The sequence below is a fragment of the Canis lupus genome, chromosome 34 (assembly GCF_003254725.2).
Source record: "Canis lupus dingo isolate Sandy chromosome 34, ASM325472v2, whole genome shotgun sequence".
In the NCBI taxonomy this organism is placed as follows: domain Eukaryota; kingdom Metazoa; phylum Chordata; class Mammalia; order Carnivora; family Canidae; genus Canis; species Canis lupus.
The window spans coordinates 7,072,712-7,215,312 of record NC_064276.1 but is presented as its reverse complement, the minus strand read 5'-3'; the positions used below and the strand labels follow the sequence as shown (position 1 = coordinate 7,215,312).

Sequence of the window (142,601 nt, the reverse complement as noted above, 5' to 3'; positions counted from 1 at the left end):
AGGGAAATCTAAAGCCTCGTGACAGAGACTCGGATAGAAGGGCAGGTGGCCCTATGTCTGTGTGTCTATGTGACTCTGGCAGGTAACTCCACCTGTTTAAGCCTCAGTTTCTTGGGCTGTAGCCTCCTATGGGATTACTGTGAGACCTGACCTAAGCCATGTGGGAAAATGCTTGGGAAAACCAGAAATTGTCACTTGAACTTTGTGCGTTGCTTTTCTAGTATGAGGAGCTTCATGTTAAACAACAGATTTTAATTAGAACACCTTTAAATAGTGGCTCTGATTGAGTAATTGCAATGATTCAAATAGAACTGACTTGTGATCACATACTGGTGTCCTGTCCCCAGTCCCCTACCAGACTTATTGGCCATGTCTCCACGTGCCCAGACATAGGGAAGGGACAAGTTTTAGACATGCTCCTTCCCTAGAGATCTTAGGAGACAAGAATAACGTGCAGGAGCCACCAACAATGAGTTGAGACCAGAGACCGCTAAATGCTTCACTGCACTGTGGAAATTGTAGACCTTGTACGAGCCCAGAGGTTCACAGATTGACAGCCAGGGTGGACTCCACAGAGAAGTCAGGGGTGAGCGATGGCTGAGCAAAAGGAAAGAGGGGCAGGTATAGAAGTGGGGGAGGGCCAGGGATGCCCTTGTAAAGGACATGATGTTCCCCTAGAGAGGACGTCCAAGCAGTTCCTTGCCTCTCTCACCTGCAGGAGCCCTCTCTATAGATCTTTCAGTAGGCAAGACACGGGCTAAACTTAGAGCCTAACAGGGCGTGTGGGGCTGGCCCCTTCTCTAAATTAGATGTCCGTGTTATATCTGAACCCTTCTAACAGCATGCAAAATTTCAATAGACTATGCTTTCTAAAGGGGCAAAATACTTCCTTCCCAACTGCATTGAGGGTTGACCACTGAATCTTGGAGGTCAACTTAGTCTACCTTCAGACACTCTGCAGGGGAGGAAACAAACCCAGATGGATTGAGTGGCTTTTCCAAAGTCAACCGGAGGGATGAGGCCAAGGCCACACCATCTGGCTGGTGCTTTCCAATTCTCCATGATGCTTCCCATGGACCTTGAGGCAGTTCACTTAGCCCACATTCAAGCACTCACTTTTGAGCTCACCATTGGGTTGCCTGTGAGCCACTGGCCTTCACAGCTGGTTGAGAAACACCCAGAGTGATCCATTACACAAGAGAAGCAAGTTGGTGAGAAGGCAGTTTGCTCTCCCAAGTTCTCTGGGGAGCTATGGCTTGGAGCTCAGCCCATGCGACCATAGTCTTTCCCTCCAAAGACATTAATGTAACATACAGCTCCATTCCTTAGCTTTATGTTATGTTCTATCCTCTCTTTCTGATTTTTGCCACCTCCAGTTTACATAGTACAGAGTCTCACTCTGATCCATCTGACCCACAGGATGTGGCCAATGACCTGGAAAGGCTAGACAAACACTGTTGACATCCAGGAAGGCTATAAGCAATGTTCCTTTGGTTCCAGAAAAAAAAAAAAAAAAAAAGTATGCTGGGCAAAGAGACATAATCAAGGCAGAGCACTTGAATAGAGTGTAGGTACAAAGGGAGGCACGGTTTAATTTCAAGGTCATAGCAGGGCTGGACAAATGGCAGAGTGCACTGGGGGGAGTCAGGTTCCAAGGTCATCCTCTTGGGTCAGTAAGGCAGTATGTGTTGAGGGGATAAATACCTGCACAGCTTCCCCCTGCAGACTGACCTTGTTTCTCCTACAGAATTAAAAAGAAAGGAAAAAAAAAGAGGATGCTTCCTCATTTCTTCTACTGAAGGAAATTAAGTGGCTGTCTGTTTTGTAGACATGCAATCACTTTGTATCACTAGATCTGGTGATGTCAATAACTGAGCAACAATAGAGCCATTGCAGCTGAGTGTGCTTGGTTTTATTTCTGCTCACCTGCTCCACCAACATGACTTCATTCATGTACATTGTCCCCATTATGACCATAGTAGGATGCTGATCTACACATCTTGTGCTGCCTCAGACTTCCAGACGGAGCCTTTGGAGTATACTTTTTCTTTCTTAGATTTACTTATTTATTTATTCATGATAGACCTAGAGAGAGAGAGAGAGGCAGACACAGGAGGAGGGAGAAGCAGGCTCCATGCCGGGAATGCCGGGAGCCCGACGCAGGACTCGATCCCGGGACTCTAGGATCGCACCCTGGGCCAAAGGCAGGCGCTAAACCGCTGAGCCACCCAGGGATCCCCTGGAGTATACTTTTTCTAAAGTCGCCCAATTCTGTTGTCCTCAAAAGAAGCGGGAGGAAGTAGGAAAGAAATGTTGACTTTCAGAAGAGGGTGAATGCATGAGTCAAATAATCAGAGGCACTGTCCTCATGGGAAAAACAACGATTCAGAAAAGCAAGACTTTAAAAGTAAAATGTCTTTCCATAGGATGTTTGTTGAGTCCTTCCATGGTCTATGTTCAGTATTTGTTGGAATTTCTCTGGGTCTCCATATGCATTATCCAGTGTCGTCCACTGCGGTGGGTGGGTGGGGGGGTGCTTCACGTATGTGCTGCCCTCTGATCTTTTGTGCTTTGATTTGTTTGTGGTTTGCTAAGTCAGAACTTTGAAGTGTGTCACTAGTGTTCTCTATAAAAATCAATGAAATGTAACTGAACCACATCTCGTTGGGCATCACTGTGATTTAGATTTCTCCTTCAGCTGCCATTTGCATTATAAAGATTGTCGAACATGTTTGCCAAAGAGTCCCATTAAGGTTGAAATTGTGTGCTTAGCTCACTACTCTAGCCTAAACTAATACTGAATTACAGAGAGACTTCTCTGAAAAACTGTTATAGAGTAGTAATTCTAGAACATGACAGTTTTCACACACCCTAAATTCAATCTATTTAAATGGTACTACAGCTAATTTTTCACACTAGAAGTTAGTTTCTAGTTTTTATTTTAAACTGTTTATCAGAGGAATTGCCCAGTCTTTGTGTGAATATTTTAAATCATTTTCCAATCAAGAGTACGTTTTTCTCTTAAAATCTGAAACTGTTTTAGTATTGAGTAGGTGAGGGCTCTGGGATCACAGCCTTGAACCCACCCTCTGCCTCTTGTCGCACTCGGATAAGGAAGTTAGCCTCCCAGACACTCACTTAATCTTTCTTACTTGCCACTTTCTTACCCAAACTTGGAAGTGGATATCTGCTCTTGAGGGTGGCTGTGGCAAGGCAGGCAATATATGGGAAGCATGAAGCCCATGCCTGGCCTGAAACAGATACTCAATACATCACTTTAGAAATAACAGTGAGATTGATCTGGAATGATCCAGTCGACAGCTTGAGTTGCACATTGGAATCCACTTGAGGTTGTTGGTTTCATCTCTTTGGAGCGAAGGCATGTTACATCCACCCTCAGGAAGGCATTGGCTCTGAATTTCTCTTGGGCAATGGAAATGAGTATGGGACCCATCACATACTCTCCCCAGAGCAGACTCAGCTCCGCTGGGTCCCGGAGTTGATGGCAGTGGCTTGGGTAGTCTCTGTCCAGGGACATAGTTTTCTTAAGGCAGAAGTTAGAGACCCAACAGGATTGCACTCAGACCTTGACACTAAGAATTTAAGGTGTGGTTTCTGAGTCAGTAGGTAGGGCCTGATCTAAAAGGACAAAATGGGGGCACCTGAGTGGCTCAGTTGGTTAAGAATCCAACTCTTGATTTCAGCTCAGGTCATGACCTCAGAGTCCTGGGATCGAGCCCCACATTGGGCTCCTTGCTCCATGCTCAGTGGGGAGTCTCCTCCCCCTCTCCCGCCCCCACTCTTACTTGCCACACCCTCTCTCTCTCTTAAAGAATTCTATTCCTGCCAGAATTAAGTCAACATGCTAATGAGGACAAGTTATTTTTCCTTAGACACGAGGAAATGGTGAGATACTGAGGTGGACATACACACAATCTATTTACCAAAATGGAGTGTTTTATTTATCAAACAGATGGTGCTTAGTCTGCTCAGCCTACAAGTGTAGGGTCCTGGACAACCATGCAGGATTGGCCAGCACAGAGGCAACAGGGTCAGGATACAGTGTGTTTCGGAAATACAACTTTTTGTTGTTGTTGTTGTTTAAATTTATCCCAGAGCATTTTTTAAAAAGATTTTTGGGAGGGTCATGAAAGATTTTCTAATAAATCATTTTGAAGGTTAAATCCAATCAAATAATTCTAAACAATATGAATAAACTTTCCCGTAGGAAACATTCCTTTTTTTTTTTTTTCTGTTTCTACATTTGCAAAGCTTATAATTTCTCAAAGACCTTTTAGAACTCTCTCTTCATATCCTCTCCGTAGGCAAGGCTGTGAGGTAGATTGCGCAGGCAGTGCTGGCCAAGCTTCGAGACAGGAAACAGGCGTGAAAAGTGTGAATTGATTTTTCTAATCTGATTTTACTTAAACATGGTCAATTGATTTCCTGTGTCACTAAAATATTACTTTAAGTCAATCCTAAAACAATTGTTAAGTCTCTACCCTCAGGGAATATTTCTAGCTACAACATTCCAGAGTTTATTCCTCGTAAGTGATACGGATCACTCTTCACGTGACAGTACTTCTTACCTCTACCAAATCCACACGCGCGTGTGCCCACCTGATTTATGAAATCTCATTCTCATTGTTTCCAGGTTTCTCTTTTCACTTGACTCTGGTTTCAACATTTCTCGATGTTGTTTTTCCACAAAACGCATTACCTTCCCAAACAAGATACAATCCCATGCAGGCTGTCTCCTTCATATTCCTGCCATTAGAGCCTCCCTGGGGGTCCCTGTGTCACCTGCTAGGAAGCTCGTGTCCTCTGTCTGTGGTCCCCAGAGCTCTGGACTCCATGGCATTCCATGGCATCCAGTGTCAGATCTTTCTACCACATTCAAATGGGGGGGGGGGGATAAAAGCTGTTTTTAGTAAATGATGGCTTGGAGCTTGCTAAATTTACTCTAGAAAGTGTTGGAAATAAAAGCAAAGGCTCCCACGCCTGATCTTCATGCCAATGATTTATTTAACAAATGAACTGGAAAGGGCCTCAGAGAGCACTGGAAATAACTCTGTCATTTACTTTGGTTCCGTCTGCCCTCGGCTGAGCCCTCAGCTCAGAGCTGTTCAAACATTTCCTTCCTAGCACACAGAGGGTTTAAAATGAGGCTATGCCAGTAACTTCTAATAGTGAACAGATTCTTTATAACCCAGAGATCTCTTTTTTCCAAAGGTGTTTTAAGGTGCAGAGTCCAGGGTCTTCATCTAATGCATTATACGTCAGAGTATAATGCATTACGTCAGAGTCCAGGGTCTTCATCTAACGCATTATAAAGATAGGATCAGATATGGGGGCCTTCTAGTTGTGTTGCCTTACAAATGTAAAATATGTCTAAACGCACACACACGTGGTGCATCCAAGAACTAGGTACTATCTTAGAGCATGAAGGAAAAGATACATACACATACAGGAGTGGGTTGAATAGTGGTCCCCAAAACAATATGGCCAAGTCCTAAGCCCCGGAGCCTGTGGACTCAACTGTATTTGGGTAAAAAAAAAAGTCTTTGCAGATGCACTGAAGGTAAGGATCCCAAGATGAGACCCCTCTGGATTCAGGCTGGGCCCCAAATCCAATGACAGGTATCCTTATGGGAGAAAGGCACGGGGAAGCTTGAGACAGAGACACAGGGAAGGTGGTATGAATAGGGAAGCAGAGATGGGAGGGATGAGTCAACGCCAAGGAACACCAAGGGTGGACAGAAACGCCAGAGAAGAGGGAGACATCTAGGAGCGAGACATTGGATGGATTTGCCCTCTGAACCTCCAAAAGGAACTGTGCCTGATTTGAGACCTGTGGCCTCCTTCATGGATTGGCAGATGATTCGGTGCTCTCTCACCAAAAGCTATCCCTCTTGAGCTTCTCTCTTTAAATCTCCAAAAACGTTTAAGTACCAAGATCTTTTTTTTAAAAATTTTTTAAATTTAAATTCCATTAGCCAACATATAGTGTATCATTAGTTTTAGAGGTAGAAGTCAGTGATTTATCAGTTGCATGTAACACCCAGTGCTCTTCCCACCACATGCCCTCCTTCAAGCCCGTCACCTAGCGACCCCGTGCCCCACCCACCACCCCTCCAGCGACCCTCAGTGTGTTTCCCAGAGTTGAGAGTTTCTCGTGGTTTGTCTCCCTCTCTGATTTCTTCCTGTTCAGTTTTCCCTCCCTTCCCCTACGATCCTCTGCGCTGTTCCTTATATTCCTAATATGAGTGAAACCATATGATAATTGTCTTTCTCCAGTTGACTTATTTCACTCAGCACAATACCCTCTAGTTAAATACCGAGATTTTAGGAGCATTGGTATTTTCTTAAGGAAGGAGAAAGGGTCACGATGGTGTGATAGTGGGCTCCAGGTGTGGGAAGAATAAAGCTGGAAGAAATTGAAGGCTGCTGGACTGCAGAGCCAGGAACAAAGATGCCCCAGCTGCATCAGCCACCCCTGGAGGCCACCCCTGGATGAGTCACACTGTTGTACAGTCCCCTTTCCACAGTGGGGGCAAGCCAGTAGAACATGTAATGCTAATGGGATAGCGCCTATGATTACGTTATGCTATATGGCAAGAAGGAAGAAGGACGGGAGGAGTCTAGACCTTCCCTGAAACAAGATATTCTCCTGTCAGCCTTGAAGAAGTTAGCTGCCACGTCACGAGGGGCCACGTGGGGTTGACGCCAGGGTCTCTGGGAGTTGAGGGAGGCTCCAGCTGACACCAACAAGAACCAGGGGTCCCAGTCCAATGGTGGAAGGGACTACACTCTGCCAAGAACTGAGCTTGGGGAAGAGCCCAGGCTCCAGAAAGGAATGGAGCTCAGCTGACACCTGGATTGCAAACTGGTGTGACCCTGAGCCAGGGACCTGCAGAGCCAGACCTGGGCTCCGGGCCCAAGGGAATTGTGAGACAGCACATGTGTGTTACTTTAACTGCTGAAACTTACACAGCAATAAAAAAGAATATACCAGTCAAACCTCACATTTTTGCCCTGCTCTGCCCCTACCCGGAGACGTGGAACTCCATGGGGAAGAGAAGGTTCTGGTAGAGGAGGGTGGACCTTGCCCAGAAGTTTAGTTGTGGTTTGTTTCTTTGGGATCCTTGGCCATTGTATTTATTTCCTGGGACCGCCACAACAGATCACCATGAACTAGGTGGATTAAAACCACAGATTCTTGGGGATCCCGGGGTGGCTCAGCGGTTTAGCGCCTGCCTTTGACCCAAGGCGTGATCCCAGAGTCCTAGGATCGAGTCCCACATCAGGTTCCTGGCATGGAGCCTGCTTCTCCCTCTGCCTGTGTCTCTGACCCTCTCTCTCTATCTATGTCTATCATGAATAAATAAATAAATAAAATCTTTAAAAAAAAAAACAAAAACAAAAAACCACAGATTCTAGAGGCCTGAAGTCCAAGATCATGGTGCAGGCAGGGCCATGCTCACTCTGAGGGCTTTGGGGGCAGATTTCTCTTGCCTCGTCCAGCTTCTGGTGGCTCCTGGCATTCCTTGGCTCATAGATTTGTCCCTCCCATCCCTGCCTCGTCTGTGTTGAGGTTTCCCCTGGCTTTTCTTAGAAGAACACTTGTTGTTGGATATAGGGCCCACCTTGATAATCCAAGATGATCTCCTCATCTCAGGACCCTTCATATAACAACAACTGCAAAGACTCTTTTTCCAAATAAGGTCACATTCCCAGGTATGGGGAGGTTAGGCCTTAGACCTTTCTTTTTTGAGGGGGCACCGTTCAACCCACTCCAGATGTCTTTGTCAGCGTGGAAATTTGCACTCACGTGCATATCCCAGCTTGGCAGGCCTTTGGCTCTGGGGCAAAGCCCTCCCTCCTCCATGATCTACAGATCACACTCTCTAGGTACCGCTGACCGTACCTCCTCCATGATCTACAGATCACACTCTCTAGGTACCGCTGACAGATCACACTCTCTAGGTACCGCATGACCCCCATAGGCATCATGCCTTCACAGTGGAAGCCCAAGCTCAAGTCATCTTCATGGCATCTGGGTGCTGGTGGGAGCTGGGGTGCAGGCTGGGCCATGTCTTGCCGCATTCAGCACATCAGGTCACCCAAGTCCCTGCCACAGGAGGGACTCATGAGCCATAGCTTCTATAGTGGACACTTTGGGGAGGAAGCAGGAGGAGAGGCCTACCCGGGTCAGCTCGATCTGAATAAACATCCACCGAAGCAACTCCAGGTGAGCTTATTTCACTAGGAAACCCCACGGTGACTCCTTTGGGGGAGTGGATCACCAAATGCCCAAGTGCACCTTTCTTGTGCTGGATTTGATTTTACCAAATCAAATGGCTCCGAGTGATGCCATTGATCTGCCACGTGTCCACAGGGAGGTGTTCACTGGGTCACCAGCTGAGAGCAATCGTCCCGCCCTGTGGCCCTGCAGACGCCTTCCCACAGTCCTGGCTCGACACCTCCACTGCCTGCCACCCACCTGGCTGTCAACTGATGACATCTCAGTTACAACATCAGAAGAAAGAGAAAAGGAGATTAATTTTGCTATAAAAAGGTCAATCTCCTCCAGGAAGAAAAACCCCCAGCCCTACAAATTCATCACCAACAACTGCTAGGAGACACGGCTGCCCTCGGAGAAGTACACCTGCCTGGGTGCCCCTGGAGCGCACGGCAGGCCCCCCCACCGCCCGGGACCCCCAAGGGAGAAAGCCCACTCCCCACCCCCATTCCCCTCTTGCCCTCCTGGTCACCTTCACTACCTGCTCCTCTCTCTCCACCCCAGGAAGTCCCAACTCCTCCCAGGATGAATCCACAGGGCCAGTGCCCCCCCATACCGGTGGCCCTCGTAGCCGTCGTCCTTGTCACCTGTGGCCAGAATTCAGCCCCGCGCACTGTCAGCTGGGCCCCAGTGTGCACAGTCCAGGCTGGGAGGCCTGGGGAGGAGTTCAGTAGGAAGAGAGAAGGTTCTAATCAGCCGGAGGTCAGGAATAGGGACGAGGGAGAGAGAGAGGCTGGGCATCCCCCTTCCTCTGTGGCTGGCAGCTCCTCAACGCCATGTGGGGACTGTGGGTGGTTCTAGGCGATGCTAATTACTCGTCCCCCCCAAAGCTGATCCTCATCTGGGCTAAATGAAGCACCGAGTCTATGTGGAGTAATCACACTGCGGTCGGATCAGATCCTCTCACCGAGATAAGGAGGGAGCTTGGAGCTGGTTCTGACGGTTCCACCGGAGCCAGGGTCCCAGCGACCATGCCCGCCGGGGACCCCGGGGTGAGGGTGTGCTTGGCGCCAGGACCACATGGCCCCGCGGGGTCTGCTGGTGAGACGGGCGTGGGAGGGCACCTGCCTTTCCATTCCAAGCCTGAGCAGAAGACTGGCATTTCCCAACCACGAACACGACAGCAAGCAGGCACAGAAACGGGAGCGATGCGGAAATACCCGTCTAGAGTTCGCCCTGTAATTCCTTCCTCTCTTGTACAGAGAACTGTATTTTCTTTCTTTCAAAAGCTTCCTCTCCTTCCCCATGATGCTAAACATCAGACAGAAGTAGGAGATGCCCCACCAAAGGCTTCCTGTCCCGCAGGGGGTGCCTGGACCCAGAGGGACCGTCAGAATGAGCCGTGGCAGGGAGCGAGGCCGCGTGGTCCTGCAAGCCATAGAATTCGCACAGAGCGGGTCCACACTGCCCAAGGGAGCTTCCCAAGGTGCTATTCGTGTGGGCCCTTTTTTCTTTTTCATTTGTTCCATTTCATTGGGGGAGAAAGCCGTATATTTCCTCTAATTTTTTACTAAAAGCAAAAAAAAAAAAAAAAAAAAAAAGGAAAAGAAAAAAGAAAGGTGCCAGAGCAATGAGAGAAGAGACAGGGACAAGAAACAACATGTCAGGACACCCAGAGGGCGTCTGTTCGAGCCAGATGGGTAGGGAAGAAAGCCGGTATAGTTCGGGTGCTGTCCCCAAACCAGACAAATAAAGGGGAGCAAGGATGGGAGGCTCCTGATTTATCCGGGGGGCTGGTAAGGGGTAAATAAAGGAATAAAGCAAGGCTGTGGCAGGACAGTGGTTCCTCCTTGCTCCCCAGCGGCCTCTGCAGGAACACAGCAGCTCTGCACGCCTCGAGGGGGTATGGGGTGAAGGGGGGGAGGATGCCCAGACCAGCCTGGGGTCAGTGGCCACAAGGCCCTTTTACCCCCCGGCAGACATACGTCAGCTGCCCCACAAGTGGAAGTCTAAGCGTGTGAGAAGACGGCTTGCAGACTGGTCGGTGCCAGGGCAGCGGACACCCATACTACGGGCCGGCACCCCTGCCCACGGCGGGAGCCCCAGCGAATGTGACTGCAGGCATGCTAGAGGGATCCTAACCTCAGGACCTGTTCCATTGTGACCTTCCATGGCAAAAGCAACTTTTCAGGTGTGATCAAGTTGAGGACCCTCAGATGGAGAGATTGTCCTGGATTATCTGGGTGGGTCCAGGGTGACCAAAGTGTGATTTTATAAGAGGGGGTAGTAGCATCACAGTCAGACATGTGATGACTGAAGCAGAAGTGACGCTGGCCAAAGGCGGCAGGCGACCCCTAGAACTCAGAAAAAGCAAGACAGGCATTCTCCCTTAGCCTCTAGAAGTCATGGTCCTGCCAACGTCTTGACTTGGGGATTTCTGATTCTCAGAGCTGTGAGGTAACAGATGTGTGTTGTTTGAAGCCACTGGCCATGGCACTGCGACAGCAGCCTCAGGAAGCCCACACCCCGGGGTATGCCAGAGCCAGCTGGCTCGGCTGCAGGTCCCCACAGGCGTCCCGGGGTGGCGTGGCGGCGGGAGGAGAGGCCCAGACGGTTGGTCGCAAGCCCGGCCCAGGTGAGGAGCGTCCCCCAGGGCCGGGTGTGTCAGTGATCCTTTCCATCATCCAGCCGGGCTCCCAGGAAACAGGATGTGCAGGGGGACTGATCCCAGGAAAAGGTGGATGAAAGTGGGGAGCAGGGGGGCCCAAGGACAGTTCTGGGACCTGGGTCAAGGAACACCTGAGCCATTAGCCCTCAGATCCAAACCTGGGGGAGCAGGGCAGACAGAGGCCACAGTGGGGGCTGCACCTGTGTATGGGTCGCCCCAGCCCCGAGGACCCTCCCTACAGGCCTTGGATCAGCAAGGGCCTCCCAGACCTGTAACCACAACCTCCCTCCGTCCCAGCCCCACTCCTCATAGCACTCACTGGGGTTCTAGAATGGGGCTGTGTCCGCAGGCATCGGGCTGGTCCTGCCCTTTTACCCCTCGTCGTCCTCCCCACGCCCGGGGCCCTGCAGCCCCCTCGCCCTGGCACCCAGCCCACTATCGCACCTGACCTGGAGGCCATAGCATCCACCCCGGCAGGGGCCCTGGGGGTCCCTCTGCTGACACAGCAGGTGCCTGATACGGGTCTGTTAGCAGAGTGAAGTTCCCAGGGGTTCTGGTGGGGCTGCCCGGGGCCCGGCCCTATGCGAGTGAGGAAGAAGAAAGGGCTCCTGGATTGTTGAGCCATGGCCCTTCCCGCAGGGACGGACTTGCCACTCCAGGAGAGTGACCAGATCCAGCAAAAAAGAGCCCCACAGGAAACCAGTTAAAGTTCAACTTCAGGTGACAACGGATAAATCAAGTATGCACCACATATTGTATGGGGAATAGTGAGCCCGAAAACTTTTTTTAATCTGAAATCTAAATTCGATTGGGCGTCCCCTACGTTATCTGGCAATTTATTTCACCTGTTGCCCCTGGACATCCCACATGATGCGCAGAAGCGAGACTCTGGGGAGGCTTGGAGGCAGCATGGGTCTAACAGCAGTGGAGCTCGGGCCCCGCTGGGACAGTCCCCCCGCCCCCCCATTCTGCTCCACCTCACTGCCCGCCCCAGCCCAGAGCCCTGGCTCCTAGCACAGCAGGGAGGGGGTGGCCCCCCGGGAGAGGTCCCAGTGCTGGCTTTGAGGGCACCCATCGGCTGGCGGCCCCTTCTGCCCACCTCAGCCCCCTGGCTGCCCTCTCCAGTCCTGCTCCCTGGTGGGGACAGGGCACCAGGGGCAAACCCCTAACTGCCTTTAAAAACCACGCAGCCAAACAATAAATAAATAAAAATAAAAAATAAAAACCACTCAGCCCACAGAAGTGCCTCCAGCAGGCGGTGGGATGACCTGGGAGCAGGTGAGAGTGAAGCTGGGAGCCCAGTGTCCGGCAGAGCAAGGAAAGTGAGCACGAGCCTTGATTCCTGGTCACTCCGTGCTCCTCAAGCAGGGGACCCTGAGACCCGGCCCTGGAAGCTGCCAGAAGGCGGACCCCAAATCCTCAGCCATGTGATGAGTTAGAAGCTTGAGCCTCTTTCTTCTCGCTCAGGAACAACATGCTGGCCCCACAGTCCCTGAGCTCAGGCAGCCTGACCCCGGGCCTCTACACCCCATGCCCAGTGGGCCCCCTCCCCAGGGATCCACACCCCATGCCCAGCGAGCCCCCTTCCCCGGGGTCTCCACACCCCATGCCCAGCAGGTCCCCTTCCCTGGGTCTCCACACTCCATGCCCAGCGTGTCCCCCTCCCCAGGGATCCACACCCCATGCCCAGCGGGTCCCCCTCCCTGGGTCTCCACACCCCATGCCCAGCGGGTCCCCCTCCCTGGGTCTCCACACCCCATGCCCAGCGGGTCCCCCTCCCTGGGCCTCCACACCCCATGCCCAGGGTGTCCCCCTCCCCTGGGCCTCCACACCCCATAGTCAGCAGAGTGAGTCACAGCGTCATCAGTGGCGTCTGAGCAGGAGACCCCCCGGGAGTGCCCCCTGTTTGATGTCATGCCAGAGTGTCCCCCATGCTCCCTGGCTCTTCACGGGGATTCTCCCCAAGGATGCCTGCCCAGCGGTGGGGACATGGCTGGGGATGCGGGAGGTCCAGCGCCAGGGGTGCGGTGTCGGGAGGGAGATCCAGATCCACGCGGGGCAGAGGGAAGGCCTGGAGCCTGGGGGCCGGGGCCGCAGAGCGGGCTGGGGGGAGCTGGGCTGGCACTGGCGGGAACTCCTGGGGGCGGCCACACGGGTCGAGGCGCCGCCTGTAACTCAGCAAGTTAGGACCTGGCATCCAACAGGGCGACAGGCTCTCTGGGCTGCGAGGCCGATGCCAGCCGCCGTGGTGTAGACGGGTCCTCGTGGATCCAGGAGGAGCAGCCACCGGGTCTGCCTCGCTGGAGCTGCACGAAGTGAATTGTTTTAAGTCTAGACTCCATGCCTCCCTGCTCGCCCTGTCCAGGCGGGGAAAGATTCCAGACCCTCTCCCGCCCCAGCACACCTGAGGAGCCTGGGTGGCGCCTGGTTTTCCGACACATGGTGGAGCTTACAGGACAATAAGGCAAATCTCAGATCCAGAGATCTGAAGGCTCGACCCCAGATCCAGAGAAGTTAGGAGGCCCTGAGCCAGAAGCCCTGGTGATTCCTGTCCCCGGGGGTGTCCGTTTGTCTGGATACATGAGGACAGGATGCAAGCCCTTGAGGAGACACATCCCACAGAGCTGGGACTCCTGGAGGCCTCCCCTCACTAAAGGTGATGCAAGGAAGGGAGTGGGCACAGAGCCACCAGGGGACACCTGGGCACGGCAGCCGTCGGCAGCAGCGCGGAGCCCGGGACCCCTGGTGCCGGTCACCCAGCGAGGAATCCCAGCACCTGCTGGCCTGGGGTCATGGCCCGAGGGCTCCATCACCAACAGGCAGGACACAGGCTGTGGCGGGGGTGGGGGCCACAAGCTCGGCCGCAAGGGGGCATGGAGGAGGACAGGGGTGCTGTCCAAGCTAGGAGAGCTCGCAGCTTTGCATCCAGTCTCAGGAGAACGTGAGGCTCAGCCCCGGGGCGGGGCTCAGGCAGGAGGCCCAGCTTCTAACTCAGGTGCTGCAGACCTGGGGGCGGGGAGGGGATGGTGGTGACAGGAGCCAGTCCCTGGGCAAGGCTGACGGAGGACACGGGGAGAGGGCCCGGGGGGCACACAGTGGGGGCCCAGGCAGCAGCGACACCGGCCTGGTCCCAGTGGGGCCCTGAGCGGGACACAGAGCTGAGAACCTGATGTGCCTGAATGGAACCAAGCAGGTGTCTGAGGCTCTAGGGGCCGCGCATGCTTGGCTCCAGGCCAGCGCAGGACAGGGCTAGTCCCAGCAGGAAGACGACAGGGGTGGCTGTCACAGGAAGGCTTCTCGGGCCCCCACAACAATCACCATGGACCAGGAGGCGTAAGCTGCAGACAACTTTAATTTTCTCATCGCCTGGAGACTGGACGTCTGGGACCCAGGTCCAGCTTGGTTCCTGGGCCCCAGGTGACAGTCTTCTCGTGTCTTCACATGGCCTGTCCCCTTCACAGAATGGGGCCTGTCTTCACATGGCTGTCGCTTCCTCTTCCTAGGAGGACTTCCTCTTCCTAGGTGCCCCCTAGCCTCAGGGTCACTGTAGCCCTAACTGCGTCCCAGCAGGACCCATCTCCAGCGACAGTCGCCCTGGGAGCCAGTGAGCCCAGGGTCCTGTCTGCACACAGAGGCTGCGAGGTCAGGGTGGGCCCTGGGAGTGTCTGGCGCCAAGGGGGTTGATGGGGCCCAGCAGAGCGCGGCCCTCCAGGACCCCAGAAGCTCATAGCCCCCTGACGAAGCCCTGAGTGGAACTGACCAGCCCGTCCCAGGATGGCGCCCCCCCCCCAGGCTGTCCTGGGCCGGACACTCTGCCCCCTCACCATCCACTGAGCCTTGGCCCCTTCACTGCGCTGCTGCCCCCTGTTGCTCGTGGCCTGGCTCCATGAGCCCCAGGGACGTGTGCCTTCATCCGCCTCTCGCGGGGGGGGGGGGGGGGGGGGCCATCCCCTCTCTCCCCTCCATCCCCTCATCCCCTCATCCCGTCCATCCCCACCATCCCCTCCATCCCCTCCATCCGTCCATCCCCACCATCCCCACCATCCTCTCCATCCTCACCATCCCCTCCATCCGTCCATCCCTTCCATCCCCATAATCCCCTCCATCCCCACCATCCCCTCTATCCCTCCATCCCCCCATCCCCACCATCCCCACCATCCCACCATCACCACCACCCCCGAGCTGCTCCCTCTTCTTGCACCCCATGAACACCAGCCCCACATTCCCATTCCCCGGGCCCAGGCAGCCACCATCTACTTTCTGCGTCTGATTCTGTGCACTCTGGGGACTTCATGTGAGCTGAAGCACTGAGATCCGTCCCTTCGTGACTGGCCTACTTCACTCGGCGGGATGCCCTCGAGCTTCATCCATGTTGCAGCAGAAGTCCAGATTTCTCCTTTTTAAGGCTGAATAAAATCCCCTGTATGGATGAGCACTGTTGATCCGTGCATCCATCCGTGGACACTTGGGTTGCTTTCTCCGCTCAGAGCACGTGAAGACGCCTTACCCAGGGCTGCACGCCCTTGTCACGGGGACAGCCATGTGTGTCCCAGCTCTGCTCCCTGCTACGCTGTGTGCTCAGGCAGAGACAAAAATCACAAGGTGTCTGTCTAGACGGTGAAATAACAGCGCGTCCCCAGCTCGCTGGCGTCGGCACTGTGGCCTCCGGCTCCTCGCTCCACAGCTGGTCTTGTCCCCAGGGAGCGCTGGGCCATAGGCCTCCTCCCTGCAGACCCTCAACATCTCAACACCGGAGGAGTGGCCCCTGAAAGACGGGTTGACCTTTCGTGTGTCTGAACTGAGCCATGTTACAGCCCCGGGCCGACGTGACGCAGAACTTTCTGAGGCAGGGAGCGGTTACACAGGGAGAAATCACCCTCAGGGAGTAGTAAGCTCCCCATCTTGGGGAGCATTCAATGGTTAGCAGACCAGGAGGGAGGGAGGAGGTGGTAAAGAGGTCTGTGAGTGAGGAGGCTGGGGAATGAAGGTCCTTTCCCACCTCCAGGACCAGCGACAAGACAGGCCGCGGCCTCCACGCCGCAGCAGGGTGAAAACAGCTTCATGGTCGGGGGAAGAAGCAGGAGCTGCTGCGGCGCAGGGGAAGGTGGAGCTCGTGCAAGGGAGCCTGGCCCTCGGGGGAGACAGGAGCCGGGGGCCAGGGCCCAGCGTTGCCTGCTCCCCACCGAGCGCAGGCAGGCGTGCAGCCCAGGGCACATGCCCTCTCAGGGCTCGCCACCTCGCCTCCCAGGCTGGCACCCCCATCCCCGTCGGCCTTGTCCGCGGCACCAAGCAGGTGCAGGCCCTCACGTGGGAGCCCGAGGCAGGGGTGGGGGGAGCAGGGTCGCCTCCCGTCGGGGTTTGGCCGAGGCCCGTCTCCAGGACGCAGGCTATCCCAGGAAGCCACCCCAGGGAGACGGGGCCATGCAGTCTTGCCAAGGGCAGAGGCCCCACTCGGCCCCCACGGGACCGCAGGGTCAGGCAGGAGGACCGTCTGCAGGATTCTGCAAACCACTGTGACGGTGACATTTGAGTGAAGGCAGGCAGACTGTAGGCCGTGAACCCGGGCGCAGAAGACCGAGCCCTTCCTTTCCAGAAACTTCTTTAACACCATTTCATTCTGACTTGGGTCTCCAGTCTGCGGTGAGGGTGGGACCTGGAGTCTCAGCCAAGGGTGTGAGAATCTGGGGCTCCTCACAGAGCCAAGGCCCTGGAGGCCTTGTTCAGCATCCCCCCAAACTGGTCCCTGTGGGCCTTGGACTGTGCTGCCCCCGGACAGGGACCCCAGCAGCCCTAGTTGGGGCCGGTCCCCCTGAGGGTCTGCAGCTCTTCCCTCTGCCATCCAGCCCTCTCCCCAGGGACCCCAAGTCCCTGTGCCTGGGCCCTCTGTCTTCAAGACTCACTCCTCTGAGCACCCTTGGCCTCAGCTTGCTCCAAATTCAGGGAGGCAAGATCCTTGCAGACAGCCTCTGCTGTTGACCGCGTGAGGTTATGCACCCCTCCCTGCCTGAGGCCACAGACACGTACTGTTCATCCTCACCTCACCAGCCCTTACATGTCCCCCCGAGAAGGGTCTGATTATTAATCCATTTGGGGACGGGAAAGTGACGTGTGGCTGTGCTAAGAGACTTGCCCAAGGCTTCCCAGCAGAGAACATGGAATCAGAAGCCTCACCTACCAGGCGTGGTCCACAGAGGCAGGCCCTCCAGTGTGACGTCTGTCTTTATGTGTCAGCTGGCCCGGGACATGGTGCTCACCTGTGCAGCCCAACACCAAGCTAGATGTTGCTCTGAAGGTGCTTTTTCAGATGCGATAACCGTTTACGTCGGTTGATTTTGAGTAAAGCAGATGACCCTCCACAGCATGGGTGGGCCTCATCCAACCGGTTAAGGCCTCAAGAGCAAACACTGAGGTTTTCCAAAGGAGAAGCAATTTGGCCTCAAGACTGACTAGAGAAAACCCGCCTGACTTTCCCGCTAGCTGCCCTGCGGGATTCACACTCAAGACCCCAACATTGACTCCTCCGTGTCTGTATCCTGCTGGTTCTGTTTCTCTGCAACACGCTGACCAGACACCCACCTATATGTGGGTGGCATGGGAGGCTTTCCCAAGCACCCCACAACCTTGGCCTGAGACTTCAAGGACCAAGATGGTAACGAGCCTCGGGACCCTGTCAGGCTGCTGGCATGAGGTCACCAAGCAGGGCCTCACCCCGCCCGTAGTGTCCCTGCTTTCACTGGGATCATCCCGGCTTGGGACTCGACCATAAGCTCTCCCTCACCCCAGCGTTAGTGCAGGGGTGCGGGCGGCGCTCTGTGTGGGCGCATGTTGGTTCCAGTCTTGTTTATCATTATTTCGAAATACTGAATGGGATTCTTTTCCCACTAAAATGTACATCTACTGACAGGTTTTGATCTGTCTTCATTGTTCTGTAATTGCCACTCAGACGTGGTTTTAAGTGGTGAATGAAAATCCCCACATTGCGTCACCGCAATGGAAGGTTTTAGGAAGAGAACGTGCTGGAGCAATCCTGCCATGTTCTGTCGCCAGCCTGGCATCTCTGCTCAGGGAGGGAGCAAGCACCAGGCTGGGGGACAGCCAGGGGAGGACGCAGGAGAGGCAGCGCTGTCAGCTGGCCACTCCTGTAGCTGGCGGGGCGTGCGTTTGGGGGCGGGGGTCCACTGAACCATTTTCTTGGACTCCAGTAGTTAAAGAGAAAACTGGGTGTTTACTTTTTAAACATATGCAGCCTGCATCATATTTCTGTTGAATGGCGTTGCTCCAGGCCTGGGGCTGCAGCCTCGAGGATGCCTCGAGGATACTCGCCTCCTGGCAGCCACGGCCACCTGTCGTCCCTGCCCCTGGAGGGACGCTGCCCCTGGAGGGACGGCCTCAAGCCACAAGAACACGGCAACGTTGAGGGCAGCAAGCTTCTGTGATTCGATTACAAAAGCGCGTGACTTCGTGTTGCTGGCAACCTCTCTCTGATGCAGCAAACTGTCATGTTGGAGGGACTCACAGGGCAGGACCCTGAGGCCACCCCCTGCCAGTAGCCCACAGAGAGCGGGGTCCTGCCAACAACCACCGAGACGGTTGGGGCCAATCCTTCTGGGAAGCCCAACATGATTGGGGCCTTGTCAACACCTTGATGGCAGCAGAGGACCCAGCAAGGCAGGGCCCTGATTCCCGGCCCCCGGAGACTGGCATGGAGCTAGCAGGTGTTGCTTGAAGCCACCAGGTTTGAAGGTAATTTGTTTTGCAGCCACGGACGATGAATAACAGCCCTCCACCCCCACCCCACAGGGGTTCACAAGACCCTCTGGTCTCTGGTCTTTGGATTAGCCAGGCTGGGTTTCAGTTCTCCGGGCAAGTAGTGTAGACACCGTGCTGAGTGGGTCCTGCTACCATCTGAAGAAGACATCCCCAGAGCCCAGGTTCCCGAGCGCGTGTATCCGCACCCCTGTCCCCTTCTGAGCTCCAGAGCTCTGACCCCACCCCCACCCGGAACCCCTCCACCCACCTTCCCTCCCTCTTTCCTTCCCAGATCTGCTGGGCATCCCCACAGCATCCTCTGCCCCACCTTTGCCCCTTCCAGGCACCCTCTCTGTGGGCCCCTTTGGGCTACACCCCTGTCCCCAGCCACCTGCACCCAGGACCTCTCCACTCCACTCCTGATGGAGTCTTTGTGGCTCTTCCTGCTTTGCGGTACCCATCTCCTCTCTCTACAGCTCCTTTGGCCTCTGGGGTTTTACCAGAAAAAATGAATAAATAACCACAGGCTGCAGGACAACCAGCTCGCGCCAGGTGGCTGGCTAGCCCCGGTCCCTCCACCCGGCATCCCAGCTCCCCATCCCAGCTCCCCATCCTGCTGCCCCTGCCTGCCTCTCTGCCCCCCTCCCCTTGCCCTTCCTGCCTGCTGGCTGCAGTGCCTACCCTTCGACGTCTGTTCCCTCTGGGGCACCGCACACTCAGGGCTCCCCTCCCTGTGGCCGTGATCTCTACCCAGGCCTGCCCCTCAGTGTCTAAGCCCCACTTCCAACAGCCTGAGGGATCTCTGCCCCAAATCGACCAAACATCCCTAACATGCTCCTCCTGCCACCTTCCCGGTTATCAAGCACAAAACTTGGGCACCTCACCTAAACCTCTCTTTTCCCCACACCTTCCATAGCAGTTAGACATCAAGATGCGTCATGTGCTACCAGGATGTATCACCATTAGCCCTAACCTCCCCTCCCCAAGAGTGCTAGGATTTGGTTCAGCTGCTCCTAACAGAAAACCTCCAAACAGCAGACACTAAACATGAGGGTTCCTTCTCTCACAGAAAACCAACTTAGAGATTTCATTTCCAGCATAAGTTCTGACTTAGTCTCTGGCATTTAAAGCCTGGAGTTCCCACCAGGGGTTTATTTGTGTTTAAGCACCTGCCTTCAGCTCATCCATCGTGACCCCATGGATGTCCAGGATCAGGCTCCTTCTGTCCATGTCTTCCACCATCCTCAGTGTGTTGCCTTATGGTCCAAAAGAGCTGCTAGAGCTCCAGGCATCGCATTCACATTCCAGACAACAGGAAAGAAGATGGAAGGAAAGAAGGGTAGGCTCTCTATCTTTTAAAAATAGTTCCCAGACACCTTGCACAGCTCCTCGATTTATATCTTATCGTCCAGAACCTGATGGCATCAGAATTTAAAAATGTGTGTCTTTCATTGATCCCCAATTAAACTAGGATTTGTTACTGTGGGAGATGGGGGGGGAGGGATAGAGATAAAGGGAAACAACCAGGCATCGTGACCACACCCACACCAAAGCGCTTTTCTCCAACTGAGCCCAAATGAAGTAGTGTGCTCACACTTGAGGGTCTTATTGTGTTTTAGAGAGAGACAGAGACAGAGACAGAGGGAGACAGAGAGAGGAAGGAAGGAAGGAAGAAAGGAAGGAAGGAAGGAAGGAAGGAAGGAGGGAGGGAGGGAGGGAGGGAGGGAGGGAGGGAGGGAGGGAGGAAGGGAGGAAGAGGGGGCACCCGGGTGGCTCAGTTGGTTAAGCACCTGCCTTCAGCTCAGGTCATGATGTCAGGGTCCTGGGATCGAGTTCCGCGTCAGGCTCCCTCCTCAGCCTGGAATCTGCTTCTCCTTCACCTTCTGTCTGCCGCTCCCCTTGCCAATCCTCAGTCTCTCTCTCTCTCAATCTCTCTCTCTATGTGTCAAATAAATAAATTAAATCTTTAGGAGAAAAAAAGAGAGAGAGAAAGAAGACAAAGGGGGATGAGCGTGCAGGTACCAGGTAGATGCCTCCATGGAGCAGCGGGCACAAAGCTACACGGGGCAGCGCACAGGAAATGCAGGTTCCCTCCCGCCCCCCCCCCCCCCGGGACAGAGCGGGCACAATGGTGTCTGTCCCCCACCTCTCGCTCCGGCTGGACATGCACGTAGGCCGTGCCTCCCCAGTGCCTCCGCTGTGACTGCGTTGCCTCCCCCCATCCTCACTCCCCATAGCCCCATCCCCACCCCGAGCCCCCTTCATGGATCCCCACTCTCTCCCTCCACCCCAGGTCCATGGAAGCACCTGTCCTGCTTTATCCCTGAGGGTCCTCCTCCCAGATCCTAATACACACACACACACACACACGCTGACAAGGGTGAGTGATGCCCGGCCTTTGGTTTGCAGCCACCGGTGACACATGGTGGTGTTTGGGGTGCGTGCGTGGTGCTCCTGCGATTTATGTGGGTTCGGCTGTGGGTCTCGGGCTGTTCCTTGCTTCTGCCATCCAGCCCGAGGTTGCTAAGCCTGTTGCCGGATATACAACCCTGTGGCCTCTGGCTGTCTTTGGGGCTTGCAGGTGTGTGCACCCCGGGGCTGCACGACAGCAGGGGGCGCACATACACCAAGGGGGCTGCTGCAGGGGGGAGGAGGGGCAGGTGTGAATTTCTTCAGGGAACCCCGGCTCTGCTTTTAAGGTCTTTCATCTGATGGGCTGAGGGCCAGGCAGATTACCCCCAACAATCGTCCTCCCTCCAATTGATGAGAGATCTTAATCACGGCTCTGAGATTCCTTCATGGTGACAATGAAACAGCGTCCGAATAACTGAGGTCCACAGCTGACTCCCCCTTCCAGGTGCTGGCGCCCCACCCTGCCACCCTCCCCCCTGCAGAGGATTCCCCCCTCCCGAGCCCGCCCCCTCCCCACCACGTGGAGAACGCGGTGATGAACATCTTCCCACAAGTAGCCCCAAGAACCCTAATGGGACTTCCTCTTGGATCCACGCCCGGGAGCGGACCTGCTGGGCCATGGGGACTCGTACACTGAGTTTTCCCGATTCCTGATGGGTTGTACCAAAGAGTAACCACCCCAGTCCGTGCTCCCCCCAATAGGAAGCAGGGCTCTAGGGACGCCGGGGTAGCTCAGCGGTTGAGCGGCTGCCTCTGACTCAGGGCGTGATCCCTGGATCCCGGGATCGAGTCCTGCATCGGGCTCCCTGCATGGAGCCTGCTTCTCCCTCTGCCTGTGTCTCTGCCTCTCTCTCTCTCTCTCTTTCTCTCATGAATAAATAAATTAAAAAAAAAAAAAAAGGAAGCAGGGCTCTTTCCACAGGCGCCAACAGCATCACCCAGCTTTCAAATGTTTGCAAGTTTCATGGGTGTAAAGTGATCATGTTAATGGGTGCAAAGTGAGAGTGTTTTTTCAATTTGCAATTCTTTAATTACAAGTGAGTTTAAACAATTCTATTTCTGTAAGTCTTTGAAGTTTCCTCTCTGTACGTTACCTCTTTGTAACCTTAGCTCATTTTTCTACTGGGATTCTTGACTGTTTCTTGTTAACTTCAATGTCCCTCTCTATAACTTATTTCAGGTGTTAGAAAGATTTTCCCCCAGTAAACACTGAATAGAACATCTCTCGTGGTTCATCAACAGTTTCTTGTTGTATTGTGTTTGGAGATTTTAACCAACGAGCCCTCTCCACCTCTGTGTTACAAAGATGACCGTTCACATTCTTTTCTATCATTTCTAGGAGGTGATACTTTTGCTTTATGTTATATCTCTATGTAGATGGGGGTCCCTTTCCGGGTTCTTTTGATTCATTGGTTCTTTATGCCTTCAAACATACCATATTTTTTTTCATTATTTCATGTTTCCAGAAGGTCCTGGTACTTCAAAGTCCCCAGAGCTCACAAACAAATTGTATGGTAAGTTTATCAAGCCCCTGAAAATATTCAACCAGAACTGTGATTGGGTTTGCTCTGGATTTATGGCTTCCTTTGGGGAGACGCGTCTTCCTGACGCCCTGGCATGCTGTCCCCAGTACGGTTTGTTTGCTGTTTATTCACGCCAGCTTCTAGATCCCTCCCTGGAGTTTTAAGTGATTATCATTGAAATTTCATATAGTCTTAGATGATTCCTACACATTTTCTAGTCTTCATTATTATGGCAGGTAATATCTTTATCTCTCCTAGTTGATTATTTCTGGAGAGAAGGAACACTGTTCATCATTTAACTTAATCAGGTAGTCATCAACATTGCTAAGCCGTCTTATCATTGTAATCTTTGCTGATTCTACTGGTTGGGTTTTTGTTTTGCTTTATTTGTTTTTTTTTTTTTTTTTTTTAATTTTTTTTAATTTTATTTATTTATGATAGTCACATAGAGAGAGAGAGAGAGGCAGAGACATAGGCAGAGGGAGAAGCAGGCTCCATGCACCGGGAGCCTGACGTGGGATTCGATCCGGGGTCTCCAGGATCGCGCCCTGGGCCAAAGGCAGGCGCCAAACCGCTGCGCCACCCAGGGATCCCTGTTTTGCTTTATTTGTTTTGCAAAGTCGTCCTTGGACTTTGGCAGAGTCATCCATGACCCATGCTTTATCACCATGGCACCAAAGCAAAGTGCCAAGATATTCGACTAATAGTTACCAGATGTATAAATGAATGATGAGTCATCAAAAGAATATGCTGAACATTGAGGCCTTTCAGAAGTGAAAAATTCTGTCAAATTGGGTTTTGAAATTGGGTGGAGCCAAAAACACACATGTCTGATTGTCACGGGTGTCTGATTGAATCTAATTCAGGGCATGCATCTTTGGGGACTTATTATCAAAGAGAAACCATAGTCGAATCAACAGGCATAAAGACAGTAGGGACAAATGACTAAGACAAACGACAAGTAAATAAGTAGCTATAATACAACTTTTGCAACAGTTGCAATAAGTGGTGCAAGTCAGTGGCCACAGCTCTGAGCAGGCACTTCCTATCCGCATGCTTCTACTCAACCATCTACTTGGGTTTCTCATTCATCTCTCCTCCCCCAAAACACTTACCTGTTCACCATCCTTAGCTCTCACCAGGTCTAGCTCACCTCTGGTAGTGGGCGACCTGGGGACACTTGGTCCCCATGAGGCACTGTCGAAGGGTCTTGGAGGGCCAAGGAAGGGACCCAGATGGATGCTGGAAGGGGCAGCATTGTGCCCTGCTTGTCTTCTAGGTCCCCAAGCCAAGAAGAGCCAAATGTCCTATTCCTCCCTGGCCTGCTTTTTGTTCTGATGATGAAAAGAAAACCATTCCTCCCCTGAGAATCCAGTGAGGACCAGCCTGGCAAGGCCCCTCAGCAAGCACACATTTCTCACACACTGAGGAGCCAGAAACTGGGGTACTATTGTGTCTTCCCCCCCATGGGGTCTTCTAACCCTGCCTGGCACGTCAGCAAGAACTCTTCTGTGCCCATGAACAGCTCAGGTTTCAAACTGCTGCCCAGAGCTGCTCGTGGAGTCTCCTGTGGGGATAGAGAGCTGAAGTCAGCTGCAGCAAGACCCACTGCCTTTGCCCTGCCTCCAGCCATCCAGGCACCCTGTTTCTCCACTATTCACATTGTAGGGACCACTCCCCTCCCCCGCAAGTGAAGGATTCTTCTCTCCCTGGCCATTCTGAACTTGAAGTTGCTGTCATCACCTGTGGGTATCTGGAGAATATCAAGGGACGAGGACCAGCCCAATGGTCTTCCTTGTCCGGGACAGAATACCGTGTCCAGCAACACCTCGTTATGGCCTGCTCTGCTCGCCTGACCAGGAGTGCAGATCTGCAGGCCTCAAGCTGTCCAGGACTTCTGAACAAGCTCAGTCTCTCAGTCTGTGGGGGCAAATGAGATGTGGCAGAGTCTCTGCTGGCTTCACCAGGTGACAATCCTACAGCATGGACCTTCTCATCTCTTTCGCTGCTCTTCGACCTTCCAATTTAGGGCTGGTTTCATGATGATGTACCAATGCTAGCAGGTCAAATCTGCAGGCAGAGAAGATTCTTGCTAGAAGTTTGTAGATGTGAGCTGTTCTCTCCCCTACATATCATTTTTCTTCTTCTGGAGAGAAATACCCAGGTCCTCACAGAACAATGCTTATGAACAGTAGAATATAGCCCATGGGTACTTGGGAGATCTGAAACTTTTCTCCCATACATACATAAAAGAAAACCAAGTTCCTCCTCACCCCAGATTCTCACAACATCATCTACCAGAAAGGTGGATGTATGTATGTATGTATGTATGGATGGATGGATGGATGCATGGATGGATAATTTGATGGTTGGTGTGATCGTTAATGTTTGGCAGCATTATGAGATGCTCAGTATTATTTCTAGATGTGCTTATTAGAGTATTTCCAGAAGAGATTGGCATTTGAATCTATAGAATTTGTATTAAAGTAGATGGCCCTTCCCAATGTGGATGGGCATCATCCAATTCTTTGGGGGCCTGAATAAAACAAAAAAGTGGAAGGAGGGAAGGTCTACTGGCTCTCTGCCCGACTGCTTGAGCTCCATCCCACCAGGAGAATAGACTCCCTCAGTCCAGAGGAACTGAAAGGTTCAGGGCTCAGGAAGATGAAAGCCCCACTCTCTGCAGATTTTTGGTAACTTCTGGGATGATATGTCCAGAGCTGTAAATGTTTGGTGGGAGAGGAGCAGATGTCTGCTCAGGTAACCCAAGGCTCCTGCCACAGTGGGTACACCCATGTGCCCACTTAGAACTGGCCTTGTAACTCTGTGTGATTTCCTACTTTCTGGCAGAGACATGTTTCCTTGGGGAGGTGATGATGGGGACCAGTGCTCCCCTGCCAGGGCTGTGGAGGCGAGATAAACTGACAGCCTGGTGTGCTTAACAGAACACTCGGCGCCCAGAAAGCCCTGGATAAACATGAGCTGTCACCTCTACCTTCCCACCACCAGCACCCAGCCCAGGGCTCTGCACACAGGAGACAGCTGACAAATGTTTGTTGAATAAATAAGTTTATTGATGTTTCTCCCTTGCCAGACAAGATCTGCTATTTGGGGAACCTGGTTATTTTTCCCCGATGAAACAGTGTCTAGTTGTGGAGTTGGAGAAGCCCTAGGGCTCATCTGGCCTGTGGTTCTCCAACCTAGCTACCCAGGGGAGCCTTTGAAATGCTGATGCCCAGACATTGTCCAAGGTGTGAAGTAAGATTCTCTGGGTTCTAGCAATCTTGGGGTGGAGACTTTTGGGTTTTCTATGTAGAGTATCATGTCATCGGCGAAGAGGGAGAGTTTGACTTCTTCTTTGCCAATTTGAATGCCTTTAATGTCTTTTTGTTGTCTGATTGCTGAGGCTAGGACTTCCAGTACTATGTTGAACAGCAGTGGTGAGAGTGGACATCCCTGCAATTCGGTAGCGTGGCAGGATACAAAATCAATGCCCAGAAGTCAGTGGCATTTCTATACACTAACAATGAGACTGAAGAAAGAGAAATTAAGGAGTCAATCCCATTTACAATTGCACCCAAAAGCATAAGATACCTAGGAATAAACCTCACCAAAGATGTAAAGGATCTATACCCTCAAAACTATAGAACACTTCTGAAAGAAATTGAGGAAGACACAAAGAGATGGAAAAATATTCCATGCTCATGGATTGGCAGAATTAATATTGTGAAAATGTCAATGTTACCCAGGGCAATTTACACGTTTAATGCAATCCCTATCAAAATACCATGGACTTTCTTCAGAGAGTTAGAACAAATTATTTTAAGATTTGTGTGGAATCAGAAAAGACCCCGAATAGCCAGGGGAATTTTAAAAAAGAAAACCATATCTGGAGGCATCACAATGCCAGATTTCAGGTTGTACTACAAAGCTGTGGTCATCAAGACAGTGTGGTACTGGCACAAAAACAGACACATAGATCAGTGGAACAGAATAGAGAATCCAGAAGTGGACCCTGAACTTTATGGGCAACTAATATTCGATAAAGGAGGAAAGACTATCCATTGGAAGAAAGACAGTCTCTTCAATAAATGGTGCTGGGAAAATTGGACATCCACATGCAGAAGAATGAAACTAGACCACTCTCTTTCACCATACACAAAGATAAACTCAAAATGGATGAAAGATCTAAATGTGAGACAAGATTCCATCAAAATCCTAGAGAAGAACACAGGCAACACCCTTTTTGAACTCGGCCACAGTAACTTCTTGCAAGATACATCCACGAAGACAAAAGAAACAAAAGCAAAAATGAACTATTGGGACTTCATCAAGATAAGAAGCTTTTGCACAGCAAAGGATACAGTCAACAAAACTCAAAGACAACCTACAGAATGGGAGAAGATATTTGCAAATGACATATCAGATAAAGGGCTAGTTTCCAAGATCTATAAAGAACTTATTAAACTCAACACCAAAGAAACAAACAATCCAATCATGAAATGGGCAAAAGACATGAAGAGAAATCTCACAGAGGAAGACATAGACATGGCCAACACGCACATGAGAAAATGTTCTGCATCACTTGCCATCAGGGAAATACAAATCAAAACTACAATGAGATACCACCTCACACCAGTGAGAATGGGGAAAATTAACAAGGCAGGAAACAACAAATGTTGGAGAGGATGCGGAGAAAAGGGAACCCTCTTACACTGTTGGTGGGAATGTGAACTGGTGCAGCCACTCTGGAAAACTGTGTGGAGGTTCCTCAAACAGTTAAAAATATACCTGCCCTACGACCCAGCAATTGCACTGTTGGGGATTTACCCCAAAGATACAAATGCAATGAAACGCCGGGACACCTGCACCCCGATGTTTCTAGCAGCAATGGCCACGATAGCCAAACTGTGGAAGGAGCCTCGGTGTCCAACGAAAGATGAATGGATAAAGAAGATGTGGTTTATGTATACAATGGAATATTACTCAGCTATTAGAAATGACAAATACCCACCATTTGCTTCAACGTGGATGGAACTGGAGGGTATTATGCTGAGTGAAGTAAGTCAGTCGGAGAAGGACAAACATTATATGTTCTCATTCATTTGGGGAATATAAATAATAGTGAAAGGGAATATAAGGGAAGGGAGAAGAAATGTGTGGGAAATATCAGAAAGGGAGACAGAACGTAAAGACTGCTAACTCTGGGAAACGAACTAGGGGTGGTAGAAGGGGAGGAGGGCGGGGGGTGGGAGTGAATGGGTGACGGGCACTGGGTGTTATTCTGTATGTTAGTAAATTGAACACCAATAAAAAATAAATTAAAAAAAAAAAAAAAGAAAAAAAAAAAGATTCTCTGGGGGGAGGTATGTTTTAAAGGCTCCCAAGTGGCTCTAAGGTGCGGTGTGGACACTGGCACTGAGCAGAAGGAGAAAGCAGGCCTTGGGCAGGGCAAGGACTTGCTAGGGGGTGGCTGGAGCAGCGTCTCGTGTCCCAACTCCTGGTCTAGTGCTCTTCCACACAGTTTGTACACCCTGCCCTTGCAGAGACGAGGGGAGGTTATAGAAGTCACCCCATTGGGCAGTGGCCCACTATCTTCCTTCCTAGTCAACGTCCACAGCCTCTGCTCCCAGGATGTGACTATGCCCTAGGAGTCAGGCACCAAGGCACCTGAAACCTGGTCCCCACGGCCCATGGGGCCTCTGTAAAAACCCCCATGCACAATGGGGAATGAATGATCCAAAACCTGGTGAGTGTTCTAACCAAGGATTAAATGAAAATATCTTGTGGACGCAGAGCCACAAACTGACCCTTAATGTGCGACTGCATCATGTCAACCAGGACCAAAATGAAGGCTCCGGGTGTTTCTCGTGAGTCCTTTCTGTTTTCTGGGCTTTGGGGGAGTTTGCAAACAAGAAAGCAGACGGCAGAGGTGAACCCAAGGCCCTGCCTGTCTGCTGTGTGACCTGCTCTAGTGTCTACGCTTCTCTGCGCCCCAGTGTCCTTAGGGTCCGTACTGCCTGGGGCTGCTGAGCCTGTGAAATAGGTTCACCCACGTAAAGTGCTAAAGGGCCCCAGGCACATGGTATGTCCATGTTGAATGTGAGCTGTGACCCTGAGGTGCCCCCAGTCCCTTCTCTGCCCTTCCTGCTTCACTTCCTCTTCCCACTAAGAAGTCAAGTCAATGCAATAGTTGGAAGAGCATGTGGTTGGCTTTATTTGTCCCACAAATGTGTATCGGACCCTGCTTTGTGCTGCATGCGTTGGGGTGCTGCGGGTATAGAGGTGAACAGGGTGCCTGGAGGGAGAGGGGAGCCGGTTAGCACAGTGTCCTGAGTTCCTGCAGGGGAGAGGGCAGCGAGCTGTGATTCCTCGCTGTGTGACCTGGGTCCCAGCTGGGGCTCAGCCCACCCGATACACAGATCTGAGCCCCTTCCCACGCCAGTATGCAGCAGTTCCTACTAGAGGTTCTCCCAAACCAGGTACCGTCCGTTCAGTTAGCTTCCGACGTGCTGTCTGGAGCTCTTACACAGGACCTTTAGTTCATTTCAGGGTGATTTGGTAAAATTCAACTCACTAAATATTCATTGCAGACTTATCATCTTCACTTTCTGCAACCTTGACAGGAGAAAAGTTTCCATAAGACGCAGTCTTTACCTGCAAGGGGGCTCCTGAGGTATACAGGTGACCAAAAAGTATTTTGAGCACCATAACATTTTGTGCAATATTGAAGCACACGTCCGTAAGAGCGCAAGGTGGGGTAAACATAAAGCAGTAGAAACTGAGAGTAGGATCATTGGTGGGGTCATTTTGAGAACCCGGACGGGGGATGTGTTGGCATATACATCTCTCAGCTCATGTTGGAGGCCAGAGACAGGGCAGCAGAAGAAATAATGTAAAGACCGATACTTCATGTAGTCAAACAGAGCTACAGTGTTGCAGGTCAGGACAGAGATTCCTTTCCGCCAGCGTAGGCATTGAGACAGGAAGAACAGAGATACTTCCCGGATGCCAGGAATTTCTTGTCCTGGGGTGGGGTCCCCTGACAGGCATGGCATGGTGAGTGCGAGCGTGGGCTGGAAGTAGAGGTTCACACTGGGGAAAAGGCAGCTTGGGAAGCGAAGATTTGGAGTGACCTCGGCCTAGGTGGTACAGATTATAGAGGCTCGTGATTGGTGGGGTCACCATGCTACCCAGTGGGGTCAAATGTTGGGACGTGGGGTGGCAGGATGGCAGCCCTGTGGTGGGATGGCCACTGTGGAGCAGCAGGTGTCATGGATTGCAGGGAACGATGCTGAGTCCAGGATGGCAAAGTCGCCCTAGCAGTCATCTGGATCTGAGGGTGGAGGGCCTCGGCTCAGGATGCTGCACTAGGAACAAATGGGGCCTGCGTGCGGTGAGGAGACACTTCACGGAGAATCAGAACCCCACACACTCTTGGTGGGAATGGAAAAGGCGGCAGCCACTCTGGAAAAGCCTCTGGGGGTTCTTTTTTTTTTTTTTTTTTTTTAATTTATTATGAGAGATACAGAGAGAGAGGCAGAGACACAGGCAGAGGGAGAAGCAGGCTCCCGGCAGGGAGACCAGGATCATGCCCTGGGCTGAAGGTGGCACTAAACCACTGAGCCACCTGGGCTGCCCCCATCTGGGGGTTCTTAAAACAGTTCAACGTGGCATTGCCTTGTGGCCCAGCAGCTCCACTCCTAGGTAGATGCCAAGAGAAGTGAAAGTACACGTCCACGCAACAACCTGTCCAAACCGAATGTGGTCTATCCCAACGGGGACAGAGTATGTGGAGTATCTGTCCATAAGAAGGAATGAAGCACGAGGAGAACTGAAAACATTCTGCTCAGTGCAATAAGCAGTTGCAAAAGGACACATGTTGTGTGATTCCATGTATAGGAAATGTCCAGAATAGGGGAATCCAGGGAGACAAGAGGGATCAGTGGGTGCTCAGGGCAGAGGACTGTGGGGGCAGGAGGGTGACAGCAAAGGCTATGGGGTTTCTCTTGCAGGTGATGAAATAATCTAGAATTGATTACCTGAATACCCTGAAACTACCGAATTTTACACTCTACATGGTGAAATGCATGGTATGTGAATTCTAGCTCAATAAGGCTGTTGTGAAACTGTCAATTGCATGGAAGCATTGGCAGACTCATGAAATACTGCCCATGGGAGCAGGAAAGAGCAGAAGAAGGCAAATCCCAGCAGGTGTAGGCGTAGCATCTGGGTCATAGGAGTCAGCTCGGTCCTCTCCGGTCCCCTCCGGGCCTGCAGCCAGCTGGGCTCCAAATACACAGGTGTAGGGACTGACTGGGATGCATCAGGGAGCTGCTTGCACGGGAGGCTGAAAGCTACCCGCAAGGGGTAGGAGGGGAGAGAGGGTGACAGCACGGAAGGAGGCCGTCTATTTTGCACAATCAGAAGTTCCGAGGCACCTGGGGGCGGGGGGACTCAGTCAGTTAAGCATCTGCCTTTGGTTGGGGTCATGATCTTGGGGTCCTGGGATCGAGCCCCAGGTCGGGCTCCCTGCTCGAGGCGGAGGGTGGGGGGCGGGGAGTCTGCTTCTCCCTCTCCCTCTGCCTCTCCCCGCTGCTTGTGCTCTCTCTCTCTCTCTCACTCTCTCTCAAATAAATAAATAAAATCATGAAGAAAAAAAGAAATAGAACCAGCAGCACCTGCCCAGGATGCCCCCACGAGGTGTTTTATCTGGTGGCCCCTGATGGGAGCCAGTCTAAGCAGGGTTGGAGCTGGGGACACACAGAGAAGACCCCCCCCCCAAGGTGTCCTGAGGTTACCTTTAAGTCCTGACAATGCAAAGATCCCCTCCTCTGGGCAGAGTTTGCTGCCAGGTTTGAATACAGGGTGCACGCCCTAGCATGTAAATATTTAACCTGGATGTTTAATAGGGTATGACTAGAAGATGCGTAAATCCCCTTGGCCCTGCCCACCTGGGTACTGAACCAGGCTCCCTGCACTAACCCCCAGGGGAGGCAGGGCTTGGGAGTCTCCCTGGCTCCTTGGTTGTTGCACAAAATAACAACTCTTTGCTTAAGCCCAGAAGATAAGGACGTGGGCTGATCTTTTGGCAGATACCCTACAAGATGCCAGCCCTCTGCGTTCAGTGCCAGTAAGAGGACAAAGAGCGAGGGAACAGGCGGAGCAGGAAATGTTGAGGTCACCGGCCCAGAGCTGGAATCTCAGCATTTTGGGAGCTGGGTGGGAGAAGAAATTCATCCTCACCTAATGCACCATCTCAGGGATCCCCCATTAGTTGGAGATGGTTTCGAGGCTTGGGCAGGAAAGCACTCTGAAAGCAGCAGATCGATTTAGGGAGTCCCAGAGCCCTCGGGCGGCTGACCCGGAGGGAGCAAGCCGTTCCGCCGCCTAGCCACCCTGTCCTTGCCCTTGTCGCTCGGCATCAGAGGTCACAGGCACAGATCTTTCAGGAATCTGTTTGTGCTAAGAACGCAATAAACAAAAGTTACCCCAGAGCATTTATATCAGCCAAGTCTTTGAAAATTGCTGAGTGCTAATAAAAAGCCCCCGTCAAGGTCATGGCGGGCCCTCTCTCACCAGGCATTTGCGGAACTGCAGCAGAGCCAAGCAGAGAAAACTCATATTAAAAACTGGACACTTAGAGCAGGCAGGGAATTTTTTTCCCCCAACATTTCCCAAATTGCACTTTTTCCTTTTATTGTCGCCATAAGTCAAGTGAAGAAGTGGCTTTCTCTAGATGTTACCTTATTATTCCTGTTCCCTGCTTTGACGTTGGTGGAGAGGAAGGACCAGGCAGTAAGCACCCCACCCCCTCATTGATACCCGCGATGGACAGCCCTGCAGGAAACAGAAGCAGACACCCTCCCTCACCCTCATCTTGTTTCTGCTCACAGATCTAGAATGAGGGACCCGCTAGCGCGGGGCATGCAGATGGCATCTACTCGAGGCCCTCCCTGCTCGCCAGCTCCCAGTCTATTCCCAATGTGACAGAGGAAACAAAGGAAGAAGCAAGACAAGAAACGATGTAAGCAAGGACGCAGGGGAAAGGACCCATCAAGAACGCGGAGGAAAGGACCCATCTGTGGGCAGGCAGCCGGCTGCGGCCACGCCACCCGGAACATGACAGAGAGGAATGTGCCTGACCCAGCAGCCCCACTCCCGGGCACTCACCCATGGGAAACGCTAATCTGAAAAGCTGTCTGGGACCCCATTGTCATAGCAGCATGATTCACAGAAGCCAAGACATAAGACAGCCTAAGTCCATGGATGGACGGATGGATGGACAGATGGATGGATGGATAGATGGGGGAGGTCATGTGCTGGATACACTTGTGGGAACTTGGTTGGACCTTGGAGGTGTGACGCTGGGTAAGATAGGCAGGCAGGAGTCTGATCCCACTTATGTGTGGAATCTGAAACAATTGAGCTCATGGATACAGAGAACAGATTGGTGGTTGCCAGGGGCAGAGTGGGGTGGGGGGGTGAGAATGAAGGGGGCCAAAGACCCAAAACTTCCAGTTATAAGACCAGTCAGTCCTAGGGGTGTGATGAACAGAGTGGTGACTAGTTCACGGTTTGTAAATCAGTGAAAAAAATTTGCGTGGAGGATAACATGTCCCATGTGGCCTGGAATGGGAGGACAGGTGGCTGTCCCAAGCAGCAAAGCCCTGCAGGCTGGGGAGCAGGAGTGGAAAGGGAAGGGAGGGAGCAAGTCTGAGGCTCCACCATGCCGCTCATGCAAACCGGATCACCTCCCAAAGGCTCCTCCAAACACTGTCACCTCAGGGGTTAGGGCTTCAACATGGGAATCTGGGATCCACAGTCTTTGGGTCCATAGCCCCAGGCCCTGCGTGAGGGGAACCCTCCCTGGAGAGAGGCCGTGTGGAGGGTGAGACCCTGTGGGTGGGCCAGGGGTGCTAGGGAGGGGTCTGCATGGACGCGGGGTGGAGCACCATGGGTTCTGACAGGGATGGGCGGGTCACCAGGCAGTAGGGGGAGGAAGGAGATGATTTCACCCACCTGGATTTCCATCAGGAGAGGCAGATGGGAGGGAACAGAGGTGGGGAAGATACAGCTGCTGGTGAAGTGGGACCGGGAGGACAGGCTCAAGGACGAGCAGGGTCTCCAGGGCCCTCCTCCATGCCATGCAGACATGGCACCTGTTGGGGGACCTTCCTCTCCTGTGGGACCCCTGCCCTCCCCAGGCCACCTGGGCCTCTCCTCGGCCATGTGCCACCTTCAGTGACATCAGGAGGTCCTTGCTGCTCTGCATGGCCTCTTAGCCGCTCATTCCCATCTTGCTCACCCTGCTGTCACCAAGATGGCCCCAGTGCTGCCCGCACCCACATGTCTCCCACCACAGGTGACCCCCGCCCCACCATCACCTGCCTTGCCTCCTGTCCTTATCCTCGCATCTCACTGTCCCCACCCTGACACTCAGACCCCTATGCAGGCTGTGTCTGCATCAGGACATGATTGAACCCAGGCTCTCCTCAGTCCCTCCCTCGCTGTCCCCACCAGACAGGCAAGTGTAAACGCCTCACGGCTGTGCCTTAAAAACTTGTTCAGAGCCGTGGCTCATTGTTCCTTCCCCTCTTGTCCTCAGATGAGTCCAGACCCCCAGGGACAGTGATCCGCCTTCTCATTTCACATGGCAGCAAAGGGGCATCTAGGAAGCCCTGGTACTGAAGAGAGGCGCAAAGTTATTTCTTAGGGAAAAAAAATGAATAAATGTCCAAGAAAAGCTATAGACCATTTCTTTTAGGTGATCCTAAAACCTGTAGGGCAGCTCTACATGTTTAATATTAACATTTTAGTGTTTACTTGAATAAAATGCTCAGTGCTTTGCGTCTGGGGCACTTCCAAATTGTCCAAGAAAACTAATTGCCCGGTGGCCCCTACCCGATTCTCTGTTCTGTGCTGGGAGAGAAATGACGATCAAGATGGACTCTGCTGGCTGTTCCAGAGCATTCCAGGCCGACGACCAGAGGCCATGGGGGTGGCTTGTCCTGGGTGGGAGCAGGAGTGAGGGTGGGATGCAGAGAGGATGCTGCCTGGGCCTGTGGGACCGCACGGGCCTCCCTGGGTTGCTACAGGCCACCACTAGGACAAGGACAAGCCTGTGTGGCCTGGCTGGCCTGGCCCAGCTGTGACTCGGCTGTCCCCCAACTCACCGATCGCCCGCCCAGGGTAATGGTAGCCCTGACCCAGCTGAAGAGGCTGAAACACCAGCCTGCAAACAGCCTCACAGGTATCTCCGTGTCTTGCCTTCATGAGACACTATGGGTCAGCTCCAGAGAGGGGATGGGGTCTGCTGGGCAAAGCCCCCTCCCCCGTTCTGGGCAAAGCTGCCCACAGCTCGGCACAGAGGCCTTCTGAGAAGAAGAGACCTGTCCCCACCGAGGCCACAGTGCCAGTGTCACTGAATGCAGCCTGGGGTGGCCAGGGCCACCGGGGAGGTGACAAGGCCCACCCTTGCCTCCCAGGCCGTGCTCCGCGGAGTCTGTGCTCTCCAGTCTGAGCTCAAGTGGATGGAGGGGGCCGTTGCCTGGGAGACGGGGCAGCCCACCAGGGCACCTTTCCTGGCCTAGAGCGTTTGTTTGCGTGAGTTGCTCCGCGCTCTGCGCCGCCTGCCACTTCCTTCGTTTCATGTGGTGCAGGCTCTGGGCCCCAGCGAGCTGGCTGTCTAGCCGCCAATGGCTCTGGCCAAGACGAGCTGCTTTTCTAAAAGAGCTCGTGGCATTCTTGGCAGAGATGAAAGAGAATGGCCTTCCCCCCGTGGCACAGCCCGTGACACTCTGCAGAGCAACTGATGCTCCAACTCACTCACAAGAGTTTCCCACCAGCAAAGCCTCCGGAAGCCCAGTTTCCCAGGGAATCGTGCCTTGGCTCAGACAGTCCACCACGGTGACAAATTGAAGACGTGAAACCTGACCTGGCACCAAATAGCCCTGGGGACCCCTCCGCCAATGCCACCTCCGAGATAGGTGCCATGCTTGATGGACAGGGCCGTCTGCAGGGACGGACCCAGCCAGCGGAGCGCCCAGCCCCGACAGCACGTGGTGGAGGCTCCCGGCAGGCCTCGCTGCATCTCCACCGGGCTGTGCCAGGCGTGGTCAGCATCCCTCCCAAATTAGCTGCAAGGGGCTCTGGAATCATCCTTTTTTTTTCAAGAGACAATGTTGCTTCACATGAAATTGGGTTTCCATTGGTAAGGAAGCTGGGAATGAGCATGCCCCAAATGGGAGAAGGCCTTCAGGAGGATGGGGGGGACCCAGTGACCCTGTAGCAGTGGACAGGCAGAGGTGCCAGGTCGGAAGGGCAGGCAGCAGGTGCAGCCGATGCTCTCAGGTTGCAAAGCAGGGAGAGAAAGAAGGCTGTGTGCCTACTTAGGACAGGAAAGCAAGGCGGCGTACTATGGTGGTGGGAGGGAGCTGGGGGAGACTGTCTGGGGGACGGGGGTGATAAGTTGATGAATAACATCCCAAGGATAGAGGGGTTGTGGAACCCACCCCCAGGGGTCTTGCCCACTCTCTCTGACGTCCTTCTAGCCACCAGCCCTGGAGCTGGGGTCCCTCCCATCCCACCCTCTCCAGCCTCACCTGTGGAGCTAGCTTGAGTCTCTAAGGATCCAGCCCCAGGCTGAAATCCTACCTGTGAGCTCTCAGGCCAGGCCATGGAGGTGGAAAGGCTTTGCCCGTGAGCACCTGCGGGGAGCTGCTCATCCCCCTACCTGACCAGGTGGGCAGCAGGTGCATTGGTTTCCCGGAGGGACTTCAAGCCTGGGACTGAAGCCCCCAAGCAGACGTGCTGACACCTGAGGCTGAATTCCCAGGCTAGGTGCCTTCACCTGCCTCCTCGCTGGGGCTCTGATCTCCACTCCCACTCAACACCTCCCCTTCCCTTCCCCTCTCCCCCAGGCTCCTGAGTCTGAGTCTGCAAAGAGGCAAGAGCCAGTGGCCTGGGGCTCCTTGGCAGCAGGTGGTCACCTGAGCCCCACCCAATGCCATCTAGAGAGAAAGGGAACCCAGGGAGCCTCACGCTATGACAGGGAAGGAAGCAGGGCTTGACTGTTACCTCCCGTTTGGCTCCTGGATCTCATTGACCATCTTGCCGCACGATTCATTTTTGATGTTAATTTGGGGGCCTCCAAGCTCTCCTGTGGGGTGAAGATGCTGGGAAGAGGCTGAGTGGGAGCCAGCCTCAGAAGGGAGCGTCGGGGCTGCAGCTGACTGCCCCCCAGGCTGAGCCATGGCACAGGCGCCAGGACGGGGTCTCCCTGGGAAGGTCAGCCCCTGCTGCCAGCTGTAGGCCCCCATGCTGGCCCCGCACGTACAACTTAACTCACCTGCTAGGCACAAGGATGATGGCTCTTCTCTCACGCCTGGACTTGGAGCAGCCGTGGGCCACCTGGTCCAGCTCCCTTCCACCACTGCTGTGCTTCTAACACCCGGCCTGGCCGGTAGGCACAGTCTCCAAATGCTCACGGAGGGAGGGAGGGAGAGAATGAATGAATGACGCTCTAAAGCCCCTGAAGAGATGAAGCTGGAACCATTTCCTGTGCTGCTCATGCTCCCCAACCCCATGCCCAGCCTTCAGGGTACTGAGCTGATGGAAGTGCATCCATCCTTTCTGTCAACTCCCAAGGCCCCGTGGAAATGCCTCCTCTGCTGTGTGCTCACGTCCTGTCAGTGGAGCTACAGCATGAACCCAAGCACCAGTTTTGTCAAGCCCAGGCCCCAAGGAAGAGAAGCTTCTACACTCTGTATCCTGCAACGTAGTCATAAGCAGCTTCCATGCAGATTGCGTGGAGGGGCCACACAACAGCCCCTCCCGAGGTCCCACCACCACCGGCCATGTAACTGAGGACACTTGCCCCAGCCACTGCCCGGCATGCAAGAGGTCCCAGGCACCAGCCAGCTGAGCCCGGTCACCCCCTTCAACGGAGAGGAAGAGGGGCAATAATACAAAGGGATAAAATCACTGTTTCACTTTAATTCACAGAGTTTCAGGATGATTAGCTATTTCAGCAATAAAACTGAAATGGTCAGCTGGGAAGGGTTTCGAGACCTGTGGCAGTCGCTCATCAGCTGGCCATCCTCGACCAAGCCCACACAGCGGCTCTACGTAGGACGAGTAAGCTGTACCTCTTAGCAAATCACAGTACTCTTTTTCAGCCCTTTGAATCTCTTTTGAGATATACCACTAGGCCTCCCCAACACTCTGTGCCAGAGCAGACAGCAGTTAGATCACTTGAGGGGTCTTTAAATTTTGAAGAGTCCATTTGCAATGCATGCCCTAAAGGCTACACGTACCCAATACCTCCACGAGTCTATTCAGTTTATTCATTAATACGGTATTTTCCACCAGGCTCTCTCTTTGAGCAACATAAAACTGTTTGCTCAAGGACCCACTGTTTGAGCATGAACAGGTTGCTTTAATAATTGATAATTGAATAACTTCAATAGAGAATGTAAGTTAGAGCAAAGCACAAGTGAAACGCCTGATTGCAAATGGGGGAGGTTAGAAACATCGCTATGGAGAAGACCCCCGTCATGTCAGGCAGGCCAGTGCTTCTCCACCAAAGGTCAGTCACCTCCCACTCCTTCAGGAGGGTCAGAGGTGTCAGCCAGGAGCAGGGAACAGGCAAGGGGCAGTTTAACATCTGAGAAGGAAGGTCTCTGCAGGAACTTCTCCCAAGACTGAGTCTTTCCAGGGCACAACCTGTGGACTTCGTGCACAGACGAGCTCTGGAACACGATGCCACTCCGTGTTGCCAGAGGAGGTTGCTGACAGCCCCCTGACGGCTCCACGTAGACTCTCTCCCTAGGCCCCAGAGCGGCACAGAGCGGCACAGACACAACGTGCATCCACTTGGGTGGGAATGATCACCAAGATCATCTGAAAGATGTTTGTGTGCTGTCTCAAGACCTTTCCATCTTGCCCAACACAGCCTTTGACAGCGTCTGCCCAACCTGGGAGGTAGATTTAAGATAGATTTGGAAACTGAGACCAACCCACTAGATTTATAAACAGTGCATTTGTTCCTGGGCTTCTTGGCATGTGCAGGAGCTCAATTCAAGTAAGCTTTCTTTTTTTCTTTTTTCTTTCTTTCTTTTTTTTTTTTTTTTTTTTTTTTTTTGGCAGAATTGAGATCTGTGCACAATCCTAGGTTCAGGTTACAATATCGGCACTGGTCCACACAGGGCCCACTTTGCTATGTCCATCTGTCCATCCGTCTGTATTATGTATGAGCACCCTGAACTCAGCAGCCAACCCAAGGCTGAGAACACCACAGATACCTAAGACCTTCACGTGCACACTTTTCATTATCACTCCACCTCTTCCCCAGAGGCAGCTGCTGCCTTGCATTTGGGGTCCATCATTTCTTTGCTCTAAGAAAAAACTATTATGACATATATATGGAGGCCTAAACATTTTTGTTCAGCTGTACATTTTTAAAACTATGTAAAAAGGATCTCAAAAAAATACTATATGAAAAGGATCCCATACCATATGAAGCCTTTCAGAACTTGCTTTCTCATCCATGTTCCCAATGAGGCAACCATGTTTTTAAAGTGGCTCTAGTTCATTCCTTTTCACCACTATAGATCTAGTACTGTATTGTGTAAATGGACTCCAATTTTCATAGGCATTGGGATGTTTCCAGGTTGGTATTAGGAACAGGTGCTGCACTCTACGTTCTCGTTCATAATTTTGTATATGCATCTGTGTTTGTCTCAGCTCTATACCTAGAAATGGAATTGCCAGATTGTAAGGTATGCTAATGTTCAAATTTACAAGATTTTTTTTTAAAGATTTTATTTATTTATTCATGAGAGAGAGCGATAGAGGCAGAGACACAGGCAGAGAAGGAAGCAGGCTCCATGCAGAGAACCTGATGTGGGACTTGATCCCAGGACTCCAGGATCATGTGCTGGGCTGAAGGCAGAAGCTCAACCGCTTAGCTACCCAGGCATCCCAAATTTACAAGATTGATTTCCAAAGTTGTCATAATGATCTCCAATCTCATCAGCAACACATAAAATACAATCTTTTCAAAAAACTTTCTAAGTATAGTTGACACACAGTGTGTACAGCAGAATTGCCATGGAGACAAACTACACATTATATCCACTTTCTCTCCAAGACTTGCCACCATCAGACTTCCTAGTTTTGCCAGTCAAATATGGTGTGTAATGGTGATCACCGTGGGACTGGCATGTCTCTGCTTTCTAATGGGGCTTATCATCTCCTCTTAGCCTGCTGGCTCCATGTATTTCCTCTTCTTTGACATGCTTATTGATATCTTTTACTCATTTTTTTAAAGTCAGTTGTCTTATTAATTTGTGGAAGCTCAAAGTATAGTTAACTTTTTGGTATGGTGTGAGGTAGGGAATCCCATTCTCCTGTATTCTATATGGGCAAAGGAAAACCAACTTTTCTAGCTCCATTTACTGAACAGTCTCCCCTTCAAACCGTGATGTTCCGTCTCATTTCTGTCATGTACCAACTGGTCGTGTGTTTGTGGTTCTGTATTATGTCCCATTGGATGACTTATTTTGCTTAGCCCAGCAGCATACCATTTTATTACTACTAATTGTGATGCATGAGAAGCCCTGACATCTGCTAGACACATCCTCTTCCCCTTCTTCTTCTTTAGAATATTCATGGCTGTTCTCAGTTCCTTGATCTTCACTATCCATGTTAGAATTCAAGTGTCAAGCTTATGAAACCCTGCTGCAATTCTAAACAGAGTGGCACTGAACCTAGAGATCTCTGTGGAGAGAGTTTATATCTTTATGCTATTAAGTTTCCCTCCTCATAAACACAGATATGCATCCATGAATTTGGTCCCCTTTACTGTTTTTTTTTGGGGGGGGGCATGGGCTTTCTGTGTAGGAGTTTTACAAATGACTTCTTGAATTTGTTACAAAGTTACCTATGATTTTTTCTTTTCTTTTTTTACAGATTTTTTTCTATTATATTTTTTGTTATTATTATATATCAATTTTATATCCAGCCATCTTGATAAGCACATATTTTTCTTAACTGACTGAGCCACCCAGGCGCCTCTATAAACACATATTTTTCTAATAATTTATAGACCTGTGTCATTCCTGCAAATACTGACAAATTTCCCTGTTTTTCTATCCTATGCTATTAATTCCTTTTTCCATATAATGTGAAAAAGGAGCATAGAAATATAGGACATCCTTGTCTCTTTGCTGACTTTAAAGTGGATGCCTTCAATATTTCACCAGCAGAATGATTCAATTTGTGTATTTTTAGATATCTTTTGTCAGGTGAAGAGCATTTACTATCACTCCTAGTTTAATAAGAAAGTTTTCGATTTTTTGTCATGAATGCTTAACTTCGTCAAATGCTTTTTCTACATCCACTGAGATTATTTCTTTCAGAACAATAACATTTTAAGATTTTCTAATATTAAATCTTCCTTACATTGCTGGGCAAGTCTTAGGTATTGGTTATTTTGATTTTCATATACTCTGGGGTTCAGTCTGCTATTTTGCTAGGGGTCCATCTTTATGAGGGAGGTGAGCATGCCCTTTGGTTGTCTTGCTCTATCATTAATTAGTTTGGTTTCAAGGTCATACCTGTCTCCTCAAATGAGCAAAGGATAGTTGTCTCAAATAAATTATCTCCATTGGTTGACCTCCTCAAGTTAACCTGGCCACCCCGGTAAGTAAGATGGGAAGGAGTTCAAGAAGAAGCAAAAGGGGCATTTTACAAGTTATTAAGACATAAAGAAGACCTGCTTTATAAAAACTGCCTATGTCATCTGGCAGTGGTCATGGAGTTGCCTGACCATAAAAATAATTCTAATGATGTTTTAATTAAGTCAAAGCTACCACAAAAAAAAAAAAAGAAAAGAAAAAAAAAAACCCTGCCTATTTCAGTTTCTCAACCTTGCAGATTAAAATGAGCTTTAATAAAAACAAAAAAAAACCCCACAAAACTATGATGTACACACAGGCCAATGAAGTTTGAATCTCCTGGATTGGGACCAGTATTTATTAAAAGCCCCCAAATATGTCTAATCTGCAGCCAGAGTTTGAAATAGTGGCACATAAGAATTTGAGGTTTTCTCTCCATGAAGTGGTCTCACAGATTTCCATCTTGTTAATGAATCAGTCCGTCAATCTATCAACCAGTATCTGCTGACTGCTGACATATTTTGCATGTTAATGAGGGTGCTGATGACAACAGACACTCAACGGTATGCAGTCAAATAAACCGTGCCTCATTTATTCAACGGAATCTATGCAGCCACCAAAAGAAAGTTTTACAAAGATGTTAGTGATCTCCAGTTCATGCAGATGACAAAACAGTAGTGCTATCATAACATTTCATAAAATATTTAGGTACAGAAAAAAGTTGCATAGATAAGCAACAAATAAACACATTAACTGATTTATTTTAAAAGTAGGAATTGTTTTAGTTTGCTTTTTTTTGTTTTCTTTCCCCTTGCCCATATGAAATGCATAAAAATTTCTTATGTGAAAAGAAAAGAAATAAATGCAAAATGTACTAAGAGACAACAGTTACATAAACCTAATTTTACTGAAGACACTTGTGTTCCAAGGAAACATTTGCTCATGTTAACTCTAGTGTTTGGAGAGCCTGGGATTTTGTGTGGGACTCTCACAGACATCAAGAACTGAACCAAGTCAAGCTGACATGGATGTAAGACCTAGAAATTCAGGTGCAGCCCCTTGTCTGGGTTCCTGTCTCACTGTCTCCAAAAACCCACTACTGCCCCAGTCTCCCTGGAAATCCAGTTTCCCTGGGTGCATAGTCCACTGTGCAGGGCCTTGGACACTAGTTAGGGCCACATGATCTTTTGACTTCAGTGCCATCCCTTTAGGCAAGTCGCTAACCTCGCAACACCTCAGTTTGTCATTTATAAACAGGGACATAATAAAACCACCTCAGATAGTTGAGAATGAAACTTCTAATAAATGTTCACTATACACCAGGAAGTGGGGGCACCTGGGTGGGTCAGTGGCTGAGCATCTGCCTTCAGCTCAGGGCGTGACCCTGGTGTCCCGGGATCGAGTCCCGCATCGGGCTCCCCACAGGGAGCCTGCTTCTCCCTCTGCCTGTGTCTCTGTCTCTGTGTCTCTGATAAATAAGTAAATAAAATCTTAAAATAAAATAAACCAGAAAGTGTTATGACCTGCTGGAGATGTGCAATTAGACCTCAGCATCACCCCGGGGGCAGAGGAGAACAGGGACATTCTGGGTGAGCAGAACAGCGTGGGCCGAGCCTGGCTGTCCAGGGGCCAGCAGGGAGGCAGGCTGACTGCAGTGAAGATGATGGACTCCTCGGAAGAGAGACGGAGGCGGTGGACGTCAGGGGAGTGGGGCGGGCAAGGCCCAGGGCCCTTCTGAACATGAGGCTGGGACAGGCAGAGGCTGGGACAGGCAGTGGCTGGCCCTCCACCGTTGCCATCACCGAGCTTGGATTTGACTGTCCTGGCCAGCCCGGCCTGAGGAGACAGAGGCTGGACACACTGATGCACTGGAGTGGGGGCCACTGCAGAGAGAGAACTGAACCCCGCCTCCAGCTCCCTGCAGGATGTACCTCCACGGTCGGCAGGTTCATCAAGCGCTCACTCTGAGCCGGTCCACAATGGGTGGGGTCTTGGCACTTGCCGACCCACTGAGGCCACCCTTGTTCCCACTTATAGATGAGGGGCATGAGGCACAGAGGTCAGGGGCACGTATCAACCTCCACATTCAAATTCAGGGTACCCCAGCTGCATTGTTGTGCCTCTGCCCTCGAGCCTGCGCTCCTCTGGGGTTCCACGTGGGGCATCAGGGCATCAGCATCCCCAGCTCAGCTCCCTCCTTCTTCCTACGTCCTATGCACCCTTGAGTGGATGTCTCTCCCCTCCCACAGCCACCTCCTGGGCAGGACCTCCCCAGCTTTCTGCGTGACCACACTGCCTTCTGCGACGCCAGGCCTGCCCAGGTCAGCAAACAGCCACCCTTTAAACTGCCCGCTGGCCAGGCCTGCTCCCCGCTCAAAGCCCCTCAAAGCCCCTCCCCAGTTCCCCATTACCTGCAGCCACACGCCCCAAGGCCGGACCTTAGAACGTTACCGCGGGAGACGCTGTCTGCAAACGTCCTCTGGAGCACAAGCGCTGTGGGTCGAAACATCTGGCCGAGGCAGCACCCTGTGTGGCCTTCCTGGGACCCAGGGAGTGTGTGAGCACCTTCCCACTTTATCCACTTCCAGGTTCACAGACCCGCGGAGCAGCCCCTGACAGCCCCCTAGGTCCACACAGCTTTCTCCAGCCAAGCAGATCGACCCCCGCACTGGCCAGGGTGGGCACCCGAAGCTTATCACGTACTCGGTTCCACAGAACTAGCGAGAGACCGCCTGAGGCAAAACTGACCTTGGTGGCCGTCTGTCCTCTTTCTCCTCCTGAGCTGGGCAGCAGTTCCACACATAAATCCGTCATGCTAAAAATGTCTCCATTCTCACGGGTGTGAACTCTGCAGAATGACCTTTACATAAAGTTAAAATGCATGGACACCCTCAAAATTCATTCTAGAAGCATCACCAGCTGTTATGGCCATCATCCTGCCAGCATGGTTGCATGTCCCGTAGAAATATTTCCTAGGAACAGGCCCTCCATTTGATTGATTTTTTAAAAGATTTTATATATTTATTTGACAGAGAGGGAGAGGGAGAAGCAGGCTCCCCTCGGAGCAGGGAGCCTGACGTGGGGCTCGATCCCAGGACCCTGGAGTCATGACTTGAACCAAGGCAGATGCTCAACCACTCAGGCCCCAGATACCCCTCTCCATTTGACTTAGAAATATGTGTTATTTATTCCTTGGCTGTTTCCTGGGCGGGGGGGGGGGGGGATCAAAAGAACTGTTTTCAAAAATGTGTCATCGTAATCACCCTGTGAAGAGCCGGGATTTTACGCCCACCCAGGAGATGGAGCTGCCAGCCGGTCCCCTTGCAGCCTTCCTGTGCTCCAGCCTGGGGAACGCAGGTGTGGCCCCCTCTGTTCCTGCAGGTAGTAGCCCAAGCAGGAGCCCACTCGGCCATGAGCCCTGACAGACCAGGGATGGAAGGAAGACACTGTGTCACGCCTCCCTGGCACAGGGCATGGAGTCACAGGGACCCACCAGTCTGGAAGAGGCTGGGGGAGGCTGGCGGAAGGGGGGCTAGGTGCAGAGGGACTATTGCACGAGATCTTGCAATCCAAGTGCCAGAGCCGCCACAGGCCACTTCAGCTCAGGCTCTTCACCCCCAGCCACTGGCAAAGCAAAGCAGGGCAAATATACACAAGCCTCGAAACACTTCCAAAGCATACGTGCCACAAACACCACATGCCGCACGAAGGCTGCCCTTTTAGAATCCAGTTTCCCTTCTGGATTAGTTTTTTAGGGCTGTGTAACAACCTATAAAGCATCAGGCAACCTGGGAACTCAGCAGATTCTTGTCACCCATGTTTGCAGAGGCGACATTGGCGACGGCCTGAAGGTGGAAACAATCAGGAGATGAATGGATGGGTAGACACAACGTGGTCCATCCACAGGATGGAGTATCATTCAACCATAAAAAGGAAGACAATTCCGACACCTGCTACAACATGGATGAAGCCTGAAGACGTTCTGCTGGTGAGCGAAGCCAGTCACTAGAAAGGCAAAGACTGTGGTTCCAGGTGTATGAGATCCCTACAGTAGTCAAACTCCTGGAGTCAGAAAGTAGAACAAAGTTTGCCGGAGCTGCGGGATGGGGAACAGGGTTTGAGTAAGGAAGATGAGAATTTTTCTGGAAATCGTGCTGATAGTCGCTTGGTACTCTGTATTCAATGCCACGGAGTTCTGTGCCTGCAGATGATTTAAATGATAGATGTTATATATAGTTTACAATAGATAAACAGACAAACAAAAACCCCACGGATGTATTATCTCGTGGTAGCTGAATCCTCTGCTACGGTGGCAGCCAACAGTGTCCCTGTCTGGAAGCTCACCTGGGGAAAGATCCACTTCAGTGTCGCTCAGGTTGTTGACAGAATGTACTTCCTTATGGTCAGAGTACTGAGGTCCCCGTCGCCTTGCAAGCTGTCAACCAGAGACCACTCTCAGTGTCTCAAAGTCACCCTCAGGTCCTTGCCACGTGGTCCCCTCCATAAGCCTCTCACACATCTAAACACTCACTCCAGGAAGGGCCCAGTCCCTTGTGAGGGCTCACCTGATTAGGCCAGGCCCACCAGGATCGGCTCCCTTGAGATTAAGTCAAAGTCAGCTGATTACACCTGCTACTTACAGGCACGATATCTCATCATAGTCACTGGTTCTGCCCGCAATCCAGGGATGAGACTGTAAAGGGCATCCCCAGCAGGGGACCGGACTCATGGGGGTCCCCCTAGAATTGTGCATACCCCACCTTCTTATGTATATTGAACGTCCCACTAAATCAGGTTTAGCCAGGCAGTGATGGGTGCCCACTGAGGTTCTCTGCTGGGCTTGTGGCGCCTTCACTGAGGGAGGCAGAAGGAATAAAGACGAGTCCTTGCCCCTCTGAAGGGCTCAGCCTGCATCAAATGCGAGACCTAAACAGCTGGGCGGGCCAGTGAGAGCTGCTCCATCTCTCTGGGAAAGGGAGCCCTTGTGGTTTTCAATTAGCCGCGCTGGCTGGCTTAATAGGCTGGCCCCAGCTGTTGCCTGGGCTCTGATGTAAAAAATGGGGCCAAACAAATGATCTTAGGCAACCCGAGCAGTATTTCTGTTGATCATCGGCTCTGTGGTCTGGACACTGTCAGTGGGCGGAGGATGCGGGGCCCGTGGTCTCTGCCCAGGCCGCCCAGGAGAGCACTGAGGATCCTGGACACCCCGGAGCCTGTGTTCTACGCCCCCAGCCCGGCGAGCTCAGGGTCTCCAGGGTGTTCTCCGCACTGCTCAGGTGATTCTAATGGGCGGCCAGGGTGGGGAACCAGTAGGTTGGATAATTATTTGGGGAACACATCCTAATAAGATAAAAAAAGCTGGTTTCATCGAAGGGTATTCAGCTTATCAGAGCACGAAGCGAAGCCCTGCAGGGAGCAGTAATGCAGTGTGGGAGGAAATCGGTTCGGTGCACACTGGGGAGGAAATGGCTTTTTTCAGGACATCCACAGTCCCTGGATGAGGACTTCCAGAGCGCTCCCCAGTGCAGGGGCTCGGGATACAGCCAGTTGTGCACGAGATCGAGCCGGCCCCGCGCGGAGCTGACGGCCTCCCAGAACGTGCGGCAGCAACACAACCTGCCTGCTGCGGCTGCCACAATCCGGCTGGGCTCCTCTTACCTGGAGCAGGGTAGGTTCAGCTCTCCCATCTCGCACTTTTTAGGTGAGAAAACCGTATCACGGGGTAGTAAGAACGATGGCATCTGTTTCTCCAGAAATGTATGAATAAAACGACAGGCGGTCTTGGGTTTGTTTTGCAATCGTCTGGGGCAGGTGTGTGTGTATGTGTGTCTGTCTGTGTCCAGAAGAAGAGTCTGCGAACAGATGTAACAAGATGGGCCCAAAAGTCACTTGTTGGAGCTGGATGACGCTCCCTGAGGAGGTTCACTGTACCATCCTCCCCACGTACGGGCGTGTGAACTTTTCCATGACAAAAAGTCAACACAATTCAGTTGGTGAATCGACAGGCAAAAGAATAACAGAGCAATTAAAACTTTAAAGGCAAATGGAAAAGAAAAAGCAGAGGTCAAAGTGGGGCCAAGGACCGCGTGGACCACAAGACCCTCCACAACACTGAACTTTCAAATCGTGTGCGTCATCAGCGGACACGGACGTGATGTCCCCGTGCGGGGCTGGGAGCGCCGTCGCCACCCGGCTCTCCGGTCAGCCTACGGCCACTAGTGACAGCCCAGGAGGCTCGTGGACAGGACTTGATTAACAGCCGACAGCTTTCATCAGTTCCTGTTTCATAGTTTTTCATTTTGTTTTTGCCATTTCCTACTCAGGACCAGCTGGAGAAAGGCAAACATGCTCCCCTCAGCCATCACCTGGGGCACCCCGCTTCCAGTCATCTGTGTCCAGCCTCCCCACGCTGACAGCCCCTAAACACACCCTCCAAGCCGCCCCTTTGGCCACCATGGGCCCCCTCCCTGTTCAGCCTGCCTGAGTCGCTCCAAACACCAGTGACAGTGGCCGACTCCTGGTCACAGCACATTGGGAATAAACAGCCTGTGCTTTTCTCATTCGGCAATCCTCATTCATGTCCACAGCCCTCCCCCAGGTCATTTCCTCCTCCCTCTGCACACCATGCGGGGTGGGCACGGTCTTCTTCTGCTCCTCCTCTGTTGCAGCTCCACAGGTCACCTGTCCTCTGACATCTGCCCCACACTCCCAGTCCCCCTGGGGACATCCTCTCAAAGCACCTACCCCCTCACTCCCTGGTCCTGTTCCTCTTTCTGCCCTTGCTGGCCTCAGGACTAAAGTTACCAGATAAAATACAGGATGGGAGTTAAATGTGAATTTCAGAGAAACAACAAATTATTTATTGGCATAAGTATATCCCAAATATTGCGTGGGATATACTCACACTTACAAAATCGGTACATGGTGTTTATCTGGTGCTCAGATTTATCTGGGTGTCCTGTGTTTTTATTTGCTCAATCCAGTGACCTTACCCAAGGCTGCCCCAGCTGGCCTGTGGGCTGGTGCCACATGTGGACACTTTGGATGTCCAGACGGCCCTGGCCTCTCTGCTCCCTCTGCTGCTCTCTCTTAGCACTTCCCCCTGCACTTCTCCAAGTCCTTCTCCAGCTGCCAAGAGGAAATATGTACGCCCCAGGCCCGTGAGGACCCAGGACAAGAAAAGATAGCCTCTGGCAACAGAGCCACCCCCACCCCAAGACTTCCAAGGAGGGAGGAAGGTCAGGGTGCTGAAGTGCCCCCCGGAGCACACACCACGTGCACCAGAGCTGCTGGAGGTGACCCCACACTGAGGAGCTGAGGAGATCCCCCCATCTGCACTTCCCCAAAGCAGGGAAGGGGGCCCTGCCTACTGCCTCAGCATCATACGGTTAGAGATGTGTCATGAATCTCATCCTCAAAACAATATGGTCAGGTTTCCCTGTGGTTCAGATGGGGAAACTGAGCTCACAGCAGGGCTCAATTCGCTCAACCACTCAGCGTCATCAGACTGGGTGCCCACCTTGCCCAACAGACCAAGTGGCAACAGACAGTGAGCGGAGAAGACGGAGGCAGGAAGACCCGGCTGAGGGCGGGAGCGCTGAACTCACCTGCCAACAGCTACCTGCTGCGCTCGGGACACACGTGCCTGTGCCCTGATCCGAGCCGCACTCCCAGATGCTGGCTGGTAGCTTAATAAGCTGCAGTGACATTCGTCTGGTAGAAAAGATGACCTCAAAGGCCCTACCTTGACCACCCTGTGGCCTGTTACCCAGTTTGGAATATCTGGATCCAGCTTTTTCAAGCATCTCCAGGCCCATTGACTCTATCACCTCCGCTCCTCAAATGCCCAGGAACCCGCTTGGCCACCTGCTGCTCCTGCATCCCATCGCTGAGCTGAGTGAGTCGTCCATGGGTCCTGGGATCCATGCTCACCGTATCCTTGTCTCTGAGTCATGTTTTGCAATTTTTGAAATTATACTTGAACCTCATGATGACACACTTGTGTTTACCAGGCATCAGAGATGCTGCAAATCAAGCTGCGTTCGAGAGAAAACCCACTCAGTAAAGTACCAACATTACGATGGGTCTACAGGCTGATGTTCGTGTTGTCCTCAAATACCAGCATGATTTTTTTTTTAAGAACAGAAAAGGCGTGCTGGGACACAGACTACGATGCTGTGTCGGGGTCTGGAGAGCACAGAGGAGCCAGGCTATTCTGAGGAGCAGTGACTATGGTGATCCTCCTGCGTAACCTAATTTGTAGGGGACAACAGCCCACAGGGGTTGCATCCAGCGAGACCCCACTGCGAGGCAGAGCGAGCCAATTGTCTGAAATGACCTGGATCGCAGAAGGGGCTGTGGGCTGGGACTCAGAGACCTGGGCTCAGGGCCCGGGGACCCCACGTGCCCGCACAGCGAAGCAGGTGGACGGGCCCCACCCCGGCTGTGGGCAGAGGCGGTCTCAGAGCTCCTGGAAGCAAAGCTGTGCTGTCCCTCAAACGCGCTGGTCAAGGTGAAGAGCCCGACGGTGTTCCCAGACAGCGCTGGGTTTTAACAGATCTCAGGCATCCGACGTTAGGAAACAGCGTCTTCTCAAGCCAATCTCTTTCGCCCTGTTGGCCTTTCTCGAGGCTCCTGTGCCACCTTTCTCTCCAGTCTCTGTCCTCGGTGGGCTTCGGATTCACAGAACCATGAGGAGGAGCACAGTCCCCTCCCCGGGCGTCTCACCTCCTAAGTGATTCCAAAAAGCATCCGGAGGGGAAACACACAGCAGAAATACACACGCTGACCGCGGGTTGCTAACGCGGTCTGCAGGCTCGTGGTCTGGGAGGGCTCTACAACCCGGTTCCGGCAGAGAAGCCGGGGAAGAAAACCAGCGGGAGACCCACAGAGGCGCAGAGGGAGGGGAGGCGGGCAGGAGAGAGACTTAAGCGACAGCTTCTGCGGTCGTGGGGCTGACACGCGTAGAACCCATAGGGCAGGCCAGCAGGGAGGGCAGGCCAGAGGGGCAGGGGCTGAGGTCGCCGTCTTGAGGCAGAAGCTCTTCTTTCTCAGGGAATCCTCAGTTTGGCTCCTAAGGCCTTCAACTGATTGGACGAGGCCCACCCACACCATGCCGGGTAACCCCCTTGACTACAAACAGCTGCACAGAATACTAGATGTTGGGGGGACAGCTCAAGCCAGGGCATCGCATGGGACTGACCGTTGCGAACACAATAGCGTTAACCTTCCCAGCAGAGCAGGCATTGTTCCCGCCTTCGTGAGCTGCCCGTCATCAGGAGCGCTGGTGTGCGAGCTGCCCCCAGGCCACAGGATACTCACAACGGCCCCTCAGCCATCCTTTGAATTGTGGGGACAAGAGCCCTGTCCTCCAGCCTCCCACCCATAGTGAGGGAGCACCAGGTAAGAACGCACGAGAAGCTTCCAGGTCTCAGCCCCTCTAGCCTCTTGCCAGCCCTGCTGTTACAGAGGAGAAACTGAGGCTGGGAGCAGCCCCTACGACTGCCCGAGGAATGCGGATGCAGGACTGGACAGCAGCCTACAGAATGAATAATGGGTATGGGACCTCACGTGCGACACGTTGTCACTTCCCCTTTACTCTGGATGATGTCCAAGAGACAGGGGCGCCCAGGTCACTCCCCGCCTCCCCCACACAGATCCCTCCTACACCGAGGGTAAGAAAGGACAGCCCCAAATAAAAACAAACACATGCCTGCATCGGGAATACAGGCCCGTCTTACTGTCAGCAACTGGGACCTCTCACTCTACGGTGGACACACGATGGGCTTCCCAACCAATGCCCGACTGGCTGCCGGTTTGCGATCCTTGCCTCCTCCTTCGCCAGGGGGTGAAACCCTACATAGACACCCTTGCACTCACCGACACAGCTGCTGGATGAGTTCCCAGAAGCAGAATTCCCAAGGCGAAGGGCACGGGGCATTTTAAATTCAGCAGCGACTGTCCAGCTGCCATGCAGAGCTCCAGTCGGCAGCGGGAGCCATGTGTGAGGGCGCCTGGCCAATACCGCGTTGCAGACAAAAAGGCAAAAACACACCCCATCGCCTCAGTTTGCAGTCCCCCACGAGACTGAGCCTACTCCACGTGCTTATTGGCCATGACTATGTATATTTTTTGCCTATTTCTTTTTCTTTTTGACTTGAGGCCCTCTATTTATTAAAGAAATGGGTCCTCTGATTTGGAACACGCCTTTCTTTCCATTTGTCTTCCTGACTATCTTACACAGGGTTGTGTGCTTTTTGTTTTTGTTTTTTCCATAGAGGAGTTGGTTTTTTTTTAAGATTTTGTTTATTCATGAAAGACAGAGATGCAGAGGCACAGGCAGAGGGAGAAGCAGGCTCCCTCCGGGGAGCCTGAGGAAGGACTCGATCCCAGGACCCTGGGGTCACACCCTGAGCCAAAGGCAGATGCTCGACCACTGAGCCCATAGAGGAGTGTCCCATAAAGGAGTTTTTTTTTTTTTCATAGAGGAGATTTTTATGTGGTTGAATTCATGAAGTTTTTTTCACGTTTCTAGGTTCAGAGTAATATTTTGAAAAGCCTCCCCCAGTCCAATGTTGCAAAACACAGCTGACCTGAAATTCCCATCTGCACATACACAAACTGCACTCGATGTAGTGTCTAGTGCACTTGCACTGCTCACCATCTATCCGTGGACTACCCATCTTCCAAGCCGGGACGGAGGTCAGAGATCAGTGTGTCCGGGCCCCTGTGTTCACAGCAACAGAACCGAGGGGACACTACTGTCACCTGCAGCCACACAGCCAGCTGGCCACATGGCCCAGTGAGCACAGCAAACCCATCTCAGGGCCCCCAATTCCACCCACGCCCAGCCTCACTGAGGAACCCAGCGGAAGTGCAGCAGAGTGGCTCCCACAGTCAGTTTCTGGGCAAAATTCGATGGAATGGACAATACTGCAAGGCCTTGGATTGTGGGCTTTGGCCGGAGTTCGGAGGCACAAATACAACAGCAGGGAGGAAAGAGGCGAAACGCTTTTCCCGCTGATCCTTTCAGGGGAATAGGAAGAGGCTCGTCCTGGCTGTGGCTCTGCCTAGAAGAACGACACTCGTGACAACACGGGATTGAGAGCTCGGGAAGGTGGGGGGCACTGTGCCCACCCGGTGACGCCCTTGGGGAAAACACAGAGGGGGACACCTGCGGGCCTGACAGCCGCAGCGGGCGGTGCAAAGGGACAGTGGCTGCGCAGAATGGCGACACTGCAGCTTTTTTTTGATCCTGAGGATAAATGATTGCTTGCTTGCAGCTCCGTGGAATCTGGCCACCCACCACCTACTTTACTTTGGTCTAAGAGAGGCTCCGGGACCAGGGGGTGGTTGTGGCTGATTTTCTGGCATGTTTCTCTTTCCTTGTCTATAAAATAGTCTTTTGTTATCCACCCCAAGAGACGATTCACTTCCCAGTGTCTCTAGGTCAGAGTACTGCTGTCTAACCACCTGGTACATGATCTCAAATAGATCCATGTGACCTTCGGCTCCCCCGTGACTCACGGGGGCCCAGGACTCCAACGGTGGGGCCCGGGCCCTGCTGTGGTTAGGCAGGGCAAAACCACCCCCACATGCAGAGCTGGGTGCTATGAGCCAGGTCAGGGGACTTCAGGCCTCGGAGGGAAGCCTGTTCAGTGCTGGTCAGAGCTGAAACCGGGTTGGGAGGCTGGAGGTGAGCGAGTGGGGGTCCGTGGGGAAGGGAGATTGTCCAGAGGGCATCATAACCTCCTGTTGGTCTGACCTTTGCATTCATGTACATCAGGGGCCCCGTGGCCTGAAGCTTGTCCCCACCCGGCAGGCCTGAGCCCCACATGAAAACATTGGAAAGGCCCTTACCTGCGTGACCTCCTACCACCCCACCCATGCCCCGTGCCCAGGCCTTCCCCAGGGCGCCCCCACGAGCAGAAAGAGCTCACCTCCCCGGGCTCCAGAGGCTCACCCTCCCTGGTCATGGGGAAGAAGCCACAGCATACACCATACCCACCTTCCCAGCACGGACCCAGCTGGCTCCTGCCACCCCCTCTCCTGGGCCAGCTGGAGGCTGCTGGGCACACGGGGCCCTCCTCCAGAGCAGCCCACCTGGACTGAAGATCCGAGCTGCCCCATCGTCCTCTCACTGACCCTCTGGGGACGGCCGAGGCCGCCTTAACCAGCAGGGCCTCAGCACAGGTCTCAGCACAGGGTTGGGGAGCACAGGGGCCACTGGCAGGCAGGTCTCCATGGTCTGAGGTCTGCAATTCCTCCTGCAGCTGTTGGTAGTCGTGGGTTTGTTCTGGAGACTGGGGACCCTGGTCCCTCTGCACCTGTGCCCTTACCCAAGGCAGCTCAGTTAGGGTGGCAGCTCCCGCAGCGGGCCAGACAGCTCCACTCCAGAGCCCCTCCATACCCCTCCAGAGCCCGAAGTGTGTGATGGGTGTGGGCATGGGGCACCCAAGCCCACCCGAGCCCACCAGGCCTGCATGCTCACCAGCCCTGCTCCCCTTCTTGTTCCACAGCTCCGGGTGGCTCTGGACCCTCAGCATCCCTTTCGGATGAAGCCCTAGCCTGTGTCCCCTACCCCGGGCCCCAGGCTTTAGTCCCACTCCGTGCACAGGTGGGCTGCGGCCTGGGGAGGGGAGTCTTCTAACACAGCTCCATGGGCCAAGATGATTCTAATGAGCTTCACTTCCTGCAATTGTTTCTTTTAAATGTTTTTAGTGTCCTCTTCCACGTTCATAAGCTGAATGTGTTTTAAACCACATCCCCGCAAGGCTCCAAAAGGAGTGTCTGCTCCTAGTGCAGGGGACAACCCCCCCTCCACCCCCTGAGCATCCTCCTGCTTCCTTAGCCTAAACGGGCCAGGTGGTGAGCCCCACCTCGGAGCAGGTTTCTCTGCTGAAAAGAGGCGATGGGCGCTCAGCACTTGCTGGCCCAGGAGACAAGTGGGGGATGCAGGTGACCACCCACCAGGTAGGCGCTTCTCCAGCCCTGCTCAGGCAGGGCCAGCTCCTCCCAGTGAGCAGGGGCTGGTGGCCCTGGGGGGGCTTGTCTGAGGCCCCTCCCTGCATCCTGTGACCAGCTGCAGGCAAAGCAGTGACTCCTCCACTTGCTTCCTTCCCAACTGTAGCCCTGAGGCTGAGACACCTCACAAGGCCAGGACGGAAAATCCAGGGGCCCCCTCGAGAGGCTGCCATCACACAGGACACCTGCTGCTGGGGATATGCTCAGCAGCACCCACTCAACAGATGCTGGCAGGTGCCCACGGGGCACCGGGCATGGGTCACTTGCCAGGCCTCATGGAACTTGCCGTCCAGAGGGCGGGAGGCTGACAGGAAGCGAATGAAGCCAGCCGATGCAGAGCGTGCCAGAGGACAGGTCCCCACGCCGCTTCACGGGTTTATGGTGAGCTGACGTGAGCACGGGAGCCCTACCCAGAACTGGAGCCGGGGGAAGAGCCGGGGAACCCCTCAGCTCTCAGACTTTTGGGTGACACCTGAGAACATCGTGACGGCCTCTGTGTGGATTCTCTGTGGATCTCACGCTAGTGAAGAGCTCCACGGCGATTGTCACCTCTAGAGGTGTCACAGCCAGCAGGACAGAAACTAGAGCCTCCCTACAGTCGGCTGCTGTTCAGCACCCCAAGAGGATGAGGCTGCTCAGAGGAAAGTCCTCATCCATCTAACCCCCGGCTATTTGCAGCTCCTGGGACCCAAGTCCCAGCGCAACCGTGACCCACGCGCTGACATTCACTTGACCCGAGGGCGCGACTGGTGGTGTCAGTGACACGGTCTCCCCTGAAATCAAACCAGAAGCACAGGGACGGCCCACCTTCCAAAGAGATAGCACTAAACAGAAAGTGCCCATTTCCCCACCATCATCATCACTGGATGTTATTACACCTCAAACTTTTGTCACTTGGATGAGTGAAAAATGGAATTTTTTGATACCATTATTCATTTTTTAGTAGGAGTGGGGCTATCTACTCTATGTCTTCTTCTGCAAATTATCTGTTTATATCCTTTGGCTACTTGTAAACTGCTCATCTGTTTTCTTATTGATTTGTGGGAGCTATTTACATATGGTATGGACACGATGTGGTACCTACTATATAGATATAAATATATGGTGAATATTCTCTCCCAATGTGCTGCTCTGTCAAAATCTTTATATCTTTCATCTTTATCAAATTACTGAACTATTATGAGTTTTTATATGTTCCCTATTTAGTCTTTTGGATTTTCATGCATGGATAGTTGTCCGACCTGCAAGTAATGGCCGGATTAGTCTCAACCTTCTTCCTATTAAACCTGATTTCTTCTCTTGGTCTCCTCACACTGAGGAGGATTTTCAGTGTGGACGAGCTGGTTCCTGTTTCTAGTATTTTACTGTCCAGTATAGGTTGTTTGACATAGGATTTCTGATAAATATCCTTTGTCAAGTTAAATATGTTCCCATCCATTCTTAGCTTGTTGCTATTTTTTAAAATAAGGAATGAGTCACGAATTTTAGTAAATCGAGATTTCAGTTCTTCTCCTTGACCTCTTACTACTCTTTATGATTCCTACGTAATTATATACAATATAGAAATTCATAGATCATGTATTTTGTAACGCAGGTATGTAATGAGTACTATCTACAACACATGGAATAGACTGTGCAGTTCTATAAAGTGTTTAATTCCTCTTACTCTATGAAAACATCACGCTGAACCTGTTCTGCCCATCTGTTCTGTTTCACGAATGCTCAGGTATTCTCACCTGAGCGGTGGTGACTGTTGGCAGACGGCCTTCCCTGCGTGGCATCCGTGTCCGTGCAGGGCCCTGGGTGTGCCCACCTGGAATAACGGGAGAAACGTTCTGTTTCTATCAAATGAATTTAACCCATGAAGACACCCATGTGCAGCAAAGCTGGCCTGAAGACTTCCTGGGCCCTGGGCCTGCTTTGGGGGGACAGGGGGCTGGAGGTGGGGACACCTCCAATGGACTGTGTCTCCCTCCCACCCAGGTTTTTCTCCTGCCCTTAAAAGAAGGCTGATAATGTATGCTCTCCCGGGGAATTTTCATTTCAGCTAGGTTTTCAAGTCGCTGGCATGAACGGCAATGCGGCATTCTCACAAGCATGGGTCCTTCGGTAGTTGGAGTGGCCTTCTCCCTCCCTGTCTTTGTCTTCCCTGATTGGTACCAAAGATCTATTTCATTGGTTTTTCCAGAAGCTTTTGTTTTTGTTTTTTTTAATTTATGATAGTCACACACACAGAGAGAGAGAGAGGCAGAGACACAGGCAGAGGGAGAAGCAGGCTCCATGCACCGGGAGCCTGACGCGGAACTCAATCCCGGGACTCCAGGATCGCGCCCTGGGCCAAAGGCAGGCGCTAAACCGCTGAGCCACCCAGGGATCCCGGTTTTTCCAGAAGCTTTTGAATTATTGATCACCCTGAAGATGTGTTGTTCTCTGACTCTGTGCTTACACGCACTTGCTCATTGACAACTTAGACCCTTTTATCCTATTTTGTCAATTTCTGATGGAAGCTGTTATTAAAATTTCTTGATATAATTGTAGGTCTTTTCATTTCTTCTACTGATAATATTTTCTCCTTTTTCGATATTTTGTTGTAAAATGCTTTAAGGTTAAAAGTTGCATATTCTTTTTTTTTTTTTTTAAATTTTTTTTTAATTTTTATTTATTTATGATAGTCACACAGAGAGAGAGAGAGAGAGAGAGAGAGAGAGAGGCAGAGGGAGAAGCAGGTTCCATGCACCGGGAGCCTGATGTGGGATTCGATCCCGGGTCTCCAGGATCACGCCCTGGGCCAAAGGCAGGCGCCAAACCACTGCGCCACCCAGGGATCCCAAAAGTTGCATATTCTTACAAAACATGTTCTACATGTTAGAACTATAAAATCTATAAAGTATATTTTTCCCACTTAATGTGTCTTATCATGAATTTCATTTTATTTGCTGTTAATACGGACACACCTAATACCATAATTTAAGATGCACATATTCCTTGACCAGAAAGTAGTACTTCTAGGAATTCATTAATTTTTTTTATTTAAATTCAATTTGCCAACATATAGTATAACACCCAGTGCTCATCCCATCAAGTGCTCCCCTCAGTGCCCGTCATCCAGTCACCCCATCCCCCCGCCCACCTCCCCTTCCACAGCCCTTTGTTCGTTTCCGAGTTAGGAGTCTCTCATGGTTTGTCTCCCTCTCTAATTTATTCTCATCCACGTGCCTGGGCAATACTTGAAATGAAAGGCACAGTTTATTCACTACAGGCTTTGGGTAGCAGGAAAAGCCTGGAATCGAGCCCAGCACCCATTCCCGGGGTCTGGCTTAAGGGCTCCTCTGCATCTCATGGAAGAAGGCAGCTCTGGATGTAGTGATGGGAAGTGGTCTCTAAGCTGTCGTATCACATGAAAACAACCGCTGGAAGCTGAACGTTCAGCATACACGTCAGCATTTGTGTGATAGGGGAGCTAACAGTTCCTGTACCTGCGTGGGATACCTGGAAGGACAGACAAACTGCTCGCTGGCGGCCTGGTGGAGGAGGAGGAGGCCTGGAGGCAGCTCGCCGACTGGAACCTCAAATACTGAACTCTCTGCATATTGAACTCTTCAAAACACAATTAAAATTTAAAACAACAACAAAAAGCAAAAACCCCACCTGCATCTCCCATGAGCATCATCAGTCCCGTTTCCATGTTTTTGAGCTATTTGTGTTTATTATGTTTCCTCATTTCTGTCTTTTCCCTTTCCTCCCTTTTCCTTAGTTGGACAGATATAATTTTGGGGATGCTTCCCCTGTAGCGGTTAGGAAGGCGTGGGGCCTCTGCCTTCCTGCCGTGCTGATAAGCATCTCACTGGCAGGCAGATGCCAGCGCTTGCCTCCGTGTGTGGACCCAACCCCAAAGGACTGAGCCAAATTTCCCACGTGCAAATCTCCAGCCTAGAGTCTGTCTCCAGGGGAACCTACAAAAAGAAACATTGCTTCACGGGCATCAGGAAAACTGTGGCCTCCCTCCCACACAGGCCAGTCCCTCACCCACCCGGACCTGATTCCTGCACTCCCCATGGGACAAGACCCTGCACTATTATGATTTACACTTTAGGTCTCTGCTTCTACAAAGATTGGTTTGTTTAATAAGTTCAAAGAGCCCCACAAAAATGTTAAATGGGTCCAGTGCGATCAGTGAGAGATGATGGGTTATTAAGTGTATCCGGGGGCACCTGGGTGGCTCAGGGGTTGAGCGTCTCCCTTCGGTTCAGGTCGTGATCCTGGGGTCCTGGGATCGAGTCCCACATCGGCCTGCTTCTCCCTCTGCCTGTGTCTCTGCCTTTCTCTCTGTGTCTATAATGATAAATAAATAAAATCTTTAGGAAAAAAAAGATAAAGCGTATCCGCACGCCGGTACTGGACAGGTCCCTTTAGTATGGGCTCCCTTTAGTACTGCCTTGGTTGTCACTGTTTAAAACTGGTTGAGCTACTTAGAAATTCCGTTATTGGGAAATGCTATTTTTCGCAACTGAAGTCCACCTGGAAAATCAAACCATGGGTATTTATTTTTATTTTTAAGAAGTACAGTCCTCCTCCAGACACCGACAATGAATCTTATAAAAAAAAAAAATCACATCAGAACACAAATTTGCACTACTTCCCAGGTGCTTGGATACTTTGAATGCTGGGCCAATGTGTTGCAGTTTTTATTAGGTTTTCATCCACTCATTGAAAATAATTGTTGATGCTAACATTTGGCGTTGAGGATGGGAGGCATGGTTGAAAGCCAGGAGTTGGGTGGGGTGCGTGATGCCCTATTTGCTGCTGCGGCCAGCGGCTGGGCTGTGTGCCCCTGACAGCTTAGGGAAAGCGTCCCGAATACCCTGCACCGATGCTTGGTTGTAAGGGCCTCACTTCGGCGACTGGCTGCACTGCCACGGTGAGGACCTCAGCAGCAGACATGCGAGCAAAACCCACAGCTTAAGCCAATACACACTTCACCCACATGATCTGTCTCCCCTCATCAAAAGGTTTTATCCAATTCCAGAAAGAACCGAGTGCCTTCTCTCCGCCTGAGCCTGAAAACCCCGCCTCTGCTTTGAAACCCGGGCTGCTAGGTGCTGTTCTGGGTGCCCCACACAGCCCCGGATTCAGTTCCTGGCAGCCCCCATTGTTGTGCCCATTTCACAGATGAGGAAATGGAGGCCCCAGTGATGTTAAAAACGTGCCCCGGGTCACACAGTCAGTATGACCATAAGCCTGTCCTCTATGGCCGCACCACAAATCACTGGAGAATTTAGCAGCTGACACATCTCTTGTCTCAGCTTCTGTGGGGACAGGAATCTAGGTGTGACTTAGGTGGGTCTTTGGCTGGCGTCTTGTTAAGACTCAACTACGGGCACAGATGGTGGCTACACGTGTGGTGAACACAGCACAACCTTTAACCTCATCCAGTCACACTGTTGCACACCTGATACTAGTGTAAAATTGTGTCAGCTCTTCTACAAAAACAATAACTAAAAAACCCCAACCTTACAAAAAACAAAGACTCCATTAGGGAAGGACCCACTTCTGAGCTCATGTACGCAGCTGCTGGTGGGGTTCTGAGGCACAGTAGTTGTGGGACCCAGGGGCCCCGCTAGCACAGCGCTCGCTTCACCAGTGCCTGGGCCAGGGTGACAGATACACCGGGAAAGGTTACTGCAGCCGAGCTGAGACCACCATCCGCGGGGAGGCACCCGAATGAGGCTGGTTGTCGGCTGGCATCTAGGAATTTGGATTTGGGGAGTGTCCCCCCCAGCTGATAAGGAGGGTTCACTGTGCCCTAACCGAACACCGGCTTCCCCTGTGGTCTAGACCTTTGGATGAACCTGTGTGGCCTGGGCGCAGAGTCTCCTGGGAGCCTCCCTGGCAGACGACGTGTCACTCATGCTGTCCCATCCTGCTGATGAAGCAGGTGCATGCTACACCACACCCCCCAGGAGAGGGCTCTTGTATCTTCGAGCCTGGTTCCCTCTGGACGTCACCCTGTGCACCCTTCCCTCTGTGAGTATGAGCTCCCTCCCTGTAATAATCAGGGCTGTGAGTCCAACTACAATCTCAATCCTCACAGGAACCATCGACTTAGGGATGGTCCTGGGACTCCCGACTCAGCGAGAGAAAGTTCTAGAGAGACAGAAGTCGCCATCTCTAGAAACATATCTTCAACTCTCTGCCTTGGGAGCCACCCCGTAGGTCCAGCCGCAGCCACAGAGAGACACCAGGGGAGGGATCAGTGGGGGGCAGTTCTGGAAGCTGCTACCATAGGGGGTGGGCAGCCGAGCCAGGATTCGATGTGATCGTTGCCTCCAGGGGCCAGGAGCCAGGAGCCTACCCTCCATGCCCAGCTGCTCACCATGTGCCAAGATGCCCTGAGCAGGAGGGCAGCTGGAGCTCTGTCTCCTGAGAAGACAGAGGATGGACTTGCATTTACTAACGTGAAGCATGAGCCGTGGGTCATGGACGCCTATCAAGGGATGGACGCCCATCAAGAATCCTGCCCTCTGGCCTCAGGTGTGCACACACACTTCCGGTATCACTTGCATTCATTTTTTGAATGGGTCCAACGTTCAGAAGCTCCATGTTAACCTTGGCCTTGGCCACCTAGATCCTGTCACCCTCTTCTGTGCCCTTCCCCGGTTAGTCTACACGCTTTCCAAAGTACAGGTGGACATACGTGTTTCTCTGTTTACACAAATGGCAGCGGGATAAACACGCTTCTCTGCACCCTGCCTCTGTCGCTGTTCTCAGTGGTCCCTAGACCCCGGGACACGGGAGGCTCCACCGGGGGGCTACGGCTCACTCGGCTCACCGCAGCTCCTCCAGGCGTGGACCAGGACCCTTCTGGTTTTCTGCCGTTGTACTGGGCCAAGGTGACACACATTTGCTATTCTTTTCAGGAAATTTATTTTATTCGTCTCAATAGGCGTTTCAAAGTTCAAAGGGCACAGAGGGTCTCAAGTGGGTCCACTCCAGAGGTGGCCCAGGCACATACGGGCTTGTGGCTCTATGGACGAGAACCTTCAGCAGCCAGATCTGCCATCGGCAGTGCCTGCTTTCTGGGGGAGCCCCTTCCCAAAATGTCAATTAAAATTGGAGGGAAAAAAAATTGGTTCATGTTAGCAGCACTCTTTTTTTGTTTTTAAACAGTCCCATCAGGCTTTGCCTAGCTCATTTTTCAGTAACGGGGACTTTTTAAAAACTTTGCGGCTCCCTTTGTAGTCTCTGCAGCTTCCTAGCTGCCTTTCCCTGTTTGCTTTGCTCTGTCCTCGAGGCCAGCAACCGTTGTCAGATGTCGCGGATCCTGGTGGTGGTCTGCTTCTGGTCAGGTGCTGGGCTGCGCGGCATGCGGGATGGGAAGCAGCGTGCTGAACGTCTTGTTCTCTTGGAGAAGGATGCAACAGGCCCTACCTTGAGAGCTGCAAGAGGGAGGCCACGGTTTTGAAGTCTCTTCTCTAGAGCTGGGCAGGTTCCAGAAGAGCGTCTTCTAATGATCCCCGGCTGGGACACCGCGGTCTGGCTGCCCTGAGGATTCTGGGAGCAGAGGGAAGGGGGTGGGGGTGTGCAGATAGCCATGCAGATGAGGGACACCTGGAGCACTGCTTCGCGAGCCCCGCCAGTGAGAATTCTGTGGGGCACAGGACAGCGTCTCAGCTATTCTCATGGCAGATGGGGTTTTGCTCTCTTCCTTCTCCGTGATCCCCTTTCCTCCTGCTTGCCTGCTGTCTGCACTCCCCTTCTGTTGGTGTTAAAATCTCTTTACTGTAGTTTTATTCAAGTTTGGGAGGCAGTGAAATTATATGTGTGGATTCAATTCATACCTCAACTCAGACCCTAATTATTCCCTGCTTTGATAAAAGTTCAAGTTCACATTTGACAAAGAAGCTTAAGAGACTTTAAACAGCCTTAATAATAACTTAAAAAGACATATACTCAAATACAACCTCTGTTCCTCTGTAGCCATTGTGAGAAGCTGCTAAAATCTCGACTAGAGGATGAGGAAGTGGCTGCTGTCATGTACCCGCCCATTAAAGGGGGCGCATCCCGGGGCAGGGACCCCACATCCAACTGAACTGGCTCTGCTCCTGTTAGCCAAGACTTTTTTCAGAACTGGGACTCCTGGCTTTATCACCCTCTGTGACCATCATTGCTTTAATTTTCTTATCTGTAAGCAGGGTGAGGAATAGCAACCCCCTCCGCGGGTCAGGTTGCTGGAGCGAGTCACAGGTGAGTCTAAGCCTGACCACTAGAGGGTCTCAGGCCTCCACATGCACCACCAGTCATTACCCTCCATCTGCAGGGCTCTGTGCCCCTAAGCACTCCTGCCAGCTGGCGCTGTGTGGCCCTGTCTGTAGGGGCACCAGATACTCTGTAGGAAGCAGGCCTTTGTTGCTTGGCTGTGGTGCCCAGGGCCCCAGGCTACTCCACAGCACAGTGGCCAGCGGCACACCCCAGCCAGCACCCTTCCCCAGCACCCCTGTCTTTGTAGCACAGCGCCGCTGTGTGAAGGGATTCCCCCTGGCAGCCTTGAAGGGCACATTTCTAGCAAGGTCAGCTAATACAAATGGCAGCAACTGGTGTGCTATCCTGTGAGTGGCAGTCACAGCCCTCTCGACAGAGCCGGGGGGGGGGGGGGGGGCCGGCGCCTCTGGACGTGCTGTCTCCCTGGGGCTGTTCCGGTCACTCCTATATTCCTTAGCAGCTCTTCTTACTGGCCAGCCCCTCATCGCTCCAACCCCATTCAAGAACAATGCTATTAAACTTTCCCTGTGAAGTTACTGCGTGGCTTCTCTTGAAAACTAAATCACTTATGTTGCACCTGCGATGGCCAGGCACCATCCTGTCGGACGTCTGCTACTATTTAGGCCTCGGTTTTCTTACATGTCGAAATGGGAAGAGATCTGCCCAAATACACAGGGTGTTTATTGTCCCAATGAGGCCAAAGTAATTAGGATGCAGTGTGGACGGCCCTGGGGCATCTGGTCCCAGCCACCTAACCACGCCCGCGGATTACAATGGCACTAAATGTTTGTATAGCACCTGGACTACACAAACGTTGGCCATGTTCACTGCAGAGAAAACACCAATGGTGGTCACTTGCCGTAGGGCATCACACTGTTTTCTGGGCTAGTTATTTAAACCAGGTCCCTCGACCTGGCCGCACATTAGAACGGTGTGGGGCTGAGAGTCCACACCAACCGTACGCAGTCGAATCTCTGCAACGTAGGGCCAGAGATCCCTATTCTGAGGAGGCTCTGGAGGAGATCCTCCAGGAGAACTAAGGGTTTCCCTTCCCCTTTAGCCGGTGTGAAGGTCATACTGGCCTTGATCAGTGACGGTCCTCAGGAAGTGGGTAGAAGGAGGGTGATACAGACGGACAGGTGACAGAGGAACCCAGGGCGGTGCTGGAATCAGATGTATTGGTGGGACAGGTTTAAACCATTCACAGGTAACACGCACGTGTTTGCATGCACAATGTGTGTGTCCAGAGACACATTTGATTCCTAGTTCTGTCTGGTGAGACATGACTCCTCCACAGCAATGCACACCCCTAATTCCAGATCCTACTTTCTAACCCTCCGTGCTCCGTTCAAGGGAGCTGGGGCTCCAGGAGTGACTCTAGGACTGGCATGTCTCACTGCACCAGAATGTCGGCGATGGGTGCACATGGAAGGACACGAGGTCTGAGCAGAAGCAGCTGCCATCAGCTGTGTCTGGACAATGTGGGCAAGAGCATGGATAACAGACTGAAATGGGAGTCCTGGAGTCCACAGGACATGAACGAGCATGCAGAAAACAGAAGAGGGAGGAGCAGTAACATGGGGTACCATTTACTAAGGCGGCGGCGGCAGCGAGACATGAGTGCGGCTACCGTGGTGGAAACCAGTTCAGGGAAGAACCGCCAAGAGATGCTCACGCTGGTCAAGTGTGATAAGAACAGGTGTAGTGGAGTCCTGAAGAAACACTGACCTTTTCAGCAGAGAAACAAGGCAGGCAGACCCCGTGCTGATGACATGAAACTCACGCCGAGGAGGCAGAACACATGCACGGGGCCGTGGCCTACGTTCTAGCGACAGCAACGGAGTAGCACCTCTCACGTATTCTCATCACACCCGTGTCGATCACGAGGACACAAAGCAGTCCACAAAGTCACCAACCTGCACCCCCCAGAAGCGACATGATCTCAGAAGCCTGACTAAGGACCGTTCGTCACCCATCCGAGCAGACACAGAGGGCCTGGCTGCTGACCACACGCGCCGCTGCTTCAGGTCCTGTGGCCCCCAAACCACTACTTGACCACCCTCCGCGTCAAAGATTCTTTTTGCTAGCTGAGAATGCTGGAACTCCAACATGTCCCTTTACCCAAAACTAAGTTTGTTCCTTCCGCCTCACAAAGAGTAAAACAAGTCCTACACATTGTCATTAATAATTTATTTATCCGTTCCAGGGACCCCAACCTCATTTAAAAACCAGAATTGCAAAGCACTCCATCAGCAAAAGCACATAAAACCCCAATTAGTATCATAAGACAGCTCTTACTCTGAGAAAAAGTTTATTTCACCTTTTGTTACAAAGGCACAGAAGTCATCTGAGACCACAGTACCGTGCACTGTGAATGTGCAACTCCATAGTCCTCGCAGTCTACGAGACCCATGAGTTATAGATTCTTTCTATAAATAATAATTAAAAGAAACACGGGACCATAAAACCAACATAGCCATAATAAAAGGGACCTGAAACTTCCCGCCAGGGCAGCTGTGTGTCTTGACAGGAATAAGACTGTAACAGTGACGGTCTATCACCAGCCACAGGCACAAGGGACCCAGCTTTGCCAAAGAAACAGGAAAATGAGCAACTTCTAACAAGCTAAAAAATATATATAAAAGCAGTACTGATATCATTCTATCCTCTCCAGTCTTCAAAAATCTGTACTTCACACAGATGAGAAGTTCTGGGTCTGGCTTTGGACACTGAGGTGGAGGCCCCTGCAGCCTGTGTGCATAGGTGCTGCCGGGGCATCCTTGTCGGCGCAGGATGGCCTCACCGGGGCAGGGAGGTCTCCGTCGGGGCAGGGCCTGAGGAACCCGTGCTGGCGTCCAAAGGGGCGTCCGAGGGGGTGTCCACGGTGGCATCTGCGCTGGCGTCCACACTGGCTGCTGGGTCTGCTCCGGGTTCAGCACTCACCTCGTCCTCTGGCGGCCCAGAGCTGCCCGTACTCTCCTGTGCCAGAGAAGTCCCCTCCTTCTTCTTTTCTGCCAACACCTCCAGCCCCATCATCCTGAGATAATGAAGCCGTTCGTTCTTGGGCACAAAAGTCCGAATGGAGGCCTTTCCCCGCCATCCACATAGCACAATGGGGCACTGGAGGGTGTCTGGTTTCCTACAAATGAAGTGGCCGAGCGTGAGTATCAAGCATCCTCTTGACACACCAAAGCAGGTATTAACAGGCAACCTTTCCAAAAACAATATGCCCCGAGCCCTTGGAGCCATTCTAGCCTGCGATCCTGCGGAGGGTTTTCTCAAAGGAAGATCAGCCCCTGTTTCACATCCTAAACACTCTCAACATGTTCATGTTGGCCAGTTTTTCCTTCTCAAAGCTCTAAAGGAATAACCCCCAAATCCAGAATTCACACACACTTTCAACATCAGAATTTCCAAATACTTCCATCTCCACAGGAGACCAACCTGTGAGGCCTCATGTCTGCAGAGCCAGACGGGGAGCCAGACCGCCCCTGCTGTCGCCACTCAGTGCTTTCCCTCCTGCCAGCTGGGTGACCCCAACTCTTCTCAGTTAACCCCCCACCACATCACACATCACAGGACAGGCCCCAGGACCCCATGCCTCCCGTTTCCAGCGTGCAGTGTTCTCAGGGCCCAAAGCACCCCCGCCTCCATGAGCCTGCTCCATCCTGCCACAGATGTGCCCACCTGCTTGCCAGGCGGCAGCAAGCCCCCTTTCTTGGCTGAGATGGCCGGCAGTTACCATGTGACTCATGTGCCCCTTACCAAGGGCCTTGCAAATCATTGTTTCCTTCCAGGTCTGCCACTGGTCTATCATTTTGGCTCCGAGAGCCCTGTTCAATGAACCCTACATCCCACACTCCATGATGTGTAGGAGCGTTCCAATTATACTTAAAAATGCACACACCAGGAAAGAGAAGGGGCTGAACCAGGGAGAGAAATAAGCCATGACAAGGAGAGGGAAAGTCCTCAGCACCCTTCCACTTTCCCTGCGGAAAGCCTGGACAGCACGCGGAGAAAACACGTTAAGGGGAAAAGATAAGAGTCCCGACTCCCACCTTCAGTCTCTACCTAAGGGCTCCGCAGCCACCTCTGCACCAAGTGCCGGCGTCAGTTTGTTCGTCAGTTTGTGGAAGAGCACGTGGTTCCATACCTCTCAAACCCGTTTCTGGGTCCTGGTCTTAACGGTTCTGACACTGCCCCTTGTTCCCGGCACACCCAGAGCCCGTTTTCCTTTTCTTGGGTTTTCCTCCACGAGTAGAGAAGTGGGCTGAAGCCTCCTTGACTTACACCTTCTCCAACCCAGCCACTTGCACTCGATGCCCCGTTCACTGTTGCGTGCCGCAGACACCTGGCAAGCACGGTCTACACCTTTACAGCGCGGCTCGCACGCAGGACACCTGTCTCTCCTACTCCTGCCCCCTCCCCTTGCTGCTCCCATCTCATGGACCTGGACCCCCCAATACTGCCAGGAGAGCCTGCAAGTCCTGGTTCCCTTCTACACTGCCCTTCGGAGCTCCAAGCATTAAGCCCGTGGTGACGCACCAACGTCAGCCCAAAGAACCACACCTGGAACTGCCTTTCAACTCCTGAAACTTCTGCACGGCAGCCTGCCCAGGTCTCCTGCGGCCTATCCCAGCATTTCCAAATTCAGCATGTCTGTTCTCCCGTCCTTCCCCTTGACTGGATGACACCTACACAGCTCAAGCCCAGAAGCCATCCCCGAGCACTCCTGCGCCTTTGCCACCCACAGCTCACCCCATCTGCCCTACCTCCAGACGCAGCCCTGTGGGAGCCCACGCCACCTGAGCTTTTCACCCTGCTTCTGGGCAGCGCGGACCATCGGGGCTAACTCTCAACAGACTCCCAAGGGCTGCGTGATCCTTGTGAACACCACGGGACAGTGGTCAGGCAGTGGCGCACCCCCACACCTGCCCTAGATTATACTGCCCGGTGCCTAACAGGGAACCCACAGATCCGGGCTGAACCCTCGGCAGAGACGGAAAGACCCCACCTGTCTTGACTATTTCCCCTTTATATTCCTTCTGTTCAGGATGGAAATCAGAACCAGATTTCTCAAGCACAGAAAGGTAGTACTAGACATTTTATTCTCTAAATGAAAATTTGTTTGGTCTGAGCTGAATGCTCCTGTAATAAAGTACTTTCACGGTGATACACAGTAACATTTGTCCTAGCACTTCTCCGTTGCCTTTAGGAGAAGGCTCCCACATAGAAGCATAGAAGGCTCCCACGACCACCCACAGCGCCCCCACCAGCAGGAACGCCCACACTTACGTAGGGTCCGGCTCGTACTTCAGGACGATGCTCCCCTTAGCTGGAAGAGAAACAGACATGTGTTGGCGAAGTCTGCCAGTTGTCCACACCGTTTATGTGTCCAGGTTGCAGAGAGAGCAGCAAATAATCTGCACTCTCAATCTCAAGGATCCCAGTGGAGAAAAAAGGACTTTCTAGAAACACAGAACCACCAGCAAGCCGAGCACCAAGTGGGACCATCCAGACAATCTGGCAGACGACGGAGTCAGACCACTCAGGGATTTAGGTAAAACTACTCATACAGTCTCTCTCAGCAGCAGGGAGATAGGGATTAACTACTGGTTAATGCTCACATTCAAGATTAGGCAAATAATTGCTCCAAACTTCCAGAAACAGCACAGCACACACATAAAAATTATCAAAAAGTACACCATGATCATCTAAATGTGGGATTAAGGAGAAGAAGAAAACAAGTACAAACAGTCCCTTTATCCTTTAAAATAATCTCCACTTTAAATGCAGTTCCTGCTCGGGACACCAGGAGACAGATTCCACCCAGCAAATGATTTATATCCTTCAGTTGCAAACATAGAATACATAACCGCAGTAACTTGATTTGCTCAATTTCTGTGCAAACTGAGCCAGAAGCTGTGGGCAAAGTTATAATAAATAACCAAGAAGACGGGTGTCTGGGGGGCCCATCAGTTAAGCGTCTGCCTTCAATTCGGGTCATGACCCCGGGGTCCTGAGGGATCGAGCCCCACATCAGGCTGGCTCCCTGCTTAGTGGGGAGCCTACATCTCCCTCTCTCTGTGTCAAATAACTGAATATAATCTCATTAAAGAAATAACAAAGAACAAAAAAATCAAAATTAGAATACTTGGTGAATTTTTTTTTTTTTTTAGGTGAAAATACCACCAGAACACCCTGAAGTGGAAGTTCATAAAATACCAAAACAATGATGTGACCAAGGATCTATTTTAGTGGACTGGTCAAGCCACGGGAGAAGCTGGCAATGCCTGCATCCTGCTGCAACCCACCTGCTGAAATGCCAAACAGCCCATGCTGGTTAGCATCCTGCCCTCGTGATGGATGAGGACAAGCCGGAGCACCAGGATATGCCCTCCTTCCCTGGTGGCAGGTGCTCGGGGCTCAGGCTCAAGGGACAGCCAGGGCCCCACACCTGTCGGCTGGTGCAACAAGGGCCCTCACCATGGCCTGCGGGAGCAGGACAACCTGAGGGGGGCCTCAAGCCCCAGGTATGCTGAGATTGGACGCTGTCTCCACAAAGCCCTCTGGAAGCTGACAGTAGTAGAAAAAAAGCTCTAACGAGCTTGAACAGCTCCGTCTTGTCTTTATGAGGACAAGCCAGGCCTCTATGCGAGTCCAACTGCTTACCCAAGTCCTTGGCTTGGCTGTATGTCTCACTGCTAAGTTTTCTAAAAAACGGATTTTCCTGGGTTAACAGAATTTTAACATCTTCCATCGACACAGTGATAATTCTTGAATTGATAAATGGATACAACGTGTATATTCCCTGAGGGAAGAGAGGCCACCATGATGAGTGTGAACAAGGCCCGCTGCCCCTGGGGCCCTTCCAACCCTCCCCTCCCGGCAGGCCCGCGAAGGGGGGCACCCCTGCAGGGGTGTGAAAGCAGACACACTCCTGCTCAGAGTCCGGAGGCTGGTAGGCACCAGCCCAGTCTCGCAGCAACTGCACCTGTGGGGTTACCACCACTGGCTGCTTCACGTAAACTCGAGGCTGGTGCTACCAACTCCATGTTCCCAATTACCTCCTGTGCCAGACGAAAAGCACAATCGAACTCTTCACCGCTGTTATTCCGACACCACACTTTTATCCCAGTGTTTATAACCTACAGGTGGAACACATAAACGAAGGCCAAAAAACTAAAATAATCCCCTTCTACCACAGGAGGCAGAGCTGTAAGCAGGTGCTGAAGGGAAGAACTGGAGACACTTTAGAAGTTGTCTGACTTAAAGTAGGGGTGCTGGCGGCCTCACTGATGCTCTGATGGCACTGGTTTCATGTGGCTGATGTCCACCAATCATCACCACAACATAAACCAAGAGAATCTGGGCCCCGCCACCACAACCGCCTGCTGTGTGCATGCAGAGCCAACACCAGAGCCAGCCCATGCACGAGCTAGGCCAGACCCCCACCCCAGCAGCCTGGGCTGCACTGTGCGCACCTTCATCCGCTCGCTGTTGTTTACCAGCACGTTCCTCAGCTCCTTAGACACCATGTACAGCTGCCTTTTCTTCCCTTCTGTAGTTCTAGTTAACAAATTCATCTTTGGGAATGAAGGATCCAACGCATAAAACTTCCTACAGATAAGACCAAGCTGCTTACAAGTCTGGTTCAAGCGTGACAAGGTGGCCTCAGGCATGGGCCCCGCCCCCAACAGAGTATGGTGTCTCATCTGTGGCTCAGGGGGCCCTGCTCACCCACCACCCACACTCAACAGAGTTTGCCCAAAACCCTGGGCCAGTTTTTCTTGCAGTACAACTAGATCTGGGACCTTCACTTTTAAGTACAACTTCTTGCTCTCACCTGCAACTCCAATGACCTGAGGACACCTAAGCCAAGTGACAAAGGTTCTAACGGAATCTTACAAACCTCTGTGGGGGACTCATCATCCACAAGGCAGCCAGGTGCCCATTGTGGTCAACGTGAACTGAGATTAACTAAGCAGGAAGAGCTGCATTGGAGCCCATAATCCTAAGCACCTCTCCTCTGTTTCACGGAGTTCTAGTTAGGGTACCTCCCACCCAGACCAGGTCTCCACTTCCCACAGGATCTGGGCAGGGCGGCTCCAGCCACTGATTTGGAAGCTCCGCTGGGTACCTGACATTCAGGGCCACAGCGCAGCCCCCGACCCCACCCCGGGCACTTTATTGCCTCTGGCTGCTCACCGAACACCAAAGCGCTTGGTGAACACGCTCTCTAAAGTGTCACCGGCTCTTCCAAACAGTTATAAGAGAAAAAACATGCCATAGGGAACTAAATAAAAATATGTGGCCAAATGTGACCAATTGCACATGTGTATCAAGAATTACAAGGTTGAATTAGTCCTTACTGGATAGGTGGAAATAACGGGTCATCTTCAGGAATAAACACAAACGGATCTTCTTTAAATCCAAACAACTTCATTTTCTTAGATGGAGGCGGCCTGAGGAGGGACTCAGACAAGCAGCACTCAGTCATCAGTCCTCGGGCTACCCGCCCACAGAAGCTCTCCCCTCCCGCCAGTCCTCTGCACGCACCCAACCCCCGTCCACAAACAGCAGCACCCCTGCAGTGGGGACGGCCCTGCAGCCCCTACGGGTGAACGCGAGGACTCGGAGGTGCAGACGGAACCCCTTCTCTTACCCACACACTCCGTCTCTCTTACTTCCGCTGTCGTCTACATTCTCAGGCCTTTCCATCGTGTCTGTGTCCTCCATCCCACCGACGGCTTTACTTCCCGGCTCAGTGGGGTCCGCAGCTGCTCCTCCTGTGGGATGCGCAGGGCTGGCCCGCACAGGCTCTCTGGGCTCCGCCGACTCCACCTGCAGCTGTACCGGGAGATGAGCACGTTTTCACTCCAAGCACGACCCACTTTACGCCACCCCAAGAAAACCAGCACTCACGACACAAAAACCATCCTACTTCTCTAGTGTTTCATATACAGAAGGCAGAGTTGTTGGGAAATATCTTAATCCATTTGCCGTTATAAGCAGAAGTCATGGGTGCCTTTTCTTCTGAAGTTAAAAAAGATTCTATCTTAATCCCGTAAAGAGCACGTACACGTAATTTCCCAGTAAAGGCCGACAACACAGCCAGCTCATCTTCGTTCAAAAATGCTACCGTGCACCTGCTCTGTGTCAGGCAGGCTGACGGCTATAAACGGGCCAAACACCATCCCTGGAACAGCAGGCAGGGTCAGGACACGTGTGTAAGTAACTGCAGCCCGGGAAGGCCGGTGCAATCGTCCTGGGGCACCTGGATACAAGCCCTCAGGCACGGGATACGGTGTGCCTCCAGGGACATGGAAACAACTGCGGCATAACAAAGGAACTGCGGAGCTGGGGCAACCCGTATCAACCTGGCTTTGAGAACGAGCCAAATGGCTGACTTACCAAAACTGCTTAATGTGCATTTTATACAAAATATTTATAAACAATTATTTAAAGTGTATCCTAAAAAGTCGCACCATCGGTGACAGTGGTGATTTCCAGTCCCTATGAAGTAAGCTTACAAATTAGGACACCCGAACACAGGAAAGTGAAACACGCTCCCCAAGGAGCTCTGAAGTAGATGAGCTGGCGGGACTCTAAAGCAATCCGTGCTAGGCAACACTGCCTCCCAGAAAATACATTTCATTCAAAATTAAAAAACGAAAAGAGAAAAAAGAAAAAAGAGAAAACAGCCACCCAAAGGCCCTGCCCACCCCCCTCCAGCTCCTGGAAATGCCTCCTTGTCCTTCCCAGGCATCTCAAGTGTCCTTTTCCCACCACCCCTCAGTGGAAGGAATAAGGACCCAGGATAATAAAAGAAAAGGGGAGGAGGCTCACTATAGGAGCAAGTGAAGCCCCGCCATCCTACACAGTCCCACACTGCACGGAGCGGCAGGACTCAAGGGAAAGCCTGACACTTGTCTCTGGACATGGTCCCAGGACAGAAACGTCCACAAGGCCTGAGGCCGCTATAGTGAGCGGTGAGGGCACAACACGCTCTACCCAGAGCCGTGTGTGCTTTCTCACTGCGTCCACAGAGACCAGCACAAGGAAGAGGAATCTCAGATTGAATTCACACGATTCTAAAACCTTAGTATGAAAGCACAAATAACAACTTGTTAATAGCTTCTTATGTGATTACAACAAAATAAAATTATAAGTACACTTAACTCAATAGAAAATCATTAAAATGAATTTTATTTTTCTTTGTACTTCTATTTTTGTTATTTAAAGCTTTTATTTATTTATTTGCGCTAACACAAGTGAGCAAACATGAGCAGTGGGAGGAGAGGGAGAAGGCGACTCCTCCCTGGGTAGGGAGCCTGATGCAGGACTCAATCCCAGGACCCCAAGATCATGACCTGAGCTGAAAGCCAATGCTTAACCAACTGAGCCCCCCAGGCACCCTTGTGTGCACTTTTTTTTTTTTTTTTTTTTTTTTTTTTTTTAAATTTTTTTTTTTATTTATTTATGATAGTCACAGAGAGAGAGAGAGAGAGAGGCAGAGACACAGGCAGAGGGAGAAGCAGGCTCCATGCACCGGGAGCCCGATGTGGGACTCGATCCTGGGTCTCCAGGATCGCGCCCTAGGCCAAAGGCAGGCGCCAAACCGCTGCGCCACCCAGGGATCCCTGTGTGCACTTTTTAAAGGGACTGCTAGACCATGGAAGTTACACATGTAGCTCGTGCTCCCTGTCTGGGACAGCACTGCTCAGAGCTCCTGACTCTGGAGTCTGGGACCCAGGAGATTTGAGAACATCAGGAGTGAAACACTCTCTGGCCTCATGCAAGCAGCACGGCACCTGTCGGAAGCCCTGATGTGAGACTGGCCACTCAAACATTAACATGCACTAGGCATATCCCAGGAACTTTTCCTTTCTGCCCCTCCAAAGTCTAAGCATTATTTGTCCTCCTTTGTAAGCATTCATGTGAAACACTGACCTTCAGAGTGTGATTTCAGCCATGTTCCGACATTATAGAAGGCTGAGATAGGAACTAGTGAAATAAATGTCATGTTGATAAAGAGGACAGCAGACATTACAGGGCAAGACTCAAAAGGCTGCCCTTTTACTCAACCTGTTTCAGGGCCTCCAACAACAACGCAGGAGGCAGCTGATTCCTTAGGACAGCTCAGGCCTTCTCGGTCTCCTTTCCAGCCTGGCCTGGACAGTCTCTATCACTGCCCCCCACAGCCGGCGGGGAGACAGGCTGGCTTGAGGCTGGCAGAGTCCTGTCACTCTGCAATGGGCTCAACTGAACCAACCCCCAGGGAACAGAGCATAGCAGCCAGCTTGGGACTATGACCCTGAGTCGCACAAGAGTCATTATGTCTTCTCAATGTTTAACAACTGGATTTAAGAGGCAAAAAGAACATAATCCCCCAATCCTGCCTTTTCCATAGATCTATCCTTTTAAGACATTGCTGCTTTTTGGAAAACTCAAAATTTAAATGAATCCCTGCCCCTGCCACACACACGCTTATGTTCTGCAGCTTTCCACGTACAAAAAATGCTCCACTGACCACTGTCAACGTCTGCCCAGAATGCACAGAAAGCTCACATAATAAGCCACATTATTTCAGAAGACACTTACCTTTGGTGGACGTTTATTCCATGGCATTGAAGACTTTTTCACTAATACTGCCACAAAGAACCCTCCAGTATTCTGATGATGTGGTAATATCCTAAGACTGCAACAAAAACAAAAACAAACCACAATGCATACTTTTTTACCTGATTCAAAATATAATCTTTTCAGAAAAAAAACTGCAAAGATGATCTGTGACAGAAAAGTCACGTCTTCTGGTCAGTGTTCACACAACCCTTACTGGCAGACAGCCAGCGTCAGCTGTGTACACGTTTAAGGTAGCATCCTAAGTACAAGCGTTTAGGTCCTCACCACTTGCAGTGCTTACAAATGCTTAATGCCAGCAGCTAACAGGAAACGAGAACTTCTTTCTTGCTGGCAAATTCACATATCTAAAGTATGGCCCAGGCCTTGCAGGAACGCCACAGGGCCCGAACTCCCCACCTTCCCAAACCTCTGCAAGCCCCACAAACTCACCAACGTTCAAGGTGCATCGCCTGTAACTTTTCTGGGTCCTTTGGTGGGAACATGGTGGGCCGGATCTGGGTGTGTCTGCTGTGAGGAACATCTTCCCACTCTGCAAACCACTGTCCATCTTTCGTCATTACCTGCAAAAGGAGACAGCAGAACTCCAAATCACCGCACTACCTAATAAAAAGATCAGAGTGCTAACATAAATGTTCTCAAACATGATAAATGGCAACTCTCATTGCTCTTCAAAGCTGAGACTATGTGGGAAGAGAAAAATGAGGTAGATGCTCTTGTATTGCATTAGATAGAATAATCATTTTGTAAAAGTATTTTCCATGCAGGTTTGTTTTTGTTTTTGTTTTTTAACAAGCCTCAGATTGTTTCTGGTTTAAAATTGAGAAGTGAATTGTTTATACTGGAAACGAAGCTTGAATCCCAGCCAGTAATAAAAACACAACAGAGCTAGACTTATGGGGATGAGAATACACAAAGCTGATTTCTAATTACAGAATAAAGGTAGGGAAACGTTTCTGTTGCCAGAGAAAAATATTTGTATAATCATACCATTTGTCATTCAGTATTATTCTGAAATTAACTCTCACCCAAAACTCACAGTACAACCAAAAGTAGTATTTACTGAAGTTACTCCAATGTAGACACATTAAAATGCATGATTCAGACCTGCCTGACAAGATGTACCTGCTCTTATCAGTCAGTCCTCATAGCAAGATTACCTTCCAATGGGTGATTCCGGGCATCCACTTCAGCCCTGGCAACTCAGAAGACACATCAGCAAGTTCCAAAGCACCTATGTACAACAACAACAAAAAAATCCCCCCATGTTGTGCCCAGTGAATGAAAGCAGATGCAAAGGATCACATAGCATGTGGTTTTATTTACATGGCATGCCCAGGAAGGGCAAGTCCATACAGAAAGGACGGGAGTGGTTTCTGGGGCAGGGGCGGTGGGGAGGGGAGGACAGAAATGGCCTAAGCCTGGCTGGGAGAACAGCTGTGATCATAAACTCACTGTAAGTTACTTAGAGCGAGTGACAGTGCAGCACGTGACTTAAAACACCCCCTTATCCCCCCACGGAAATGTGCCCCAAGGCTAGGACTCTGAGCATTCGGCCAGCGCCGGACTTCTAGACACACACATCAGTCAGACAACATGGGTCTTCATGCCTGTAAGCAAACACCCCAGAGCCTAAAAGTAACATTTAAAGCAAACTGTGAAAATTTTAAATCTTTGTTTCAGGCCTGAGTTAGTCTCCTAACTAAGCCCAACAGGGCAATGGTCCAGCTTTAATAACATCCTGTCTACAGTAACAACATCGTAAGAAGCTGTAAGATGGGGCCATCACGGAAACCCCTTGTGGCTACAGATCACGGACACAGACTGGACAGCCTCTAAGAAGAGGGAAAGCCAACAAAGCTCCACGGAAGCTATGAAACACGTGGACGATTATAAAACAAAGCAAAAGTCCTCATGGCAGAGGTGTTATCGTAAGAAACCTCTGATTAAAGCACTGTCCTGACTCCTACTAGTCTACCTGAACATTCTTATTTTTAAAAGCAAACAGGGATAACAGCGCAGGTGGGCAGAACCTGGCTCTGTCCTCCAAACCCTGGCCAGGCAGGGCTCAGCAGTGACTCCCGACCAGCATGCGGGTCAAGAGATGCCGACGCTGGCCTAGTGTGTGCAGACCCAATGCCTGTCGGCCGCCCTGTCTACAGCCAAGTCTCAGCTCCCTCAGGGGGGGCCGCACCCCTCCCAAATCCTCAGTCACTGTCAAGTGCAAGGCTCAGCGAAGGACAACTCTTCCATGCAGCCCCATCTACACACGGTGCCTCTGACAGACCAAGGAGATGGGAGTCTACCCTGCAGTCTGAAACCACCACATGCAAAGAGATGGCTGCCCCACAAAACTGAGAATGGAAGGCCACCTGTCCCAGCAGAGGGACACCCACGATCACATCACTACTACCTGCCATGGAGACTATGTCCCTGCAAAGAACGTCATTCAGAATTCACAGGTAAGTACAGCCAAACAAAATAAACACAACATACTGAATTCGGATCTCAAGGACTCCGAAGGGGAGAACTACAGGGTAGACTACATAGCACAGGCCAGTCAGCCACTGCCACTGAGAGAACTGGAAGCTGAGGCAGCTGTGGATACCTGTCTCAGTATTTATGCTCCAACTTCCTTCATACACACATGTGGAGGCAATTTGGAAACAGTCTATTCTAGGAATCACAGTTTAAAATCCCTCTTTATTAGCTTTAAGACAAATATGAGGGGAAAAAGTAAAGTACCAGTAAGAACTTATAGAAGAAGTATTTTACATCAAACCATTATGGAAATTGTTGTTCAAAAACATTTCATACCATCTGTCTGCCCAGTTTCTCGTATATAAGAGTGTACTGAGACCTCACTTCCATTCGGATGGCTACTATCGAAAAGCAGAAAGGAACAAAAGCTGAGCCAGCCAGGATGTGGAGAAGTCAGAACCCTTAGGCACTGCTGCCAGGAATGTCTGCTGTGAAAAACAGTGTGGTCCAACCTCAAAAACGAACCACAGAATTCTATCATCCAGCAAGATCGACAAGATCCACAGCCTAGAAACTGGAGAGCAGGGTGTTGAGGAGCTAGCTGCACAGCCACATCAGAGCAGCACTTTCCACAACAGCTAAAGTGGCGAATAAGCCCAGAGGCCCTGGACAGAATGTGGTATGCATACAGGGGGACGTCCTTAGCCTTTCCGGCAGAAAGAATGAGAACCCCACACGGGCTACGACACTAATGAACCTTGAGGACGGTGTGCAGTGACACCAGCCAGTCAAGAAGACAAGAAGACAATCCTACCTGATTCCACCCACAAGATCCCTAGAGTGATCACACTCACAGAAGAGGACCATGGGGTCGGGAAACGCAGAGTTGGGTAAGAGGCCCGTAACCGCAGTTCTGCAAGACGGGGAGCTCTGCAGATTGGCTATACAACCGTGTGAGTGTTCTTAACACGACCAAAATGCAGAGTTAGGAACAGTTACAATGGTCAACTTCAAGTGTTTTACCACAGCTAAGATTTTTGCAAAAAAACATGATGAGGACTGACCTAATCTTTCAAACTTAAGAGACACAAAACAGGCAATCCTCATAATTCCTTAAGTGTGACAAATCCGTTATAAAGGCATGTTTTTAAGTCAGGGTATCTCACTTCAGGGTTTATAGGCTTATCACACAAGCAAAGGCCCGGGAAGAGGTCTGGGTGAACATACGCTATAGCAATAAACAAGGTCTTTGAAAATCACATACTTAATGCACCCCACATGCTTACCTTCACTCTTTTCCAGCAAAGATGCTATAACTGCTTCATCTTCGATGGGGTTTAGTGAACAAGTAGAATACACCATCCTGCCGCCCTCCACCAGCTGCTCGGCACCCCGCGTTGCGATCCGCAGCTGTAAGCTGAGAGGCAGACGCTAGGTCACCCTGAGACCAAACCTACTCACACAGCACACACCGCACAGGCACTCCTCGCATCACATATTCATCATGTTTTTATGACAGACATCAAATACAAAATAAACTATTCCCATAAAAAGAACTCTTTAAAGCTCCACACGAAGTTAGCACAAACCCACATAAGGTGTTCTGTGTTAACCAAAATAGTGTCTATCTACATAAACAATCTGTTTACTCTTCCCAACATGCCAACGACCAGAGCACAAAGCTGACTGATGACTCAAATCGGTATATTATGTGAGTCCCACCAGTAAGAACCCTCCATCCCTGCACAAATATCTGACTTTTGTATGAACAGCTTATGTGCCTTAGTACCTTCTAATCCTAACATCTATTTCACACACACACACACAAAGCTAAAACGTATTTAACAGAGAAACAAAATCTGCTGGAGTTATTTATGGTGAATATTCATTAGTATACTATAGACCACCCACAGTTCTACAATTGGGAGTGTGTAATTCTAACATTAAATGAAGAAAAGAATACACAGCTCTGTAGAGCATACAGAGACTGGCACGTTAACATCCATATGCACAGAGAAATGCTACAGTGTACTAAACATCACAGAAGTTATCTTTGAGTTATGAGACCTTCCTTTCCTTCTACTTTTAAGAATTTTCCAAATTGGGGCAGCCCTGGTGGCTCAGCGGTTTAGTGCCGCCTTCAGGCCAGGGTGTGATCCTGGAGACCCAGGATCAAGTCACACGTCAGGCTCCCTGCATAGAGGCTGCTTCTTCCTCTGCCTGTGTCTCTGCCTCTCTCTCTCTCTCTGCATCTCTCATAAATAAATAAATAAATAGATAGATAGATAGATAGATAGATAGATAAATAAAATCTTAAAAAGAATTTTCCAAATTGTCTTTAAAGACAATCAGTATCTTTACTGATTAATCAGTTTTGATTAACATCAAAATGTTAAGCAAAATAACACAGAAAAACAGAGAAGAGAGAAGAAAGCTGAGTAGGACAGTAAAAGGTAAGTGGTCATTTCATGGAAAACAGAGGTCTTGAAATGTTATAGGAAATTGTCATAAAGACATTTTTAATAAATGTGTACCTGAAATGCAATCAGTCTTCAGTTTACCCACTCTTGAAGAAGTTCTGAAAACTACTACCTCTGATTCATATGCAAACTCTCTCGAAGGCGACCATTTACTGGTGCTTATGGTCAGTCAACTCACACTCCGGACACTGTCACCACACTCAGGGTAACCCTGCCCTGCTGTGGTGGGACTGCCTGCCAGGTGTAACCAAACTCACCCATGCAGCTGCAAGCTATTCAAGGTTGTCCACTTCTTCCAGACATCGATGTTTTTTCTCATAGTGCCATCTCCGCTAGAAAGGAAGATATTTAAGAACTTAAAACTCTGTTCAGGGAGACCAATCACAGTTTAACAAATACGTAATATCCAAGCTAAATTACAAAATGGGTATTTTTTATTATTATAAATGCCAATTAGAACCCCATCTAAAGGGAAGCCTGGGTGGCTCAGTGGTTGAGCATCCACTTTTCGCTCAGGTCGTGATCCCGGGGTCCTGGGATTCAGTCCCACATCGGGCTCCCCACATGGAGCCTGCTTCTCCCTCTGCTGAGGTCTCTCTGCATCTCTTATAAATAAAATCTTAAAAAAAAAAAAAAAAAGAACCCCCATCTAAATTCTCACAAACCACAGTCAACTTTCTATTTCTGCTTTAGAGACATTAATGACACTAAACTTTATAAATTATACTTTAGGTTTCAATTAGGTAAGAAAAAACGGATTTGAACAGATATTCTCATTCAAGACTTAAGGAAATATCAGTTTGCTTTCATTTGAGAGAAATACTAGCAAAACTAATTTTCAGACCCAGGACACACAACCATCAAGACACTTGGATTCTCTTACATAACAACTTGGTTAATCAACAATCGTATTTTAATCAGATTTATGTGAATAATGACAAACTTACACTCATAAGGGATTTTCCACAGCAAATTCAATTAAGCCAATTTAATTTCATCAAGACTTTTCTATGCATCAAACACTTTTGATTTTCTACCTTTAATACAAATTGTTTCCATGTAAATGTTGTAATACAGACTTGATTGATTCATCTTTCTTCCACACCTAACTTTATCTACCCACTTTTTCCTGGGTGATTTCTGGATCTGGCTTTCTCGGTGTTTAGTCTCCCTTGGTGGTCTAGTTATCTGTCTTGAGGGGAAGGGGCTTGCAGGATGAAAATGTTCTAAGAGATATAATGGTTTTCAAATGACATCCCTTGCCAGTACAGCAGTGGCTTGAAATTCTACCACGATGCTTAGGATTTCCTCAGCTTACAACTCGGTGCTCAAACATCCCTGCATTCTCCAGGATGACACGAGAAGTGAGTTCTGGCTTTTGGATCAAAAGAACACAGGAATGGAAAACATCTGATCCAAAGGAAAAATCACATAACTGTGGCTCATGACCCATTTTCAGTATTTCACAGGGCCTTCTTGCAGGAATTTTAAAGTGAAATCCGATTCATTCTTCCGACTTACAGCTCTCATAATGCATCTTGCCACAGGCAGGCAATCTGCTATGGTTTAAACAAGGTGGAGCATGTTAGTGGCCACCTTATGTAACCATCACATTCCGAGCCAATAGAGTTTTGTGATGGTTTCCATGCTCCAGCATCGACAAATTCATGTGCTCACAAGGTGATCACGGCCTACGTTGCTGCCTCTGAGAACTTAAGAGAGGAGAGATCTGCAGTTTTATCCTTTTCTTTTTGGAAAAACTCAGTTATTCAGTTATGCCATAAAATTCTTTTATGGGTAAACTCTAAAAATCTAACAATACATAAAATTTGAAGAAATGTATGTACAAAAACAATAAATACAGGCACGAGTCTCTCAAAGGTCTGAACTCCTACACTGCACTGCACTGAATAATAGAAGACTTGTCAGGAAAACCAAATAGGATCACATATCACTCCGTGACAAGTGAAGTTGGGAGTGGGCTCGCTCTGGATGAACAGATCAATCCTCATGATCAGCTCCTGAGACCGACCACAGCAGAGCTTACAATGCTATTACCCTCGCTGGGATTTTCTTTACCTTTGTGAAGACTACAAAGCCTGCCCAGCTTGTGCCTGCTCTACTGCACTGGGTGGCACTGACACTCTGAGCGTCTGTCTGCTAACTTAGGGTCACAAGGTCTCTGTCTTGATACCAGCTGCCAGGAGAAGGACGTGTACATATCTGGGTGTGTTCATGTGCAAGGTCCTTCTAGTCTATATTTGATTTGACTTCCTTGGTGGATTTTAGGTTCTCTGGCCTCTTAATAGCATAAATACCTGCAAGGGACGTCACATAAGATGCGATCATAGAAGAGAATCTCTTTTCTCCCATTCACATCTATTTGGAGTCTAGGTATGCTGGATGCATCGTGGTTGACCACCATGATGCAGGGGCTGCTCAGCCTTTTGGCCTGATGAACGAGCAGATAGCAACGCTTGTTGTCCACATCATTTGCGATGACAAACCCCTCTGAGAACATAAGGTTATAGCGTCAGGTGAAATGTAGCATAAGTAGAATAATTTCCTGAAATATATAAGCTCCTGGTTGGCAGGTAAGAAGCAGCAATCCACCAAACTCAAGACCCAAGCATAAGATTTGCCAGAGAGGCTAAGTAGTCCAAAAAGGTGGCTCAGCACAGATTTTTATGATCACAAAAAACAAAACGGCAAGATTTTTCCAATCATTGAATTATTCACTTTATAACAATTAAGCCAAAAACATCTTTTCTATTATTTTTAATAACAAAATAGAGAATGAGAGGGGCACCTGGGTGGCTCAGGTGGTTAAGCATCTCCCTTTGGCTCAGGTCATGATCTCAGGGTCCTGGGATCAAGCCCCACATTGGGCTCCTGGTTCAGGGGGGAGTCTGCTTCTCCCTCTCCTTCTACCTCACTCCCCTGCTCATGCTGTATCTCAAATGAATAAATTTTTTTAAAAATCTTTTTAAAAAATGGCAATAGGGGAGGAAAAAGTGTGGAAAACAATAGAATCCACTTACAAGTGTTTAAAAGACTGCATGTGTGTGCTGGGCCTCCTATTCTAAACCCCGCGAATCCGGTTTCTAGGGTGGGGCCCAGGTTCCTGAAGGTTGCCTGGCAGTCTGGTCTGAACCCCTGGCTGAGACCCGGGTGCCACCTCTTCTCATTTCTGGTTCCACCACTAGCAAAAAGGCACATGTGCTTCATAACACTATAGAATCAAGATTGTTCTAAAAATAGGAAGTGTAAAACACTGATAATAGAAAGAGGCTCTTTACTACTAATTTGTAGAAAATAATTAAAAACAGAAAAGAATAAAGAAGCCTTTTTAATAGTTATGTCACAGGAAAGAACACTTTGAACAAACAAAGCTGAACTCATACAGGAAGAGGTCAGGTGGCTTAACAAGGAAGGAGGAGAGAGAAGCAGATAAAATGCTGAAAGAGTAACACCGCAGACAGGATTCTTCGAAGGAGCACTAGTGACACTGTGATCGCTGCCATGGTCTGAGCACTTTACCAGCTCAGAACACCCCCAAGTCCAGGGCTGACGGCCATTTCACACAGACATCCAATACCGTCACCTACCGTGCTGGGATTTGAAGCTGATGAGCCTAACAGCAGCTCATAATTACACTCTACTGCCTCTCACATGGGCAGTGAGGAATCAGAAAACAAACCAACACAAAAACCCACTATGACAATGTTACCACTCAAGATTCAAACAGAAACTTACCTACTTATGGCTAAACAGCAAGAAAAAAACAAGAAACACTACTTGCTTTCACAGAACACACACTTAATTCTAAAGTGAAGCCACCCTCCCCCCACCCCTACCCTCAGGTACAAACCTGTGGGTTTGGGAACTAGTCACAGTGGTATGTGAAATATCCAGTCCTACTCAGAGACCAATCTGCTTGTCACAGAAGGCTCTGAGACCCAACCGACAGGCAAGGTTACCCTCTCTCCCTCATCTACACTCCACAAAGTGGCATTCTGACCCTCCACAAGGCAGTCCAATGCCTACCTGGGAAAGGCACATTCATGTCGGCATGTAACATTTCAATTAACTGTGTGGTCTTTGATCCAGGTGCTGCACACATATCTAAGATCTATTAAAAAGCAAGAAATGTTTGATGTTTTTGAGAAATCAAACATTCTACACTTAATTTAAAACAACTATAGGAGTCATTCTAGTATTTTGATTTCTAAGACTTAAATACATTGCTTTATGGAATGAATCCTCAACGTTATCTATTTAGCTGCCAGGGATCTCAGGAGGAAGATACTCTGCAGAGGAACAGAATGGCACTGGAGTCCAATGGGAGCCATACGCTCAGGGGATGGACGGGCAAGGACACTCACTGCAGGCAGCCCTGTAAGCAGCCTGCTAAGGGACAGAACCATGAGGACTCAAATCTCAGCCCAGCCACTTGCTGGCCCTGGAATGCTAAGCTGATGGTTCCAATTTTTCTTTGCCTCCTTTTCCCCATCTGGAAAAATGAGACAGTGACAGCATCTACCCTCACAGGGACATGTGGATAACAAAATGAATGAATTCAGGAGAAGAGCACAAAGCAATGCTCGTCATGTAACAAGTTCTCAGGATGCGTTCATCATGATTTTCAATCTGAGTGGCAAGACCACTGCAGTTCATCTGTGTACTAAATACATTTAGTGAGTGAACTTTAAAGAAGAAAATAATTATGGGTTGTAAAATTTAAGACAAAAATAAATAATAAATAAATAAACCTAAAATAAAATATATAGCATTCTCTATCAAAAATAAACAGAAGAAAAAAAGGGCAAAAAACAAGAATTATATTAAGAAAAAAGTTGTCAGCAAACAAAGCCACTTTCTTTTTAACACACAATACCTTATGGTGAGGGTGAGCATTGAGTAACAGTGGTGGAATCATGCTAACAGCTTCTTGACGACTGATATTTCCCTTAGAAGATAAAATTTAAAAAAAAAGGAATATTTAAAAAGGCAGAAAATTTCAATACTAGGCATTATTTCATATGCAACTGAAAAAGACCACATAATCATCACACATGCCATCAGTTAATACTATCACATAGAACGGTATGTAAATGGGACAGGTTTTTACACTAGTGAGTTAACGGCTGCTATCTAAAAGCTAAGGAAAAATGACCATTAATGGCAAAACTTACTGCTAGAACACTAGAAATGCATGTTTAATAATACTGAACTTTACAAAAGAAAGGGGAATGTAAGCTTCCGCAGTCCCAACTTGCCCTCTTGAGAAAGAACGAAAGGTGGATGAGCAGTCTTGGAGGTGGACGCTGCCAGTGACACCCCCTCGGCAGCAGGAAGCAAATCCCCGCAGGCACAGAACAGAAAGCCGCTGCCAGCAAGGCTCTCCCTCTCCGCTTGAACAGTAAGCTCTCTCTTAGTCCTCGTCTGTTGCAGGAAAAGCCACTGTCTGCTTTCTACTCACAAGAGCTGCCCTGCACAGGGGTGAGAATCCCAGGCACCCCTCTGTCTCCCCCAACTCCCACTTGGCCAGCAGCCCCCCTAGGTCCCTGCCAGCAGGGCGGGGGCCCCTATGGACACGTATGACTGCTCACACATGTGGATGGAGCTAGCACTGGCCTCACTCACTCCTCTGGTTCAAGCCCCCAGACTGAATGCCTCCGAAATCATCAGTTAAAAAGCAGCAGGACGTCGGCTGCCAGGAGACTTCGGCCCCATGACAGCATGGCTCCCCTGAGCCTGAACGGCCAGCCAGGCAGCCGCTGCGCACCTCATCCTCGCGCAGCTGTCCAAACCTGAACACAGACTCCCAGACAAACCTGCGGAGTTGCACCTCAGGGCTGTCTGGCCCACAAGGAGTCTGTGCACTTCCATCAACTCACAAGGCACACGCATTCCACCAAGCAGGTTACTTATATGATCCTCCACCCCAAGTTTTCAATTAAAGCATCTGAGTGGTACGAGGACAGAGCACCTGGCTAGACAAGCTGGCAGTCAGTCACTTGCTTCATACACAAGTACTGAAGGGGCTCTGCAGCTCTCAGAGGGCATCTAACCCTGCCGACGTTCCATCAAAACCCTGCACTGGCTCCCTGTGGCCCAGGCTACCAACCCAACCCTCCCCGCCCTTCCCTCCACCTGACCCCAGTTCTGCAGAGGCTACCCACAAACCCTCTGCTCCTCCAGAGTAAACCTGAGTTGCCCTTACTTTGCCCCTCACCTGACCTTCCATTTGGACGGGAATTGGAGCCAGAGAATCCCCTCTTATACTGACCCAGGGACAGAATCAGGAATGCAGCAGCACCTAGCTGGGTTTTTCCTTCCAGGCCGGGAGTGGAGTGGGCTGGGGTGGGAGGGATGGAAAGCCTGGCCAGCAGAAGCCCTGTTTACCAAGTCACCAAAGTGGCAAGAGCCCCACCGCGGCCCTGGTAGGAGAGCTGTGGGTGCAGCAGAGGTCAGGTGGGGTTGGGGCAGAGGGCCTCCAGGGGAGCTGTGGGGGAAGTACGGGGATCCTGAGAGCACCCCTGGAAACTCAGAATGAAAAGAAATAAAATAAGCATCACTTGGGGAAACACAAAGCTTTCCACGACTGGTAAAAGAAGACTCAAGAACAGAAAGGGAGGATCTCGGATTTTGAATATGCGAGTGACAATTCCAGAAGACCAAAAAGAAGACCAAGAAATGCACAGGTGTCCACTTAATCACAGGGAGCAGGAGGGAACCACTACTTTAAAGGGAAGGTTTGAGCCTAAAGTAGCAAGTTCAGTGCCTGAGCCAAACCAAGGAATTTGGGATGGCAAAGAGACAGCCGGGAGGATGCGGTGCCATGGAAAACCAAAGTTGTTAAATTCAGGCTTCATGGGTTTTTCGCAACAAAGGTGAAGCAGAGACAGGAGCGAGGGAAGAACAGAAATGATGAGAAGAGAGCAGACCAAGTGGCCATCTCCTGAACGACACCCTAGCACTGCAGCCACCAAACCCAGGAGGAGCAAGGAAACAGACATCAAGGGCACAAGAGAGTCTGAGATCCTCCCCAAATCCCATAATGGATGCACCAAAGAAGAGCTGTAGGAGTCATCAGAAATAAGAGTGACAAACACTTTTCTGTACACCCTATCTACCAAATCGCTTCCAGTGACACTTATGGACAAAATAAAACCATAATACTAAATAGCTTAAATTAACCACCATGTGTTTAAATGAGAGCTTTAGGAGAACCAACAAGTCTAAAAAAATCTACTCACAGACTCGGTTTCGCTAACCAGAAACTGGTGAAACTTCTCCAGTTGTGGAGACTTTCTCAAGATTTTTCGACTCAAATTTGTGTGCCAGGCAAGTTCTTCAGGATACCTGACCAAAAAGAAGGTAAAGCATCAATGGATTATATACATAAAAGTACTCTTGACAACTTCTGGCTTTTACAGATCGTATACCAATGAATGTCAATGAGACACTCAGTTCTGTTCTACTTCCCCACATGCACGATCCTCTTATGTACAGACGGCCAGCACCACATGACGTCACTGGGACATAAGCATCACGGTTCTAACTGCATCATGGCCCGGGCAAAAACACGAGAGCCAGGCAGCTCAAAGAGATCTAGTATGATTATTACTATGAAATTGCAATGATGATGTTCAAGAACAGATGAGAAAGTGGAGACTCCTCTGGTCTTCACCATGTATGCTAATGATGGTACAGAGGCCATCAGAAAAGAAGAAGTCCGTTAAGCAGCCAACTCTTGATTTCAGCTCGGGTTATGATCTCAGGGTCCTGGGATCAAGCCCCATGTTGGGCTCTGTGCTCAGCGAGGAGTCTACTTGAGATTCTCTCTCCCTCTGCCCCTCTCCCCATGTTGTGTATGTGTCTCAAAAAAATAAATCTTAAAAACAAAAAAAGACCTAAGAAATTTAAAAACTGCAGATCACAATCAAAATTACAGCTGAAGAACTACCAGAACGTTTGACATTTAATTGCAACCTTTTTTACAATATTTTTCACTACATCTAAAACAAAATAGCCCAATGACGTACTGAAACATTTTACACATCAAAAAAAACCCTAGGATCACTGCCGCACTGACTTGCACTCCTATATCATTATTTATATGGACCTAAGAATGAAGAAGCGTCTCCTGCCATTTCTGTACTTAAACTTTCTGTAATGATGACACCACTGATTAGGAAACCTGGCTCACACATGATCCCTGAGCTCCAACTGCTCCAGTCAGCACACTGCTATGCCAGAGCCATGCTCACCCAACCTGGCACCAAGCTAGCACTACTTCCAACTCCGTGGTAAGTCTCACTGCAGTTTTAATACTTACTACTTAGTCTCAGGTGAATAACCAGCTCAACTTAACAATGCAGGATCACAGTATTTCCAAGTGTCAAATTGTAGCTAAGGCCACAGCCTTGAAAATGCAATCAGAACAGTTGCAAAACAATACATTTGACTGCTTTGAAACAGAGTAACTATTTGAAAGAAACAAACTCAGGCCTTAAGATTTTAAGACACTACTTGCCCATCAATGATATTAAGAGAGAAATCTGGGAAGTACTTTCTACCAAATAATGAAGATGAAACTGCCTAAAACTGTTCCTGACCGCCCTCCAGCTATCCCAGCACTCTGCTCTATTCCCTATGCCTGGTTCCTTCTACAATATTTAACGTGCTTCAAAAATCTAAAACCAAAACACAATCACACTTAGCAAGCAATTAAAAAAGTTTAGTTTTCAAATATTCCCTTTGGCCTCCTCAGAGGTAAAATTGTAGGAATACACTCAGATTTGCCTTTTCCTATAGTCTTGTGGAAAATCTGCTATTTCAGTGCAAACTTTGCAAGACTGGGGAGACAAACACCTACTTCTATGAAATTTCTTGCAACCTTGAACTGTATGTGATCAATGACTTTCACATAATTTCTTGTAACCCTGAACTGTATGAGATTAATGACCGTGAATTATGCAAGTTACCACCTTACCAGATCACCAAAACATCTGAATGCCACATGCATTCAACCATGAATTTGTTCAATTCAGTTATTAATCATTAATAGCTGAATTTTCATTTTCAAATAAAGATAAGCAGTCTAAATACAACCTGCGCAAATATTTCCTCATGTACTTTTTAGATTAAATTTTGGTTAAAAAAATAGAAATTTATTAAGATGAAAATTCCACTGCACGTAAATTGTGAAAGCTATTAATCTTTCAAAAAAAAATACTTAACCTTCAAATAATTAAATACAAAAACTAATGATTAAAATGAAAAAGTATACATCTCGTACAGCTTTAGGAACCATGGTTTTGGAACAACAAACATCTTTGTAGCTTTTAACATCAAATAAGATACCTTAAAAAAAAAAAAAAAACAATAAGATACCTTAAAGAATTAAATTTGAATTTCTAGGTGTATAATTCAAATTTAGCTCCTGAGTCTTTAAAGTCCTACTTGGAAACTTAGCATGTCTTCTCAGGATGAGTTAAAAAAAAAACTAGTGTCATCTTTATACCTCAAAAATTCTTACAGAGAAAAAATTATCTGTAAAAATATACAATATTCATTATAAGTCATCTTTCAACCCATACATAAAAAGAATAACAATCAAGTTATTCTCAACAACTGATCATCAAAATAACACTTTTATAAGAACGCTTTGGTATAATACCTTACAGGTCTGAGTCCACAAAAAGGAACAAAATCTGCCAAAGCTATGAGTCCTGCACTTAATATTCCTTCTAGAAAACATGGTTTTCAAAGACACTTTCCTAAATTTAATTCCACTACATACCAAAATGTAGAGAATATCATTCGATTTATTTACAGAAAACCACCAGAAGTCTTGGTAAGTTTCTTCTCTGCTTGCTTGCCAAGAGACTCATGGGCAGCTCACACAGACAAGCAAATCTGACTGAATGTTTGTACAGTAAAATTTGTCATGCAATGGTCCCGGATAACGGAAAAGCTGGTTATCAGGAACACAAATAACACAGTATGTTGTTCACACCCTTCAGCTGTGTGCTCAGATTATAGCTAACAAAACGTGAAAAGCATCACCAGTGGTTATCAGAGAGTGATTCCTGGTGGTTATCAGAGAGTGATTCCCATTTGTTCTTCAACCAGACAACCCCTGGGATGTTTCTCAGGTGTTGAAGAATTGTCTATTCCTGGACCCACTGCTACTGTTCAATAATCAAGATGGAAACCATCTATTAAATGTTGCAAGGCTAGAGTTTAACTGCAGTTTGCAGAGAGGGAGAAAAATGGCAAGCCTGTCATGGATCTGTTGGAACCTGCACAATGACCCACCCAGACGCACCTCTTTAAGCCTACAGGATGCATGCTTTTCAGCTCCTCCTACTGCCCACCAGACTTCCTCATCTGAAAAGCTACATTTCTATGCATGTTTAAGGACCAAAGGCTTTCAGTAATTATACGTAGCAGCCAACACACAGCAAGACTATTAGAAATGTGCACAAAGGCAACCTAAAACCCACTTCTTTTCAAAGTGTCAGGTGGCCTCTGCTTCAAACACCAGTACCATCGGTTAAATCTCCAAACCAAGGCACTAGAGAGGAGGTAAGTATAGAACGTGGCTACTGGGAGAGAGGAAGACGCTTGGTAATGTGCAGGTTAGCTCGATCAGCAATGTCACACCTACAGCAGCTAGAAAAACATTTTCCTTTCCTAACGACTTCAGGATAGTGGGCATGCAGTGATCACCAGAGTCATTTTCCTGTATCAGAACCTGCAAGCTGTTAAAATCTGACCAGAACGTTTGACTTTAAAAAAAAAAAAAAAAAAAGATGACATGTTTTTGACTTAAAATTGTAGGTTTATTCTTGTATCCCTGAAGTGCTGCTTTACAATGGTGACATCTGCTTTTGAGCTCAGCTGAATACTGATTTTAGCTTTTGGCCCTCCAGCATTTACTCAAAATGTCTATGCCAAGCACATCAGGATGGCCACGGAAAATCCAAATGACCAATGGAAAAAAGCATTAAAAAAAAGCATATCTATAACCCTCGTTTGGAAAAACCTGATCTTGCTTTGGGACCTCATACACTTGGATGACCAAAACCTCAGAAGTTGTCAGAAGTGCTGGTTAAATTCACCTTTTTACAGGGATCATTTAAAATCCTTATCTGCGAGAACTCTCAATGCCTCAAAGTTGATCATCTGAAATGTGGAAGGGTAGAAACTACTTTAAAGACTTTAAGATTCCTAAATTGACCCAGGGCTTGTTGCCGCTATAGTTTGTGCGTGAGGACTCCAGGTGTTTTAGAAGCTGGAACTGCATTGACTGGAATGAAACTTGAGCTGAGCCACGAGAAGCAAAGAACCCAAAGGACAAGTAGAGAGAGGGTTAGCATGGAGGGCAAGAGTCTGCTCGAGTGCCAAGGACACTGGAGATAGGGTCAGGGGTGCCTAGGTGTCTCTGTTGCTTCAGTGTCTGCGTCTTGGTTCTGGCTCAGGTCATGATCTCAGGGTTGTGGGATCAGGCCCCGTGTCGGGCTCCCTGCTCAGCGTTGTTTCTTTCCCTGTCCCTCTTCTTCCCACTCCACTCCGTGTGCACCCACGTGCTCTCTTACTCTCAAAAAGAAATAAAACCTTAAAAAAAAAAAAAAAAAAAAGGCAACAGAGAATCAGCTGGAACCTGTCTGTGGCAACCTTTGTGAGGTTGAGCCTCCTTTTGCTGATCATAGGAGAGCCACAGGGCAAGAGTTTGGACGAGAGGAAACAAGGGGTTTAAATGGAAATGGACACAAGTGGTACCATCATGGAAGACAACGGGCTGATGGACTTGGAAACACTGAGAGAACCAACTGACCCTTAGGGAGCCACAAATCATGCATGAAAAGCTGCACACTGATGTAAAATAATACAGGGGAAAAGCACTGAGTAAAAGAATGCATGGATGTCCGTAAAGTCGATTCAGATTCTCTCACACTAGCAGCAAACAGGTTGCCAAGAAAACAGGTTGTCATTTGACAAAGATTAAAATCCTCCCACAGGACGAAGGCTTGTCTGACCTACCAACTCAGGGGCTGTGGAACTTCAACTTTCTGACCATCCACCTCCAGGTCCTCCAATTCCTTGAAATACTTGTTCTTCAGGCAGTGAAGAATCTCCTTTGCGTGGCTATTAAAAAACAAGTAAGTTTTGATCCAATCTGGATGGCTAATACGATATGTTTCATCCTTTGTTGAACCCAAGGTGACAAGTGTCTTAAAACAAAACCCCCTTTGCACTGAAAGCTGCCTCTTTCATCCCTGTTTTCTTCCTCTACCCCTTCCAAGTTTAAATGACCGTCATGGCTTCACGTTAAGGGAGTATTGCATTCCTTCCCTCCCAAGTATTCCCACAGCTCATATTTACTTGCAACTCACCTGGGAAAGATGGTACCACAAAGACTTGAAGGGACAGAGAACTGGGGTTTCGCACAAACCGTGTGAGGACATCAATTCTCAGGTGTCCCCGGGGGAGGGGCACCCTCGGCTCTCGGATGCCCAGGGACCATCCTTGCCCGGACGGCACGCTCCGGGGTCGCGGTCTCGCGCCCTGCACGCCCCGGCCTACTGCGTGCGACCCCTGCGCTCCGCCCTCACCGCTTCCGGACCCTGGGGTCCACTGCGCCGGGGGGCGGCGGTCGGGGGCGGGGCGGGGGCGGGGGCGGGAGCGCCCTGGCCCGGACCCACGGCGGCTCGACGGGCAGCCAAGCCTGGGCACGACCCCGTCCCTACCTTTTGTAGCCAGTGATCCGCAAAGTGGCCGGGAGGGGCTCCCTGAGCGCTCCCATGAACTGCTCCCACTCGCCCTCGGGCACGATCTTGAGCTCCCGGTAGTAGTGCTCGAAGAGCTTGTTCTCCTTGACGATCTCGGGATAGCCGCCTTCCCAGGCCTGCGGAACCAGACGCGGGTCCACCCAGGGCCGCGGGGCCGCCTCGCCCACGGGGCCGCCTCGCCCACGGGGCCCCCGCCCCCGCCCGCCCGCGCGCGCCCCGGCTCCTACCCCCTCCGGGCGCTTGCCGCCGCCCTCGGCGCCGTCCTCCGCGCGCTGCGGCCGCTGCTGCTGCTGCTGCTGGAGCCGCCGGCCCCGCGCCCGCCGCCCCATGGCCCACGCGGCCGCGCACGCCGCCCGCACCCAGCTCCCCGCCACGGCCCGCGCAGAGGACTTCCGGGCTGGCGCGAGGACCCCGGCTCCGCGCCTGCGCCGTTCCGGGGCCCGCGGGCGCCGCGGGGAAGACGCCCAAGGCGCCGCGGCCCGTGCTCCCGGGGAGCAGCGAGCGAGGGGAAGCGCGGGCGGCGCCCGAGAGGGACGGGGGCCCCGGAGAGCAGCCCCGAGGTCGCCCGCGCGGACTCCGGCAGCTCCGCGGACAGCCCGCGGCCGCGCGTGCGCAGGGCGGCGAGGGGGCGGGGCTCCGGCCGCGGGGACTGGGCCCGCCCCCGCCCCGCCCCGCCCCGCCCCCGCCCCCTCGGCGCCCGCCCGCGTCCAATCCGACCGGCGGGAGCGCAGCGCACGCGCGCAGGGGCGTCCGGGGAGGGCCGGGTGCGACCGGCGCCGGGACGCCCGCGCCCGCGCCCGCGCCCGCGCCGCCTCAGGTAACCGCGCCCCCCGCGCGCCGGCCGCCGCCGCCCTATAAGTGGCCCGCCGCGGCCGCGGGGCCATGGGGCGTGCCCGCGCGTCCCCGCCATGGAGCCGGCCGAGGTCTCCCGGCTGCACGCGCTCGCCTACCTGCAGTGCGCGCTGGGCTTCCTGGGCTCCCTGCTGCTCCGCCAGGCGGCCTCGTCCTACGGGCGCTACGCGTCGCCGGGCGCCGCCTTCGGGGTGCCGGCGCGGGCCGCCTGGGCGCTGCAGGAGCTGCCCTCGCTGGCCGTGCCGCTGTGGGTGTGCGCCCGCACCGCCGCCGAGCGCCTCCGCCGCGCGCCCAACCGCATCCTCCTGGCCATGTTCCTCCTGCACTACGCGCAACGGTAACGGCCCGCGCCCCCCGCGCCCCCCGCGCCCCCCGCCCCCGCCGAGGCGCCGCCCCCACCGCCCCCACCGCCCCCTCCTTCCTCGCCCCGCGCCCTCCCTCCCTGGCGCCCTGTCCTAATGACCTCTCCGCCCGTGCCGCCCTTGCCCTGTAACGGGCACCGTCCCCTTCCTCCCCTGGGGCAGACGGCTTAATACGCTTAGTTTGGGAAAGTGGGGCTGGGGGTGAGGACAGCGACGGGTGGTGAGAGAGGGCTGGAAAGGGACTGACCTGGCCACTGGGAGGGAGGAGGACGCTTGAGGATGTGCAGGTTAGCTCGCTCAGGAGTGTCACGCCTACAGCAGCTAGAAAAGCATTTTCCTTTGCTAAGGACAGTGGGCATGCAGTGATCACCAGAGTCATTTTCCTGTATCAGAACCTGCGAGCTGTTAAAATCTGACCAGAACGTTTGACTTTAAAAAAAAAAAAAAAAAAAAAAAAAAGATGACATGTTTTTGACTTAAAATTGTAGGTTTATTCTTGTATCCTTGAAATGCTGCTTTACAATGGTGACATTTGCTTTTGAGCTCAGCTGAATACTGATTTTAGCTTTTGGCCCTCCAGTATTTACTCAAAATGTCTATGCCAAGCACATCAGGGATATGGCCACGGAAAATCCAAATGACCAATGGAAGGAAGAAAAGCATATCTATAACCCTCGTTTGGTAAAAACCTGATTTTGCTTTGGGACCACTGAAGGGTATCCAAAAAGGAAAGAGAACATCATACACTTGGATGACCAAAACCTCAGAAGTTGTCAGAAGTGCTGGTTAAATTCACCTTTTTACAGGGATCATTTAAAATCCTTGTCTGCGAGAACTCTCAATGCCTCAAAGTTGATCATCTGAAATGTGGAAGGGTAGAATCTACTTTAAAGACTTTAAGATTCCTAAATTGACCCAGGGCTTGTTGCCACTATAGTTTGTGCGTGAGGACTCCAGGTGTTTTAGAAGCTGGAACTGCATTGACTGGAATGAAACTTGAGCTGAGCCACGAGAAGCAAAGAACCCAAAGGACAAGTAGAGAGAGGGTTAGCATGGAGAGCAAGAGTCTCCTCGAGTGCCAAGGACACTGGAGATAGGGTCAGGGGCGCCTAGGTGTCTCTGTTGCTTCAGTGTCTGCGTCTTGGTTCTGGCTCAGGTCATGATCTCAGAGTCATGGGATCGAGCCCTGAGTCAGGCTCCCTGCTCAGTGTTGATTCTTCCCTCTCCACTCCTGAGTCTACCTGCACTCTCTCTCTAAAATAAATCTTTAAAAAAAAAAGAGAGAGAGATACAGAATCAGCTGGAGCAGTTTGTAGGCACTTTAAACAGGAACAGATGTTCAACAAAGGTTTTCCACGTCCTATGTTCCTGACTCTTCAAGATTATTCCAGTGAGCAAAATTGTTGGCAGGCTGCTTGTTTTTTTGTAATGTGGTTTAGCGTTACTGCAATTTGAATGTCAGAATTTTCATATTGGTGTTCATGTCTCCAAAAATGTGCTGGAACCTGTTTCTCTCTGTTTCTCTAATGGCCACAAGTAAGCTCTGGAGTCAGACTACTGGGTGTTACCACAACTTTATCACTAGGGGCGTGGGATATATTATTAAGCAGGTTTCCCCGTCAATGGAAGAGGTGCCGTGATGGTGCCAGCCCATGCTATTGGCATGCATTTAAATAAAGGCAACTCCGTATAATGTGCGCACCATGCTGGCAAATGCAAATGCTTCATAGACAATTAACAAGACAGTTCCGTATTGTCATGCATGTGGGCATAGTCACATATGTACCCCATGTATTGCTCAGGCACACTGCTGCCAGTCTCAAGTCACATATGTACCCCATGTATTGCTCAGGCACACTGCTGCCAGTCTCAAGTGCCTTTAAGATACTTCTGAAGATGTGGCATTGGAAATTTGTAAAGGGAAAGGTTTACAGAACTTTGAAAGCCTGAGTTGAGCTTTTTAACTTACAACATTGTGTTTAATTGTATCCACTTACTGTAGTGTGAGGCTGGATGAATGCAGCATCCTGTGAGGCCACAGACACCTGTCGAGTACTGGAACCTGACTGTATCAGGCCACTGAGACACAGAATTCAGGTATTTTACCCAAGGCTATCAGACAAGAGGATGTTGGGACTGAAACCTCTGATTCCGAGAGCAGTGGCTTTAGAAACTACTCCAGAGGATTTGCTAGGTCAGGTGTAGCTTTTCAACTTGCTGGGCTATTCTGTTTCAAGTTGTACATGTGACAGCACATTTAGCCTGTGTGGTTTGGGACATTTACATTTTCCAAATAGAAAAGATAAACATTTTCCATTCTACCCAAGCAGCTAATTTATTAAACCGTCATTGGAGCCCTTTGGGGAGAACAGAAGCTCAAGCAGCATGTTAGCATCCAGCCAGCCCAGTCAGCATTTGTGCAGCCTTACCATTTGTCCAGGGTCCTGCAGGTGACACAGGAGACTATGTGAATGCAAGCCTGAGTCGGGCTGGTGGCAGGACAGACTCAGACCAGGGGATGTGCTAGGGAGATGCTGACAAGGCCAAGGGCATGGTTCTTTACAGAACCAGGACATGTCTGCAGGGGCCCTATGATAAGCTTCGAGGTTACCCAGGAGTGAGGCAGGGCCGTGCCCTAGGGGAGTTCTAGCTGTCTGAAGTGGTGAGGACCAAAGCCAGGTAAGGGTGCTTCACAGTCAATGGGAAGGGGTTTTTGCTTACAAAAGAGGGACAATCTGTGCATTTTTATGTCTCATTTGGCACACATTTCTGAAGATTGATTTGCATACCTGGCACTGTACTCATTATTGGAGATGTAGAGACAAGCACTCCCAGGATACCTAGGTAGCACAGTCAGTTAAGCATCCAACTTTTGGGTTTTGGCTCAGGTCATGATCTCAGGGTCGTGGGATCAAGCCCTGTATTGGGATCCTAGCTTAACACAGAGTCAGCTTGAGTTTCTCTCTTCCTCTCCATTTGACCCTCCCTGCAGAAATAAAGAAAAATCTTTAAAAAATAAAGATACTCCTTTAAGGAGTGCTGAATGCAGGACAAAAAATTACAGGAATTTTTTTTTTTTTTTTTTTTTTTTTGCAGAAGAGTCAGAAATATAGGAAGTCCCTCCTGGAAGGGAAGAGGGAGTAGCTATAGGAAAGAACATCCTAGGGCCCCATGGGTGGCGAAGGACATTTATAGGAACATTTTTAATCCCTGACAGACAACATAATCTTCCCACAGCCTTTATTAGTTACAGTGTTTGCCTGAATCCTTTCTGTACTTTGAATTTTTTTTTTAATTTTTATTTATTTATGATAGTCACACAGAGAGAGAGAGAGAGAGAGGCAGAGACACAGGCAGAGGGAGAAGCAGGCTCCATGCACCGAGAGCCCGATGTGGGATTCGATCCCGGGTCTCCAGGATCGCGCCCTGGGCCAAAGGCAGGCGCCAAACCGCTGCGCCACCCAGGGATCCCCCTTTCTGTACTTTGATCTCATGCTGATTACAGGGCTTGTTGAGGGCTCGGGTGGTGTCTTCTCCCGCCGCCTTTTGTATTACAGTGCGTGGAGCAGATCTGAACTCCAGCAGGCAAGTGCATGCTAGCTGTTGGCAGCGGTTTCCTGTGGTCCCCAGTATCAGTGCAGAGTGGCTCTGCATTTGTCAGAGTCCCTCCAAATGGGCCTCTAGACTCAGACCTGAGTCTGCTTTTTCTCCTGCCAAGCAGGTTTTTTCAGTATTCTCTGAGCTTGGGCTGCCTTTGCTCATGAATTTTTCTCTTCCCACTTGGCAAATTAGGGAATGAGTGGCTGGGTTTATTCGTTTGCTTATCCATTTAACAATGTTACAAAGTCCCACTTGAGTGCAGGACGAGGATTTCCACCCTAGCCCCAGTGACCACTTTACCCTGAGGCAGAGGGGGAGTGCTGCGTGGCCCCCAGAGTGCAGACTTTCAAATGCCCACAAAGCCTCCTCTTCCTAACACCCTCCTCCCAAACTTCGTTCTTGGCTGGATCCTTGAGCCTGCAGGATCTCAATTCTGTTGCTCCTGATTATGATCCTCAAAGGATCACACCCACAATTCATGACGACTCCTGCTCTGTTCTCCTGGTGGCCCCGTGGGGAGAGCCTGACCCTAGCCCAGCCTCACTTTTAAATGTGGCATATGGCATGTGTAATATTAAAACACACCAGGGAGCTAGAGAAGGTGAAGTATACACTAAACCCTTGGCCCTTGCCTTGTGTATTCAAATAATTTGGGGGAAAAAAAACTTTATGCAGAAGTATAGAATGACAGATAGTGAAATATTCATTGGGTTCATAACCTCACCTTAAAAGCGCACAGAACGTAAGTGTATGGCTCTACAGGGATCTGTGGCATTCGTTGCAGAAGTGTGTTACAGAGGGAAGAAACAAAACAGGAACTGATCCACATCTTGGAAGTGCTGTAGATTTCAAAGATGTCAAAATGTTGAAAAGTCATATAGTTATTAAAATGATATCAACCACTTTCAGTTTTAAGCATTTAAAAATAATTAAGCCTACTGTTAGATTTGCTGCCAAATCACCAAATTGGATGTTTCATTGTACCTGGGACACAATGTCCAGTTGCTTTCATTTTGGGAGTCAAATCATTTGCTGAATGAACACGCAGTTTCTCATTGCGAAATAACTGGATGTTATCATTCCAGTTTGTTGGGAAAACATCTTAAGGGGTCATTCTTGTAGTTCAGTTTGTTAATTATACAGGTGTGGAATCTGTGCCTGGGGATTCCAAAACCTGAAAATCGTACTTTAAATGTTTTAAAGATCATTATTCCAAGGTGTTGCCCAAGTGTGCGTGTCTGTTAGGGATACTTTCACTCAGGTCTTTCTCCGTTGGAGCAGACCACATCCAGCAGATGGGCATGAAAGTTATTGACCAATTAGTAGGGTTTCATACAACATCAACCTCTCTGGCTTGAATAGTCCAAGAAAGCACTCCCAATACACTGCTCAGGAAGGTGAGAAGCCCGGAGCCCTGGCCACCGCTTTGCAGCAAGGACAGTCACATAGGGCTAGCTTTGGCGACCTTTGTTCATTTTGGCAATCCACGCCCCTCCCAAGGTGATTGTACTTGGGATCCTGCAAGAAAATACTTTTGTTTTTCCTTAAAACTCAAACTTCCCTGTGAATACTCTGTGTATTCGCTTGTTTATTAATTTTGCCTGATTCTCTCTGAGCCCTTCCAACAACGATTGCCCATCTTCAGCCTAGGAAACTGAATTTCTCTCTTTCATTCATCTGGTCTGTTCCAAATGTATCAGGGATCATCAGGGCTTACCATACACGCAGGGTATTGCATGCAAATGATCCTGTAGTTGAAGTATATGCTCCTTGTAGAAAACTTTGAAAATGCAGAGGAATTCAAGGAAGAAATTAAAACTACTTATAATTGCATCACTTAGAATGCTGACAGTATTTTGATAGATCTTTTCCCCATGCCTTTCATTGTTTTTAGTAGGTTTTGAATAATTTTTTCTAAGCAATGTGGATACACACATATATAAACACATAAAATCTTGTTATCCCACTTTATTACTCAGTATAATAACCAAAGTATCATTCTGGCTCACTAGAAACACTTAACAAAAATGTCATCTAGAGACTATTTCATGTGCCACAGAGTGACCAGGCAAGGTCAGCCCAGGTGCAGTCCTGGTTCTACCTGCATCCTCATGATGTGGTCAATGGGACAGCTGGGAAGGTGATGTCTTAGAGCTGCCACTTCTGAGTATCTACATCAGTCGCCCAAGTCACCATGTTCCTCTGAGCCTCTGGTTCCAATCTGTTAAATAGGTTAATAGTAACAGTTGTGAAGTCCTTAAAAAAAAAAAAAAAAAAAAACACGTTGCATAGGATTAGGAATTCCTAGAAACATTTCATCAGGAACTGTGAGAAACACTTGTGTTTTGCTCTGCTCAAGCTTGTAAACTCACCCAGGCAGGAGGCAGCCAGCTGCTGCCCGGCCATCGAAGCTCCACAGAGATTCAATTCTGAAAGCTCTGAGGTCAGCCCCTCATCAAAGGTGTCCCACAGCCACAGAGATGTGCAAGTTTCCATGGGTAATAACAATTTGGTGAAAAGTAAGTACTGTTTCTTTATGCAGATCAGAAGGAAAATAAATGGGATATTGTAACATGGTCAAGAACAAAGTGTCAAATTCAATCCCACACTCCCTCTGTTGGGATAGAAAACAGAATCTCTTTGTAGCTCCCTGGGACCTGACTGTTTTCATGTCCTTTAGCTCATTACAGGAACAGAACATAGAGTTATATAACGTATTACCTAAATAAAGTACAGTTCCTATGGGGAAGGATGCTCCTCAGGGTAGATGAGACACCATGTGCAAAAGGCTTTTGAATACTCATGCGTGCGTCAGAACTGAGATGGCCTGGGTCCCTGAGCTTGGTCGGGGCAAGCACTGTGTAGGTTCAGCAGGTGTGTCTACCTTCCTCACAGAGCCTGGCCCCACATCCTGAAGTGGATCCTTTACTCTGATAAGCTGCCTGTGGTCCACTACAATCCTTGGGTTGCCCTTAGCCTGAGCTTATCTGAAGGCTCAGATAAAAGTCATGCCTAGAAGCCTCTCTCCCCTCCCATTTTGGTTCCTAATTGGCCCAATTCAAAGGAAACCCCTTCTAACAAATGCTGCATGGATTTCCAAGGAAAAGAAGTAAAGATAACCTAAAAGGAGAAAGACAAACTAAAAAATAGCAAGAGGGAGCAGAGTGTTCCCCTCTGGGAGGTGTGTCACATCTGGCCATTTGGTTTGAAGACGCCAGAGCCAGGATTGTTGGTCCCAGTCCTCACAGAGGCTGGAGGAAGAAGATGTTATCTCCCTCCTCAAGGTCTGCAGGCATAGGCGGCATTGCCTGAGGCAGCTTACTCTCCTGACCTCAGTGGTTTTATGGCCAGGCCTGTGGACGTCAAGGTCACTGCTGTCCCTTCAAGGGCAGAGATAAGAGAGGAACAGAAGAGGTGTGCACCAGCTTTTATAAGCTTTTATATTTCCAGTCCTTCCCCCTTTCTGACGTTCATGTGAGACCAGAGAGAAGTGATCCTTCTCCCGGGTCCTCTCTACATGTCTTTTCCAGGCTCCCCCAGGGCACACAATGGAGTGGAACAGTAGGACCCTCTATCCATTTGGCAGCTGAGTCCCCACCTCACAGTCCCCACCTCACAGACTGTGACCAAAGAGGCTGTCTGCAATCCAAGTACTGGGGCCTTGAGCAAAAGCATTTTCTAAGAAAGTCAGAGCAAGGTTTCCAGAGTGTGACTCCTATCTTAATCTAGGTCAAGGGTCAAAACTGTTTTTGGAAAGGGCCAGATAGTGCTTTTCCTAAGTGTTGTGGGCCAAGGGACAAAATACAGGATGTTGTGAAAGAGATATTTCATAAGATTTCTATTGAGAAGATCCAAAGCCTAATAACCTTAGAGTAGTTTCTGTAACAGGTGTTAACAAGAAGAGTAGAATTCTTTCTTTGGTGAGGAATAACATTCCCTTAATTGGACTTCAGTATTAGCATTCCCCATGATCAACATCCACAGTAAATGTTCACCCCTTAATGCTTGATGGGCAATCAGATGTTTTGGGTTTTTTTTATTATTATTATTTTTAAAGATTTTATTTGGGAGAGAGTGAGCACAAGCGAGAGGGAAAGGGAGAAGCAGCCTCCCCACTGAGTAGGGAGCCCCACATGGGGCTTGATCCCAAGACCTGAGATTATCAGGACCTGAGCCGAAGGCAGACGCTTTACTGACTGAGCCACCCAGGTGGCCTGAGATTTTCTCCTTGAAAATGTCTTTTCACTTGCATTGGTACTGCCAAATTTTGATTTCAATCCACAAATTTCTGATTGTAATTTAACATATTCATTGCTTGGAAGGCATTTATGGAATTCTATTCAACTCTTCCGTTGATACTTTAGTCTGTCACGACAATGTAGATGAATGTCTTCCAGTTGCCAGGTGGCAGCTCCTCAATGACAGTTAAATAGGTTTTGAAATGTTCAAAAACCACTGGTGGAACTCCACTTGGAGCTCAGACATCGTATCTGTTGCAGATTTATGTGAGAATGGAGATCTCACTGCTGCTTTTAATTTTAACAGTATGGAAAGCCCGGGAAGCAGTTTGCCATGACTTGTGGTTCAGACGACATCAGTTGGTGACTCATGCAAGTGTATGTTTTGCACACAGGTGATACTTTGCCTTATAATTTTAGGTTGAATTCACTGAGAAACCTAGTCTTCAGCAAATGCTAATTTTAAGAGCCCTTCAAAATTCAATAATAGTGGTTGAGGGCAGTTTTTCTCATAAAGAAAAATGTCAGTCTTGGCTCTGAACTCAAAATCGTGATTAAGTCTATGGAAGAAACGTCAAGTTCACTGTTGAAACTATTGGTTCAGTCACATGCGATAGATTGGTTTTGGTTTCATTTGGTTTGGCATTTTTGGCAAAGTATCTGCTGAATAGCTTTAAGTACCTTACATTTTCACAAGCTTTGTAAATCTGCCATGTGTTTGTTTTTACTGCCAGTGGTTACAACATCTTAACAGATCCCACTTCAGGTTGTTTGAACTAGTGTTTCCTCAATGTCCATGGAAATGCTGTCACCATTGGTTGTTGCATGGGGACCACTTAGAGCCAGATCCCTTGGTCACTTCAGACTCGGCCTTGGCTTCCGCAACTGAGTAGTGTCAGCAACATCCAAGACTCCCCAGGAACCACAAAGACTGCTCACTTAAACTTCGGCCTTGCTTTTTAACTGTTCACTGACCTCGCTTCTGGCATCCCGACTCCTCAAGCAGCCTGTCCTCACCAAATGTCAATCGTGTTAAACAAGTTCTATCATCTGGATGTGTTTCTTTGCTTCAGTGAGCTTAGCATTGGGCTGTGGCTTTCCTCGCTTGGTAACAGAAGGTGCCACTTGTTAACTTCCAGCGGCTCTAGCCTTGTTCTCACTTCGTTTGTAAAATTCTGTAACTAGATTCTGTTTTAAATTCCCAATTTCTTCTGACCATCGCTTTCCTGTGAGTCAGGGACGATGTCACAGTGACCGTTTAGTCTGGTAATGCCAACCTCTAGTGTAGTCTTCCGGCCAAGCCAAGGTGTCACTCCATGCCAGGACAGCTTTGCCATCTGACATGGTAACTCAATTAGCCACACTCCACTGTTTCTCCAGAGCATGAAGAGCCCACTATCCTTGTCTTCATGGAACAGGTGTGCACTGATAAGAGAATAAAGATGAATAGTTGAGTGACATGCACTCAGAATGCTGCTTCCCAGTGATGTGCAGCGCTCCGCGCAGGGACACAGACCCGTGAGACCACCACACCACGCATCGTGTCGCACCTGCCTGGTCTGGAGCCATAGCTCATGAGTAGCCACAGAACGTACACAAACAGATGACCATGGCCGTGTTACAAAACTCTGTTAATGGACACTGAAATTTGCATTTCATGTAATTTTCATGTGTCCTGAAATGAAATTCTTACCCCTCCCATTTGAAAATGTAAACACCGTTCTCCATTTACAGGTTGTATGCAAACAGGTGGTGAACTGGACTTGGCTCAGGGGCTGTATTTGCTGACACCTGATCCTGACTCCTGTTGCTATCATAGGCATGGAACATTTGTGACAGATGAGGAGGGGGATGTGAATACAACACAAGACAGGTTTGGGTTTCACATCTGTAAGGTGCCAGCCACTATTTGCCAGATGTTCACAATCCAACCCTGAACCCAAAACAGAATTGGGAAAAATGAATCAGAAGTTTGCCATGCATGATTCTCATTTGGAAAGCCTACAGCTTTTTTGCATATGCTGGAGGGAAATGCCTACCACATTTGCAGACTGTTCGCTCAGAGTTGCTTCTGTGACACTTCATTCATCTATCATGTAGACATTTGTGACATCTCACCCAGAAGCCTTCCCACACCTTTATCTTTCAGTATAGATTCTATATGTAAGCTTCCACACTTTGTTCTTTCCCCTTTGTAACCCTGCATCCCTAATACCTGGTGCTGAATTTTACATGGGTTTTGTTCAGGTCACCAGTTTCAGGCTCTCGGGAGCTGAGCACTCGGGAGCTGAGATGCTTTCACAGGCATCTTTCTAACCAAGTCCAGCTTTTTTTTTTTTTTTTTAAGATTTTACATATTTTAGAAAGAGCAAGAGTGAGAGAGATCACAGAGGGGAAAGGGAGAGGGAGAAGCAGACTCCCCAGGAAGCCGGATGTGGAACTCGATCCCAGGACCCTGGGATCCTGACCTCAGCTGAAGGCAGATGCTTCACCGATGGAGCCACCCAGACACCCCTGATCGTGTCCAGCCTTGGCATCTCTCATGGTTCTTACTTCCTGATCTTTTTTCCATAGTTCTTCATGCTCATAATTCTAACCCTCTGTTGGCTTTGTCCTATACCTTGCCCCCCGCCCCAGAAAATCCCCTGAGACCATAAACCATCAGGAAATATTTCTCTAAATCTTTCATCCTTTGGCCTTTTTCTGCCTTCCCCTGGCCAGAGAATCAGTCTGCTAAGCCACCTTCAGCAACAAGGCTGCTTCCTCGACTTTCAGGGATACAATGAGAACTGTTCTGTCTTCTGCATCCTTCTGGCTCTCCTGGCCAAGGAACAGGGTGAGGAAAAAAGCACTGTAACCACAGTAGTGGATCGCAGTGAATCAGAATCTCCACCTGTTTTTAAAAGCAGCCACACTGGTCCAACACACACACACACACACACACACACACACACACACACACACACACTTATCCTAGTCAGAACCACACCTGCCTCCTGTGGCATAGGCGTTTGCCATGTATCCCTGATGGCAGCTGACTGTCCCGACTCTGTCAGGTGTGAACCGTGCTTTCACGATGCAGGGAGAAATCTGAACAAGATGAGAACCTCGAAGACTGCCCTTGATCGCCAGAATGTTCTGTCCAGGACCTGAGTGGGCATGTTGCAGGAGAATGCCTTGAGGATGCATAGCCAGGACGCCTTATGCTCTCAGGCTCTTACTATGACTGCTAAGAATCAGCTCTGTTTTCGCCCTGGAGTAGACGGTCAGAATGGAAACAAACAATAAGCTTTTATGTTTTCCTCGTTTTAAGATATAATTCACATAGGATAGAAGTCACTCGTTTTAAGTCTGTGCTTTGGTCAGTTCTGATGATTATGTACAGGGTGTACCCGTCACCATAATCAGGATGCAGAACGCTGGCGTCCCCTTAAATGTCCCTGTGCCTCTGTGCAGCTAGTCCCCTCTATGGCACTAGCCGAGTTTGTGCCCTGTGGTGACTAGCTGCACAGAGTCCCCTGACTCTCGTTGTGGCTGCTTCAGAATGTCACAAGTCGCACAAGTTCTTTCATTAGTAAAGGGCTATTCAAGTTGTCAGTTTCTTCCTGCGCTGTTTTTGGTGACCTGTGTCTTTTAAGGCTTTTGCATGTGATGTCCAGACAGTCACATTTATGGGCAGGAATCTGTAGATGGTAGCTCCTTACCATCCTCTTAAAGTCCAGGGATTTGTAGTGATAGCCCTCTCGCAGTGTGTTACACACTGACCTTACAGAGGAAATTCAGACTACAGTATTGCATCCTCCTTTCTTCCTAAGGAGTCACTTTCTTGTCCTTATATGTTCTTGCCCTAAACTTTCACTGGTGTGCTGGAACAGAAGAATGTGACCTTGACCTCCCCGAGTTTACACCGAAGCTCAGCCACTCACTTGCTCTGTGACCATGAACAGATTGCTTACCCACCCTGCACCCGTCTTGTGTTGCGTCCAGCATGTGTCATGGTGTCCCCCAGGTAGGTGTCCCTAGGTGCCACCAGTGGGGTGGCGAGTGCACAGTGAATATAGCCACTGTGCTGTCAATGACAGGATGGTGTCCCCCATGTCGTGTAGCTCAGATGAGAGTGAGGGAAGATAACACAAATGTTGAGAGCCTCTTGAAGCCTTCGGTTTTCTCTCTGTGTGTCTGTCTCATGATCCGTATAATTACAATCCTGAGTTTGTGCCCCGTGGTGAACATTACTGAAACATGGTTAATTCCTTATCTAGAAATTCTACTTTGAACAGATGTGCATTGCTGAGAATGGTTTCTGCACCAGGAAACAAGACAAAAAACTCAGGACTTCGAATTGCTGAAATGACATTCCTTATCGTTGGCCTGTTTTATTGAAATCTGTTTCTGTTTCATGTTTCCTAAGGTCCTTGATTTTCCCATTTCTGATTCGAGGAGGAAAGCCGATGCCCCTGTACACGTGTGTATTGGCGTTCACGTTCTGTGTCTACAATGGCTACTTGCAGAGCAGATACTTGAGCCAGTACGCCGTGTATGCTGACGACTGGGTCACAGATCCCCGGTTTCTAGTGGGTGAGTGGCCCCCCAGGGAAGCACTCTGTCATTCTGATCAGAACTTGGGTTTTTGTGTTCCATCGGTTTCTTGGTAAAAAGCCCACACTTCTTGAGAGAAAGGAATCTGCAATGATCCTTGACCTAGCAGTGGGGAGGCTGAGTGTGGCCCCAGCAGCCACAGAGGATGCAGGTGCCCGGCATTCATGCCAGCTTGGCATGGAAAGCACAAATACCTGTTCCTAAAGCAAACCTAAAAATAGCCACAGGCTCCAGCAGAGTGAGCAGCAGATGAAGATTGAGGAGCTCCAGCGCTAATTGGCCATGTAATCTAGACCGTCATTAAGCCTCCCACAGTGCCTTCTGGAACGTGAGAAACAGTCAAACTGGGTCACCTTCCAACAAGGCAGTTAGAGTTTTCTGATTATGTTAACTTGAACAAACTTTTAGGTGTGTCAGGTGTTTAATTTTTTCAACTTTCTTACCGAGTTCTGATTATAGCCTTGTAAGTTCTGAGCAAAATGAAAATAAAACATCAGCAGTCAAAAACATATGCGAGAGTGTTAAAAAATACATCATCTTGAGGCTCTTGTTGATGAGCAAGTTTCTTCTAAGTTTCCGAATGTCCTGTGGCTCTTGGCTTTAGCGCTGTAACATGGCCTCCCGTGTCATTCAATGTCACTCTGTGCCCGAAGGTGTGATCATGGAGGGCCTAGCGCTGGAGGAGAATTTTGTTGTTGGCAAGGCATGTTCACATTTCTTGGTTGTATTTTTGTCCATGAATTAAAATTCTGTTCCCAGGGCAATGTCCTTGCTCATCATACGTGGGCATCATAGCAGTGGGCCACATGCCCCCTCAGCCACCAGGTGGGGGATGATGAGAGTCCCAGGAGCCATGGTGGCTCCCCCAAGCCTGTGCCTCCCCACCAAATGCCAGACCCAAGTTATTTTGTTGGTGCCGTGCCCCCAAATACCTTCTTGACTTACCCACTTTTTTTTTTTAAGATTTTATTTATTTATTCATGAGAGACACACAGAGGGAGAGAGGCAAAGACACAGGCAGAGGGAGAAGCAGGCTCCAGGCAGGGAGCCTGATACGGAACTCGATCCCAGGACCCTGGGATGACACCCTGAGCCGAAGGCAGATGCTCAACCACTAAGCCACCCAGGTGTCCCCTTACCTGCTTTTTGGCTACCTGATTTTCTTCCACCCCAACCAGCAGGAGAAGGAGAAAGAGCAGGCTGTGTTGGCCCTGTGGAGAAGGCCACATCCTCTGCTGGGAGCCGTACACATGCCTTCTGGCACTCCAAGTTCCTGACAGGGCAGAAATTAGGAACCCTACACATGAGCAAGGGAGGCCTGATGGCTAAACACCCAGTCCCAGGTCTGACCTGAGTAAATAGCAGAGCCAGGGCTGCAACCATTGCACCCATGCTGGCTCCCCAAGAGGAGGCAGCTGAGGGCAAGGGGAATCAATTTTTAACTAAAGGACATAGGCATCACATGTTTGAGTCTCTCCCACAAATCATTTCTATGGTGAATTGTTTGGATACTTTTGATGAACAACAACAAAACAAAGAATCCTTTTGGTATATGGATTTAAATGTCCTTTGAAGCAGCTCTGCAGGTAGACCCCATCCCCTGCAGATGTCTTCGAAGCTGGTCTAAAATTATAGGCAGCACTAAATTGTATACAGACCTCTCATCTTCTCTACAAGTAAGCAGATGGAATCAAAAGTGGGAAAAAATGCCAACAGGGAAACACCGAGGTTACTTTTTTGGTGTTGTACTTATATTTCATAGAATTTATAGTTTTTGTAAGGAGACAAACACTAAATAACTTGAATAATTAATTACATTTATGCTACTTACCGAGAAGAGCTAAGCAAGTAGTAATAATAACATCCTAACAAAAAGTTTTCCAGAGCAGTAACAGTGATTAATCTAAAAGATTTTATACAAAGACTTTAAGATCCCAAAACCAGAATTAAATGTTTAGCTTAGATGAGCACAAATACTAGTTTTCTTACCAATCTGGTGCTTGTATCCTAGAAGAGAAATAAGGAAAACAATGGCATTTCAAGAACCTGATTCTTTCTGGAACTTCACATCAGGGGCCAAATTAGCTAGAGGTGACCTACCGAAATACAAAACAGGTCTTGCATCAACTGTACATTTATGGATCTAGTAAGTGACTTAAAAACACATATTACTAGCTTTGGTAGGAACTATTTAGAAAGAAAACTGTCTATGGTGGTGAAGGAAGAAGGAAGAAGTCTTGAAACCCTTGCTATGGGCCAGAATGCATCCTATGTCCCCGTTGTAGCCGGAAGAGGATTCCCTGCCACTGGGTGACTGAGGAATCAGTGGTGACAGCATTACTCCATGTATGTGTTTCTTTGATAGTGAATCAAGTCCCACCAATAAGCAGCATCTGCTAATTTTCTAATATCAGACTGCTAATTTTCTAATATTTTCTAATATCACAGGATGATCAAATTGTTGGCAATTTGATCAAATCAAGTTAGTCCTTTTATAAAACACTATTTGGGCATTTTACCTTTTCTTGTTGAAATTAATTCCTGTAGTAAATCTCCCTTTAAGTGTTAAAAAAACTTCCAAAGACTTATAAGTACGGGAGAGGAAACATCTGGGATGTTACAGGATATCTAGGGAAAGACATAGCCAGCAGTAGGAAATTCTGTTGGGAGCCGAAACAGAGGAGCAGACCCAGGAATGCAAATGGGGAGAGAGCAGGAAAGGAGTGGTGGGTGAAGCTGTGGGTGTGGTGAACTTGTGCCAAAGGGGCTTAAAAGAAAGAAGGGAAAAGTGCCAGGATGAGCCCCCAAGAGCTACCACCGCTGGGGCCTGTGCACTGCTAGCCCGACGTGGTGCAGCACCACCAGGGCTTCACCTCCTCCCGTGGGCCGACCCACAGATGGTGGTGCTGCCTCTTCCTGAAAGGGAGCCCGTGCCACGGTCCTAAGTAGTATTTGCAAGCATGCCAGTCATCAGGTCAGAGTATTCTGAACAGACCGAATGATTTATTGGTCTTATTAGAAAAACAAAGCCCTATTTAGCAGACCTGAGGGTAGCACTTAACTTTCTAAATGAAGCATAATATTTATTATAATGATTTCTACTGTCAACTGTGGCCAACACGGCTTACTAATAATGATAATAGGACAGATTACAGTAATGCCTGTTCATCAGGCTTGGGTTTGTGGATTTCATAGTTTAGTGACCATAATACTCCTATGGATTGTCTTTCCTTTAGGTTTCTGCTTGTGGTTAATCGGTATGCTGATAAACATCCATTCAGACCATATTCTGAGGAATCTCCGAAAACCGGGGGAGACTGGATATAAGATTCCCAGGGGTATGTACTGAAAAATGGAGACTTGATTCCAAATTGCTTCACATGAGGCCTGGATGTTTTGCCGAATCCAGTAACTAGCTTGTAGTATTAGGCTCAAGTTTTCCATGTGAGTCACAAGTTACTGATAGCAATCACTAGGATTATTGTTTTAACAGAATGATAAAAGAGCCGATGCTGGCTAATGGAATGCTTATTAAGTGAAAAAGAAACTAGTTGTATCTGTGTTTGGAAAGAGAATAGGAGGAGGAATTTATAGTTTATCAGGGGTGCCCAATACCTCATTTTGAGCAGTAGCAAGAACAGACAACTGGTCCTCTGTCTGAAAACAGTTTAAAATGTTGGGTAATTTTTTTTTTTAATCTTTAAAAATGCATCCTTGTGGTCTCAAGGAAGGAAGCCATAACATCCTGGTTGAGTGCTTGAATCTAGGGCCCAACTCTTGAGAGTCTGTAACCACTAGCTGCCTGCATGCAGGTCTCTAGCCCGAATGTGCACCAAATGTGGATGGTCCAAAAACCTCAAGCCACAAGTTAGGATCCATGTGGTCCTGGGGAGGTGGTGCCCTCACACATCCAGCCTACACAAGCCCAGATCCCCAAGAGGACCTGCCTTCAACTCAGGCCTCAGAGAGCCCAACAGAAAGTAGAGCCACAAAACCTTTGAGGACATAAGGTGCCTCGAGTAAGAGCTAATTACACTGGAGAGATTCCAGATCTTGGAGTTAATAGAAGCAGATCATGAAGTGAATAGCTAATTGTGTAAATAATTAAAAGGGATTTAAAATATAAGAAAAGGAGTAATATGCTATAGAAAGAACTAAATAGGGGATCCCTGGGTTGCTCAGCGATTTAGCACCTGCTTTCGGCCCAGGGAGTGACCCTGGAGTCCTGGGATCGAGTCCCACATTGGGCTCCCTGCATGGAGCCTGCTTCTCCCTCTGCCTGTGAGTCTGCCTCTCTCTCTTTCTCTGTGTCTCTCATGAATAAATAAATAAAATATTTTTAAAAAAAAGAAAAGAAAAGAAAAAAGAACTAAATAGCTATAAGATAGAAAGCAAGACAGCTTCTGAAACTAAAACAACAACAACAACAACAAAATGTAAACTCAGTAGGTAAAACTAAAACATCAATGGAACTGGAAATCACATGGCCTGGCCTGGTTTGGAATCTCTATCTTCCTGGAAACCATACAAGGTGGAAAAGAACACAACAAACAAATGATGGAAAAACCCTACAGATCTCAAGTTACTTAAACTATAGACATCAGGCGGTGCTTGGAGCCTGCCACTCTGCTCTCTGGCCTAAACCTTTGCTGCCTAGAGCGCCCCAGTCCCCCACTGCAACCCCAAACCTCACCTGTCAGGGAGGCCCCTTCCCAGCCACAGGCCACAACCAGACCTCCCTCTGCCCCTAGCCTGACTCTTGGGCCCCTCTCACCGCGCTGCCCCGCAGCACTCCCCACCATATGCCGTGCTCTGTGCCTTCCCCTTGTGTTACACTGGGGTTTAGTGTCCCAGGAGGGAGTGTGGTCTATCCACGGCACACCCCCAGTGTGTAGGGCAGGGCCTGGCCTGAAATGCACACTTGGAAAGATCTGTGAAAATGGATGGCTGAAGGAATGAATCTATCCTCGAAAACAATTATTTTCTTCCGTTTTGGGTCCAGGGCTCTAGTATGGGTCCATTCAATTAGGCCGGTGCCTTAATTGTTACTCTTTGTTCTCTGTCTTTACTTAGGTTCCATCAGTGTGATTCCCTGAGTAGTAAAATGACCTACTTTAAGTACATGAAGACTGTAGTATTTTATATTCAGATGAACAGTCTAGGTATTGAGGTAGGGGTGTAGTTACTACCAGAAATTGTGATGAGAGATGGTAACACTAGTAATGGTGGGTGTTTCTCCTTGCTTACAATTCTGTAATGGTTTTCCAGGTAAGCACGCATGGCCATGTTGGGGGTCAGTGTTTTGCAGGGCATCATTCTGTAGGAAATGCACCACTTGCCTGTGTTTTCTTGCAGGAGGCTTATTTGAATATGTAACAGCAGCCAACTACTTTGGGGAGGTGGTTGAGTGGTGTGGCTACGGCCTGGCCAGCTGGTCCATTCAAGGCGGGGCCTTCGCTCTCTTCACCTTCTGCATTTTATTCACCCGGGCACAGCAGCATCACCGGTAAGTTCTCAAACACTTCTAGCAAGTTGAATTTGTCCTCTGGTCTTATTATAACAATTTTCAGGTGTGATATTTGAAACGTTCACATTCGTCCAAGCTGCTGAATCCCAGGGTATACCTTGCTTCAGCTAACCAAGTCCAAAACCATGTGAACGCCCAAAGGATAACCTGCTTTTAAGAATTGTCAGGTACAAAAAATTAAAAAATAAAAAGTAAAAAAAACATTAAAAAAATAAAAGAATTGTCAGGTACATGTCTGCGTCATCATTTGCTCAGTATGACTGAGCCCCTTTGAACATGCTGCTGAAGCTGATGATCAAGTGAAATGTCCGGCAGGGGACTCGTGGTCTGAGCAGGAACACATGGTCTGCAGCACGGAATGCCGACCGCCAGCCACTGGGTCTGGAGGAGCACTGCACGTGGAGGAGCCCGGCTCAGCCACAGCCCCTGCATGCAGGTGCCCTGCAACCTGCAACCCTGCACTTGCTGTCAGGCTCTGGGCTCTGTACACCCTCGAAATTACATTGTTTTCCAAAGTGCAGGGCCTCAGCCTTTATCAGATCCCCAAAAGGGCCTGTGATCCACCTGACCGACATACACTCATTAAAAGCAATCCCAGGCTGTCAAAGCTGCAGAGAGCCCGGGGAGCCCTTCCCAGCCCAACACATGAAGGGACTGAGGTGCAGGGAACCAAATCTCAGGCTTCTGAGGAGGGGGCAATCTCAGGTGTCCCCCGATGCCACAACGATGATGGAAACGGCGCAGGCAGTTCTTGCTGGAGGCCACATTGATTGCTTGTGTCCCTGCGCTGGGAAGGGTGCTGCCCTGCTTCCCTGGCTTCATTCCCCCAAACACATTTCATGAAGATCTCTGATGCCACTGACATGGTAGGAGGCATGTGCAGATGTGGAACATTGTCGGACTCTCCAACGTCTGCTATCTCTTGGGAAGCGGGCAGAGGGAAGAAGCCCACAGAAGAACTGATTGATGTCGTGGCATAGTGGGAAGATACAGACTCTTCAGAGGCAAGGTTCCTTCTTTCCAGGCTCACCACATATTTAAAGATGCAGAGGATTATAACCAGAGACAACAAAGAGAATGGGCCGAGCTGGAATGTCTGTCTAGCTAATGTTTGTAGATGTTATGCCCAAAGCCTGAGAGTTACTGAGATCTTAGGAGAAGCACCCTCCAGCCCTCCACATTTTGAGGTGCCAGGCAGCAGGGGATCTTAGGGCCAGGACCTTGCTGCTGAGGACAGACATAGGGAAAGGCACATGCCAGGGAAGGCTCAGGAAAGGGGTTACGGCACCAACACTGGCAGGAAATGGGACAGTTTGCAATGATGGGCTCACTTGTGTCCCCCACCCCATGCCCGCCCAGAGACTATGCTGCAGTCCTAACCCCGAGAATGTGACCTTATTTGCCATAGGGGTCATCACAGATGTCATTTGCAGGGTCAGGTCATGATGGAGGAGGGCAGGCCCCTGAGCCAGGAGGACTGGTGACTTTATAAGTAGGGAAATGGCCCACATGCACAGGGAAGAGGCCATGTGAACACACACACGCGCGCGTGCATGCACACACACACACGCGCGCGCGCATGCACACACATGCGCGCGCACACGCACACACACACACAAGACGGCCGTGTGAGGACATAGGCAGAGCCCGCAGCAACGTGCCACACACCCAGGGCTTGCCACAGCTGCCAGAAGCTGCAAGAGGCAGATGAGGATCCTCCTTGAGAACTTGGGAGGGAGCATGGTCCTGCCGGCACCTCGTCAGACCTTTGGCCCTCAGAGCTGGGAGGGAATAAACTCCTGCTGTTGGAAGTGCTCTGGCGTGTGGTCCTGTGTTCCAGAAGCCCCAGTCTTTTAGCCTTTCAGAATGGCCTGGGCCTTAATTCACGAGAAAGGCCATGTATGTGAGTCCTGAAGCCCTCCGTTTTCCTCCTTGGCCAGGTGATGCCACACCAGGACGTCCCCACATCCCATGCTGTTCTAGGATGCATCTTTTTGGGTGTGAACAAAGCACTTTGTAGGAAAATAATAGTGATGATGACAACTTAGTGAATCTTGGCACAGCCTAATATGCTGTGTTCCCTGAGGACCCCTCCTCCCCTCTGTCCTCCTCCCTCCCAGCCTCTCCCCTCTGCCTCCTCCTCTTTTTTCTCCTCCTCTCCCTCCATCGCCCCTCCACCCCTTCCTCCTCTGCTCCCCTCCCCCCTCCTCCCCTCCCTTCTATCCTCCTCTCCTTCCCCATCCCTTCCCTCCTTTCTTCCTCCCCATCTTCCCCTCCCTCCTCCCCCTCCCTCCTCCTCTCCGCCTCCTCCATTCCTCCCTCCCCCCTCCCTCCTCTCCAGGCAGGGGCCCTCCCACCCCACCCCCCCAGACCACCTTCTCATGGCTGACATCGCCCCTGGAGAACATACCATTCTTCTACATTAGTTACATTAGATAGTAAAAAGCGAACATTGGCTGGTTTCTAATAATAGGAAAAATGAGATGTTACTGATACTCTAAGAAGTTATATCAGAGGAAGATTGAACCAGAGCCTGCCATGTCAGTGGTAAATATGTTTTCTCAAATGAAAACGGGAAAATCTCTCTCAACATTTGAATAGGAAATATATAGAAATAGAAATAAATAATTTCATTTTTCAAATGAAAAATCTCTGTTAATGAAAACCCAAAGGTATTCTTTGTGGAAAGCTTCACAAGGTGGAAGGATTCTTTTGCATTCATTTGCTATTTATATTGATATCAGTACAAAACCAATTTTAATTGCTGAAAAACTAATCAATTCAGTTTAGTGGAAGTATGCTCAGAAATGTTGGATTTACAAGCTGAGGACAAAAGCTGTCCTTTTTTTTTTTTTTTTTAAATAATCAAGTGAGCCCAGCTAATTAAAAGAAAACAATCCAGGGGGCTGTTCCAATCCCTGTATTTATTAAGAGGTTCTCAAAGCAATATCTGATTACACTGAGTTTATAATTGGATGTGAAATATTTAAATTCATAGAGAGTTATACTGATAATTAAGCACTAGGTTGGAGACATTGGGTCAGCTGTGCCAAGTTGCTAACAGATTCTGTGGTTTGAGGGCAAAATGTCAAGGAATGGGAAAGAAGAATGTTTCCGTACTCCTCTCCCCCACTGCCAGCCTTGAGCAGCTGCGCTTGCGTGGCTGGGACATGCTCCCACAGTGCCTGGTGACGTGGTGCTCTGAGGGCAGGTGCCTGCTTGTTCACAGCAAAAGCCTGCAGGTGGAAGGCCAGCCACTGAGGAGAGCCTGGGGCAGGGGGCTCTGTGGAAATCAATTATTGCAGCATTTACCTAGTAAGTGTAATGTCACTTAGAAAAATGAAGTCTGTACGTCTTCAGGACACAATGACAGACGGCGTAATGACCTACACAGATAAGGTCGCAGCAGAGCATGTTTGTGAAGGACTTCCTTGTTCTCATGGCCCCCATCCCCAGACTTAGCCACGGAGAGCACGGTCCCGGAGCGCTCGGAATGGGTTTTCTGTGTCCACCAGAGGAAGGCTTCCAGGACAGGAGCATGGGGTACTTAGGCTGCTGGCGAGCCAGAAAGAGGATTGATGCTTTAAAGAATATGAAGAATTCTCTTCAGTGTAGTGTAAGCCGATGCCCCGAAGTGGGCATCCCTCAGTGAGGGATTATCTTACTCTCAAGCTTTGCTCGGGCTCCATAGTAATAAAATCAGGACAAAAAATTTGTATCCAGCTCTGGTCAGTATCACGGAAGTGACAGCTTTGGTTCTAGGGTTAGAATAGTAAGAAAAATCATACACTGCTCGCCTTTTTAAAAATATTTACAAACATATATATACACACATATTTATAAATTTTAAGGTGTGATTTCTTGAGCTGGATTTACAAATCTCAGTGGTGTAAAAGAATGTGAAAAGTCGAATCATGTTAACAAAGCAAATTTTATTCCTATAGAATAGCTTCTTTGAAATGAATTTAACGTATTTGACAAACCTCCCTTTATTGAGTGAGCAGAGTCCAAGCTAAGAACGGTTCCTTTTTTTTTTTTTTCCAATTTTTATTTATTTGAGAGAGAGAGCACAAGCTGAGGGAGAGGGGAAAGCAGGCTCCCCTGCCGAGTGAGTGGGGAGCCTGACATGGGGCTCACTCCCAGGACCCCGGGATCATGACCCAAGCTAACAGCAGACGTTCAACCATCTGAGCCACCCAGGCACCCTAATAACGGTTCTGACATCACAGTTCTTCCAGCCATGCTGCCCAGCCCTCCCTCTGACTGTCTCATAGGCGAGCATGGGCATTGCTGTCCTGTTTTTACTGACTAGAAGCTGTCATCTCCTTCCGTGTGCAGTGCCTGGTTCTCTGAGAAGCCTGCTCACTGTCCAGGTCCTACGTCCTAGCCGGCTGAGTCCGTTCAGGCGGCTGTAAGAAAAACACCATAGATTGGGGGACGGGGGTGCTTAGAGCCAATAGACATTTATTCCTCGCAGGTGGAGAGGCCAGAAGTCCAAGGTCAGGGTGCCAGTCTGGTCGAGCTCTGGTGAAGGCCCCCTCTGGGCTGCGGATGGGACCCTCCTGCTGGTGCCTGCACATGATGAAGGGCCACAGAGCTCTCGGGAACTTCCCTCATCAGGACACTGATCCCATTCCTGAAGGCTCCGCCCTGATGACCTAATCACCTCCCAGAGCCCTGGCCTCCTAATCCACCACTGGCATTAGGTTTTTAGCCCATGAATTGGGGTGGGGGGGGGAGTACCCAGGCAGAGGGTAATGCAGGCCTTCGAGAACCTTCTGGAACCAGAGAGGAATTGTGTATCACATCCTCTCCCGTAGTTCGTGCTCCTCTTGTGGCAGCCACCTTCTGACATGGGCGCTCGTGTCACAGTCTGGAAGAGAAGAGCTATCACTGGTGGCCTCATGTCACAAGTGATGCTTGATGCAGAGGTCCACAGAGCAACTTCTCAATGCGTGCCTTTGTGGGTGTACAGGACCGTGCGTGCACACGCACCTGGTGGTCTGATAGGCCTAGTTACCTGTTCACAGGTAACTCACCATGGTGTGAGTCTTAGTGGAAACCATCAGATTTTGCTGACTCCCTGTCACTTTGCTTTTGTCACACATTCTTGCACAGAGTCATGTTCTAGCATGATTTTTCTCCTGGGTATCCTTTGTGCTAACAGAAATTCCTTTTTTTCTGCCTATTTCTCCATCTCATCAAGTTCTTTTTTAAGTTTTCACTCTATCTACCTAGCTGCCGCCCTCCCAACCAGGCACCACCCCAAAATGAATGAGGTGCCTCATTGATGTCATCAATATCAAAACCGAAAGTGCCTGTCATTCTGAGCGCAGGGCCCCACTGTGTCTTCCCAGATCTGAGAGCGCCCTGTACGCAGCTGGGTGCCTATTCCACAGACCCTGGGGCTGGGCCGCAGCTCTCTCTGGGAGGCTGCTGAAAACCGTCAAGAGTCACCAGAAGGAGAAGATGCTCAAGACTCACCTCCTGAGCTCCCCCCTGGGGGCTGGAGAGATGGCTCTCCGCTGTGCCCATCAGCTTCACCACATGTCCCTAACTTTCCTTGCCAACATCAAGGTGAATTACGTGGGTTGCTTTTTATGAATCATGCTTTAGAATCAGACATATTTAATGATTCATGATAGAGACAAAATCCAACTACAGGTGTCCGAAATGCCAAAGTTTTTAGTATTACTTTTTAAGAAGTCTCCGTATTCCTGCACAATGAAATGTGTTTTCCCTTTTGTCATTATCTGTTAAATGTTTAGGCAACAAAATTATTTTTTTTCTTAGTGTTCTTTTTTTGTCTTCTTTTAGGTGGTACCTTGAGAAATTTGAAGATTACCCAAAATTCAGAAAAATTATAATCCCATTTTTGTTTTAAGTTCATTGTTAGTGGAATGATGTTGGACTTGAAACATTCCATGCTATTTCTCTAAGGATTATGGAAATGAATCCTGTCTCTGTCGTTTTCCTGCTACTTCACCTTTTTCAAGATTTGCCATAGGAATTTTTTTCTTAGTGAATTTGTAAGCTACTGAATAATACACTAATCAGACTCAAATGCAAGTTGATATATCAGGCTGCATACTAGGTCGAGAATCTGGAACTCTGGGGCATTCCAGCTGACCATTTCTCTGATTTTGGAGTCTCCTCTTTTGACTGCTTGCAGCTAAGTGTGCAAGACCAGGATTACAAGCCATCTCTGGTGGCTTCTGCGGACTGAAACATCTCACTGCCCCTCGTACAACCTGTTCTAGCCACGAGTTCAAGGCCAAAGGCGATATTGCTCCCTCCCCTGATAAAGCCAGGACCCCGCTGGGCCAGGGGCACCCACAGTGTGGTCACAGCCCCAGGAAAGTGCCCAGGTTCTCGCTGTGGGGCAGAGAACTCGGGGCGAGGAAGGAGAGACCCAGGAGGCCCAGCCAAGTCCTGGAGAAAAGGCATCTGGAACTTTGAAAGTCACCTGGCTCCCCAGGTGACTCCACTGCAGGGTGGGGTGCTGGGTGCACTCATAAGGGGTAAGCTGCTCTGTCCCCCACTGAAAGATTTCTTAGAGGTCCCCAGTGCAGTGGGGAGCCCCATTATTGCTGATTGCCATGGACATCAGTAGTCTCTGGTTTAAGATGATTATTCTTCCTTCTAGGTGGAACTAGGATGTCATAAGGCATTTTTTTTTAAGTACCCTCAATATTGCAAAAACAATATTTTGGAACAATTTCTTACTCTAGATGCGCTTGAAAGGTCCACAGAGATGAATGGCAGTAATAACAATGTACCATGTATTGCCAGATATTTAAAAGGAATCTCCATCCAGGAGGCTGTTAAATCTTGGCCACTCAATGAAGCTCTGATGGACGCACAGCGGAGGTCCCCTCCTGTCCTGGGACAGTGCTGCCTGGGTGGCCACCACCTCCGCAAAGTGGGGGGACCGCAGGAGCAGGCAAAGGAGCAGACTGGTCACCCTGGCCCCCAGACGCTGCTCAGTGGGTGGTGGGGGGCATCTAGAGCACCCCAGGAGCTCCCTTCCTCACAAGGTTTTACGTAGAAGCCGTGTTCTCGGTGTTAGTGATCTTTAGAGTCTCCTGTGATTTCGGAAATCACAGAAAACTTGTCCGATACAGCTATGCTTCATTTTACCTGGACACACCATGTTTTTGAAGAGAAATTTTGTTATTGAATGACCCTTTTTCAACTGCTTGAAAACACAAAGCAATAAATATTCTGGATCTCCTCAGGAATACTCAGAATGCCGAGCACGTCACGATCGATCAGGGCTGCTGTGCTCTCTGGAAGGTGCACGGGTGGGAGCAGGATGTTGGGCTGAGAGCCGGGATCGCTTGCCTGGAATGTTCCTTCTGTGTGTGAGCAGCACAGGCCCCGGCCCTTTGCGTTCCCCCGGGCTTTGCTGCGCCCTTCCTGCTTTGCCGGCCACGCTGCGTGCACAGTTGATAGGAAGACCCCCTGTTCTATCTTGTCTTCCTGCCCTCTGTTTCCTAAAACCTGTAGCTTAGCAAACTGCCACCAATTACTGCGTTAATTACTATACGGAGATTAATAAACTTACATAAAGTCCATTTGTTTTGTCCTCCGCTTGAGACTCCCCTCTCCACATCCTCCCTCAGGAAGTCCAGGCAGGAGCATGGTCTTGAGCCCCCACACCTGCTTCCCTCCAGTGTTAGCAGTCTCGCAGTGTCCTGTCCTGTCGGGTTCTCGGCAGGGCTGCGCAACGAACACTCTCCATGTGGATCTCGTGCATTTCTGTTATTCCTAGATGTTTGACGTTTTGTTCATCATGACTGACACTGCGTCCCCAAATGCATTTTATAACTAGGATAAATCAGAACTATTGATGTTTGCGTGTTTGGCCCATCTAGCCATGCTGCTGGAAGTTATTCTGTGAATTCCTACCATTTTCTTTGGTGGTTCTCCAGTTTCCTAGCTTCGTGGTCCTACCATTTGCAAACATGTCGAGTTCTTGTTTGGCAATATTTGAAGCTGTTGCTTTCGTTTTTGTTTGCTTCTTATGTTAGCAAGAAATTCGAGAACAATACTGAAAAAAGAGATGACTGTCAGGATTCTTGTGTGATTTTAACAGGAATGCCTCTCTTTGAGATTGCTGTTTGGAGTTTTTTTTCTTTTGTTTTGTTTTGTTTTTTTCTGGGCATACTTATTGGTCTGTTTTCTACTTTGGCCAATGGGATTGGTTGTTTTGTTTTGTTTTGTTTTTGTTTTTGTTTTTGTTTTTGTTTTTGTTTTGCCTTAAAAGCTATGGTATTTCTTTTGAGATTTACACAGGTACTCCATACAGATCAGAAATGAGAAGAGGGTTTGACAGCAGGTGCAGAGAGGGTGGCAACCTGAGAACACACCACCTGGACACTTTGATCTTATGGGTTGTTTTCTTCATTAGATAGTCTCAGTTTATCTTGTTTTACTCTAATTTTTGTTAGGGTGATTTCCTCTGTATCTTCTAACTTCATATCTGCTTTTATCTTATTTTCGCTCTTCTCATTTAGGGGAGATCTTTTCATTGTACTCCTAACTGCTTAGGAGGAGTGCCTCATTCAGCTGCTTTCTTAACAGGTATATTTTCAGCTTTTAAGGTTGTATGCTTTGCTAAGGGACACTGACTGCATTTCCTGGAGTTTAATGACCTTCCTCAAATTATGATCCTAAGCGGTCTCTAGCTGTTCTTCCCAGGTTTGCTTTGATCTCAGTGTTCTAGGATATTAATTTTTACTTGGGTGCTTTTTACTTTTCAACCATTTGGGGGATTTCATTGAAAAGCTTTTTAGTTCTTTTTCACACCTGTGAATATAGTAGAGCCTGTCTGCTGTGAAGTCTCTCCTCCATGGATTTGCAGTTTCCTTCTGTAGCCTCAAGCCTTTTATGATGATGACAAGGCCATTTTCTAAAGTTGCTGCTGTTTGTTCTGTGGTTTGTTAGTTCAGGGATAGTGATCATATTGTTAAAACTCTCTGCAACCTTATTTTTCTTCCATGTCAAATTTTCCTTGTATTTCTAAGAGTTTCTGCTTTGTGTTTTGAGGCTGGCATTCTGCAAAACTTTCTATGTATCCCTTACCAATATAAGATCATCTTCCTGCTGAATGCTGCTCGCCTGGGCTCCGAATTTGATGAGAATACCACCACACTGCTGCTATCATTGGCAAATCCATCCAGCATTTCCCAGCCCTCTCGAGGATTCAGGTGTCATTTGTTTGGTTGTCTTTAACAACATGATAAACAGACTTTGCCATTGAATAAGTGGGCTGCAGTTCCCCCAATAGCTGCTATATTGAGCTGTTCTTTTATCTTTTTTCCTGTTTTTATTATTTGTTTGCAACTTCCTTTTTTTCTTATGTTTCCTATAGTGATTTAGAAAGGTATTTCCTTAAAAAAATTAGGAATGGTTTTTATAGTTTTTAGAAATATACTTAAAAGCTTGCAATTTAATACGATAAACTGAACATGTGTTTTTTACTCCCGCTCCCGATCCTGACGCGTTCCAATCACTGTGAAGGAATTGGAAGGCACAGGAGCTGATAAGGCAGGGCAGGAGCTGTGGCGATGGAGAGCCCACAGTGTGCCCTACTGAAGTGGCAGGTCCTAATGCCACAGATGACGTAAGGAGATGAAATGCACACCTCGAAATGGCCAACTGGACACCGTTCTCTGCTCTGAGTACAGAGCACTCCTCAAATAGCACATAAAACCCAGAAGATATATGTGTATACACACACACACACACACACACACACACACCTGTTTCAGGGAAAACATAGGAGTGAGGTTGGAGTAGGAGCAAGGGACCTTTCATGCATAAAAATTAGCTATTTGGGGAGAACCAGGTTATCTAGCTATTGACATCCCAGAAAAAAACATTCTCCACATTTTGGTCTTTAGGGATCCACCAGTGGTAGTAGGCAGAAGGGATCCACCTTCTGCCTTTGTGTTGTGTGAGAGTCTGAGGAGGCGTGGTCTCCTCAGGTGCGTGGTCTCCTTGGGTACAGGCTCCCTCTCAGCTTTTCTGGGGCTTTTTCAGAAATGTTCACCAATGACCAAGAATCACCAGATACTTAGAAAAATCTGCGTCATGAAAGAAAAGTAAATGCCTCTGGAGAGAACATCATTCCATAAGCGAAAGGGAAATGTTTTAGAAAAAAACCGTAACATCAGGGGCATTGGACATGAGCAGGTGAGTGGACGGAGAGACACAGTGCCCTGGAATACGACCCAGCAATGGACAGGAATGGACCACTGGCATGATGGACAAATTGCATATCTGATAAGAGTTCCACATCCAAGTACATAAAGAATTCTCTGATTCTAACAATAAAAATTTTAGAGCACACACACACTGCTAGTGGGAATGTACAATGGCAGTTCGATGAAAATATTTCATTCCCAGGTAATTACCCAAGAGAAATGAAAGCATGTATCTACACAAAGACTTCTGCATGAATGTTCATAGCTTTATTTGCAACAGCCAAAAGCGGGAAACAATGCAATTGTCCTTCAGCAGGGGAATGACTAAGCATATTGTGGTATGTCCATACAATGGGATACTCCTGGCTGTAAGGGAGGAATGTACTCTTAGCGGCAACAGAATGACTGTATCTCAGCATCACCATGCTGACTAAAAGCCAGGCAAGAACACAGACTGTATTGTGTAGGGTAAGTGTTCGCCTACAGATGGGGACAAGGTGGGGAGGTTTACAAAAGGGCAAGAGGACATTTGGGGCTGATGCTCATTATCTTGTCTGTGTGATGATTTCACATCTATAGGCATCAAATCATGCAGTTTAAATATACGCAGTTCCTTAAATGTCCGTGACACCTCAATGTTTTAAAGACACAAGTTTACTTTAGCCCTACAGTAACAGGATGCAATGAGAACAAAATCATCCGAGAACAGTGAATCAAGAAAATAAGAAAACAAACGTGGTAAAAGAGGTAGAGGGTATAATCAGGTTTATCCTAGAAAATATAACAAAAGGCCAAGAACCAAGAAACTCGAGATCAATTAAGACGTCCAACATCTGGTTTGTGGATGTTCCAGCAAAGCACTCTCTCCCTACTTGTGTGACGGGGATGATTTCAGACACTTCTCTCCACAAAAGCTGATCAGAGGTTTGCTTCAAGGTGACCCTTGAGACAAAGTGGGCTGGCTAGAACTGCCAGACCTGGTTATCTTTGTGGGGAAGGAAGGAAGCAAGTGATTCACTGGAGAATGATACAGTGTTTGCAATTTGAGAGGAGTAATATCTGTGGAGAGCATATGTGTAGTAAAAGTGAAAATATGGATTGGAGACACATTAAAGCCCAGGACCATGGTTGTCTTTGAAGGCGAGGGGAACTGAGTCTAGGTGATGTCAGTGTTCTGTGATGGGAGTTTCTTGTTGGTTTGAGAACTCTGAAGCAAACATATCAAATCCATTTTTTTTTTAGATATTACTATTTATATTGGGTGGTTGTGTTATATTCTGTAGTTTTTGTTTGTTTTTTAAATATTTTATTTATTTGTTCATGAGAGACGCAGAGAGGCAGAGACACAGGCAGAGGGGGAAGCAGGCTCCATGCTGGGAACCCGATGTGGGACTCGATCCCAGGACCCCAGGATCACGCCCTGAGCTGACGGCAGACACTCAACTGCTGAGCCACCCAGGTGTCCCCATACTTTGTAGTTTTATGTATTGTTTATTTCTTAATTTTAAAAAAAGTGGTGATAGAGAAGGGCCATGGAGCCTAAATTGTGAGGAGTGAAGTTGGAATGTATAAGTCAGAGGGAGGGATGGGGCAACAAGGTAGGGCTGTCCCACGGATCAGAGTGGGACGCTGAGAGCCCCACGCAGGCGCCCGTGGCTGCCTTCCTATTATTGGGATAGAGCCTGCAACACATCTGTTGCCCTGGTTATTGTGATTCGGGCTTCCAGGTGGCACCAGGAGCTCCTTGGCCCCTCTGCAGGCTGACGGGGTGGAGGGGGAGTTAAATGGGATAAATACTACATCCCCTGCATCCTGGGATCTGAGGGAGGCCCACAGGGGCAGGTCACCCAGGCCATCTCTGGAGCAGCTTGTGGCCCACATGGTCAGGCTCCACATTGGACAAGGCTGATCAAAGGCAAAATACGGTTTTGTCCACAGGAGATCTTGGCCTTGTGTGGAGACAGAGGTGCTGTGAAAATACAACCTGATGTTTGCATTGTGGAAACTTAAAAGGACAGAGAGCCCTCACGTCTGCTCAGAGAGGGTAGAGTATTTGTATGATTGGGGAGAAACAGTCTGGGCACAAGTCATACCTGTAGGGCCCAGAATGTGGAAGAGCAGGGAGGCCTCCTGGAGCTGCGGGGGAGGACGTCACACCCACCCATGTGGGTGCTGGGGGGGTGGGCATGGGGAGACGCGGTTCGAGGGATGTTGCTGGGAGATGGCCGGGGAGTCTGGAAAGAGAAAATGAGGCAGAGAAAATGAGGACTGGAGTTAATGAAGTGCAAATTTTAGGAATCACATTTGTGACATTCATCATCCCTGGACTTAGAATTACTGAGAGCTTTCCTTTATGGTCACAGCTCAGAAGTGTTTATCCCATGGACTGAACTACAAGTGTGTTGTTGGAGGATTTGGAGGCATTTTCTCACACATGAAGTATAGACCGTAATACCGTAAGAAATTCCAATTCAAGCTGGCAGGCAAAACATAATTCAGGCTTAAGGATTTATTGTATTTAAAAAGAAAGTAAAAAAAATAAAAATAATAAATAAAAAATAAAAATAAAATTTCAGTTTGAATAATAATTTCATTTATGAATAAAATTTTCATTCATAAATTTTATGAATGAATGAATAACATTTTTATTTATGATATAATACTGTATGAATGCTGGTGAATAATATTTTTGAAATATATTTGAAAGCATTTATGAAATATTCTTGAAATATTTCATAAATATTTTTCAAAAATATTTATGAAATATATTTGAAATACATTTGAAAATATTTATGAATAAATAATTTCATTCATGAAATAATGTCATTTTCAAAGGCTTGGCATTGCAAAGAATGGAATGCACACACAAGAGTCCTTAATACACTGTTGCCCCACTTGGCTCTTTCTGAGGACAGTGCAGCTGGTCAAGCCATGAAGACAGGTTTTGTTTTTTTTTTCCATGAAGACATTTGATGATTCATAACCCAAGGGGTCACTGGCTCCTACATCAGCTGGCTTTGCACATAGTTCTTTGATGTGAAAAGTTGAAATCTATAAAAATACATTCTAAATATGTAGTGGCCAAAATACGAAGATTTTCCCAGTAACACTCAAGAGTCAGAGTTATACTATGATACTATGTACATAACATACATATACTATTTATACTCTAAGTTATACTACTATACTATGTGTATATATACATTATATATGTACACTATAGTTATGTGTACTATACTATGTTACAATACTTCATTAAATTTTTTTCACATTTACATCAAAATGTATAAGTTTGCTCAAAGTTGAGGTTCTCCAGGTACAGTGCAAACTGGTTGGACCAGAAAAAAAGCGAACATTATTAACTAAAAATGCTATTTCAATTGACAATTTAGTAACAATCTTATTAACAAAATCGGCCTCTTGAAGTCCAAGACGCCGAATAATTACAACCTGCAGTAAGCGTGAGTCGGGGGTTGGTGGTTCCTCCAGCCTCCTCCTTCCTCCGCCCCCCACCCCGCAAGGTCCACTGCCTTTGTTAATTTCCCATGTGCGAACATGTGCCCCCACCCCCCCCAACCCCCACCCCACCCTCCGGGAGCAGCTCTTAGCCAGGATCTGACCTGTGACCCTGGCCTGCCCACCAGGGCCCCCCCGGGAAGGAGGCTGTTCTGCGGGGAGACAGCCGGGCTGCTGGGGCTGCAACCTGTCCTCGGGGAGCCCGTGTCCCAGCCCGCTCCGCCTGGCCGCAGCCCTCCCTGGGGGTTGAGGGTCCCAGGGGAAGCAGGTGCATCCAGGCGCCCCGCTCCCTGCCCTGCTGACCCTCTCCGCACCTGCAGCCAGGCTCTGAGAGCACCTCCCGCCACCCTTCAGCGTCCCCGGGGCCCCAGCGTTCGAGGAGGCGGGCTCCCAAGCTTGTGTCTCTGGAGGCCACCGGGCTGCTGCAGGGCCGAGGGAAGGCTGGCCGGCAGGAGGCAGGTGAAGTCAGCATTCCAGAGATGGTCCCCATCTTCCCATCGCCAGCAGCAGGCGACTTCCCATCTGGCCCCATCGCCTCTCCTCCGCTGGCTCAGAATCCCCCCAGCACCCCTTGGGCTCAGTGCTGAAGCTTCTCCCCGCCTGGCTCTTCCCAGGGACTTCTCTCCACCCTTGCCCTGCTGTTCACCCGCCGGCTCCTCCCCCAGCCAGGCTGCGGGCACAGCCTCAGGCGCCTGCGCTCTCCGCTCGGGCTGCCCTCTGGGAAGGCTATACCATACCCGCCGCTGTTTTGGTCAAAGTGGAAATGCACCGAGGCAGAGACCTATTGACCCCTCCTCAGAGGACGTTCCCCCAGGGCCAAGAGTGCATTCAGCACCATGTACTGAGCACGGACTGTGCCAAGCATCGGTGCCAAGCACGATCAGAGGAGCTTCCGCAGGGGCACAGCGGGACCAGCCCCTGCCTAGGGGCCCTGACAGGCAGGAAGCAAGTAGCTAAAATAATGGCCAGTAGGAACAAGTGACAAAAATACACGCAAGGCCAGGTGAAGGGATTATGACCCTTGGTGGTGGCTGAGCCTCCATCCCAGGCCATCGTGGTGGCCAAACCCTGATCAGTGTGCTCCAGCCCTGTCCCCATGTTGCCCTCCTGGGGACGCACTCCCCTGAGCCCTGCTGCAGCACGCCCAGGCTTCATCCGGGTGCATTCCTTCCCAAATCCTCCAGCAACTTCCATCTCTACTGGATCCGGGGGCATTTTCTGCTCTGGGTTTCAAGGCGCTGCAGTTTGGATTACTCCGCCTCCGATTCCATCTGGAGACTGCCCTGCCCGGCGGGGCAGGACCATGCAAGACAGCACAGAGAAGACAAGTGCAGGAGGGGCTGCAGAGCCGTGAGTCAGCTCTGGCAGGCGGAGCCTCGCCCTCCCCAGGCCCTGGGGACCCAGCCCACCTCCAGGGCCCACTGGCCGGCCAGGCCAGCCGTGCTCTGACTTGTGCAGTCACTGCCCGGAGTCAGGGAAAGCACTTCCAGCTCTACAACACACATTTGAATCAAGTCTTTACAAAATTTAGATTCAAATCCACAGTTCAGATGTCTACTTATGTTTTAGAACATTTGGGGGAAAAAACGAATCAAATATGATGCAAACAGATGGAGAATTCATTAGAGATAAAGTCACATCTTGCTTTTTTTTTTTTTTTTTTTTTTTCCTGGAGATGTCTGGTGGCTGTTTTGAGGACCTGGGTGTGCTGCCCTCCAAAGCCCCGCCCTTTGGAGCCTTACACCAAATTCTCACAAGGAATGGCACCGGGCCATCCAACCATGGCCACCATGCTGGAACTTCCTCTTCTTTTCTTTTTTTTCTTTGCTTGCCTTTTCTTTTCTTTTTTCTTTTCTTTCCTTCTCTTTTTTTCTTTTCTTTAATACTTTTTTTTTTTTAATTTTTATTTTATTTATGATAGTCATACAGAGAGAGAGAGGCAGAGACATAGGCAGAGGGAGAAGCAGGCTCCATGCACCGGGAGCCTGATGTGGGATTCGATCCTGGGTCTCCAGGATCGCGCCCTGAGCCAAAGGCAGGCGCCAAACTGCTGCGCCACCCAGGGATCCCCCTTTTTTTCTTTTCTAAGATTTTATTTGAGAGAGAGCAAGTGAGAGTACAAACAGGGGGAGTAGCAGGGGGAGAGGGAAAAGCAGACTTCCTGCTGAGTGGGGAGCCAGCCATGGGACTTGATCCTTGGACCCTGGGATCATGACCTGAGCCGAAGGCAGACACTTAGCCGACTAAGCCACCCAGGCACCCCCACGCTGGAAGCTTCAATCTGTGAGTCAGAGACGCCCCAGTGCCAGGCACTCTGACAACCTTGGACAGCACGGAGCCCTCATTCTAACTGTGCCACCACCGCATCTCCAGGTGTCTTGGGCCACCTGGTGCACTGCCCATCCCACTTCTAACACTGGTTGCACCTCCTTCTGCTCTTCCTCCCTCCGGTTCAGCTGCCTCTCTCCCTGCCCTGATGTAGGCCATCTCCTTCCCCCGGATCCCTGGCTTGACTTCCCATCATGCTCCAACCTGGCCCATGAGTGTGAGTTTCAGAAGGCGTGGATGAGCCGTTCCCTGGAGGACACCTCACCCGGGACCATGGCCCCAGCTCCAACGTAGTGTGGACTGCTAGGACAGGCGGAGTGCTAGGAGTCACTGGGCTGAGTCCTGGCTGTACAGTCTCCTACTCATGTGACCCTGAACAAGCCACCCCAATTCCATGCCTCCGTTTCCTCATTTGCAAAGCAAGGATAATAATAACATTGGCCACCTGGCACAGGTGTGAGCGCTGAGTGAAATAACATTTGGAAAACTCTCAAACACTGTCTGGCACATGGGTGTATTTAAAAAACGTTAAAAGGTAATGTTTGCATTATTGGAGAGCGTCAACATGGTGCCTTCAATTCAGCACCCAAATACTATTGGGATCACCCACTTATGAGAAAACCGCTCTGCTCCCTCATGGTCTTAACTAGATTCTTTCTCAAGTCCATGAGCACCTTCACTTCCTTGTCTTGTGCTCTAAAAGTGACATTGTTCCATGCAATACCTTCACATGTTTAACCAAGTATCTGGGGATCCCATGTCCTAGTCCAGTTAACATGTAGAATTAACCATTGCATCTCCTCCTGGCAAAGGCGGTGGGAAGGTTGTGATTACATGTTTGTGATTATGATACATAAGATTGTAACACCCACCTTGCGAGGCAATGCTCCCTAGGTGGCTTCTTCAAAGCCACGTTGAAAGCCGCCCTCCAGAGAAGGCCACAGGGCAAGCAGCTGAGAGTGGCTCCAGCAGACTCCCAGCAAGAAATGGAAGCTCTCTCACACACCCACCAATACTGCCAACAACCTCAGGATCTTGGAAGCGGATCCTTTCCCAGTAGGGTCTCTGCTGAGACCCCAGCCCCCCTGACACTTTGTCTGCAGCCTGGAGAGACCCATGCAGAAGACCCGGCTAAGCTGTGCCCACCCTCCCAGGCCTCAGAAACCCTGAGGTCATAAATGTGTGTGGCTTTACACCTCTAGGTTTGTGTTGCCATCAAGATACAACAACAGATAGCTAATGGAATTATGAGGTATATGATGGTTTGCTCTTTTTGAAAACCACAATTGCCCAGAGTCAGAAAGCTCAAAATGGCTAAGGTGAATAGCCATGTGTCGGGATGTCAGTGTTATCCCACAGAGAACCAGACCTTTCCTGTTGGAAGATGCCCTTTGGTCCGTCTGTCCTAACCTCACTGGCAGGAGAATGCCCTGGCCATACTGCTTTAGCTGTTTTGGGTCATTTCAATACTCAACATGTCAAAAGAAAATAAATGAAATGCTAACTCAGCAAAACTTTTGCCCTGGACTTCCAGGGCCTCACCGCAGAGTGATGGGATCCAACGAACACTATCAATCACCTGTACACCAGCTGAGAAACTGCTGAAAGTAGACCGATTTCCCAGGCTTTTTTTTTTTTTCCCTTTCTCCCCTTTCCTCTAAAGAAAATGGGGCTGGAGGGGGCACCTGGGTGGCTCAGCAGTTGAGCGTCTGCCTTCAGCTCAGGGCCTGATCCCAGGATCTGGGATCAAGTCCCACATCAGGCTCCCCCCAGGAAGCCTGCTTCTCCCTCTGCCTGTGTCTCTGCCTGTCTCTCTGTGTCTCTCATGAATAAATAAATAAAGTCTTAAAAAAAAAAAAGAAAAAAGAAAATGGGGCTGGAAAGCCATATTTTTATCACTGCCAACTAACGGAATTCAAGGATAATATTTCAGAACGTTCACCTTTCCTTTATAAAAGCCTCATCTCTGTCAAATATAATATAAACAAAATATTGTATTGTTATTTCTTCAATGCCTGGTTCTGCTAAAGCAGTCAGTTTTTATGTAAAATGAATGGCTATCTAATGGAGCAATATAATAATCCCTCCGCATTTAGGGGTGGGTCTAGACATCTGCCGGCAAATGGACAGGTATCCATCTGTGGGGCAGAGCATGAAGGCTTAGACACCATTCAGCTGCATTCTGGAAGGATGGTGGGCCTCCTCCTACCAGGAAGTAGATAAGACTACCCACCTGGACCAGAGCATAGATGCTTGAGGGAGGGTCTCAGGAGGACTGGGCGTCCACACCATCCATGCAGCTAGTCCTGTGATGAGCGTTGTTTCTGCCCCGACTAGGAAAGGGGAGGTGGAACCTACACCCCCAGAAGGCTGATGTTGGCCCTAATTATTCCCTGTTTTAGAAGAGCCCTGACGATGGATGGCCCTCAGCCAGAGTACCTCTCCAACTTGACATTTCCTTTAGGGGGATGCTGGAAACTGAGTTGTTTCATGGATTACACTGGAAGAATGGGTTCTTCGGCCTCGACAAGAGAGTTGGTTAAGAAAGAATGACTGAAATTGTTAAAACTCTATGTTCTGAAGAGAATATTTGGGAAACCTTTCTGTGATGCTCAGTGATTGAAAAGCACAGTCACTGAAGGGTCCTTGGGCCAGACACAACCCCTGGGCGATGTTAAAAGACATGTTATTTCTCCATCTTGCTTCTCTGATGCTCATCAGAGCTAAGCCAGGATGGAGATGAGGAGCAGCAAGCTCACGGTTGAGTTGCACAAGTCCAGATGAGTTTAGGAAGAGTCTGGCCTGGATTCCTGGGAATCATGAATTAAAAAGACATTTCAGAAAGCGAAGAGTTCATTAATTCCCAATGGTTAAGGAAGAAAATAATTGAAGTCTCTAGGACCAGTGCTGCCTACACACTAACTGTTTCAGGGTCCCCTTAAGGATCTTGGACCAACAGCCACTCAGCTGTCATGCAGGGGGTGCCCCTGAGAGCAGACAGTGTCAACTACCAAAATCCAACTAGAGACTGCACCCAGCTCAAGCATCATCATCAAGCTGGACACTGATAGTCCTGGCCGCCACGTTCTTATCTGTAGATGTTGAGAAACATCTACAGATATCTCTGTCACTATCTGCATATCACTGCTGTCTTCCCACGATGATGAGGACAGAGCCACCACTCCGTGCATCCCTCACTGTACTGACATGGAGACGTGGTGATCTTCGATGTCGCTGTCCTAGAAAGTAGTGGCCAATGGAGAATATGGGGAGCAGCTCAGGCACTTTTAACTTCTTGTTTGATAGAATTAAAAGCAAGCTGGTTCTATCAGAGAGCTAATGATTTTCTTTTTTAAAATCCAGCTGGCCTGGCCTGAAGCCCATATGTGGGAGTTAGGAATGTAGAAACATCTCACATCTATTGGTATCTTAATCTTTGCAAAGTATTCAACAGTCCGAATTGTGCAAAGTATTCAACAGTCTGAATTGTTACTTCCCCCATTGCAAAGCAGCAAAATCTGTTCTCCAAGGATCCATGTGGCTAAGAAAACTCCATCCCCAACCAGGACCCCCTAAAGAGAGTCCCAGTTATTCCCTATTTTAGCGTTGATCATCTGTCTAACTTGAAAGCATCTAAAAAAGATGTTACTTGGTATGAGTATCCTTCTCTGTCACTTTTGAAAGATGTGTTAAGGGAATGATTAGCTCGATCAGTCTAGAAATGTATTTCTCCCACAACGATAAGCCAATTCTTTCTGCTTGGAGGAAGAAATGTCTACATTAGGCAAGAAATGTCTGCATTAGGCTCATGAAGAAAAAAATACCTGGGGAATAGGCATATGGAAAAGTGCTCAATATCACATGTCACAGGGAATCACAAATTCAGACCATCGTGAGATACCAGCACACACCCATTGGAGTAGTCCAAATCCAGAGCACTGATGACACCCAATGCTGACGAGGATGTGGAGCAGAGGGAACTCTCATACGTCGCTGGTGCAGGGGAAACCTGCGCATGAATGTTTACAGCAGCTTTACTTACAACTGCCAAAACTTAGACACACCCAAGATGTCTTCCAATAGGCGAGTGGGTAAAGAAACCGTGGTCCATCTGGACAGTGGGATATTATTCAGAGTCAAAAAGAAATGAGCTATGAAGCCACAAACAGGCCAGGAAGAAACTTGAAGGCATATCGCCAGGTGAATGGAGCCAACCTGAAAAGGCTACCTACTGTATGATTCCATGACATTCTGGAAAGACAGAACTTTGGAGAAAGTTGAAAGATCAGAGGTTGCCAGGGGTTGGGGGATTGGGGGATTGGGGGAAGGGATGAATAGGTGGAGGATTTTTCGGACCATGAAACTGTTCCGTATGGTATTATAATGATGGATACACATCACTATGCATTTGTCAAAGCCCATAGAGGGTCCAATGTGAAGAGTGACCCGTAATATAAACCACATACTTGAGTCAATAATGATGTTCTATTATAATAAAATTATCTCATTGTAATCATTTTTATTTCTCATTTAAAATTGAATCTATTTTAGTGATTCAGGTTTTTTTTTTTTATTTATGATAGTCACACAGAGAGAGAGAGAGAGGCAGAGACACAGGCAGAGGGAGAAGCAGGCTCCATGCACCGGGAGCCCGACGTGGGATTCGATCCCGGGTCTCCAGGATCGCGCCCTGGGCCAAAGGCAGGCGCCAAACTGCTGCGCCACCCAGGGATCCCGTGATTCAGTTTAAATGCCATTTATATTTTGCTCTATTTGAATTATTACTATATTATTAATATCTCTATTCATCACAAATGCACCACGCTAACAGAAGTTGTTAGTAATAGAGAAACCATGTCCAGGGAGACAAAGGTAGATGGGAAGGAACTCTACTTTCCCCTCAACTTCTGATGCTCTGAATTTCACGGGGCTGTGCTCCAGTGTCCTCCTGTTACAAGTGGTCAGGAAAGCAGACAGGTGACTCAGTGAGCTGCTTCCCAGGGCCCTCACACCAGACGCATTTCTTAAAGGCAGGTGTGTAAACTCCAACAGGGGGCCACCTTCCCAGGAGTCGTTTCAGGACATGTGTGCCACCTGTTTGCACAGCTGGTCCCTTCTGCAAACCGAACCTGTGGAAGGAGAGGTAAGGGCAGGTGGGATGGGTCTGCCCCACGTGGCCGCAGAGCTACTAAGGTGGCACTTCGGGGCAAGTTATAAAAAGGTGCCCTTCAAGACACTTCACATCTATCTCTCAGAAAATTGTCACAACATTCTGGTCGTTTCAGAACAAGTCACTTCCATCTGCTAGAAAACTGTTTAGAGAAATACGAACCTTACTGTTCACACCTCTGAGGGCATCTCCTAGATGTGGTGCCCAGACACAGCCACCCCCATCAGCTCCAGGCACGTCCCTCCTGGTGATGGGCACCCTGGACCACAGCCCAGGCCCCTGAGAAGCTTCCTTCTCCACACTCACATACCCCAGCTTAGGAGCCAGAGACATTTCAGAAGATGGTCAGAACCCCTCTGTGCAGCCTCATCAGAGGCCCTTTGTTTCTTAGATTCAGAGCAAACAAATGAGCTATTGTTCCGCATTTCTGTGTATTTCAATCGGTTAATCGGACTCAGTTCTGCCTGCCTCAGAAGCGTTTCTATCTTGAGCTCCTTGAATAGAGAAGTGTTGGGGCACAGTCCTAAATCTTCGGGGGACAGCCTCCCCACACGTCTTCCTCGAGTACTGAGAATGTCTGACGCTCGTATCTTATGGGATTTTTCTTTCTATTATAAGTAACAATTTCATTCAGGACAGGAGATACTATTTAAAGTAATATATAATTAATAGCCTCTGCTGAGAGCTCTCATTGTGTTAAGACTAATCTATTGGGAAATGTGAAATTACCAGGTGAATGCCAAGAAGGAGATGGGGAAACAATTTGCCCACTTGAATAAATTAAAAAGTGCAGGATGTTACTTTCATTTTTATTAGGAAATATGTCTTATGATAGCCTCCAATTTTTCCCTTTCTAAGAGAGAAATCCGATTCTGCACACCTCTCAATATTTACTCCCAGCCTGGCCTCTCTCTGATCTCCTCATTCTCTTGACAAGCACTCAGCACCTGCGTGTGCCCGGCCCCAGCCAGAGCACCAGGCTCAGGTGCTAGGGTGATGGGCACAGGGGATTTCTTTCTTTCTTTCTTTCTTTCTTTCTTTCTTTCTTTCTTTCTTTCTTTCTTTCTTCTTTCTTTCTTTCTTTCTCTCTCTCTCTCTCTCTCTCTCTCTCCTCTCTCTCTCTTTTTAAGATTTTATTTATTCATGAGAGACACAGAGAGAGAGAGAGAGAGATGGAGACACAGGCAGAGAGAGAAGCAGGCTCCATGCAAGGAGCCCACAGCGGGACTCAATCCCAGGACTCTAGGATCATGCCCTGGGCCGAAGGCAGGTGCCAAGCCGCTGAGCTACCCAGGGATCTCTCTCTCTCTTTCTTTTTGTAAAGTATGGAATGCTTCATGAATTTACAGGTCATCCTTGCATGGGGGCCATGTTCATCTTCTCTCATCACTCCAATTTTAGTACATGTGCTGCTGAAGCGAGCACTACAGGACAGTTCTTAACCTCAAGGCAATCATTACCTGGCGGGTCTACAGACAATAAAATAATTTTTAATCAAAGTGACAGGTGCAAATTATGTACAAGACCCAGTGCGAGTGGAAGGGAAGTGGCTGATTCTGCAGAGCTTTCAGGTGACATTTCAGACTGGTCTTTGTGCCAGAAGTCATTCTAATTATTGTTGACCATTTAATTATCCTCCTGGGCACCCAGAGGATGACATTTACCATCGCTTTGTACCTGAGTGGGGCCATAAAACTGATTCTGACCGACAGAATTCAGGCAGATGTGATGTATGACACATCTAGGCTGGCCCGTGAAATATCTGACCCTTTCCTCTCTTCTCCTGTGGCAAAGTTGGGGCCCCATATCGGAAACAGCAGCATCCCAAGGTGAAAGGCACCTGGATCACTGAGTCTTTGTCTGCAGGAGGAGACCCTAACTGGAAAATCCTTAGTGGACACAGGAAGGGTGGGAAATAAACTTATTTTGAGGAACTACTGGAATTGGGGATTGTTTGCAACAGCGAGCCTGAATATTATTGAATACCGCAGAAAGTGGTATCTTGCAGGGGCCTGCTGCTGTACCAGAAATATGTGGCCATTTTCTTAGCAGTTGGGCAAGAGGAGAGGAAGACACATGGCTGACTGGGTTGCTGAACATCTATGTTATGTGTGGACAGAACACGGCAGGATGGCTGCCCCTGGGGACTTGGAAGGCAGATCCCATCACCGTAGGCTCTAGGAGGAGTTGTTGGAAAATGGAATATTTGAAGCTTGTTTAGATTGGCGGTGGCTCGGTTTGGAAAGGCAATACAAGAAAGAGAAGAGCTCAGGAAGTAATTGGCTGCTTTGTAAGCAGAAAATGAAAGGTAATGGAGTCCAGAAATTCAAGGCCTTGTAGGATTACAAAAGGTAATCTGCTTCTAGTCCCTGAACAGTAAGTACAGGAATAAAAAAATCGTTTGAAATGATTAAGTGCCGGTGAACTTTCTAAGGTTCATAAAGTGACTCAGAGCAAAGGTGTGAGTAAGCGCGTGGACTTCCCACTCAGCCCGGTGGCCTCGGAGAGCTGCTGTTATGTTGAAACAGGGTCACAGGAGTGAGGAGGCAGGGAAATGAAACAGGTTCCAGAACGACATCCAAGAAAGGGATATGGTTACTGGTATAAATCAATCGGAAGTCATCAAGTTTTTGGGACGATCGTATCACTAAGAATACCATGGGTCTGGACCCAAAATGTCCTTCAATTGTTTTTGACTTAAAAACAGTCTTTGAGGAGTTCCCAGTCTTTCCTTTAAAAAAAAAAAAAAAAGATTTTTTATTTATCCACTTGAAACAGATCAAGAGAGAGAGAGAGAGAGAGAATGAGCAGGGGAGAGAGGGAGAGGGAGAAGCAGACCCCCTGCTGAGCAGGGAGCCCCCCAGGAGGCTCAATCCCAGGACCCCGAGAGCACAACCTGAGCCAAAGGCAGACGCTTAACCATCTGAGCCCCCCAAGTGCCCCGTCCCCAGTCTTTCCTAAACTGGAGGTGAGCTCCCAAAGCTGTCCTGCCTCAAGAACACACTGCCCGAAGTCCAGCCTTATGTGGCCATACATGATAAGGACTAAGGAGGAGCCCCCAGAAGGTGAATTCTGGGGCTGTACCCATGAGGTCTCAGCATCCAAAGCAGACGCATGTGCACTAAGGCGCATCCATGGGCGAGCAATGGGTGTGAGCCCCAGGAGGGAGGGTTCCACGAGTTCCCCGGCCTTGATCCACCACCGTTGACTGGAAACCAGGAAAGCCAGTGGCCAATCCAGCAGCCCCCAGGTGCAGGAGACCAGACCAGAGGGGCTGCTCCTGCTCCACAGAATGGCCAGAGCCACCCAGTTGGCTACCGTAACCGAACGGGTGTCCACGTTCTCTCTCGGGAAGAGGGAGGGCAAGCTGTATTCTGTGGGAAGAAAAAGAAAGCCATTTGGTGACTAGAAGGGTGGCCGGTGGCAGAGACCATGCTACAGCTCGATGGCCTGCTTCGTTTTCCTCCTGGGATACAGTAAACGACATTTCCCTTTCTCCTGCATGTGGGTACGACCTAGGATTGGCTCTGACCATTGGAATCAGGGGAGAAATGATGCAAGCCTATATTGGCTTGTGCTATTTAAAGAAACAACAAGGGACGCCTGGGTGGCTCAGTGGGTGAGCGTCTGCCTTTGGCTCAGGTCGTGATCCTGGGGTCCTGGAGTCAAGTCCCGCATCAGGGTCCCCACAGGGAGCCTGCTTCTCCCTCTGCCTGTGTCTCTGCCTCTCTCTGTGTGTCTCTCATGAGTAAATAAATAAATAAATAAACAAATAAAATCTTAAAAAAAAAAAAAAGGAAACAACAAAAGCTTCCACATACACTTCTCTTCTTTCTTTGTTTCTGTGTTGATCTTAGAGGCCACGAGGTGGGGATGGCAGTGTCCTAAGCTCTTCCCACACGTGGAGGAGGGCTTCTCAGGAGAGCCACCCAACCGAGGACATCCACACGGACCTCGAGTAAGTGAGGAGTGAACTGCTATTATGTTGGGCCACTGAGGCTTAGGGGTGTTGCGGCTTCTAGCTTTACGTGCCTGAGTAATATTGTCTGGAATAATGATTAGGAATTCACATGGCAGGTAAAGGGGGAGAAGCAGGGTATTCAGCTGTAGTGGGGATGGAGGCTGAAGCGTGTTCACTGGAAGGAGCCTGGGGTGGAGGTCATGAAAGACAAGACCGAGGATCTGTCATAGGTTGGAGGACACGCAGGAGACAGCGAATGAAACACCATGTGGGACCCTGGACAGTAAAAGGACATCTGAGGAAAAACTGGTAAAATTTTACAAGATCTCTAGTTTATTGTTGATTTCCTGGTTTGGCAGTTGCACGAAGAGTATGTGGGAACTCTCTACTACTCACAACTTTGCTACAATAATCTAAACCTATGAGAGAATAAATTAGAAATTAAACAATTAAAATTAAAGAATACATTGCAGGACACAGGATCAGATCGGACAGAGAAGCTCAGTTCTGTCAAAAGGTGCCTCTGGCAAGAGGTGGTGGGGGAGGGAGGGCTGGTAAGGTAGGTGAGGTAGACAGCCAGACAAGTGGAACCCCCCAGCCATCCACGCACAGGTTATTCCGTCCAGGCCTCAGACTCAGACACCAGAGCCCACCAGGTGGGCTCTCAGAAACATGGAGGGGACATGGGTCCTGACTCAAATGGAGATCGAGGGTGACTAGATACTCAGTCTCAAGCCTGAGCTGGTGATTCTTCAATCTTCTTCATGTTCAGCCAGGATCCATCCTTGGATCCGAACCATGGATAAGCCTGGAAGTGGAGAACAATGAGGTAAGTGGGGAAAAGAGGCGATCTCCAGCCAAAAAATGAGGCTGTCTCCAGTCGAGAGATGGTCAAGATTCAGTATTCTAATATCTAGAACCCAAACTTTCCATTACAGATGGGGAGGGTGTGGCTGCGTTCATTTTCTGGTGGGTGTTGCATCCGTATAACTGGCCCCCCAGCACGTACAGGAGGGACAAGCAAGTTGCATAAGCCGTGGTTCCGAGTCTGACACCTGCCCCTGCTCTGTTGCCTCTTCTTCCTTGTGGGAAGTTCTTCATGTCCAGTGACTGGGGAAGAAGAGCCCTCGTGCTTGCTTTATGGATGGTCTTGCACAAGACGAAGGAGCCAACTGGAAGTGCTCTGCTACGGCATCAGGAAACCCCCAGGAAGACCATGCTGGAGGGAGAGCTCCTCGAAAGGCAGGGGGCTGAGCAGTCCATTAGCTTGTGCACTTTGTCTGGACTGAGAACGACCAGGACAGATCTACACTCATTTAAGGGTGGCAGCTACTGCTTTGTGTGGCTCAGAGACTTACAAGGTGAAGGACTGGAAGATTGGTAACAGGGAGACAAGAGGGAGAAGCACATGCACCATCCTCTCAGCATCTTATGTGAATTCTTTGGATTTCTAAATGTAACTAATTTAGAAGATTCAAGAACACTGCACAGGCCAAAGAATGCATGTCCTTGGGCTTAGCTTCAGCCATGGGACACTTGTAAATTACAAAACCAAAATTAAGCAAAACAAGTATTTGAGACCTGACATGTGTCTGCACTTCGCAGCGAATCAGGACAAACAAAAAAATCAGAGAGGAAAGGATTAAATGTGTAAGTCTCTTCATGTTGGGCTCCAAAGATTGAGGTGGGGGATTCAGGTGAGCAGAGGGATGCTGTGCAATCCCTTAATCACCACCGGAGCAGGGCCGGTATCCAGGACACGATCCATGTCGTATTTCTATGACCTCAGATATAGCCGGTTCTCGCTATTCACTTTATGTCTGAAAAGTGGCAGCAAACACCAAATGAGCAAATCCTGAGCCATTGCTCATAAAGAAGTTGCAGGGTTAGTTTCCTATGAGCCACTTGTCATAACGTTTTCATCAACCAATCAATACATAAGTGTTTTATTGTTAATTAACGAATGGATTATGGAAGACAACTTATTTAATGTACATAACTGATCGATTAACATTGGACTTTGCTGTCAATAGCACTGCAGCGTGTGCCTGCACAAAGGGCAGGGCACATCGCAGCCACCTTGCCATTAGGACCTCTAGACAGGCGCTGTCCCTGGGCCACTTGACACAGGGAAAGCGACAAAAGACCCCAAAGTGAGGAGAACATGGTGCGACCTACACTGCATAAAGGATGCTCGTTTACCATTGGTTGACACAAGAAGGCCGAGGGCTGCTTTTTCTCTCCCAGCTGGAAACGTGCACATCGGGTGACCCTTCTGTCCCTCCCTCTACATGTGTCCGTGAAAGGCCATAGCACTGCTGCAAGTGCAGATTTGGGGGCGAGTGTAGAATATAAATTTTTGCAAGCAGGTGAATTCACAAATATGGAATCCATGAGTAATGAGAACCGACTGTGTGTGCCTATGCCCACATCTGTGAAAATTACCAGTGTGTGAGATGGGGAGGGGTCAGGAGCCCAGCACAGACGGGCGCCAAGAGAGGGATGAGAGCCCCACAACGTCCAGGCACTCGTGTGCCCCCCACGCCGGCTCCAGCACACCCACTATGGTGGCAGAGTCCTCGGACAGGGCCGGGAAGGCGCAAGGCGTCGCCAAAGTCGGGGATAACACATCTCAGAAGCTTCCCTCTTGTGACCATCCCAGGGCCTTCACGTCATGTGTAGAAATTACCCGGAGCCCCCATGCCCCACAGGGTGAGCGCTGGCCGAGTGGAGATGCCGGACAGGCGCTCGAGAGCCAGGGCAGCAGGTGCACGGTGCTGCCACTCCGCCGCCCCCCAGCTCAGCTCTGCTTCTGCCTTCACCAACCTTCCAGGTGGGCTCCCAGCACTCCTAGGAAGACGTGTGAAAGTCAGGATTTTATTCTGAAGGTCAGGTGGTGTCAATGGTCCTTTGTGTCCTTTGTCAATGGTCACTAAAGACAAACACTTCTAAGCATAAAAGTAAATAATGAAGTTTTTACATTTTTTTCCACTTTTTGAAAAGAACAAATGCCTTAAGTTGATATAAAGCAGTGGGAAAAACAACCTACCGCCTTAGGAGGAGCAATTCAGAAAAAGCACAAATGATCATGCAGTATGTGTTTCTATTCTTAGTGAAAAAAGAATTTAAGTCCCCCAGGAGTAAAATGCAGATTCCCATAAATACACTGCCTATCCAATGAGTATAAGAATGCCACTTTCAAAACAGCCTGTGCATCTTAACCACAACAGTCCTTAATTAAGCACAATTGAGAAGTCACCAGAAAGAAGCCGAGTTCCAGGGGTTTTTGCCCTCCTGTTTACCCTGGGTTTTACACTCTCTCTGTTGTATGCACGACACTTGGAAGTCCGTGTGCATTTCATTCTTGAATATTGTGCCCCCGTATTTCCAGCCTAGAAACCCACCAGAACTGAAGCCTTAAATAAACTTTCTTCTCAAGTCAAACCTCAGCAATATTTATATAACTGAGAACACTGTATTTTAGATGTGACAATTAAATATTAAAATATTATGCATAATATTAAGACTATCTTAGGATGAGTAATTCATAATAGTAGTGAGAGCTTTCCCTGAGAATTAAATATAAAGAGATGTTTGGAATAATTATGATGAAAGAGGAAGATGAAATGGAGGGAAAGGAGAAAACTATTTGACCATCCAGGTCAGGGTTTGGCAAAATTTTTCTGTAAATGGCAAGATAGTTAATATTTTTGACTTGGGGGGCTGTGGGGTCTCCATCACAATGATTCAACTCTAATGGGATAGCACAAAAGCAGCCAGAAATACTGTGGACCAAATAGGCAAGACTGTGTCCCCCCAAAAAAATCTTTATTTATAAAGAGAGGGCCAGACCTGGCTAGGGCCATAGTCTTTGACCCCCAATCTATGGGAGACAGACTCTGGAATTGATGATGAATAAGATGGCACTGGCCATCAACAGACCCTATACAGCCACTCAGAGAATATTAAAAACCACTTTGGGATTTGATAATAGTCCTGGGGCATCCATTTGCTATGAATTATTTCATACCTGCACCTAAAGGGAAAACTTGGTTTTACTTTTCATTTCTAAAAGGATTTTAAAATACACAGAAGATAGATTCTTTTTTTTTATAGATTCTATTATAAGATAGATTAGTATGCAGGCTACTCGCCATAAATTAAACAGCAATTATTCTCAAGGAACAAGGAATTCTTTGCTTTCCAAAAGAAATTGCTTTTGAATTTCTTTAAATATTTATATCCCTTGTTGGATTTACTGTGCTGGATCAAGAAACTGGAATTTTCAATGAAGGTGATGCGTGGTGGGAGACCTTTTTAACCTGATGAAATATTATAGCTAATTTGTTTTAAAATAGTGAAAGGGGAGAACCAACCAGTGGGACGGGGCCTTTGAGTACTTGACCTTTGAGTAGCTGGGTGCACTTGTGTGCACGTTCGCATGTGTGTTCACCGTCCCTCACTCTGGCGCCTGTAGAGCCACCCTTCAGAAGGCCATAGGCCACTCTCTGTCCTGGAACCAGCCTGGGCCCTGCTGCAGGCCGTGTGGTGGGCAAGGACGTCTGAGACACAGACCCCTCTCCTGGGCAGGAGTAGCCACTCGTTAGAGCATCTCTCCTCCAGGCCGGGTTTGGATCCCCAGGCTCAGCCTCCCCCGGGGGCCTGTGTCATGCAGCAGAAAGAGCCAGGCTTCTGGACAGACTCCCAGCCACGCTTCACCAGCTGTGTGACTCCTCATGTCCCCTACTGCTCTAAGCCTCGGTTTGCTTACCTGCAAAGTGGGCACAATGCAAGTGTTCCCTACAGAGATGTTGCTCTGATTAAATGAGATGGTATTTGAGCACCCAAGACGGGGCCCGCAGGCAGGGCTGGCTCATAGCCTGGGTCAGGCCTGCTTCCTGCATTCATTCACCCTTCTTCAGTGAACAGGAGCTCTGGTCAACTTGCCTTTCTTGACATATCAACACTATCTTTACACAAGTGTCTTTGTTTTGGTACCTGCGTTACATTTCAAATATGTACTTTGTCAGTCAGGGTTTTCTAGAGAAATAGGACCAATAGGATGGATGGATGGACGGATGGATGGATGGATGGATGGATGGATGGATGGATGGATCAATAGAGGGATATGAAGAGGTATATTTTAAGTAATTAGCTCCCATGATAGTGGAGCTGGCAAGTCTAAACTCTGTAGGGCAGGCCAGCAGGTAGGGCAGGCTGGAGACTGAGGCAGGAGTTGATGCCGCCATCTTGAGATAGAATTCCTTATCCTCTGGGAAACTTCAGTGTTTGCTCTTAAGGCCTTCTTCGGATTAGATGAGGCCCACCCACCTCACCAAGTGTTCGGTCTTTCACTTCAAGTCAAGTGACTATAAGCGTTCATGATATCTATAAGGCATCTTCACAGAACGCCTGCTCTAGTAGTTGCCTAAACACCTGGGCACCATGGCCTTGCCAGGTTAGCCCATAAAGCTCACCATCCTCATAATGTTCATAGGCACGTGGTCTATTCTTTTCAGGAAATTACACATTTAAAAATACCACCATGCATTCAGAGAAAGAAAATAATTTACTAGGTTTTACTCAAGAGGGATCCACTAGAAGAACTGATAAGACTCTGGGGGAGGTCAAGGCCTCGGACTTTGGAGGTTTCCCTGGGGAGACAGGCAGGCATCCTCCAGCAGACGAAAGCATAGGAGGCCACAGGCTGCTCTGCGGTGTGCCCTCTGAGTCCCCAGGGCTGCCATCAAGCACACAGGCTTTCCTGGGCTCCTGCCTGCTGCCATGTGCTCGGGGTCAAATCCCAGGGGGGTACCTAACAGGCCGGCAGGTTCCTGCCCTCAAAACCCCCACCTGTTACCTTCCTTTCATAGGGGATTTATTTCAACCTTCATACTCACTGAGTGCCCGCTGGCCCCACAGTGGCACTGCAAGGTGAGGACCAGGAAGCCACAGCTCAGTCAGAAGGGGAAGGCCGCCAGGCTGACTGCAGAAGGCATAGGTTAGCCGTGGGTCTGTCACGGGAGCTCGGGAGCTCAGAGTTGGGGTGGGAGGAGGAATGTTTCTACATCTCAAGAAGGTCAGGGAAGGCTTCTTGGAAGAGGTGACCCTGAGCGGTCTTAAAAATCCTATACCAATTGTGCAAAGATTGAAACGCAAGCCACCTGAGCCCATTTGTTACAGTTCGAAATGATTGCAGGAAAAGTGCAATGTCTTAAGAGAGCCTTAAGACTTTCTCTATAACACGAGTCATATAAATGGTCTGAACTGA

The 142,601-nt window shown here is 49.3% G+C and overlaps 2 protein-coding genes, 2 long non-coding RNA genes and 1 other non-coding gene across 7 annotated transcripts; 1 reads left to right on the top strand and 4 right to left on the bottom strand.

Moving 5' to 3' along the window:
- Positions 1 to 41,572: 41,572 nt before the first annotated feature.
- Positions 41,573 to 47,394, bottom strand: LOC125754337 (uncharacterized). The gene is made up of 3 exons (XR_007408292.1): positions 46,933 to 47,394; positions 45,619 to 45,709; positions 41,573 to 45,475 (listed from the first exon to the last, which is right to left on the bottom strand). It is a non-coding gene; the product is annotated as an uncharacterized LOC125754337 (long non-coding RNA).
- Positions 47,395 to 64,727: 17,333 nt separating this feature from the next.
- On the bottom strand, positions 64,728 to 92,348 carry NSUN2 (NOP2/Sun RNA methyltransferase 2). 2 transcript variants are annotated; one of them, XM_025451504.3, is made up of 19 exons: positions 92,194 to 92,348; positions 91,925 to 92,082; positions 91,218 to 91,322; positions 86,423 to 86,528; positions 84,058 to 84,129; positions 83,208 to 83,292; positions 81,479 to 81,671; positions 79,418 to 79,492; positions 77,967 to 78,097; positions 75,360 to 75,433; positions 74,632 to 74,762; positions 74,161 to 74,257; positions 71,222 to 71,406; positions 70,929 to 71,021; positions 70,041 to 70,176; positions 69,624 to 69,704; positions 69,229 to 69,367; positions 67,852 to 67,891; positions 64,728 to 65,695 (listed from the first exon to the last, which is right to left on the bottom strand). In XM_025451504.3, exons 1-19 carry the CDS (start codon positions 92,293 to 92,295, stop codon positions 65,356 to 65,358), a joined length of 2,343 nt encoding a protein of 780 aa, XP_025307289.1. In that variant the 5' UTR covers positions 92,296 to 92,348; the 3' UTR covers positions 64,728 to 65,355. The 2 variants fall into 2 exon arrangements, with proteins under 2 accessions (XP_025307289.1, XP_025307290.1); XM_025451505.3 differs by lacking the exons at positions 81,479 to 81,671; positions 83,208 to 83,292; positions 84,058 to 84,129; positions 86,423 to 86,528.
- Positions 92,349 to 92,846: 498 nt separating this feature from the next.
- On the top strand, positions 92,847 to 118,721 carry SRD5A1 (steroid 5 alpha-reductase 1). The gene is made up of 5 exons (XM_025451506.3): positions 92,847 to 93,155; positions 105,430 to 105,596; positions 108,854 to 108,955; positions 110,973 to 111,123; positions 116,962 to 118,721. Exons 1-5 carry the CDS (start codon positions 92,875 to 92,877, stop codon positions 117,026 to 117,028), a joined length of 768 nt encoding a protein of 255 aa, XP_025307291.3. The 5' UTR covers positions 92,847 to 92,874; the 3' UTR covers positions 117,029 to 118,721.
- LOC112662865 (uncharacterized) lies at positions 95,708 to 99,344 on the bottom strand. 2 transcript variants are annotated; one of them, XR_003138909.3, is made up of 4 exons: positions 99,153 to 99,344; positions 98,882 to 99,036; positions 97,505 to 97,619; positions 95,723 to 96,166 (listed from the first exon to the last, which is right to left on the bottom strand). It is a non-coding gene; the product is annotated as an uncharacterized LOC112662865 (long non-coding RNA). The 2 variants fall into 2 exon arrangements; XR_007408061.1 differs by having other exon boundaries at positions 95,708 to 97,619.
- A 14,967-nt stretch (positions 118,722 to 133,688) lies between the features above and the next one.
- LOC112662916 (U6 spliceosomal RNA) lies at positions 133,689 to 133,794 on the bottom strand. The gene has a single exon (XR_003138947.1). It is a non-coding gene; the product is annotated as a U6 spliceosomal RNA (small nuclear RNA).
- Positions 133,795 to 142,601: the final 8,807 nt, after the last annotated feature.

Excerpts from the sequence above, each read along its gene's own strand:
- SRD5A1 (XM_025451506.3), top strand. The coding sequence starts at position 92,875 with ATGGAGCCGGCCGAGGTCTCCCGGCTGCACGCGCTCGCCTACCTGCAG. Across the intron at positions 105,597-108,853 it reads AGATCCCCGGTTTCTAGTGG|GTTTCTGCTTGTGGTTAATC; the intron begins GTGAGTGGCCCC and ends TCTTTCCTTTAG. Across the intron at positions 111,124-116,961 it reads CGGGCACAGCAGCATCACCG|GTGGTACCTTGAGAAATTTG; the intron begins GTAAGTTCTCAA and ends GTCTTCTTTTAG.
- NSUN2 (XM_025451504.3), bottom strand. The coding sequence starts at position 92,295 with ATGGGGCGGCGGGCGCGGGGCCGGCGGCTCCAGCAGCAGCAGCAGCAG. Across the intron at positions 91,323-91,924 it reads CGGATCACTGGCTACAAAAG|CCACGCAAAGGAGATTCTTC; the intron begins GTAGGGACGGGG and ends GTTTTTTAATAG. Across the intron at positions 71,022-71,221 it reads AAGAGAGACGGAGTGTGTGG|GCCGCCTCCATCTAAGAAAA; the intron begins GTAAGAGAAGGG and ends GTCCCTCCTCAG.